Raw genomic sequence first — 144,179 nt, 5'->3', positions numbered from 1 at the left:
AGGACTGGCGCATAGCAAATGTGGTGCCAATATTAAAAAAGGGCTCTAAAAGTGAACCTGGAAATTATAGGCCAGTAAGTCTAACCTCTACTGTTGGTAACATATTTGAAGGGTTTCTGAAGGATGTTATTCTGGATTATCTCAATGAGAATAACTGTTTAACTCCATATCAGCATGGGTTTATGAGAAATCGCTCCTGTCAAACCAATCTAATCAGTTTTTATGAAGAGGTAAGCTATAGGCTGGACCACGGTGAGTCATTGGACGTGGTATATCTCGATTTTTCCAAAGCGTTTGATACCGTGCCGCACAAGAGGTTGGTACACAAAATGAGAATGCTTGGTCTGGGGGAAAATGTGTGTAAATGGGTAAGTAATTGGCTTAATGATAGAAAGCAGAGGGTGGTTATAAATGGTATAGTCTCTAACTGGGTCGCTGTGACCAGTGGGGTACCGCAGGGGTCGGTATTGGGACCTGTTCTCTTCAACATATTCATTAATGATCTGGTAGAAGGTTTACACAGTAAAATATTGATATTTGCAGATGATACAAAACTATGTAAAGCAGTTAATACAAGAGAAGATAGTATTCTGCTACAGATGGATCTGGATAAGTTGGAAACTTGGGCTGAAAGGTGGCAGATGAGGTTTAACAATGATAAATGTAAGGTTATACACATGGGAAGAAGGAATCAATATCACCATTACACACTGAACGGGAAACCACTGGGTAAATCTGACAGGGAGAAGGACTTGGGGATCCTAGTTAATGATAAACTTACCTGGAGCAGCCAGTCCCAGGCAGCAGCTGCCAAGGCAAACAGGATCATGGGGTGCATTAAAAGAGGTCTGGATACACATGATGAGAGCATTATACTGCCTCTGTACAAATCCCTAGTTAGACCGCACATGGAGTACTGTGTCCAGTTTTGGGCACCGGTGCTCAGGAAGGATATAATGGAACTAGAGAGAGTACAAAGGAGGGCAATAAAATTAATAAAGGGGATGGGAGAACTACAATACCCAGATAGATTAGCGAAATTAGGATTATTTAGTCTAGAAAAAAGACGACTGAGGGGCGATTTAATAACCATGTATAAGTATATAAGGGGACAGTACAAATATCTCGCTGAGGATTTGTTTATACCAAGGAAGGTGACGGGCACAAGGGGGCATTCTTTGTGTCTGGAGGAGAGAAGGTTTTTCCACCAACATAGAAGAGGATTCTTTACTGTTAGGGCAGTGAGAATCTGGAATTGCTTGCCTGAGGAGGTGGTGATGGCGAACTCAGTCGAGGGGTTCAAGAGAGGCCTGGATGTCTTCCTGGAGCAGAACAATATTGTATCATACAATTATTAGGTTCTGTAAAAGGATGTAGATCTGGGGATTTATTATGATGGAATATAGGCTGAACTGGATGGACAAATGTCTTTTTTCGGCCTTACTAACTATGTTACTATGCTACTATGTTACTATGTATAAGATACACAACGTGTTCCACAGATCTATTCTAAAGAAGGTGGTGGGTTCTGTGGATGCGGCGCCTATGCCACCTCCAGTCTTGGTGGATGGTAATTTGGAGTTTGAAGTCTCCAAGGTGGTTGACTCTCGTGTAGTGCATCGCACTTTACAGTACTTGGTACAATGGCATGGTTATGGGCCTGAGGAGAGGTCCTGGGTACCAGCCTCGGACATTCATGCGGATCGGCTGGTCAGGTTTTTTCATCGTCGCCATCCAGACAAGCCGGGTCCTATAAGCCGTGAGGGCCCTGGGGTCCCTCGTAGAAGGCGGGGTACTGTCATGTCGGACGCTGTTCAGACCAGGTCGTCTGACAGACAGCGGTAATTCCGCTTTTGACCACTATTTGCTCATTGGTGTCTGCTAGATTTTATCTAGCTGTTCCGGGGTTAATTTACCTAATCCTCGGATTGGAACCTGGGCTATTCCCATTGCCTTTAAATAGTTCTCCTGATCATTGGGCATTGCCGATTATAGCTTCTGTCTTGTGCGTTGTTATCTCGGTCTGGAGTGGAGAGCTGGTGGTTGGAGATTCGTTGCTGGTGGTGTATTTTCCTCTGTCTTATTTACTCCTTCCTATATTTGTATTTATTTTGCCCTGCACATTTATAGTGTATTCCTGAGTGTCTGCGGCGTGGTGTATATTTTCCTTTATCCTTGTCTGTGCTAACTGTGGGTATTGGAGTATTACCTCTTCACTGGGTGGTGGGCGGAGGTTTCAGTCTAGGTTGATCAGGAGACGGGGTGAGGTTCGAGGCCTGGACATGCACACCATCAGTAAAAAAAGGGGATTTCAAATTATAGAAAAGAACCCTATGAGAGCGTTTATGGTAAATATATAAATTTATTAAATCATAAAATACAAAAAATTACATGAAAATAGAAGCAGGGTAGGGCTAATTGTACAGGAGACGGAGCCCGGTTAATCACATATAACAAAAATCAATAGCAACAACACAGTCAGATAGAAAATATATATCTAGGTAGAATTAACCAAAATTATCTTAAAGTGCTGTGCATGATGCATACTAAGCAGCATGAATGTACAAAAAAACCTATATTAACCTGGCACAGCCAGCGTAAAGCTCCCAGTTCAAAGTGCCATTGTGCAAAATGCAATAAGGGTTTGAACCTGGAAGCGTGAAGAGACTGTGCTGAATAAAGGCATTAATTAACCTAGCATAGAAGTCTAGATACAAAGTGCCATAGTGCCATAGTAAAAATACAACCAAGGTTTGAACCTAGAAACAACACTAGTAAATGCAATTAAAGCTGTTTAGTATAACATATTACCTAAAGTAGAATGTGGATATCGGGCCCCAGCCTGTCGCCTCAACGCGCGTTTCGCCGATCTTTGTCAGGAGGCCTCCTGACGAAGATCGGCGAAACGCGCGTTGAGGCGACAGGCTGGGGCCCGCTATCCACATTCTACTTTAGATAATATGTTATACTAAACAGCTTTAATTGCATTTACTAGTGTTGGTTCTAGGTTCAAACCTTGGTTGTATTTTTACTATGGCACTATGGCACTTTGTATCTAGACTTCTATGCTAGGCTAATTAATGCCTTTATTCAGCACAGTCTCTTCACGCTTCCAGGTTCAAACCCTTATTGCATTTTGCACAATGGCACTTTGAACTGGGAGCTTTACGCTGGCTGTGCCAGGTTAATATAGGTTTTTTTGTACATTCATGCTGCTTAGTATGCATCATGCACAGCACTTTAAGATAATTTTGGTTAATTCTACCTAGATATATATTTTCTATCTGACTGTGTTGTTGCTATTGATTTTTGTTATATGTGATTAACCGGGCTCCGTATCCTGTACAATTAGCCCTACCCTGCTTCTATTTTCATGTAATTTTTTGTATTTTATGATTTAATAAATTTATATATTTACCATAAACGCTCTCATAGGGTTCTTTTCTATAATTTGAAATCCCCTTTTTTTGTTGTTCTATATGTTGTTCGAGTGATCTATTTGTATAAGAAATCGTTTGTTGGAATTAGATGTTCTAATGCACACCATTAGTGTAAACTCCAGGTAGAGGGTCAGTCAGGATTTCTCTAGTCTGAGGGAAATTGCAGGGGCCCGGGTTATTAGCTCTCGCTCACCTAGTCTCCCCGTGACACTGAGAAAAGAAGACAGTAAAGTTCTGTGTTTAAAATTACAACTGGACTATGTCTCTGTGTGCAAACCGCAACTCAGAGGAGATCCAGAAGGTGCAGAAGAATGAAAGGCAAGTACTCTGACAAAGGGACATTGTTTTCATGTGACGGGAGACCAGGGTGCCTGTAAACAGATATTCTCAGCCACGACTACAGCCCTAGCCCTCTCTCACACATGCACAGTTGAACATTGCTATATATTGTGGTATAGTTTCTTTCTGAGGGTAGTAAATAGTGATGAGCGAGCGTGCTTTGATATCGTGTTATTCGAGCATGCTCAGGTGTTATCAGAGCATCTTGGGAGTGCTGTTAGACAGCCTCAACACATGCGGGAATTGTTTAACAAACATGTAATCCCTGCATGTGTTGAGGCTGTCGAACAACCATGAATCATGCAGCAGCGGGGACTTGAACATACTACTCGAGCATGCCCAAGATACTCGGAAAAAAGTGGTTTGGTACCGTGTTAATCAGTAGATAACTGGCTAACATGATATCAAAGCACACTCGCTCATCACTAGGAGTAAACCCTCATTTGTGGTTGTCCTCACTTCATACTTAGAAGAACAGGATGAAGGTGCAAACAGCAGTCACGTGAACTGGACAACATAACCTATTTTACTGATCGAATAAGGGAAGAAGATCTGAGAAATTGTTAACACATCTTTAAAATAAAAATCTGCAAGAGCCTGCTCTTGTATGGCTTCTGATGTTAGAAAGCTATTGCTTACTTTTTTTTCTTATAAATCACACTTACAAGTTTCTCAAGTTCACACATCTTGCTGCTTAGAGTATATGTGAAGTGCTTGAGAGAAACATACTGCAGAAAGTAAAGACCACTGAGCACATTGCTCTTTGCTTCTTTATGTACTTCGTAGGCGCCACAATTACTTGCACACTTTTTTGCCCTGATTATTTCAGAAGGAAGTAGAGGGCAGCAGTGCTGGCCCACACTGAGCCCTGCAAAGATTGTCAACTTTACCCCAAAATGCTAGCTAGGACTAGCCAGAAGATGTGTTGAAAGGGACTGAGATGTCTGCGCAAAGTAACTGATCACGGCAGGCTTAATCACAGCCACCATATAGTACACTTTTGAGCTGTAAGCAGCCTTTAGGATTTTATACCCCAAGTTACTAGAGTGTATATAAAGGTGCTGTAAAGCTGACTGAATTCTTATGTTTCTCATAGGAATCTGTTTTTCTGTTTTAGAGAAATCCGTAGTTAAAATTGTATGCTAATGAGTTGCGAGTACAATGGGCGGGCAGTGCACTTTGTCAGTCAGAGACAGGAAGCAAATGGAAAATAGGAGAGACGTAAACACAGGTCCCGCCCACTGCACTTACAACTCATTAGCATATAATTTCTACTATGGATTTCTTTAAAACAGGCACAAAGGTAAGGACTTAATCAGCATTAAAGCACCTTCATATACATTAGTTTGCGGTATAAAACCCTGATGACAGGTTATTTTTAAGTCAGTGACCTAAAAGATAGAGATTATTCCAGTTTGAGGGGCAATGAGTGTCACTGTGGGCAATGCACCAACCCAAAGGTGGAAGTAGACTAACCGATATTGAGAAACTGGCTGACCTAAGGGACAATATGAAATATGATTGTTTCAGTCTAGCGGAGCTAGCGGTTCTTCTTCATCTGTATTCTGCACGATAAGAGCTGCAACTCCATTTTCCCTCAATTCCAAGCACGCATGCTATTTTAATTGTTTAACGACTTGTATGACCTGAAAAAAGCCCTCCTCCTCCCATCAAAATTGTTATTCTTTTAATATATTGCAATCATAATATTATATAGCACTGTGTATTTACAATTGCTCATTTTGCCATTCTACCCAGTTAATTACTCTCTTTTCTATTAGGTCTATGACATCATGTGATTAACAACTGACTAGGTGAATTTTCTAAGCGCCGCGTAGAAAACAGAGGTCTATTTTCTCTGTATAAGTCAAGAGTCACTGAAAAAGTCCCTGAGAAGGGGAAGAGGGAGCAGCTGGGTCAGGAGTTGAAGAGGGGAATGAAAATTGTGAGGAAAGGGGACTTTCTGTTGCAACATTCAGCAGAGAAAAATGAAGAATTAGCTGGGTAGAAAGGCAAAATGAGCAATTGTAATATTATGGTTTATCCTGATGAGGAAGTTGTAAACTTCAAAAAGCGTTGATGAATAAACCGCTTACATTTGGATTCTGAATCACTGATTCTTCTTTGACATCAGCGCAGATTAACCAATTTGGTTCCAGTCTTGGCTTCCTATTTTCACACAACTAAACCAGGTGAGCACAATTGTGCCTGTCCTTTAATATTTTCATACCCAGATAAGATTCTATTTGAGCTTTTTGTCCTTTCCAGTATTTTCTCTTCATTTTTACATGCAGACAAGAGAGCAGGAGCAGAAACTCAAAGACCCATTCCCCAATTCCTCCTGTCACAGCTACAATAAACTGATTACTTTCCACACCAGGCCACAGTTTTCACCGATAGATAGACACTTAGTGGGCGGCACTTTTGAGTGAATATTGGGGGCTAAGAACACAAAATATTTATATAAAGTGATTTGTAGATTTTTTAATTATCAGTTGAGATCAAATATAAAGTCTTCGTTTCCCTACAATTTCTGCTGAAATCTGTGAGCAAAAAGTGTTTAAAATAATATATTTCTTGACTAAAAGATGTATTTACATAGATTTTCCTCCCTACAATCCTGCAGTTGGATTTCGTGCACAGACTGCATATATCTGTTTGTGGTAAAGTGGGACACATATGTTGTAACCATTCATTATTAATTACCCATAAATCTTGAAATTCAGTAATATTTTTGACCATTTGCCTATACAACTGACAGAATAATTTTCCTAAAATAAACGTTAAACTATATGTTACATTTTTAAAGCATTTTTCATCTACATGTGACCATAAATTACATTATTTTTATATCCATGAGGGGAAATATTTATCCTAGAATGTGCTTGTACCGGCAACCTATCATTGATAAACTGCGTGACATTGGTTTACCAAAAATACTTCGACAAACAACACTTCATTTCAACTCGCAAGGTTACACGGAGACAGATACCATCTGTTTTACCCCAGAGACTCTTAAACCATTAGGAAGCCATGTACTGCTGTTTATAGGACATCCTGACATACAGACATGAGTACAAGCTCAAGATCAAAATGATGACAGTGCTTTATCAGTCAATGAAAATGCAAGAGCTTCTAAAATACAGATAGAATGTAGCGTGAAATTCAGGACAATATGCAATTTATGAACCTGCATGCTGATATATAAGCTAGAGGGAGAGGTGCAGTAACACAGTCATTTACACAAAATACTCTTTATTCCAGTTATTACTGTTTTATAAATCACTGTGGTGGAAATGTCCATTTAGGCATTTTTCACATATGCACCTGGCTCTAAGCTACAGCGCAGTTCTCCATGGGTATCAGTAAAACAAGAACTTATGGCTGCCAACGATGACTTGGATATTTGTTTAAGGTGTCCGTAGTTTTGGTGACAAGACTGGAACTCCATTTATAACTATGTTTGTATACTTGCCAAATCCATTGTAAGTCAATGACATCTGAAAGAACTAACTCGGCTCGGACTGGCCAACAGGAGAGCAGAAGAATCCTCCGGTAGGCCCCTGTGCAGGAATGGGCCATCGCCCTTTTATATGAGCAGTACTAGGCATAATATACTTGATTCCCCATATACAGACAAAGGCAACATCTTATTAATTTAACATTCAACCCAGTTCACTGCTATTTAATTTTGCGAATGAGGATAAAGTCATATTTGCATATAGCTGAAAAGTGGGGCCTTGGAGTTACTGGTGGGCCATTGGCACCTCAGTCAGACACTAATTGGGTCTGTCTTCATCTGAGTTTAATATAAATGGATTACCCTGTGCAGATGCAAACATACTTTAAAGTGGTTATCCAGTCTAATGATATTACTCACCTATCCCAAGAATAGAATTGAATCAGTAATCAATATCGAATTAGACCAGAATTGAACCAGAAGGGAACTGAAGGTAATTGAATACACAGTCAGAGTAAAGAATGTTTCTGTTTTCACTATCACCCCTTTTGACCTCAACTTCTTACTAACCTCCCTAAGCCCTTCACCAAGTAAGGAACTAGTCATCTCTCTCTCCATCCTCCTCATCCATCGCACCTCCTCTTCAGAACTGTTCTTCAACATTCAATCCTCTGTCTCCATACACAGACAGCCCCCTCATGCCCTCTCCTGCTCTCACCTGCTAACATCTTCTCTGCTCCTCCTCACTGCCGATGATATTTCTCCAAATCCTTGTCCTCCTCACCACATTACCACAGTCACGTCTACCTCCCATCCACGCTCTATCACAACTTTCCATAACCTCTCTAACCTTATACCCATTCGCCCAGCCCCCGCTTCCCCAGTTCCACTAACAGGAGATCTATGAAATGTTCTCTGCCTGCAAAAAACTTTCTTACATTCATGATCTTCTCATTACTAACAAACTTTCCTTCCTCGCCATCACCAAAACCTGACTCACTCCCTCTGACATAGCTTCTCCAGTTGCACATTCGTATGATGGATTCCAGAATTCCCACACACCCTGTCCCAGCAGCAAGCATGTTAGAGGAATTGGTTTTCTCCTTTCAGATAACTGCTCCTTCACCCAAATCCCACTTCCACCCTCTGTAACGCTAGCTTCTTTTGAGTTGCATTGAACGACTCGACCTACACTCTGAATCCCTTATCCCTCTTACAGATATATGTTGCTTACACAATGCAGAAGCTGCTGATTTAGATAACATCACAACAGCTGCAGCTCTTGAAGTGTTAGCCCCCTAACCTATACCCAAGCTTGCACACTTAACAGGCAACCCTGGCACACCAGACTGAATAAAGAAGAGAGGCAAGGAGTCCAGGGTTGCTGATCATGGATGGAAAAGATTCCACTCCAATGAGCACTTCATCATATTCAAACAGTCACTCATTACTTTCAAGTTCATGCTCACTGCAGCAAAACAAACATACTTCTAATCTCTCATATCCTCCCTGTCTCACAACCCTAAACAGCTATTCAACACTTTCAATTCTCTCCTCCATCCCCCAGCTCCTCCTCCCTCTCCTCTCTTTTCAGCTGAGGACTTTGCTTCATTCTTAAAGCAGAAGATCCATAAAATTAGAGAACGCTTTATCCTACAGCCCCCACAGCCCTTTCTCATAACTACTTAGCACTCCTCCTTCAAAACCAGCTTTTCCACCATTGTGGAAGATCAACTTTCCTCTTTACTTTCCAAATCCCATCTCACTACCTGTGAACTTGACCTGATCCTGTCTCAGCTCATCTCAAAACTCACCACAGTCTTCATCCCAACCATAACCATATCTTCAACCTATCACTAACAACTGGTGTCTTCCCCTCATGTTTCAAACATGCCTTAATCACACCCAATCCTTTTTATCTAGCTATCGCCCCATATCACTTCTCCCATATGCCTCAAAACTACTGAAATAACACTTCCATTTTGAACTGTCTTCCCACCTCTTCTCCTTCTCCCTCTTATACTGCTTACAATCTGGCTTCTTACCTCCTCATTCCACTGAAACTGACCTGACTAAAGTCAACAATGAGCTACTAATTGAAAAATCCAAGTGACACTGCTCCTCCTCCTGGACCTGTCATCTGCCTTCGACACAGTGTACCATTCCCTCTTACTACAGATTCTCTCATCTTTTGGCATCACAAACTTGGCCCTATCTTGGATCTCCTCATATCTAACAGACTGAACATTCAGCGTCTATGACTCACACACCACCTACTCATCTTGCCCCTATCTGTTGGTGTCCCCCAAGGTTAAGATCTAGGCCCCCTGCTCTTATCAATCTACACCTTAAGTACTGAAACAGCTCATAGAGTCCCATGGCTCTCAATATCACGTCTATGCTGATGACACACAGATGTATCTCTCTGGACCCGATATCACCTCCTTACTAGCCAGAATCCCATATTGTCTGCCAGCTATTTCACCTTTCTTCTCTGCTATATTTCTAAAACTTAACATGAATCAAACTGAATTCATCATCTTTTGACTATCTCATTCAACCCCTCTAGCAGACCTACCCATCAAAGTCAATGGCTGCTTACTTTCCCTTGTCCCGCAAGCTCACTGCCTCTGAGTAGCCCTTGTCTCTGATCTCTCCTTGAAACCACATATTCAAGCCCTTTCCACATCCTGCCAAGTCCAGCTCAAAAATATCTCTGATCCGCACATTCCACAACCAAGAATCTTCAAAAATACTAGTGCATGCCCTCATCATCTCCTGCCTTGACTACTTCAACCTCCTGCTTTGTGGCCTCCCTTCTAACAGTCTCGTACCCCTCCAATCTATCCTAAACTCCGCTGCCCAACTAATCCACCTATTCCCCTGCTATTCCTTGGCCTCTCATCTCTGTCAATCCCTTCACTGGCTCCCCATTTCTCATAAACTTCAGTTGAAAACCCTAACCTTGGTATACAAGGCCATGCACAACCTGTTTCCTCCATACATCTGTGACCTAGTACTTACCTGCACACAATCTCCAATCCTCAGAAGATTTCCTTCCCTACTCCCATCTTATCTTCTCTTGCCATAATGGCATACAAGATTTTTTCCATGTGTCCCCCTACTCTACCCGAACATATCAGACTCTCGCCCACCATGGAAACCTTTAAAAGTAACCTGATGACCTACGTCTTCTGACAAGTCGACAGCCTGCAGTAACCCTCGTTTCACCAAACCGCTGCACAACCAGCTCCACCCTTACCTACTCTATCCTCACCTATCTCTTGTAGATTGTGAGTCCTCAATGGCAGGGTTCTCCTGTACCAGTTGGTGACATATTGTTCAAGATTATTGTACTTGTTTTTTGTTATGTATACCTTTTTCACATATAAAACACCATGGAATAAAAGGTTGTATAAGAATAAATAATAATAATAATAATATTGGATTTTGGTGATTCTGATCTCCTACTGATTAGTTATTAGTGGCCAGATGTAGGCATTGAATGGATTTGCACTACTCAGCTCTATTCAACATGTAGTGGACGCTGCCAAATTTTGCAGATCAAGTTCAACTCTTTGCCCACCATTAGAGCTAGTAAAAGTTAAATGGTGGGGGTGCCAGATAATGGACCACCACCAATCCAATTTTGATGACTAATTCTAAGAATAAGTGATCTATGTAATTCACACAGAAAGGAACTTTTAGCTCAAACATATGTATGTACGTACGTATATGCTGTATATTATTTACATGACCACTGCAGTTAATTACTGTCCTCAGTGGTGATGCCAGCATGTTTGGCATGGCATTGGATATGATTAATGCTGGTAATAAGCAGGCGATAGTGCTTACCACCCATGTAGGAGTAGTGAGAGATTGAAATAAAAACTAACAATACTTCATTTTTCAATCATTCTCCGATTGTATATTTCACAAATCCAAGGAAACCTCTTTAACTCTCTGTCTATGTATAATATTTGGAGATCTCAATCTGAACATGCGCCGCCCCCAGTGGCCATTTTCCCAGAGGCCACTGCATTGCAGCAATGGAGGTAAGGGGGCTCCAGGTTTTCACAAAATGTGGGCGGAGCCCCTGCACCACCGAGCACCGCCGGACCTGCCATAACAGCCTGGGATGGGAGTCAGATCATCGCCATGCAGATTGGACCACCAAACACCCCCTCTTCCCAGCCCAGTGCCAGCAGAATAGCCCGATTCCTGCTGCCGCCACACTCGTGGTAAGTACATTCACACTATAAGATGCACCCCCATTTTCCCCCAAAAGTTTTAAGAAAAAAAGTGGTACTGCTTATAAAAATATATGACATTAAATATAAATAATGATGGTATTAAATATAAAATATATTAAACGCCCTCTTTTTTATGGAAATGTATGTACTGGTCCACATTAGTATATTATGTGTAAATATCCTACAACAGAGAGAAGACAAAAGAAAGCGAAAATAGAGGGGACTAGACGAGTACATACATTTCCGTAAAAGAGAGGGAGATTATTATATTTTATATTTAGTATAGAAAAACGATTACTATTCAAAGTGAAAAATTAAGGGTGAAACCCGTATTCCCCGAAAAATGGGGATTTGGTGTCACGAGGATACCACAACATAGAGTGGTAAGAATATTGTGGCGTCCCGTTTCACAAACTCCTGCACTGGTTAAAAGTACTCCACCATCTTATTAAACAGTACAGTTTTTTCCTTGATGGCAGTGCAAGGGTTAATCTGTTCAGTTGAAGCTCCCGGAGCTATCCTACCAGTCCCAGTTGTTCAGTATTAACCACTCCCCACTGCTACATATGCTTGCCTCTGGCAGTTAGGAATTGCCAGTGTTAGTTCTTACTGCCTGTCATAGAAAAAATTAAGATCCCTAAAGCCTCTCTAGTGAGGGGGCATTCACTCCTTACCTCCTCATCTCTAACACAGAATTGCAGTAGGAAAAAGAACTTACATTCTAAGTCTCTTAAAAATAGAAATGCCCAAGTGAAATATGGGAAATTATGGATAGTTAGGGGGTGAGGAAACAAATTGAGATAGGAAGAGTTAGCCATTCAAGTTCTCTTTGATGCCAAGACTCCCTGTCGTAAACAAACAATTAAGGCAGGATACCTTTTATCTTTTTTCTTTAATTAGAGGAGGGGCAATTGGCTCTCTCCCAGATGAGCTGCTATGTTGAAATAACTTTGCCCAGACTTTGTGTCTCCAAAGCAATGTTATGAATATTGGGGTTTGTACAGATTTGAAATTGATGGGCCGAATATCTCCAACTACAGGACTAATTGGGGAAGAATATGCATATTTTTTCCAAAGTTTGACACCTGCCTATAAGCTCCAATTCAAAAGTGGACAGATAGCTGACTCTAGCCTGTCATGTTTACTATCTATGGAAAGGTAAAATCCCGATGAAAACCTCTGTGATTATCAGGAGTGAAGATATTGTTAATGTTGGGAATTTCATAAAATCCTGAATGGCTGAGAACATGTCCCAACCCTGCCCAGTTTGTATGTTGTAAGGTGACATTAAGCCAGGTTAATAATGGAGAGATGTCAATAAGACACCTATCTATTATTAATCCAATAGTAATAAAGGGTTAAATAAACACACACACATTATGAATAAAGTATTTTAATGAAATAAATACACATACATATGAGTTTATACCACCAGGGGGCGTAGCACCGCAAGTCAACGAAGTTGCATTCCATTCATTCCACAGTTTTTACAGCCAGGGGCGGCTGCATTAGCAGCGCTCCTGGTTGCAAATTTATTTAACCCCTTCACATGGATTTACATTGTAGGACATGACTGTGAGGGGGACAGGTATGGGATATTGCTTTTTTTATTTATTTTTTTTCAGAAGAATGAGGTTAGTCAGTTGGATTGAGTGTGCAATAAAGATATTAAAACCCCATGTGTTTATTTATTTCATTAACATACTTTATTCATAATGTGTGTGTTTATTTAAACCTTTATTACTATTGGATTAATAATGGATAGGTGTCTTATTGACATCTCTCCATTATTAACCTGGCTTAATGTCAACCTACATTAGCAAGGTGACATTAACCCTTTATTACCCCATATCCCACCACTACTCGAGAGTGGGAAGAGAGAGGCTAAGTGCCAGAATAGGCGCATCTTACAGATGTGCCTTTTCTGGGGTGGCTGGGGGCAGATGTTTTTAGCTGGGGGGGAGCAATATCCATGGTCCCTCTCTAGGCTATTAATATCTGCCCTCAGTCACTGCCTTTCCCACTCTGGCGGAGAAAATTGCGCGGGAGCCCACACCAGTTTTTTCCACGATTTAACCCTTTATTTTAACACCTAGAGCTTCCAAATTTTGCACACAGACACTTCTAACATCACTAGTGAGGAATAGGTAAAAATATATTGGATATGAAATGGTTTACTGTATGTAAACCATGTCTCATATCCTGTCGGGTTTGAGAAGGAGATAGCAAAAGCTGACAATTGAATCACCGGCTTTTCTGCTATCTAGCTCTGTATGAAATATGAATATATATACATATATATGTGTCTCACTGACATATATATATATATACATATATATATATGAAAAAAATGGAACAAAGAAGACAAAGAAGAGGAGGGGACAGGCTATGCCTCTTAAAAAGACAGGAACTGAGATGGATTTATTAACTAAGTACATTGAAACCGAAAGGACTTAATGTGGAATTTAAAATCCATACAGATATGTAATAGCCTCTATAGGGTACACCTGTGAATTAGATGTATATGGACTCCTGGTATAAAGTTTTGAGGCATAGATTATAATTGATGTTATACAGTGCTGCAATTTTAATTATGTTTTATCTTAAATTATTCTAGGGATATCTTCACGATCGGGAATCTGTGTGTGGCCCTCGGCATGCCGTTGCATGGAACGGCTACATGGAGGATGGAATGCATCTAAAAAATGTTATTTTTTATTATTATTATTTTTTTTATTTTTCTTTAAAAAGAATTTTTTCTAATTTTTTATTTTTCATTTTGAATAATATGCCATAATTGTCGCCTAGCAATGATGACCTACTTCCTAATAAAAAGAATGCATAGTAAAAGTAACCGTATAAGTTAGTCTGTTTTATAGACATATAGATGCCTGGCAAGAGACATTATCACTTATATGTATCATCCGATAGTGATGTTGCGGTCTGGAAAGGCTGCACATCAACTTGGAGGTGCATTGACCAATGGAGACAGCCTGAATAAGGTGCCGTCCGTTGTGTCAGAGTGTAAACAAAAATTACTAAGCCATTAGGTATCTATAAGTAAAGATATACAATATACTGGTGGCACTGTCACAAATATGTATTTATCGCCATACAAAGAACCTGCATAAATATATCTGTAAGCTGAAGGCACAAGAAGGTATTTAGCCACATCCAAGATGGCGCCGCGGCACTGACAGAATGGCAAGTGCGCAAGCGCAAAGGAAAGTGAATCGTAGCTGCAGCCTGATAGGTGGATAAAATATGACAGGGCGGAATAACCTTAAGACATGCGCAGTAGGTTTAATACAACGCCGAGAATGGCAGATGCAACGTCCTCCTTGTGGCTAGACCTGTTTGCGGCGTGGTGAGAGCTATATATAGATATAGATGTAAATAACACGTGACATATATTTATAAGAAGAGAATTATGTATGCACTTTATAAATGATAATAATGACTGTGAGGATACAGGATCACATGGACACTTTAGCACATTGCACCTTAATATATATGGATTGCACTTAAAATGTTTGTATATGATATGGAAAATTATGTATGTATTAATGGATATTATGCAAATGATTGTAGATTATGTTTATAAAAGCACAATTGTTAGCAACACCCACTGCTTGAGAAAGGCTCAGTGGAGCCGAAACGTCGCACAGAGATGTGGGTTGAATAAACTTCACACTTTTTTCACCTTCACAAAGGACTTGGAGTGCTGCCTTCTTTTTTCTATTTTATATATACATATATATATATATATATATATATATATATATATATATATATATGGAGCGCCCCCAGACGCAGGGCCGCGGGGTACTCGGTACCGGGCCTCTCTGTCTTGGTCCTGGGGTTATCACGGTGGCTAGACCCGGTCCGTGACCCTGCTAAGGGGTGTCCAATGAAAGGTTACATGGTGCCTGGTGCAAGTCGCGATGAATAACGAGGACACAGGGTTGCAGTCTCTTTACCTCTTTACTGAAGGCTTCAGGATCCACAATCCAGAGCACTGCTAACAGGGCTGGCTGAGACCGGCCGGTCCGAAGGCACATCCAGAGTTTCCTTTGCAGGTGGAAATCTGTGCCTACCTTCTAGCGCCTGTGTGTTGTAGTACCTCCCTGCTGAGCATCACGGGATAGTCCTCACAACTGTTGTGTCTGCTTCTGATGTTCTTTCCCACAACTATTGTATCTGTTCTGATGTTCTTCTCCGTCCCCCAGATGATATGGCTAGGACGCACCCGTATGATGGGTAGGCCTGGAGTTATTCTGGGACCCTAGAGACGCCCCTCTCCCACAATTGCCTCATATGTCTTCTTAAGTGATTTAGGTGAGACAGCCAACCTATAATTAACTGTCCTGCCACTATTTGAAGTAATGCTTGGAGCCCAATACTTCCTCGGCGTTCCGGCCACCGGCTACGCGCCTCAGTAGGATGTTGCCACGATCTTAAGGCACGACTCCTACTGGTTCTATTCCCCTTTGTGCTGTGATCTCGTTTCTCACTTCTCCACAATAAACCTTGCTTCGTGTCCTTTCTTAGGATGCCACCGCAATGGGTGCAGGCGCGGCTCCGTAACGTTCTGTCCTTTTCGCTAGGCCACTGTCAGGATCCCACCCCTGACAGGGACCCCCCCTGAATCTTCCCCCGCAACACCCTCTGCCACAGGATGTTGCCTGGATCAAACCCAGTCAGCTTCTGACTAACTTCCTATCCAACCCCCAGTTTTACCAGATTGTGAGGAGTGGCTTAATACATAGAAACTTTTGCTCCCCCTGGAGGCCAGAGTGTGAAGTGTAATGTGTGACTGTGACACCTGGTCAGGTGAACTCCTTTAGTGCCATCAGACGTACCATCACTCCCCTTAGTGGCGGAGCGTCAGTACTGAAACGACCAGGACTCTGGGGCGCTGCACTCCCCCCCGGTTAAATCCAGTACTCCCGGACAGGGAAGAAAACAACAATACATGTTAGCAAAAGACATACAAATTTTTGGAATGCAATGAACAAGTAAACTTAACAGTGTTTCCCTTTATGGGAGGTGAGGACGCTTGAACGTTACAAAAACATATTTACATTTTTACTCAAGGTTATAAATAACACTTATGACCAACTTGACTATAAATAACCATCATAACCCAGCCGGGTATTCTATCTACTAAGTGCAAATTTTGAACAATAATTTAACTTTTCCTTTAAGGGCGTATAAGCTGAACCCACTAAAGGCTTACTATGAAACTCTAAGATATAAATTAACTTTGTCTTTATTTTCTAAATACAACACTTCTACTTTGAACATGCAGGACCGCCTGGCTACTCGTCCAGGCCTACTGCCTCTCTTTCTCAATTTCTATTCACAGTATAAGATCAATCAACCATCTCTCTAAGGTTTCCAGGAGGACTCACTAACCCCTACGGGTTCACTTTATTGAAATTCGGCTTTCAACTCTTTCCTGTCCTCAATCTCTAGTTATCTTCATTAAACAATTCTTATTGCTAGCTAACTAACTACATACTATCTCTATGTAAACATTATTACAATTCAACTTTTCTTAAGGCAACATCATACTTAAGTGCAACACGTGAACATTCCCTTTAAGAGGGACCCAAGTCTCTTTGAGGTAGTGCAGACTCTCTATCTGCATGTCCGGTTTAAGGCAAGAACTTCTGCGCTGTATTCAGAACAGTCTCTTCAAAAAGTTCTCCTTTTTGTAAAACCAGTAGAGGACACCTTTAAGAAGGTGCAAACTATTTACAACACAGTTTGTGAACCATTCACCGTCCATGATTCGGCAGTCCTTGTAAACAATGATGAACAAAACAAAAACAAAAAGCAAAACAATAGGGATCCCGGGTAAACAAAGGGATCCCTTTAAGAATTACCCTGGTCGGGTTTAGATGTCATGTCGGACGCTGTTCAGACCAGGTCGTTCGACAGACAGCGGTATTTCCGCTTTTGACCACTATTTGCTCATTGGAGTCGGCTAGATTTTATCTAGCTGTTGCGGGGTTAATTTACCTGATCCTCAGATTGGAAGCTGGGCCATGCCCATTGCCTTTAAATAGTTCTCCTGATCATTGGGCGTCGCCGATTATAGTGTCTGTCTTGTGCGTTGTTATCTCAGTCTGGAGTGGAGACCTGGTTGTTGGAGATTCGTTGCTGGTGGTGTATTTTCCTTAGTCTTATTTACTCCTTCCTATATTTGTATTTATTTTGCCCTGCACATTTATAGTGTACTCCTGAGTGACAGCGGTGTGGTGTATATTTTCCTTTATCCTTGTCTGTGCTAACTGTGGGTATTGGTGTATTACCTCTTCACTGGGTGGTGGGGGGAGGTTTCAGCCTAGGGTTGAAACAGGAGACAGGGTGAGGTTCGAGGCCTGGACATGCACACCATCAGCGTAAACTCCAGGTAGAGGGTCAGTCAGGATTTCCCTAGTCTAAGGGTAATTGCAGGGGCCCGGGTTATTAGCTCTCGCTCACCTAGTCTCCCCGTGACATTATAATCGGCCCAACAACAAAAAAGAAAAAAAAGGGGTTTCTTTTTTTTTCTTTTGTCATGGATCCCATGAATTCCATAACCCGCCAGTTGGAGGCGCTGTCCCTACAGGTCACTGAGTTGAGGGGGGCAGTTCAGCAACAGGGACTAGCAGTATCTAATGTGCAAGCTGGAGCGACAGGAAGAGTTGCTGAGCCTAAATTCCCTTTGCCTGAAAAATTTGCTGGGGAACGCAGCAAATTTGTTTCTTTTCGTGAAGCTTGCAAACTATATTTCCGTATGCGCCCGATCTCTTCGGGTAATGAGGCTCAGCGTGTGGGCCTGGTGTTGTCATTGTTAAGCGGGGATCCCCAAGCATGGGCGTTTTCTTTGCCATCTGATTCTGCTGCATTTGACTTTGTGGAGAGTTTTTTTTGCCTCTCTTGGAAAAATCTACGATGAACCTGACAGAATGGCTCTAGCAGAATCTAAGATACGCACTATTCGCCAGGGGGAGCGAGTTGCAGAGGATTACTGTTCTGAATTTCGTCGCTGGGCGATCGATACACAATGGAATGATCCAGCATTGCGGAGTCAGTTTATTCATGGGGTTTCTGGAAGGGTTAAAAAAGCCCTTCTGATGTACGAGACTCCTGCTTCTCTAGATTCCGCTATGATTCTGGTTGTCCGCATTGATTGCCGTTTGCGTCAGGGGGAGCATGAGACACCACCTATGGGAGAGGGTTTAGGTTCACGTGAGGTTGCTGCAGGTGAGCCCACAGAGCCTATGCAAATCACAGGGGTGTCACATGTGAAGCGTCGAGCCCCTGAGCTCAGGAAGCAGGGAGCCTGTTTTTACTGTGGTAAATCTGGTCATTTTATTAACATCTGTCCTCTGCTGTCTAAGAAAAACGCAACGGCGGAAAACTTCAAAGCTCAGAGGGTGTGGAGGAGACCAATCTGAGCTTATGTATATCTTCCATGGTGGTTTCTCAATGCATTCTCCCTGCTAAGGTTTTTATCGCTGGCAGTGAGCTGCCAATAACTGTTTTTGTGGATAGTGGTTCAGCCACAAATCTCATTGATGAGGAGTTTGCGCGCACAGCAGGTTTTAGGATTGAAAAACTGTCTCATCCTATCCGCGTGGTCACCATCAATGCTGCTCCTCTCTCACAGGGGGAGATTACTGAATTTGTGGCTGAGGTGAAACTCCACATTGGGGTTCTACATTCCGAGCGGGTTACATGTAAGGTGCTCAGGAATCTTCCTGCTCAGGTGGTTTTGGGTTTTCCTTGGTTGTCCATGCACAACCCGGTAATTGACTGGAAAACTCAGGACATAATTCAGTGGAGCGTGTTCTGCCAGGAGAATTGCCTGGCCACATGTGTGGCTGCGGTGACTTCAAGCGTTTCGGAGTCACTTCTGGATTTTGTGGATGTGTTCTCTGAAAAGGGTTGTTCTGAGTTGCCGCCACATCGTCCCTATGACTGTTCTATCAGGTTTAAACCAGGGGCCAAGTTGCCTAAAGCACGGATGTTTAACATCTCCGGTCCGGAGAGACAAGCGTTAAAAGATTATATTGCTGAAAGCTTAAGCAAAGGGCACATCAGGCCGTCATCCTCGCCGGTGGCAGCAGGGTTCTTCTTCGTGAAGAAGAAAGATGGCGGATTACGCCCGTGTTTGGATTTCAGGGAGTTGAACCAGATTACGGTTCGTGATCCATACCCGATGCCACTGATACCAGATTTGTTCAACCAGGTGGCGGGTGCTAAGTGGTTTACCAAGCTTGACCTCAGGGGGGCGTACAACCTCATAAGAGTCCATCAAGGTGATGAGTGGAAGATGGCTTTTAATACCCCTGATGGTAATTTAGAAAATTTGGTGATGCCTTTTGGGTTGACTAACGCACCTGCAGTGTTCCAACATTTCATCAATGATGTGTTCTCGCATGTTTTGAGGAAATTCATTATCGTGTACCTAGATGACATCCTCATATATTCTTGCGACCGTGATGCTCATTTAAATCATGTCAGGCAGGTGTTACAGCTTCTCAGAGAGAATAAGCTGTATGCTAAACTTGAGAAATGTGTATTTTCTGTTCAAGAGTTGCCTGTCTTGGGTTATATTGTGTCTGCTTCTGGTTTTAAAATGGACGCCGCTAAGGTGCAAGCGGTGCTGCATTGGAAACGTCCTGATAACCTGAAAGCACTTCAGCGGTTCCTTGGGTTTTCTAACTACTATAGGAAATTTATCAAGGATTTTTTCATCATTGCTAAACCGCTAACTGACATGACTAGTGTTGAGCGATACCGTCCGATACTTGAAAGTATCGGTATCGGAAAGAATCGGCCGATACCAGCAAAGTATCGGATCTAATCCGATACCGATACCCGATACCAATACAAGTCAATGGGACTCAAGTATCGGACGGTATCCCTGATGGTTCCCAGGGTCTGAAGGAGAGGAAACTCTCCTTCAGGCCCTGGGATCCATATTAATGTGTAAAAGAAAGAATTAAAATAAAAAATATTGCTATACTCACCTCTCCGACGCAGCCTGGACCTCACCGAGGGAACTGGCAGCGTTCTTTGCTTAAAATGCGCGCGTTTCCTTCCTTCCGTGACGTCACGGCTTCTGATTGGTCGCGTGCCGCCCATGTGGCCGCGACGCGACCAATCACAGCAAGCCGTGACGTAATTTTCAGGTCCTGAATGCCTAATTCTAGGCATTCATGAATTTAAAATTACGTTCCGGCTTGTGATTGGTCGCGTCGCGGTCACATGGGCGACGCGACCAATCACAAGCCGTGACATCACGGGAGGCAGGAAACACGCATTTTAAAATTACGTCACGGCTTGTGATTGGTTGCGTGCCGCCCATGTGACCGCGACGCGACCAATCACAGCAAGCCGTGACGTAATTTCAGGTCCTGTATGCCTAATTCTGCATTCAGGACCTGAAATTACGTCACGGCTTGCTGTGATTGGTCGCGTCGCGGTCACATGGGCGGCACGCAACCAATCACAAGCCGTGACGTAATTTTAAAATGCGCGCGTTTCCTGCCTCCCGTGACGTCACGGCTTGTGATTGGTCGCGTCGCCCATGTGACCGCGATGCGACCAATCACAAGCCGGAACGTAATTTTAAAATCATGAATGCCTAGAATTAGGCATTCAGGACCTGAAAATTATGTCACGGCTTGCTGTGATTGGTCGCGTCGCGGCCACATGGGCGGCACGCGACCAATCACAAGCCGTGACGTCACGGAAGGAAGGAAACGCGCGCATTTTAAGCAAAGAACGCTGCCGGTTCCCTCGGTGAGGTCCAGGCTGCGTCGGAGAGGTGAGTATAGCAATATTTTTTATTTTAATTCTTTCTTTTACACATTAATGTTGTTTCGATACCGATACCCGATACCACAAAAGTATCGGATCTCGGTATCGGAATTCCGATACCCGCAAGTATCGGCCGATACCCGATACTTGCGGTATCGGAATGCTCAACACTAGAGATGACTAAAAAGGGTACCAATTTCGCCGTTTGGCCTGAGGCTGCTGTGTGCGCATTTGAGTTTCTTAAGAACAGTTTTGTTTCAGCCCCCATTCTTGTGCAGCCAGACGTATCAAAACCCTTTGTTGTGGAAGTCGATGCATCTGAGGTTGGTGTGGGGGCGGTACTGTATCAAGGCTCATCTCTGAGTGGTTTGCGTCCGTGCGCCTATTTCTCCAAGAAACTGTCGTCCGCCGAACGTAACTACGATATCGGCAACAGGGAGTTGTTGGCAATCAAGTTGGCCTTTGAGGAATGGGACACTTCTTGGAGGGGTCGGTACATCAGGTTACTGTTATTACCGATCATAAGAATCTGCTGTATTTGGAGTCAGCCAAGCATCTGTCCCCCAGGCAGGCTCGCTGGGCATTGTTTTTCACGCGGTTCAATTTTGTTGTCACTTACAGACCGGGGTCTAAAAACACTAAGGCGGATGCTCTGTCCACGTGTTTTCCGGGGGGTGAACCTCAGGAAGATCCAGTACCCATCCTCCAAAAGGGTGTTGTGGTTTCGGCTCTCACTACCGAGGTTGAGGCTGAGATTGCCGAGGCTCAGGAGGAGGTACCATCTGAGCTTCCCATCAACAAATCTTTTGTACCGCTTCATCTCCGCTTAAAGGTTTTGGCGGAGCATCATGATGCTGTCCTGGCTGGCCACCCAGGGGTTAGAGGTACCTTGGAGTTGGTATCACGTCGGTTTTGGTGGCCCAAGATCTGACAGGATGTGGTCTCTTACGTGTCAGCTTGTACCACGTGCGCTAGGGCTAAGACACCCCGCTCCCATCCTGTTGGCACACTGCTTCCTCTTGAAGTACCTAGTAAGCCATGGACGGAAATCTCCATGGATTTCATCACTGATTTGCCCTCATCAGCTGGGAACACGGTCATCTTGGTGATTGTTGATCGGTTTTCTAAAATGTCGCACTTTGTGTCTTTGCCTTCGTTGCCTAACGCTAAGACTGTCTCAGGTATTTGTGCAGGAGGTGGACAGACTTCATGGGGTTCCGTCTGACATCGTGTCTGATAGGGGGTCTCAGTTTGTGGCAAAATTTTGGAAAGCATTTTGCTCACGGCTGGGGATCAAGTTGTCTCATTCTTCGGCGTTCCATCCTCAATCAAATGGTCAGACTGAGCGTATGAACCAAAATTTGGAACAGTACCTACGCTGCTTTGTCTCTGATAACCAGGAGGAGTGGTCTACCTTTCTTCCTTTGGCTGAGTTTGCCATCAATAATCACCGCCAGGAGTCGTCTGGGGAGTCTCCGTTTTTTTGTGTTTACGGGCTACATCCTCAATTTTGCACCTTGAGTCAGAGGGGCTCTTCCGGCATTCTGGAGGAGGATCAGTTAGGAGTAGTGTTGAGCGATACCGTCCGATACTTGAAAGTATCAGTATCGGATAGTATCGGCCGATACCCAAAAAGTATCGGATATCGCCAATACCGATACCCGATACCAATACAAGTCAATGGGACACCAAGTATCGGAAGGTATCCTGATGGTTCCCAGGGTCTGAAGGAGAGGAAACTCTCCTTCAGGCCCTGCGATCCATATTAATGTGTAAAATAAAGAATTAAAATAATAAATATTGATATACTCACCCGTCCGGAGGCCCCTGCACCTTACCGCTGTTAACCGGCAGCCTGCTTTGCTTAAAATGAGCGCGTTCAGGACCTTCCATGACGTCACGGCTTCTGATTGGTCGCGTGCCGCGACGTCATTCTCAGGTCCTAAATTCCTAGAATGAGAAGTTTAGGGCCTGAGAATGACGTCGCGGCTTGTGATTGGTCGCGTGGCGGTCACATGAGCGGCACGCGACCAATCAGAAGCCGTGACGTCATGGAAGGTCCTAAACGCGCTCATTTTAAGCAAAGCAGGCTGCCGGTTAACAGCGGTAAGGTGCAGGGGCCTCCGGAGAGGTGAGTATATCCATATTTATTATTTTAATTCTTTATTTTACACATTAATATGGTTCCGATACCGATTCCCGATACCACAAAAGTATCGGATCTCGGTATCGGATACTTGCGGTATCGGAATGCTCAACACTAGTTAGGAGCACAATTGTCATCAGTGTGGAGGAGAGTTAAACAGCGCCTGTTGAATGTGGATGCTAGGTACAAACGTGTGGCTGACAGTAGGCGTGTGCCAGGTCCGGACCTGAGTGTGGATGACTGGGTGTGGTTATCCACAAAAAACATAAGACTCAAGATACCATCCCTTAAAATGGGTCCACGGTTTATTGGTCCATTTAGGGTCACCGCCGTCATTAACCCAGTAGTGTACCGATTGGAGCTCCCTACAGTGTATAAGATACACAACGTGTTCCACAGGTCTCTTCTAAAGAAGGTGGTGGGTTCTGTGGACGCGGCGCCTATGCCACCTCCAGTCTTGGTGGATGGTAATTTGGAGTTTGAAGTCTCCAAGGTAGTTGACTCTCGTGTAGTGCATCACACTTTACAGTACTTGGTACACTGGCGTGGTTATGGGCCTGAGGAGAGGTCCTGGGTACCAGCCTCGGATATTCATGCGGATCGGCTGGTCAGGTTTTTTCATCGTCGCCATCCAGACAAGCCGGGTCCTATAAGCCGTGAGGGCCCTGGGGTCCCTCGTAGAAGGCGGGGTACTGTCATGTCGGACGCTATTCAAACCAGGTCATTCGACAGACAGCGGTAATTCCGCTTTTGACCACTATTTGCTCATTGGAGTCAGCTAGATTTTATCTAGCTGTTTCGGGGTTAATTTACCTGATCCTCGGATTGGAAGCTGGGCCATGCCCATTGCCTTTAAATAGTTCTCATGATCATTGGGCGTCGCCGATTATAGCGTCTGTCTTGTGCGTTGTTATCTCGGTCTGGAGTGGAGAGCTGGTTGTTCGAGATTCGTTGCTGGTGTTGTATTTTCCTTAGTCTTATTTACTCCTTCCTATATTTGTATTTATTTTGCCCTGCACATTTATAGTGTATTCCTGAGTGACAGCGGCGTGGTGTATATTTTCCTTTATCCTTGTCTGTGCTAACTGTGGGTATTGGTGTATTACCTCTTCACTGGGTGGTGGGCGGAGGTTTCAGCCTAGGGTTGAAACAGGAGACAGGGTGAGGTTCGAGGCCTGGACATGCACACCATCAGTGTAAACTCCAGGTAGAGGGTCAGTCAGGATTTCCCTAGTCTGAGGGAAATTGCAGGGGCCCGGGTTATTAGCTCTCGCTCACCTAGTCTCCCCATGACATTAGAGCAGCAAAACATCAGGAAGACAAACAGTTAACTATTTACATTTTCAGAGTATCGGAGATTACTCTGGTTCCGGAGGCCTCCACCGGGGCTTTACATGGCAGGTGGCCCTCTGTGGCCCAGGCAGGCTTGATACCAAGTTTACTCCCGGTGCCAGGTACACTCCACGAGTTTGGGTCTTCTGCACGACCAGGTCGTGCGCTGCGATGAGTGTCTGCGTGGGCCGGTGGATAATGCCAGCGGCGGCTGCAGCCACTTCAGCGGCAGCTGCAGCCGCTTCAGCGGCAAGCTCCTCCCCCTTGGTTCTGGATACCGCCAGGACGGCTGTACAGCGTTGCATATCCCGGGCCCACTAACTTCTTCCCTTTAGATGCCGGCGATACGTCATCACATCTCCCGGCTTCAGGAGGGACTTGGCACCATCTCCACACAGGCAGGGCTCCACCTCGTCCCGGGTGATGCGAACTCTCAGGGCCGCTCCAATTTCTTGGACGAAGCCTTTCCCTTCCTGGGGCTGGTAAACAATCACAACGCCCCATTTCGGCAAGGAACCATCCAGCAGCTCGCCTCGCGCCTCCCGCTCCACTTCCCGCTGGAACTCCGCAATCAGAAGGTTTCGATATTCTCCCCAAGGGAAGGGCCCAAGGTCATACCCCCCCGGTTTGCGGCCAGGCGGCGGGGACACCAGGGCGCCAGTGGTCACGGTGGTAACCGGGTCAGGTGCAGAGGTGAGGCGACCTCCCCAGGAGTCGCGGCACTGAGTACCTCCGCTTGAGGCAACTCCTCCGGTGCCACTCCACTTTCCTGAGTAAGGGGTACGGACTGGGGACCATTCAGGCATGGGATGCCCCATCGGCAGCTCCCAGGGATCCAAATCCTCCAACGGGGGCATGTCGCAGTAATCCTCTGGTGACGGGGGTCGGTGCGGGGCCATTCTTTTCCGTAGGCCTACTCTGGTCTCCAGTGCCACCTCATCTGAGTCATAGTTTCGTTTCTTCGGTCTCCGCCCGCCATAGAAGATCAGGAGGTGGGTCTCAGCTGCTGACGGACACGTCCTCAGGATACAGAAATATTCAGACTGGGCGACCATTGTCTTTCGCGCTCTCCAGCTCGTGTACGCCCACTTCAAGCCCCTCTTCTTCTCCTGCACTCCTCGTAGCGCTGTAATGGCGGCGGTTTTAGCGGACATTTTTGGCGGCAAATAGCAACACAGTCTTTGCAATAAGTCACAATTCAAGCACAGTTCAGACACAGTGCCAAGGCACACATGACCTGATTCTTCAGGCTTAAGTAGATCCTGTTCGTGATGCCAAGTTGGAGCGCCCCCAGACGCAGGGCCGCGGGGTACTCGGTACCGGGCCTCTCTGTCTCGGTCCTGGGGTTGTCACGGTGGCTAGACCCGGTCCGTGACCCTGCTAAGGGGCGTCCAATGAAAGGTGTGATGATGGTGCGTGGTGCAAGTCGCAATGAATAACGAGGACACAGGGGTGCAGTCTCTTTACCTCTTTACTGAAGGCTTCAGGATCCACAATCCAGAGCACTGCTAACAGGGCTGGCTGAGACCGGCCGGTCCGAAGGCACATCCAGAGTTTCCTTTGCAGGTGGAAATCTGTGCCTACCGTCTAGCGCCTGTGTGTTGTAGTACCTCCCTGCTGAGCACCACGGGATAGTCCTCACAACTGTTGTGTCTGCTTCTGATGTTTTTTCCTACAACTATCGTATCTGTTCTGATGTTCTTCTCCGTCCCCCAGATGATATGGCTAGGACGCACCCGTATGATGGGTAGGCCTGGAGTTATTGTGGGACCCTAGAGACGCGTTTCAGCGTTTTTCATCCATTGAATTAAATAGAAAGAACGCATAAAAAATATGCACCCAAAATACCACAAAAAATATAGAAAAACCATTGTTTTACCGAAGTTAATTTCCTGACAAGCACTCAGGTTTTGCTGCAGAAAAAAAGCAGCAAAAATGCACAGTGTGAACTTAGCCTTAGGGTAAGTTCACACTAAGCTTTTTTTCTGCATCAAATCTTGATCTCTTGGCAAGGTTTTCCTTGTGTTTTTTTGCTGCTGCTTTTTTTATGCATTTTTAGTGCTTTTTTAGGCCATTTTGGCATGCTAGATTTGTCTCTTGTGCATGCTGATAAAGTTCAGTGTTGAAAAAAAGGACCAATTCCAAAGAATCAGGTTTTGGCATAAAAATGCATCAAAACATCTTACCTGTGTTTATGGTGCATTTTTTAAGCTTTTTTTCACCACCCATTCAAGTCAATGGGCGGAAAACGCTGATAAAATGCTGAAAAGACGCTGAAAGAAGTGACATGCTCTATGTCCAAAAAACCATGCAAAGCACAAAATACTGATGACAAAAAACAATGTGTGTGCATGAGATTTCTGAAATCTCATGGTCTTTACTGGTACTGTAAAATGCAGCTGAAAATTAGCATAAAAGCGCAGCAAAAAGTGTGAACTTAAAAGTGTGACATAGTGTGACCTTAAATTATAGCAGGTCTCACTTCTTTGTGTGGACTGGGACAGAGCGAGCAGAGATCGGAATTGAACCCCTTTCCCACCTTAGATGTATCCATACATCCCATTGACATGGCTCTTATTGACCTTAGATGTATGGATACAATCCAGTTATTTTGCATGCATACAGGCTGTTGGCGCGATCACTTTCAGGTATCAGCTGATTCTGACAGCTGACACCCAGCACTCAGTGCCAGCAGTGGTCCCGTACTGCTCCCAGCACTTTAACCCCCTGAAAGCTGCAATTGAACTCGATCGCAGCATTTGAGGAGCTTGCAGAGGGATTTCAGCCCCTCTGCCCTTAGATTGGAGACCCCCTGATATCACCCGGGGTCCCGATCATTGCTATGGTGACTGTTGTGAATTCTGTTCTTGGGCTCCCTCCGGTGGTTATAAGTGGTAGTGCTGCTGTCTCTGGATCGCAGCATTTATCAAGTGTGTCCACTTTTTTGCAATTCTGACTGGGCTATTTAGTCTTGCTCTACCCTTTAGTGAGTGCCAGTTGTCCATTGTTCCTGGAGGATTCACATCCCTGCCTGGTCTCTCCTGCTTTGCTGTTCATTTCAACAAAGATAAGTTCTGGCCTTGATTTTTGCTGTCCACATGCTGTGGGCCTTATTGTTCAGTTCTTTTCCATGTTTTTGTCTTGTCCAGCTTGGTCTGTGTAAGGATTTGTTTGGCCAAGCTGGTATCTCTGGAGATGCAGATATACCCTCCATATCTTTAGTTAGATGTGGATATTTAGTATTTTCTGTGGTGGATATTTTCTAGTGTTTTAATACTGACCGCATAGTACTCTGTCCTATCCTTTCTGTTTGGCTAGAAGTGGCCTCCTTTGCTGGATTCTGATTTCAGTCTGTGTATGTTATTTCCCTCTCCTCTCACAGTCAGTATTTGTGGGGGGCTGTCTATCCTTTGGGGATTTTCTCTGAGGCAAGATAGTTTTCCCTTTTCTATCTCTAGGGGTAATTAGTCCTCCGGCTGTGTCGAGATGTCCAGGGAGTGTTAGGTACATTCCACGGCTACTTCTAGTTGCGGTGTTAAGTTCAGGGTCTGCGGTCAGTACAGGTCCCACCTTCTCCAGAGTACTTCTCATGCTGCTCCTAGGCCACCAGATCATAACAGGTGACCCCAAGTCACCAGAGCTATTAAAGTTGCTAGAGCATGCTCAGAGTATGATCAGCAACTTTGTCAGTGCAGCGCTGACAGTTTGCTTAGCATTGGGATGCTGCTGCATCCCCATGCTATACAAGTGATCAGCCTGCAAAAAATGATAGCCTCATAGTAAAAAAAATTGAAAAAAAAGTTTAAAAAGTTTAATTTTTTTAACCCCTTTCTGCCATTGGACGTACTATTCCGTCCATGTGGGGTGGGCCCTAATTCCCAAGGACGGAATAGTACGTCCAGCGCGATCGGCCGTGCTCACGGGGGAGCGCGGCCGATCGCGGCCGGGTGTCAGCTGCGTATCTCAGCTGACATCTGGCACTATGTGCCAGGAGCGGTCACGGACTGCCCCCGGCACATTAACACCCGGCACACTGCGATCAAACATGATCGCGGTGTGCCGGCGGTATAGGGAAGCATCGCGCAGGGAGGGCTGTTATGGTTCTCAATGGCAAGAGAACATAGCCCAGCAAACATACGAACTAGCTCTTGGAAGGATGGAAACTAAACTGACCATGAACTAAACCTGCCGCACAACTAACAGTAGCCGGGTAGCGTAGCCTGCGTTTTATCCCTAGACGCCCAGCGCCGGCCGGAGGACTAACTAATCCTGGCAGAGGAAAATATAGTCCTGGCTCACCTCTAGAGAAATTTCCCCGAAAGGCAGACAGAGGCCCCCACAAATATTGGCGGTGATTTTAGATGAAATGACAAACGTAGTATGAAAATAGGTTTAGCAAAATTGAGGTCCGCTTACTAGATAGCAGGAAGACAGAAAGGGCACTTTCATGGTCAGCTGAAAACCCTATCAAAATACCATCCTGAAATTACTTTAAGACTCTAGTATTAACTCATAACATCAGAGTGGCAATTTCAGATCACAAGAGCTTTCCAGACACAGAAACGAAACTACAGCTGTGAACTGGAACAAAATGCAAAAACAAACAAGGACTAAGTCCAACTTAGCTGGGAGTTGTCTAGCAGCAGGAACATGCACAGAAAGGCTTCTGATTACAATGTTGACCGGCATGGAAGTGACAGAGGAGCAAGGCTAAATAGCGACTCCCACATCCTGATGGAAACAGGTGAACAGAGAGGATGATGCACACCAGTTCAATTCCACCAGTGGCCACCGGGGGAGCCCAAAATCCAATTTCACAACAGTACCCCCCCCTCAAGGAGGGGGCACCGAACCCTCACCAGAACCACCAGGGCGATCAGGATGAGCCCTATGAAAGGCACGGACCAAATCGGAGGCATGAACATCAGAGGCAGTCACCCAAGAATTATCCTCCTGACCGTATCCCTTCCATTTGACCAGATACTGGAGTTTCCGTCTGGAAACACGGGAGTCCAAGATTTTTTCCACAACGTACTCCAACTCGCCCTCAACTAACACCGGAGCAGGAGGCTCAACGGAAGGCACAACCGGTACCTCATACCTGCGCAATAATGACCGATGAAAAACATTATGAATAGAAAAAGATGCAGGGAGGTCCAAACGGAAGGACACAGGGTTAAGAATCTCCAATATCTTGTACGGGCCGATGAACCGAGGCTTAAACTTGGGAGAAGAAACCCTCATAGGGACAAAACGAGAAGACAACCACACCAAGTCCCCAACACAAAGCCGAGGACCAACCCGATGCCGGCGGTTGGCAAAAAGCTGAGTCTTCTCCTGGGACAACTTCAAATTGTCCACTACCTGCCCCCAAATCTGATGCAACCTCTCCACCACAGCATCCACTCCAGGACAATCCGAAGATTCCACCTGACCAGAAGAAAATCGAGGATGAAACCCCGAATTACAGAAAAAGGGAGACACCAAGGTGGCAGAACTGGCCCGATTATTGAGGGCAAACTCCGCTAAAGGCAAAAAAGCAACCCAATCATCCTGATCTGCAGACACAAAACACCTCAAATATGTCTCCAAGGTCTGATTCGTCCGCTCGGTCTGGCCATTAGTCTGAGGATGGAAAGCAGACGAGAAAGACAAATCTATGCCCATCCTAGCACAGAATGCTCGCCAAAATCTAGACACGAATTGGGTACCTCTGTCAGAAACGATATTCTCCGGAATACCATGCAAACGGACCACATTTTGAAAAAACAGAGGAACCAACTCGGAAGAAGAAGGCAACTTAGGCAGGGGAACCAAATGGACCATCTTAGAGAAACGATCACACACCACCCAGATGACAGACATCTTCTGAGAAACAGGAAGATCCGAAATAAAATCCATCGAGATGTGCGTCCAGGGCCTCTTCGGGATAGGCAAGGGCAACAACAATCCACTAGCCCGAGAACAACAAGGCTTGGCCCGAGCACAAACGTCACAAGACTGCACGAAGCCTCGCACATCTCGAGACAGGGAAGGCCACCAGAAGGACCTTGCCACCAAATCCCTGGTACCAAAGATTCCAGGATGACCTGCCAACGCAGAAGAATGAACCTCAGAAATGACTTTACTGGTCCAATCATCAGGAACAAACAGTCTACCAGGTGGGCAACGATCAGGTCTATCCGCCTGAAACTCCTGCAAGGCCCGCCGCAGGTCTGCAGAAACGGCAGACAATATCACTCCATCCTTAAGGATACCTGTAGGTTCAGAATTACCAGGGGAGTCAGGCTCAAAACTCCTAGAAAGGGCATCCGCCTTAACATTCTTAGAACCCGGCAGGTAGGACACCACAAAATTAAACCGAGAGAAAAACAACGACCAGCGCGCCTGTCTAGGATTCAGGCGTCTGGCGGACTCAAGATAAATTAGATTTTTGTGGTCAGTCAATACCACCACCTGATGTCTAGCCCCCTCAAGCCAATGACGCCACTCCTCAAAAGCCCACTTCATGGCCAAAAGCTCCCGATTCCCAACATCATAATTCCGCTCGGCGGGCGAAAATTTACGCGAGAAAAAAGCACAAGGTCTCATCACGGAGCAATCGGAACTTCTCTGCGACAAAACCGCCCCAGCTCCGATTTCAGAAGCGTCGACCTCAACCTGAAAAGGAAGAGCAACATCAGGCTGACGCAACACAGGGGCGGAAGAAAAGCGGCGCTTAAGCTCCCGAAAGGCCTCCACAGCAGCAGGGGACCAATCAGCAACATCAGCACCCTTCTTAGTCAAATCAGTCAATGGTTTAACAACATCAGAAAAACCAGCAATAAATCGACGATAAAAGTTAGCAAAGCCCAACAATTTCTGAAGACTCTTAAGAGAAGAGGGTTGCGTCCAATCACAAATAGCCTGAACCTTGACAGGATCCATCTCGATGGAAGAGGGGGAAAAAATATATCCCAAAAAGGAAATCTTTTGAACCCCAAAAACGCACTTAGAACCCTTCACACACAAGGAATTAGACCGCAAAACCTGAAAAACCCTCCTGACCTGCTGGACATGAGAGTCCCAGTCATCCGAAAAAATCAAAATATCATCCAGATACACAATCATAAATTTATCCAAATAATCACGGAAAATGTCATGCATAAAGGACTGAAAGACTGAAGGGGCATTTGAAAGACCAAAAGGCATCACCAAATACTCAAAGTGGCCCTCGGGCGTATTAAATGCGGTTTTCCACTCATCCCCCTGCTTAATTCGCACCAAATTATACGCCCCACGAAGATCTATCTTAGAGAACCACTTGGCCCCCTTTATGCGAGCAAACAAATCAGTCAGCAGTGGCAACGGATATTGATATTTAACCGTGATTTTATTCAAAAGCCGATAATCAATGCACGGCCTCAAAGAGCCATCTTTCTTAGCCACAAAGAAAAAAACGGCTCCTAAGGGAGATGACGAAGGACGAATATGTCCCTTTTCCAAGGACTCCTTTATATATTCTCACATAGCAGCATGTTCAGGCACAGACAGATTAAATAAACGACCCTTAGGGTATTTACTACCCGGAATCAAATCTATGGCACAATCGCACTCCCGGTGCGGAAGTAATGAACCAAGCTTAGGTTCTTCAAAAACGTCACGATATTCAGTCAAGAATTCAGGAATCTCAGAGGGAATAGATGATGAAATGGAAACCACAGGTACGTCCCCATGCGTCCCCTTACATCCCCAGCTTAACACAGACATAGCTTTCCAGTCAAGGACTGGGTTATGAGATTGCAGCCATGGCAATCCAAGCACCAACACATCATGTAGGTTATACAGCACAAGAAAGCGAATAATCTCCTGGTGATCCGGATTAATCCGCATAGTTACTTGTGTCCAGTATTGTGGTTTATTGCTAGCCAATGGGGTGGAGTCAATCCCCTTCAGGGGTATAGGAGTTTCAAGAGGCTCCAAATCATACCCACAGCGTTTGGCAAAGGACCAATCCATAAGACTCAAAGCGGCGCCAGAGTCGACATAGGCATCCGCGGTAATAGATGATAAAGAACAAATCAGGGTCACAGATAGAATAAACTTAGACTGTAAAGTGCCAATTGAAACAGACTTATCAAGCTTCTTAGTACGCTTAGAGCATGCTGATATAACATGAGTTGAATCACCGCAATAGAAGCACAACCCATTTTTTCGTCTAAAATTCTGCCGTTCACATCTGGACAGAATTCTATCACATTGCATATTCTCTGGTGTCTTCTCAGTAGACACCGCCAAATGGTGCACAGGTTTGCGCTCCCGCAGACGCCTATCGATCTGGATAGCCATTGTCATGGACTCATTCAGACCCGCAGGCACAGGGAACCCCACCATAACATCCTTAATGGCATCAGAGAGACCCTCTCTGAAATTCGCCGCCAGGGCGCACTCATTCCACTGAGTAAGCACAGCCCATTTACGGAATTTCTGGCAGTATATTTCAGCTTCGTCTTGCCCCTGAGATAGGGACATCAAGGCCTTTTCCGCCTGAAGTTCTAACTGAGGTTCCTCATAAAGCAACCCCAAGGCCAGAAAAAACGCATCCACATTGAGCAACGCAGGATCCCCTGGAGCCAATGCAAAAGCCCAATCCTGAGGGTCGCCCCGGAGCAAAGAAATCACAATCCTGACCTGCTGAGCAGGATCTCCAGCAGAGCGAGATTTCAGGGACAAAAACAACTTGCAATTATTTTTGAAATTTTGAAAGCAAGATCTATTCCCCGAGAAAAATTCAGGCAAAGGAATTCTAGGTTCAGATATAGGAACATGAACAACAAAATCTTGTAAGTTTTGAACTTTCGTGGTGAGATTATTCAAACCTGCAGCTAAACTCTGAATATCCATTTTAAACAGGTGAACACAGAGCCATTCCAGGATTAGAAGGAGAGAGAGAGAGAAAGGCTGCAATATAGGCAGACTTGCAAGAGATTCAATTACAAGCACACTCAGAACTGAGAAAAAAAAAAAAAATCTTCAGCAGACTTCTCTTTTCTCTCCTTTCTCTGTCAATTAATTTAACCCTTTTAGGCCGGTCAAACTGTTATGGTTCTCATTGGCAAGAGAACATAGCCCAGCAAACATACGAACTAGCTCTTGGAAGGATGGAAACTAAACTGACCATGAACTAAACCTGCCGCACAACTAACAGTAGCCGGGTAGCGTAGCCTGCGTTTTATCCCTAGACGCCCAGCGCCGGCCGGAGGACTAACTAATCCTGGCAGAGGAAAATATAGTCCTGGCTCACCTCTAGAGAAATTTCCCCGAAAGGCAGACAGAGGCCCCCACAAATATTGGCGGTGATTTTAGATGAAATGACAAACGTAGTATGAAAATAGGTTTAGCAAAATTGAGGTCCGCTTACTAGATAGCAGGAAGACAGAAAGGGCACTTTCATGGTCAGCTGAAAACCCTATCAAAATACCATCCTGAAATTACTTTAAGACTCTAGTATTAACTCATAACATCAGAGTGGCAATTTCAGATCACAAGAGCTTTCCAGACACAGAAACGAAACTACAGCTGTGAACTGGAACAAAATGCAAAAACAAACAAGGACTAAGTCCAACTTAGCTGGGAGTTGTCTAGCAGCAGGAACATGCACAGAAAGGCTTCTGATTACAATGTTGACCGGCATGGAAGTGACAGAGGAGCAAGGCTAAATAGCGACTCCCACATCCTGATGGAAACAGGTGAACAGAGAGGATGATGCACACCAGTTCAATTCCACCAGTGGCCACCGGGGGAGCCCAAAATCCAATTTCACAACAGAGGGCGCTCCCTGCGTGCTTCCCTGCGTTGCTGCGAGGGTCTCTTACCTCCTATCCCTGCAGGCCCTGTATCCAAATTGGCCGCGGGGCTGCATCCGGGTCCTGCAGGGATTACTTCCGGGTGCAGACCAGGCTCTGGTAAGCCTGCAGCACTGTAAGTCAGATCGCCGATCTGACAGAGTGCTGTGCAAACTGTCAGATCAGCGATCTGTGATGTCCCCCCCTGGGACAAAGTAAAAAAGTAAAAAAAAAAATTTCCACATGTGTAAAAAAAAAGAAAAAAAAATTCCTAAATAAAGAAAAAAATATATATATTATTCCCATAAATACATTTCTTTATCTAAATAAAAAAAAAAATCAAACAACAAAAGTACACATATTTAGTATCGCCACGTCCGTAACGACCCCACCTATGAAACTATATCACTAGTTAACCCCTTCAGTGAACACTATAAAAAAAAACGAGACAAAAAACAACGCTTTATTCTCATTCCCCCAAACAAAAAGTGGAATAACACGCGATCAAAAAGACAGATATAAATAACCATGGTACCGCTGAAAACTTAATCTTGTCCCGCAAAAAAAGAGCCACCATACAGCATCATCAGCGAAAAAATAAAAAAGTTATAGTCCTCAGAATAAAGCAATGCCAAAATAATTATTTTTTCTATAAAATAGTTTTTATCGTATAAAAGCGCCAAAACATAAAAAAAATGATATGAATGAGGTATCGCTGTAATTGTACTGACCCGAAGAATAAAACTGCTTTATCAATTTTACCAAACGCGGAATGGTATAAACGCCTCCCCCAAAAGAAATTCATGAATAGCTGGTTTTTGGTCATTCTGCCTCACAAAAATCGGAATAAAAAGCGATCAAAAAATCTCCCGTGCCCGAACATGTTAACAATAAAAACATCATCTCGTCCTGCAAAAAACAAGACCTCACATGACTCTGTGGACTCAAATATGGAAAAATTATAGCTCTCAAAATGTGGTAACGCAAAAAATATTTTTTGCAATAAAAAGCGTCTTTCAGTGTGTGAAGGCTGCCAATCATAAAAATCTGCTACAAAACCCGCTATAAAAGTAAATCAAACCCCCCTTCATCACCCGCTTAGTAAGGGAAAAGTTAAAAAATGTAAAAAATGTATTTATTTCCATTTTCCCATTAGGGTTAAGGCTAGGGTTAGGGCTAGGGCTAGGGCTAGGGTTAGGGCTAGGATTAGGGCTAGGATTAGGGCTAGGGTTGGGGCTAGGGTTAAGGCTACAGTTAAGGTTGGGACTAAAGTTAGGGTTAGGGTTGGGGCTAAAGTTAGGGTTAGGGTTTGGATTACATTTACGGTTGGGAATAGGGTTGGGATTAGGGTTAGGGGTGTGTCTGGGTTAGAGGTGTGGTAAGGGTTACTGTTGGGATTAGGGTTAGGGGTGTGTTTGGATTAGGGTTTCAGTTATAATTGGGGGGTTTCCACTGTTTAGGCACATCAGGGGCTCTCCAAATGCGACATGGCGTCCGATCTTAATTCCAGCCAATTCTGCGTTGAAAAAGTAAAACAGTGCTCCTTCCCTTCCGAGCTCTCCCGTGTGCCCAAACAGGGGTTTACCCCAACATATGGGGTATCAGCGTACTCGCAACACATTGGAGAATAACTTTTGTGGTCCAATTTCTCCTGTTACCCTTGGAAAAATACAAAACTGGGGGCTAAAAATAATTTTTTGGGGAAAATGTTTTTTTTATTTTCATGGCTCTGCATTATAAACTGTAGTGAAACACTTGGGGGTTCAAAGTTCTCACAACACAACTAGATAAGTTCCTTGGGGGGTCTAGTTTCCAATATTGGGTCACTTGTGGGGGGTTTCTACTGTTTAGGTACATTAGGGGCTCTGCAAACGCAATGTGACACCTGCAGACCATTCCATCTAAGTCTATATTCCAAATGGCGCTCCATCCCTTCCGAGCCCTCCCATGCGCCCAAACGGTGGTTCCCCCCACATATGGGGTATCAGCGTACTCAGGATAAATTGGACAACAACTTTTGGGGTCCAATTTCTCCTGTTACCCTCGGGAAAATACAAAACTGGGGGCTAAAAAATAATTTTTGTGGGAAAAAATTTTTGTTTTATTTTTACGGCTCTGCATTATAAACTTCTGTGAGGCACTTGGTGGGTCAAAGTGCTCACCACACCTCTAGATAAGTTCCTTAGGGGGTCTACTTTCCAAAATGGTGTCACTTGTGGGGGAGTTTTAATGTTTAGGCACATCAGTGGCTCTCCAAACGCAACATGGCGTCCCATCTCAATTCCTGTCAATTTTGCATTGAAAAGTCAAACGACGCTCCTACCATTCCGAGCTCTCCCATGCACCCAAACAGTGGTTTACCCCCACATATGGGGTATCAGCGTTCTCAGGACAACTTTTGGGGTCCAATTTCTTCTCTTACCCTTGGGAAAATAAAAAATTGGGGGCGAAAAGATAATTTTTGTGAAAAAATATGATTTTTTATTTTTCCGGTTCTGCATTATAAACTTCTGTGAAGCACTTGGTGAGTCAAAGTGCTCACCACACCTCTAGATAAGTTCCTTAGAGGGTCTACTTTCCAAAATGGTGTCACTTGTGGGGGGTTTCAATGTTTAGGCACATCAGGGGCTCTCCAAACGCAACATGGCGTCCCATCTCAATTCCAGTCAATTTTGCATTGAAAAGTCAAATGGCGCTCCTTCGCTTCCGAGCTCTGTCATGCGCCCAAACAGTGGTTTACCCCCACATATGGGGTATCGGCGTACTCAGGACAAATTGTACAACATCTTTTTGGGTCCATTTTCTCCTGGTACCCTTGGTAAAATAAAACAAATTGGAGCTGAAATAAGTTTTGTGTGAAAAAAAGTTAAATGTTCATTTTTATTTAAACATTCCAAAAATTCCTGTGAAACACCTGAAGGGTTAATAAACTTCTTGAATGTGGTTTTGAGCACCTTGAGGGGTGGAGTTTTTAGAATGGGGTCACACTTGGGTATTTTCTGTCATATAGACTGCTCAAAATGACTTCAAATGAGATGTGGTCCCTAAAAAAAATGGTGTTGTAAAAATGAGAAATTGCTGGTCAACTTTTTTAAACCCTTATAACTCCCTAACAAAAAAAAAATTTGGGTTCCAAAATTGTGCTGATGTAAAGTAGACATGTGGGAAATGTTACTTATTAAGTACTTTGTGTGACATATCACTGTGATTTAATTGCATAAAAATTCAAAGTTGGAAAATTGCAAAATTTTCAAAATTTTTGCCAAATTTTCGTTTTTTTCACAAATAAACGCAGGTAATATCAAATAAATTTTACCACTATCATGAAGTACAATATGTCTCAAGAAAACAGTGTCAGAATCACCAGGATCCGTTGAAGCATTCCAGAGTTATAACCTCATAAAGGGACAGTGGTCAGAATTGCAAAAATTGGCCTGGTCATTAACGTGCAAACCACCCTTGGGGGTGAAGGGGTTAAATAAAAAAATAAAAAAAAATAGAAATATGTTTTACCCATTAATAAACATTTTTATAAAAAAAAATGCAGAAAATAAAAGTACACATATTTGGTATCGCCACGTCCGCAACAACCCGATCTATGAAACTGACCCATTAAATAACCCCATTAGTGAGCATCATATTACAAAAATGAAAAAAAGGCAGAAACCAATGATTTATCATCATACATTCAAACAAAAAGTAGAATAAAATGAGATCAAATACATGAATATAAATAAGCATGTTACCGCTGAAAACGTCATCTTGTTCCACAAAAAACAAGCAATGATACAGATTCATCAGTGGAAAAATAAAAACTTTAGAGCTCTCGCAATAAAGCGATGCAAAAATAATTATTTGCTATCTAAAATAGCTTTTATTGTGTAAAAACATCACAAAAAATGATATACCATATATACTCGTGTATAAGCCAAGTTTTTCAGCAAATTTTTGTGTGCTGAAAACGCCACCCCTCGGCTTATACACGAGTCATCATCCCAGAAAGACGGCGGGGAGGGGGGAGCGGCAGAGCAGCGGGTCACAGAGGAAGTAGCTGGAGCTGGCAGTGAATATTAATTTCTCTTATAGCGCGCACAGTTACAGCCGCAGCCACCGGCTTCCAGCACACATCCTATTTACCTTTCCTGCATGCCCCCGCTGCATCTCGTTCTGGTGCCAGCAGCTCTTCCAGCTGAGCAATCACGTGTCCCCCGCTCATTAAGGTAATGAATATTCACCTCTCTCCACTCCCATAGGCGTGGAGTGAATATTCATTACCTTAATGAGCGGGGACATGTAATCGGACTGCTGTAAGAGTAGCTGGTGCCAGAATGAGATGCAGCGAGGGCGCTCAGGGAAGGTAAATAGGATGGGTTTTTTTTAGAAGCCATGCATACAAAGACAGGGATGGGGAGCCATGCATACAAGGATAAGGAGCCATGCATAAAAGGATGGGGATAAGGAGCAATGCATACAAGGACAGGGATGGGGAGCCATGCATAACAGGATAGGGATGAGGGCACAATGCATTCCCTGGCATACACTCGAGTCAATAAGTTTTCACAGTTTTTCATGGCAAAATTAGGTGCCTTGGCTTACACTTGGGTCGAATACACGAGTATATATAGTAACTGTTGCAGAATAAAACTGTCTTATCAATTTTACCACACGCTGAATGACATAAAAAAAATTCTGAATTAACTGGTTTTTGTTCATTCTGCCTCACAAAAATTGAAGTAGAAAACGATCAAAAAATGTCATGTGTCTGAAAATGTTGCCAATAAAAACGTCAAGCCATGCTGCAAAAATTTAAGTTCTCACATGACTCTGTCAGCCAAAATATGGAAAAATTAAAACTCCCAAAATATGGTGATGTATAAATGGATCGCCCCCCCCAAGGGCCGTGGGGTACTCGGTACTGGGTCCTTCAGTTCACAGGGGGATGTCACTGTGGCTAACCCGGTCCTTGGCCCGGGGACGTTCGTATAAAAGGGAAAGGTCTTTAAAGGGATAATGTTTATGTTTGTGACGCCACCTGTGGAAGTCGGTCAGGGTGACCGATGCTGCTTTTAGGGGTCCGATGGGGTGATGTTATGGCACCTAGATGGTATACCTTCCCACAGGTGAAGTATGTCCCCAGGGCTTCCCAGTATGTAGATGGTGGTATGGTGAATGGCGCAGTGAAGAATGAGGACACAAGGTTGCAGTCTCTTTACCTTTACTGAAGACTTCAGCATCCACAGTCCAGAACACCAAATCACAGGGCAGGCAGAGTCCGGCCGGTATGGAGGCAAGTCCAGAGTCCCCTTGTCCAGGTGGAAATCAGAAGCCTTCCCTTGCGCTGCAGTGGTGTAGTCCCTTACTGCCTATGGCTTCACATAAGGGTCTCACAGATGCGATGTTTTGCTCTCTCTGTCCCCAAATAGGATAGGACAAAACCCGTATGACTGGTTTATAGGGTCTCTTAAATAACCTGGCTCTGTAGGTGTCACCGTGCCTCCTGGATGTAGGTGCGGACAGATAACCTGCAATTAACTGTCCTGCCAGTCTCTGAAATAAGGCGTAGAGGTCGTTACTTCCTCGGTGTTCCAGCTACTGGGATTTTGCGCCTCAGAAGGAGGCAGCCTGAGCGGGGCTGGTCCCCTTCTGGTATCCTCTCCTTTGCTTCGACTTCCATCACGCTCACTGCAATACAATTCTGCTTTTCAATGTCTCTTTCTGGGAGCTGCAGCTCTGAGGGCATGCACAGCTCCTTTAACCTTCTGTCCTCCTCAGACTACTGTCTGGAACTCCCTCCAGAACTCCTGCCTGGAGCTCTGTCAGGGACTCACTTCTGTCTGGAACTAACTAACTTTCCCTACAGACTACCAGTTATACAGTATATATATATGGGGAGTGACCTAATAAATAGGAGCAGAAGCTCCCCCTGGTGGCCTGGATTGTGAATTGTGTTGCATGTTTGAGATACCTGGATGCAGTTATCCTTCTTTGCCTCCAAACGTAGCATCACTCTCCCTGAGAGGAAAGCAATACCATTGTGGTGACCAGGACCCTGCAAAGTTTTCGTCCAACCCCCGCGGGTTAAGTTATTGTCTTCATTTTATCAGAAGTGCATCAGGATATCAGTACTCACTATTGGCTATATTGAAATACCATTCCAACTAAATTCAAATTTCAGCTTTCAGTACTAATAACTATATTAACTCTTTAATTTATTCTAGCAAGGTGCAATGATTAAACATCCCCTTTAAGGGTTCAAACAATATTCAAGTCCTTTTAATGAGGTAGTGCAAATGTATCAATCGCGTGAACATTAAAGTCAATCAAAACTTTAAAACAGCAATAATGATGCGAGGGACCCGTCATTAACCTCAACATTGGCATTGTGCGGGCTACAAGGCGTGTATCCAGACACGGAATCCTGCCGCGCCAAACAGGTTTTTCTTCAGGTCTCTGGAAAACAAAACACTTTCAAGCAACATTAGAAGCAGTTTCCTTAGAAGCAGCCTCTTTATAAACTTCTTTTGTAAAACCAGTAGGAAGCACCTTTAAGCAGGTGCAAACTATTTACAGTGGAAAGTTTGTGAGCTATTCACTGTCCATGACTCCAGCGTCTTTAATTAAGATAACTTGTGCAAACTTAGGATCCTCTTAAAAACTGAGGACCCCTTTAAATGGAAACCCTGGTCGGGTTCAATAAACTTTTAAACGGTAGCAGCAAAGAATTAACAGTGAACTATATACAGCCATTTTTCAAAGTTTTCTTTTGTTCTGCTATAGCAGTAGCCAAGGTACCAGTTGGTATCGAACACGTCCTGGCCCAGAGGGATTTGTATCCAGATCGTCATCTGATGCTATATCAATGTCATGGGTTTGCCTCTCATGTATGGTCAAGTCATTGGCTGCGATCAAAGTTTATGTGGCTTGAGTACGTATGTCAGCCATTGCAGTTGCCACAGCAGTTGTCTCAGTGGTGGTGATTATGCACACAGTAGTAGTAGTGTTGGTTTGAGGAGTTGCAGGCTCTGTAACTGGAGGGATACTGGTGGTATCAACTTTGACACTAGATGGCGCTGAGGTGGGTGTGCATTTCCTAACATTTCGAGCGCACCAGCCCTTTTCATCCTGGTGTCGGGTGTAGGTCACATGATCCCCCGGCATAGATCCCGTGCAGGATGTCCCTCCCGGAGATGAGATTCCACATCACTGCAGGTAACATAGACCTTTGTTGGTAGCCCTGAATGAAACCCCAGCCCCTTTTAGGGTAGAAGGCCACTACTACACCCCATCTGGCTGGGCCATTGTCACTTCGCTGGGTGTCATGAGTCTGCGATTTGTTTTGGGCCTCACTCCCTTTATCCTCCTTCCATTTTAGTACCAGACATCGGTCATATTCCTCCCAGGTGAGGGCTTCAATATGGGACCCCTCTAGTTGGGCCTCCCCAGGGGACCCGATTGGTTCTGCTCTCGGATTGTCCCATTGAAAAACTACCTCCTCAGGGTTCACTTTCAACGTTGTGCCTATGGACATTGGGAGCGGGCCTGTCAGCGTCTCATCATCGGTGGTAATAGTCGTTGGAGCGAGGTTAGTGACTGGGGGAAGAGCGGTCACTGGAGCGGGATCAGTCACCGGGGCAGGGTTGCTTTCAGTACCTGCCTCTGATGTGATTCCACCGATGTCGGTCTGCTCCATTGATGAGGATACTGGAGTCAGCTGCTGCCCAGACTGCAACTCTTCCAGTGCGATCTTCCTGCACAGGGCCTATTTGGGCCTACTCACTGTGTCAGCCACTCCTTACAGTTGTCCTCCGCTGAACAAAGCAATGCCGCCAGTTTAGTCCTGTTACCAATTTTGAGCTGCATTTAGCCCACTTTATTATTTGGGCCTATATCTGTGTTTCCTCCTCATCCTGCCCATTGCCCAGCCACTGCTAGATGAGTCTGCTGGTACATTGACCCAGACCACTACATTCCCCTTGCACTCTACACAACCAGAATCTGACCCTGCTGAAAGTCAGGTTCCCCTTCCCGCATACTATACCACCTTACATGGGGACAAAGAGGAAGGTGCACATGAAAGTGCAGGTTCCTTCATCAGGTGGGGGGGCATACTCGTTGGCGACGTCACTGGCACAGGGGCCCTCATAGTACACAAAAGTGTCTCTGCCAGTGGGAGGCGCCACCTGCCGTCAAACACAGCGCCGTACTATGAGGGGCCCTGTGCTAGTGCCAATGCCAACGAGTGGGCCCCCACTGCTTGCTCAGGATCACAGCACGTTCAAAGTTGAAATACTTTCCTCTCCCTGCTCCACCGCCGTGACGTATTCCATGTTTCCTGGGCCCATGAAAAACTTGAGCCAGCCCTACCCCCCCACAACTTTAGCCAAATGATCCCCAGTTTTCAATGCCTAACTATTATTATAAAGTAAATTAAGATTGACAAGATTCAGTAATAAAAATTGATGTTTTTGGCATTAAAATAGGCACTGTAGGTGTTTTCCTGTCCTCCACTCTCTGCCGAATTTGATTCCCCATTGACTTGCATTGGGTTTCGTGTTTCGGTCGGCCGATTTCACCCGACCCAACTTTTGACAAAGTCGGGTTTCGCAAAACCCGACTCGATACGAAAAAAGTATAAGTCGCTCAACTCTAGTGTTAATAACTGCTTTATTGTACCTCAGATGCTGCAGACACGCAGCTGGCAGAATCCTTGATAGGAGCTGCTGAGAGGGTTAATAGGACCAATATATGGGTACAGGTTTATTAGGAATGATTAGATCAGATGGGCATAACTAGTCATTCCCACCCTCCAATCCTATACGTGCAGCTGGTTCAAAAGGCAGCTGATCTGTTGATTCCTTGTCTGAGAGTAAAGGGGCAAACACCTCTGGTATTTGGACCTGTGTATGTTGCTTAGACTCTGCCAAAGGCCGAGTATGGGACTTTGAATATAGAGCAGCTGAATCGCTCTGTTTCTCATACTGTTTTATGGACTCTTTGTTTTATTATTACTTTCTGCTAGAAGTTTATGAAGTCAACTACCAAAGAAAATACATACAAGGCCTTAGATAAGGCAGGACAGAAACATAATACATTATATTCACAAATAAAGCTCTGTATCCAACTTCCCTACCATACCCTGGTCGTTACGATGGGGACTGTGCGTGCTTCATAGAGACTGAAATAACAAATAATAAACATATTTAAGAAGATTTATCAAAATTATCCAACACTAAAATTGTCTACATGGCCCATAGGACACAAGCAGTGCAAAGATTCCATTTACAAAGGTGTATTTGAAAAAGTAAAAGCATTAGGGTACATACTGTAGTGCAGCGGGGGTTTACATAGTGTGACAGATAGGCAGGGACCACAGAAAGTTCAACATAAAATGTCTTTATTCCAGAAACTAACATAAATAGGAAATCCGGTTCATAGCCAGGTCCTCAAAAACAATCTTTGTTCCAACCTGTTGCCGTGGGCAATGGCACCGCCGTATCTCTTGTTGTGTCTCCGCAGTAGAAATTGACGTGCTATGGCTCATAGACCCGGACTAAGTTCACGCAGCATCAAATAGGAGCATAGCGAGCATGGGATTTCTATAAATCCCATCCACTGCGCTTGTATCCTAGAACAGTGTTTTGGATGCAGTGCAGGTGAGGAGCATTTAAAACGTTGCTATTTCTGATCGTGGGCAGGTACATTAAGGACTCGTTCACATGTTAGTTTTTTCAATTAGAATTATTAGAAAATATTGGTCTGTGAAAAATCACAGATATACGAGTGACATCATAGACTATCACAGGTACGAGTGCTATCTGAAAAGCCATGGATAGCACTTGTACTAGAACAACGGACTTGTCAATGAAGCCTTACTGTGATTGGCTGCTATGGATACAAAGATAGTTAATTTGATAAATACGCTTCATTTTTTCTCTTTGTTAGACACGGCAATTTGTGAAACTAAAAGAAATTGGAGACATTCCCTTTTATGGTAAATTAAAGTGCATCTGCCAGGCAAGGATGTTATTCCACACAGAAGATGATGTCAATAATAGCCTAAGCCTAACATACCAAGGTTTACAAAGAAAAATCCGGGACATTAACACCACACATGCACGACTACCAAGAAGAGTGACATCCCTCCCCTCGGACTGGACCGCCCCGCATGTGAGTATAATAAAAATTATTTTTCTTCTCTTACAGGTCAGATTGTTGGCAGATATACAGCATTATAGAATGCTGTAGATAAGTCCTGAAAGGCGGTGGCCGTAACTCGTATTGGTCAAATCAGGTGACAGGTTCTCTTTAAACTGGTGTCAGATGAGAGTAAGACAAATCATCCAAGTTTCATCCAGAAAACTTGGGCAATTTTTCAAATTTTCATCAGATTTCCATCCATGTGCTATCTATGTGTCCATTTTTAATGTCCGTGTGCAATCCGTTTTCATATAAATACAGGAAAACATGTACATATTCAGTTTTCTAGGTAATAGAAATGTATCCATAAAAATTGGATGCCACTTGGATGGTCCGTGTGTCGGATCCGATTTTCCCATGCACCCATAGACTTGAATCGGTGAATGTCATGCACTAAGAAAGTAGTGCGTACGGCAATTTTTTTCACTTGAGAGTCAAACTGAGAAAAAAAATAATCTGAACAGCCCTATTGAAAAATATGGGCCGTGGGTTAACCCATCAAAAATCAGACAGGACGCATCCGATTTATGCACTCGTCTGCATGAGCCCTGATGGTGAGATCACACAGAGCCGGCCACATGCAGCCAATACTCCGTTCACTCACTATAGTTATGGCCACATCATTTTGTTTCACGATTGCTAAGCTTTACCGGAATGGGACCAGTCATTCTTTACAAAAACTGGTTATTAAATTAACAAATATATCAATACTTTTGTTATGTTCAGACATTTACTTTTATTTTTTTACCTGTGTATTATCTTTAGATAACATACAATTGCCATTGTAAATATAATATTCCAGCTCTTTAATAAAAAACATTTATCAAATCCCAAGCACAGAAATGTATAAATTGCGTTGTTACGGCACAAGAATCTCAATCAACATCCAATCCAAAGGCTTGAAAGAACAAACAACATTTTGATTGCTTTCACACTCAATGAAACAGTGTAATTTGGCAGCTACAATGGATATTCTGCAATGTATTTATCTCGATTTAGCCGGCGATAATACCATAAAAGATCAAAGAGTTCATATTGGTTAGTGATGTGATAATGAGATAATCAGGGTTTAATGAAAATCAACAGTTATTAGCTAATCGGTTTAGCTTATTGCCTTTTTGCCCTGTTATTGTAGGAGAGGAATAATTAAACAGCACTTAAGGTATGGGAAAAATGCTAGTTAGAAATTGATGGAAATGGAAAAAAAAGCCCTCTTCAAATGGCCTCCATTAAATGCGATTTTTTTTTTGGTTGTTGCTATAACAACCCAACTTTAGAAAACCTTTGCATGCCAATAGAGTTGCCGAGTGATATTTAAGGTGGTATTGAATAATCCCCTTTAAGCAGATCTCTAAATGCTACAGATGAACAGAACTCCAAACATTCCGCCATGAATATTCATAATGTGAGTTGTTTTTTGTAGCCTGCCTAGTCAGCAGTCACAAAACACATGGTGTATGTTGGCAGCATCTTGCCTAGGTAGAGGGCTATGGACTGAGGCAATGGCAGGAACCAGGACCTGTGAGGCTGACTGACATTTCCATCTGTAGATAAGGCTGGTAATTAACAGGAAGGAGTGTGCCTGCAGCACTGCACCATCTGCTAGGGAAACGGCTCAATAAGAAAGAAGTTGGATAGTATCTCTGTGGTGGCTCGGTCTGGTTCCGACATGAGGCTGGGCATCTGTTAGCTGAGGAGATAGGCTATTAGGAAATTCAGATGGGAGCGAACAACATGGAAAGCGCACTCTGACCTAGACCATAAAAGCGGCTCTTCAGAAATGGTATCTTTTTATCTTACTTACACCAGCCTTGTGAAAATGATCTGCTGAGGGACCATTACGGCTTTGTTTGAGGCAGTACAATGGGTTTTCTTTTTCAGAAATGCTGTGCTATTTTACAGCGAACATTCTTAAAATGTGGATACAGCTGTCATCTCCCGGCAAAGTATAATTTTAGACTTGGCTATGTGATGCGAAAATCTTTCCGTAGCCTTGTTCATACGGGAGGGAAAGCAGCGATCAAAACCACACTAAGGACTGAGAATGTGACTCTCATTAAAAAGTGAAGAAAATTAAAGCACCGAAAGCACAAAAAAATAGACAGGAGCTTTTTGGTAATCCAAATAGGACTAAGCAAGGACACAAAAATATACAGCAGGTTATCATTATAGGTGTAATGATTATAGGGGATAACTCAGGAGACTCTTTGCGTGGAACAAGACAACTACAGGACACAGTTTTATAAGTGGTTAAAACTATATTATCACACGGTGATTCAAACAGGTGCAGAGCAGAGCTCAAGTCCAGTACACTTGGTGTAAATATTAAATGCAGCTTAACAGTCTATAGGAACGTTAGAGGAAAACGCAATCAAGCAGAAAGTCTATGAAGCACAGTTGTATACTTGATACTTGACATGAGTAAGTCCTTTTTAGTCCAAACACAGATAGATATGCTTATAAGGCAGTTCAAGCAATGTCTTATCTCAACCAGGAAGGCCTGGGTGATAATCTCAGGTTTAAGCAGAGCAGCAACAGCTTACATGTCCAGCAAATGCAGATGGAAACAAACACAAGCAGCCAGATGGAGGAGGATTACTGGAAACCGATGTATGCAGCAGAAACTCAGAGCTGAGTAGCAGGATCTCCACACAGGTTCACAGGAGCAGGAGCAGGTGCAAAGCCAGGGAGCCACCAGGGTAAGAAGCTGGATGCAAGGCAGAATACTCTAGCAAAGACTAAAGGCTGGGGTGGAGTTATATAGCAGGAAGACACAGTGCACATGAGACCAAAGACACCATCTTGGAAAAGGGCAATAATGCACAAAAGGTAATCAAAAATATTCAGACTCCTGACAATAGGGGGTTTATATTGTGGCCCTATAAACTGTCATTACCATTGTATACACACTATTAAATGCTTTATTTTATAGACGCACTCCTCCCATAAAAGTTTTTATCCTCTTAATATATTGCAGTTTGCTCATTTTGCCTTTATACCCAGTTAATACTTCTCTTTCCTCTATGTAGAAACATGAAATCTTTTGTTCCTGCATTTATCATTGCCCTCTTGAACTCCTGACTCAGCTGGTCCCTCCTCCCCCTGCCAGTGACTTTTGGGGATGATTTCTCATGCAGGGAGAATAGACTTCCTCTTTCTATATAAAGCTTAGAAGGATTCAGCTAGTCAGTTTTAGATCATGTCATAGATCTAAAGGAAAAGAGAAGCCGGCAGCAGAGCACGTTGTCAGAATACTCAGCGTGCAGAAATCAGTGACATCACTTGGGGCGGCACTGGTCTGTGCACATTGGTCATTCTGACATGTGCACAATGATAAAGCAGGGACTAGCCCAGCCCCTCAAACAAGCAGCACTGGTGATGATTAATTTCTTGGGAGGGTGCAGACATTGCAGCAGTGACAGCAATCTTTGCCCCTGATGACGTTTTGTTTGAGTTTTTCAGCATGCACTGGGATTCTCAATCAAAGCGTCATCAAAAAGGAAGTGAAAAGAAAAAACAGAAAAGCTGTCAGACAGAGTAGTTAGAGAACAATAGGAAATATAGCCAGGGTTGCCTGGTGTCAGGACTCTGAACATTTTGATTACCTTTTGTGCATTACTGCCCTTTTCCAAGATGGCGTCTTTGGTCTCATGTGCACTGTGTCTTCCTGCTATAAAACTCCACCCCAGCCTTCAGCCTGTGCTAGCGTATTCTGCCTTGCATCCAGTTCCTGACGACTCCCTGGCTTTGCACCTGCACCTGCTCCTGTGAACCTATGTGGAGATCCTGCTACTCAGCTCTGAGTTTCTGCTGCATACATCGGTTTCCAATAATCCTCCATCTGGCTGCTTGTGTTTGTTTCCATCTGCATTTGCTGGACATGTAACCTGTTGCTGCTCTGCTTAAAACTGAGACTTTTACCCAGGCCTCCCTGGTTGTGCTAAGATATTATTTGAACTGCCTTATAAGCATATCTATCTGGGTTTGGACTACCAAGGACTCACTGTATTCGTGTCAAGTATCCTCAAGAATAATTGTGCTTCATAGACTTTCTGCATGACTGCATTTTCCTCTGAAGTTTCCTATAGACTGTTAAGCTGCATTTAATATTTACACCAAGTGTTGTGGACTTGAGTTTCTCTCTGCACCTGTTTGAATCACCGTGTGATAATATAGACTTTACCACTTATAAAACTGTGTCCTGTAGTTGTCTTGTTCCAAGCAAAGAGTCTCCTGAGTTATCCCTTATAATCGTTAAAGGATACTCTAGCCTCAAAAGAGGAGACTGCTGGAACAATGACTGCAGAAAGCAGACTAGAGCAGGTGTTCTCCATAATTAGATCACTGCAGAAAGATGTGGAAGGTCTGCAGAAGAAGTTTGGAAGCTTTGAACACAATCAACAAGTGTTTGGACAAACTTTGCAGGACTTAAGCACCCGCATGGCAGCCCAGGAAAACAAACTTGCTGGTATAGAGTCCCAGTATGGACGGGCTTTTCAGGACATAAGCACGCAAATGGCTGCACAAGCGACTTTACCATCTGGGCAACCGCCAACAGCTAGCCCACATAAGTTGCCCCCATTCAGATTTAATGGTGATCGTGACAAATTTCGTGCCTTTGTGAATCAATGTATGCTATATTTTGATGTGCATGCTGACTGTTTTCCTAATGATAGATCCAAAGTATTGTGTGTAATAATGCTGCTGACCGCACGAGCGCTCGCCTGGGCGAATCCGATGATTGAGTCTCATGACACGCGGTTAAATAATTTGGATGATTTTTTGGCTGCTATGGCATTAATGTTTGATGACCTTAAGCGCCGTGCAACCGCTGAATCTGGTTTATTGTCTTTACGCCAGGCTAAACGTTCTGTTATTGAGTATGTTACTGAATTCAGGAGATTAGCAATAGATACTAATTGGGACAGTTACGCACAATTAGCTATTTTTAAAAGGGGTCTGTCTAGCATTGTAAAGGATGAATTAGCTCGCTCTGAATCACCACAAGAGCTAGAGACATTTATACAGCATTGTGTGCGCATTGACATTCGCCTTACTGAGCGTAGGCAGGAGAAGTTTGCTGCATATAACCGTATTTCTAGCTTTTCCCTTCCTTCCAAAGAGCCTGCAGGTAAAACATCTCGAGAGGTAAAGGAGGTGCCCATGCAAATTGATTCTGTTTAGAGGCGCAAGAGTAATGAGCGCCTGGAGCATCGCCTTCGAGAAAGTCTATGTTTCTACTGCGGCCAGTCTGACCACTTTCTAATCAACTGTCCCAAGTTTCCCAAGCGGCCTAACAAGGTGCTAGCAGCAGTAGGGGAGTATGACAACTATGATGATGAATCTCACATCTCTGAATGTAGCCTGCCTTTAAACGCTGTACTCCATTCACTTTCTATGACTTCACCAGCCAAGGAGCTAAATCAAAAGAACTCTCACTGTTCTCTCCCAATTAAGATCCTGTGTACAGGACAGTGGATTTCCAGTGCAGCTATGATTGACTCTGGTGCAGGTGGCAATTTTATGGATATCGCATTTGCCAAGGAACATGGTATTGAAATTCAGCAAAGAGCCTCTCCAATTACCATGGAAACAGTGGATGGGTCACCTTTAATCTCTGGGCCTGTTGATCAGGAGACCCCACCCCTTGAGATTTTGTTGGAGCTTAATCATCAAGAGCAACTCTCTTTCTTGTTAATATCTTCTCCTCATTTTCCTGTGATTTTAGGCATCCCTTGGCTGCGTTCTCAGAATCCAACTATCAACTGGGAGACCAAGGAGATTATCTTTCCAACAAGGAGCAACTCAGCATTAACTGAAGCTGTGCCCGAGTCCACAGCAACGGAACCACTGGTACAGGTATTTACTTTACCTTCAGCATATAAAGAGTTCTCTGACATCTGTGACAAGAAGAATGCAGATCAGCTTTCTCCACACAGGCATTATGACTGTCCCATTGAGTTGCTTCCTGGGGCAGCTATTCCTTTTGGTAACATACAGTACAGACCAAAAGTTTAGACACACCTTCTCATTTAAAGATTTTTCTGTATTTTCATGACTATGAAAATTGTACATTCACACTGAAGGCATCAAAACTATGAATTAACACATGTGGAATTAAATACTTAACAAAAAAGTGTGAAACAACTGAAATATGTCTTATATTCTAGGTTCTTCAGAGTAGCCACCTTTTGCTTTGATGACTGCTTTGCACACTTGGCATTCTCTTGATGAGCTTCAAGAGGTAGTCACCGGGAATGGTCTTCCAACAATCTTGGAGTTCCCAGAGATGCTTAGCACTTGTTGGCCCTTTTGCCTTCACTCTGCGGTCCAGCTCACCCCAAACTATCTCGATTGGGTTCAGGTCTGGTGACTGTGGGGCCAGTTCATCTGGCGTAGCACCCCATCACTCTCCTTCTTGGTCAAATAGTCCTTACACAGCCTGGAGGTGTGTTTGGGGTCAATGTCTTGTTGAAAAATAAATGATGGTCCAACTAAACCAAACAGGATGGAATAGCATGCCGCTGCAAGATGCTGTGGTAGCCATGCTGGTTCAGTATGCCTTCAATTTTGAATACATCCCCAAAACTGTCACCAGCAAAGCACCCCCACACCATCACACCTCCTCCTCCATGCTTCACGGTGGGAACCAGGCATGTAGAGTCTATCCGTTCACCTTTTCTGCGTCGCACAAAGACACGGTGGTTGGAACCAAAGATCTCAAATTTGGACTCATCAGACCAAAGCACAGATTTCCACTGGTCTAATGTCCATTCCTTGTGTTTTTTAGCCCAAACAAGTCTCTTCTGCTTGTTGCCTGTCCTTACCAGTGGTTTCCTAGCAGCTATTTTACCATGAAGGCCTGCTGCACAAAGTCTCCTCTTAACAGTTGTTGTAGAGAGGTGTCTGCTGTTAGAACTCTGTGTGGCATTGACCCGGTCTCTAATCTGAGCTGCTGTTAACCTGCGATTTCTGAGGCTGGTGACTTGGATAAACTTATCCTCAGAAGCAGAGGTGACTCTTGGTCTTCCTTTCCTGGGGCGGTCCTCATGTGAGCCAGTTTCTTTGTAGCGCTTGATGGTTTTTGCCACTGCACTTGGGGACACTTTCAAAGTTTTCTCAATTTTTCGGACTGACTGACCTTCATTTCTTAAAGTAATGATGGCCACTAATTTTTCTTTACTTAGCTGCTTTTTTCTTGTCATAATAAAAATTCTAACAGTCTATTCAGTAGGACTATCAGCTGTGTATCCGCCAGACTTCTGCTCAACACAACTGATGGTTCCAACCCCATTTATAAGGCAAGAATTCCCACTTATTAAACCTGACAGGGCACACCTGTGAAGTGAAAACCATTCCCAGTGACTAGCTCTTGAAGCTCATCAAGAGAATGCCAAGAGTGTGCAAAGCAGTCATCAAAGCAAAAGGTGGCTACTTTGAAGAATCTACAATATAAGACATAATTTCAGTTATTTCACACTTTTTTGTTAAGTATATAATTCCACATGTGTTAATTCATAATTTTGATGCCTTCAGTGTGAATTTACAATTTTCATAGTCATGAAAATACAGAAAAATCTTTAAATGAGAAGGTGTGTCCAAACTTTTGGTCTGTACTGTATATCCTTTGGCGGCACCTGAGCTTCAAGCCTTAAAGGAGAATATTGATGAAAATCTGGCCAAAGGCTTCATACGTCCTTCTTCTTCACCAGCAGGGGCACCTATGTTTTTTGTAAAGAAGAAGGATGGGTCCCTGAGACCCTGTGTGGACTATCGAGAGCTCAATAAGGTAACCGTACGGAATCGTTACACTTTGCCTCTGATTCCCAAATTACTGGAAAGAGTCCGCCATGCTAAGGTGTTCTCTAAACTGGATCTTCGTGGGGCTTATAGTTTGGTGCGTATTCATCCAGGGGATGAGTGGAAGACAGCATTCCGATGCCGGTATGGACACTTTGAATATCTCGTGATGCCCTTCGGGCTTTGTAATGCCCCTGCAATGTTTCAACACCTTGCTAATGACATTTTCAGAGATTTGTTGGACCAGTTTGTGGTGATCTATTTGGACGATATTCTAATCTTTTCTGACTCTCTACAGGAACATGAAGAACATGTCAAAGCTGTTTTAAGACATCTGAAAGAGAATCATCTGTATATCAAGCCGGAGAAATGTGAGTTCCATCGTTCTGAGATACAGTTCTTAGGTTATATCATCTCTCCCCAGGGGCTGAACATGGAATCTGGTAAGATTCAGGCTATCCTTGACTGGCCGGTACCCAAGAACGTTAAGGAGGTGCAACGTTTTATTGGTTTTGCAAATTTCTACAGACGTTTTATTCAAATTTTTTCTGATACTGTCCGTCCCATTACTTCCTTGACAAAGAAGGAAAAGCCCTTTAAGTGGTCATCACAGGCTCAAGAAGCTTTTGATCAGCTTAAGATCTGTTTCACCTCAGCACCGCTGTTGATACACCCAGATCCAACACTTTCTTTCATTGTGGAGGTGGACACTTCTGATAATGCCTTGGGGGCTATTCTCTCAGGGCAAAGCAATATCTGTATTTAGAATGTAAATCACACAGATAATACCACTAACATTAAGGGTATGTGCACACGTCCGGATTTCTTGCAGAAATTTCCTGAAGAAAACCGGAAATTTTCTGCAAGAAATACGCATATTTTTTTTTGCGTTTTTTTTCCGTTTTTTTCGCGGTTTTTTTTAGCATTCTGCAAGCGTAATTAGCTTGCAGAATGCTAAAGTTTTCCAAGCGATCTGTAGCATCGCTTGGAAAACTGACTGACAGGTTGGTCACACTTGTCAAACATACTGTTTGACAAGTGTGACCAACTTTTTACTATAGATGCTGCTTTTGCAGCATCTATAGTAAAAGATAGAATGTTTAAAAATAATAAAAAAAATAAAAAAAATGGTTATACTCACCCAGACGATCTCATCAGCGGCGTCCGTTCCTCTTCCTATAGCTGGTGTGTGCGCGCAGGACCTTCCATGACGTCGCGGTCATGTGAGCGGTCACGTGAGCGGTCACATGACCGCTCACGACCAATCACAAGACAGTGACGTCACCACAGGTCCTTCACCGCACAGCAGCTATAGGAACCGAAGCGGCAGCATGCAGTGGTGAGGCGGGAAGACATCGAGGGTGAGTATAGGACTATTTTTTATTTTAATTCTTTTATTTTTGACCAATTATATGGTGCCCAGTGCGTGGAGGAGAGTCTCCTCTCCTCCACCCTGGGTACCAACCGCACATAATCTGCTTACTTCCCGCATGGTGTGCACAGCCCCGTGCGGGAAGTAAGCAGATCAATGGACTCCTAGGTGTGCGGAATCCCCACAATTCCGCATTTTTAATGAACATGTTGCTTTTTTTTCCGCGATGCGATTTTTTCGCTGAAAAAATCGCAACATTTGCACAAAAAATGCGGAATACCCTGTAAATAATAGGAGGCATATGTTAGCGTTTTTTTCGCGTTTTTATCATGTTTTTATAGCGAAAAAACGCAAAAAAACGCTAAAAATCCTGAACGTGTGCACATGGCCTTAGTCATTATAAAGCAAAAAGTGGCTATAGTAAAACGTAACTTTTAATAAACATAAAAAAAACAGTCACCCAAGTGAAAACACAAATTGAGACAGCGTCTCATCCATATAGCAAATGGTCACAGAGACTAGTAAACCTCTATAGGATTTAAAAGATTCCGACTGCGTCAGTGCTTGCAGGATCAATAAAACTATGGTATGGTGTTCCTAAGACACTGTAAATAGACCTCTCCTGTAAAGCAGCATCAATTTATATACACATTGTCGCATATGAGGACAATGATTGGCTACCTTCAATCATAGCAAATAATGTGAGCCTGTTCACAATTGAAAAAGAATAAAAAACGGAACAGTCTCACCAATTCCATGGGCATCGGAGTGCCGGATATTCCCTGGTCAAGCGATAGTCCGGAAAAAGAAGAGATGACAATCCCTATGTCAATCCCTATAGGGCTACCAATAGGCTTTCCCCAAAGCTCCTGCCCTTACAAGGGCAGTCCACAACTACCCTTGCACACACATGCCCTGCACTCTCCCTATGTTGTGGTCCCGACGCATTTCTTCCAAGCTATATCATCAGGGGACTTGCTTGTATTAGGAGAAAAGTGCTAATGTGCTAAATAAAGGAGGGACATAGAGTCCTGCCACCCTCTATGCTGTCCTGCAGAGAGTGATGGAGGCATAGGGCCGGTGTTAAATAAGAGCCGGAGTGTGAAAAAAACACACACACACATGCCGTTGCCAATTAGGAATCACATGACCAATGTGGGTAGTAAAAGAGTTATAGTCTCATAACAGCGCTCTGTGTGCACTCTGTATACTGCATAATAGAAGAATGTGTAACCATATGAACATGTTGAAATGCAGAAACGAGGGTGGAACTCACGTGTCTTTGGAGTTGCACGCCAAGTGCCATACGGGCAATGGAGGCACTTCCCATCATGCACACTAAAACCGGAAGTGACCGCTGCCTAGCAACAAGACCTCAGGCTGTAAGCCGATGACGTAGCAGTAAAGCGCAGATCGGTACCAACGGGTGGTGCGGTAAGTATCAGGGGAAATGAAGAGTTCTTACCCAAGCAAAAATGAGCTCAACATATAAAGAACACATATGTCGAGGAGCGCAAACCGGAAATCAGCGTAACTAGGTAACCTAGATGCTAATAGAGGCGCTACCCATCATAGCAACATAATCTAGAGTGTAAGCCGATGATGTAGCAGTAAAACGCAGATCGGTACTAGCGGGCGGTGTGGTAAGTTTCGGAAGAAAATGAAAAATTCTTACCCCAGCAAAAATGAGCTAAACATGTTAAGAACACTTACATGTAAAGAAGCGTAAAACGGAAGTCAGCGTAACTAGACAACCTAGATGCTAGTAGAGGCAACCACGAGCAAATGCTACAAAGTTAAACCACAAGCGAAAAGGGAGCGTGCTCAAGTAAAAGCGACATGAGTGAACAGACACCGTATAGTGCTGAGACCAAATCAACGAGAGAAAATGCCGGCCAAAAGTGGCTGTTACCAAGCAACCCAAACATGATAGGAGCAATGGAATCAATAGTCTCTCATAAGGGGCCGCAGATATCTACAATATATGAAAAATACACATGATTGAAACACAATTGTGAACAAAACACATGAATCGAAAACGGCAAATTTAATTACTAGCTCACAGTGATATACCTAAAAGGCCATGTAAAAACAACAGAATTTGCTAAACTAGCATATGTTATATGCTTATTAGTATTGCGAATCCCATAAATAATGAGTGACGGAAAAAAAGGGGTTTTAGGCATGATCGGATAATAACTGTATAACATCAAAGGGCGGCTACAAAAAGGGGCTTCAGGGGAATCATTCAGATGAAGCAACTATAATTAATTTCATCATTAAGTCCATGTGGACTCACAGTGTTTAGATAAAAAGTCCACTTGGCCTCCCGCTGAAGAAGCAATTGATCCCAATTGCCCCCCCGTATAGGTTTTGTCACCTTCTCAATGGCCATGAATTTAAGATGTTTAGGTTGGCCATTATGTATATTATTAACATGCCGAGAGATAGGAGTTAGTGTTGAGCGATACCATCCGATACTTGAAAGTATGGGTATCGGAAAGCATCGGCCGATACCGGCAAAGTATCGGATCTAATCCGATACCGATACCCGATACCAATACAAGTCAATGGGACTCAAGTATCGGACGGTATCCTGATGGTTCCCAGGGTCTGAAGGAGAGGAAACTCTCCTTCAGGCCCTGGGATCCATATTAATGTGTAAAATAAAGAATTAAAATAAAAAAATATTGCTATACTCACCTCTCCGACGCAGCCTGGACCTCACCGAGGGAACCGGCAGCGTTGTTTGCTTAAAATGCGCGCTTTTACTTCCTTCCGTGACGTCACGGCTTGTGATTGGTCGCGTGCCGCCCATGTGGCCGCGACGCGACCAATCACAGCAAGCCATGACGTAATTTTCAGGTCCTCAATGCCTAATTCTAGGCATTCATGATTTTAAAATTACGTTCCGGCTTGTGATTGGTCGCGTCGCGGTCACATGGGCGACGCAACCAATCACAAGCCGTGACGTCACGGGAGGCAGGAGACGCGCGCATTTTTAAAATTACGTCACGGCTTCTGATTGGTTGCGTGCCGCCCATGTGACCGCGACGCGACCAATCACAGCAAGCCGTGACGTAATTTCAGGTCCTGAATGCAGAAATAGGCATCAGGACCTGAAATTACGTCACGGCTTGCTGTGATTGGTCGCGTCGCGGCCACATGGGCGGCACGCGACCAATCACAAGCCGTGACGTCACGGAAGGAAGTAAAAGCGCGCATTTTAAGCAAACAACGCTGCTGGTTCCCTCGGTGAGGTCCAGGCTGCGTTGGAGAGGTGAGTATAGCAATATTTTTTATTTTAATTCTTTATTTTACACATTAATGTTGTTTCGATACCGATACCCGATACCACAAAAGTATCGGATCTCGGTATCGGAATTCCGATACCCGCAAGTATCGGCCGATACCCGATACTTGCGGTATCGGAATGCTCAACACTAATAGGAGTATCTCTGCCATATTCCACATCGCCAATATGTTCTCCAACCCTACGCTTGAATTCTCGGATAGTCTTTCCGACATTCAATGCCACAGGAACAGGATGCTTTATAGATAACTCCTTTAGTACTACAATTTATAAATTGTTTGATGTTATAGTTTTTTCCTGTGACATTGCTCACAAAATTATTCCCTGTCTCGATGTATTAGCAGGCAGTGCAATATCCACATTTATAGCAGCCCGTCACATTACTCCTAAGCCAAGTTTCCTTGACAGGGGAAAGAAAGAGAAATGGGGGTGCACCGATATCATATGTAAATCATCATGACGGGGTGCAATACCTAGTCTATACATCAAAACATGTCATACCAGAAAAGATAGACTCATATGGTATGCACAACCACATAAAAATGAGAAACAAATTATATATATGACTATATCAAAAAAACACCTTTATTACACCTCAAAAAATACATATGAAAACATTTAAAACATGAAAACCAAACCATCCATGCACCATACCCCAAAAGGCAAATAGAAATCCCATCAATATGCCAACAGTATAATGTGAATAAATACAAATCAACCTATGTATTCCAGTTAAATCCTTCTATATGGAGTACCCCTAGGCCGCCATTCGGGACCAGTGTGCGCACTGCTCATACATAAATGCACACACCGTGTTCCGGTTTAGGTGATAGTGTCCGGACTAGTCAAAGTAAATACTACCTGTTGGTGGTCAGATGGCAGCGAACAATAGAGCTGTTAGAATACAGCAGGCATTAGGGTACTGTCACACAGTGCAATTTTCGTCGCTACGACGGCACGATCCGTGACGTCGCAGCGTCGTATGATTATCGCTCCAGCGTCGTAGACTGCGGTCACACTTTGCAATCACGGCGCTGGAGCGATGCCGAAGTCCCCGGGTAACCAGGGTAAACATCGGGTAACTAAGCGCAGGGCCGCGCTTAGTAACCCGATGTTTACCCTGGTTACCATCGTAAACGTTAAAAAAACAAACAGTACATACTTACATTCCGGTGTCTGTCCCCCGGCGTCTCAGCTTCTCTCCACTGTGTAAGCACCATAGCCGGAAAGCAGAGCGGTGACGTCACCGCGTCACCGCTGGACACGCTTTCCGGCCAGCAGGCGCTCACAGTGCAGAGAAGCTGAGACGCCGGAGGACAGACACCGGAATGTAAGTATGTACTGTTTGTTTTTTTAACGTTTACGCTGGTAACCAGGGTAAACATCGGGTTACTAAGCGCGGCCCTGCGCTTAGTTACCCGATGTTTACCCTGGTTACAAGCGAACACATCGCTGGATCGCTGTCACACACAACGATCCAGCGATGTCAGCGGGTGATCAAGCGACGAAAGAAAGTTCCAAACGATCTGCTACGACGTACGATTCTCAGCAGGATCCCTGATCGCTGCTGTGTGTCAGACACTGCGATATCGTAACGATATCGCTAGAACGTCACGAATCGTACCGTCGTAGCGATCAAAATTGCACTGTGTGACAGTACCCTTAGTGGCACAGGGTTTCTTAACAAGGGTTAAGTTCCCATAAGGCAAGTTTGAGGGATCGACACAATAGCCCAAAGCAAATAAGGGGGGGTGTGGTGCAGGCAGGCCCCACGCGTATCGCTGCCGCAGCAGCTTTGTCAGGGGAAGTGCCTGGAGGTGTAATTGGCAAGTTTAAATAGAATGTGCAATAAAGATAACTACATACCGCTGCGTGTGGAGCATCAAGCGCAGCGAGGAAGGATGAAAGGGAGGGGAACGCCATAAGCGCCAAGCCTGGAGGACCGGCATAGTGCCAGGATAGAAGCAGCGTCCATTTGGTACAGTGCGCGTGCGCACACCACGACTCCTGATAGGATCGCGTTGCGCAAGCGCCGTCCTAAGCCGGCATATGAGAGAGGACGCCGAATGCTAATAGAGCAATGAAACAAAGGTTGTAGGGGCCGCACTAATGCAGCAGAGAATCAGAGCGAGCACAAAGGTCTAGATGAAGGGAACAGTGTTAATAAGATAAAAGATAATAAGCTGTTTGTGAGCACAAATAAGGGCTGATATTTTAGATAAGCACCGTAAGGTGTTAAAATAAGCACCTAAAATACATGGAGAGGAACCAAAAAAGAGGTCCTATATGACAGATGAATTATACATGATATATCAAAGTAGTATATAATAACAATATTTAGGGCAGCACAAGGTAGTGCATAAATAAGCCCAAAGAACCTGAAAAGGGAAGAACTGGTTAGTGACCAAAATATATATACACAACAACGCTTAACAAATATATAGCACTTAATATTGCACACATTTTTTTCTTTTCGCACATATTTTAACCCATGGATGGGTGGTTGTAAACCCATGACATATTCACGGGCAGAGCTAGGGACACCCGAAGGGGATGTCAATATATCACATTATTACCATATATCGATATATAAACACATACATGTGTCATAATGCCGATGTATATCTTCCGACGTTATAGTCCGATAGGTCTGTTTAAGCCAGAGCATTCAGGCCCAGGTTGCAGGGGAGCTCCTGAAACGGAGATCTTTCATCCTGCTTACCCAGCCTTGTGTCCCTTGAGTGAAAATGGGTCAAACCAGACCAACCATGTCAGAGTCTCAACTGGAAGACAAGCATAGCCATAGTTGTCACAGTCTGGTGGCTAGCAAAATCCTGTCCACATCCGTTATGCTTGCATTGTCTTCAATAGCTGTCTACATCCGTCCTCCATCCTCCTATGTTCCTCCTCCTCCATGGACCCATGCTAGTCTCAGAATAATTTCCAGATTCCATCGACGTCCGTTGTACATTCACTTAGCCCCATGCTATATGTCATTCATTTTCCTAAAGAAAATAAAGGGCAGGAAATTAAGAACAGGAGGTGGTTGTCCATACACGTAAGATCCTCACTGATAGTCTACCCCAAAAATCCTGTGAAGAGAAGCTCTTCATTAAGCCCCAATGGTGCGACCGCCTGTAGATCAAAGATCCACCTGGACTCAGCGCGCAAAAGAAGGTTGTGTATGTTACCACCCCTTTCACCACAAAAGATCCTCTGTAACCCCACAATTTTAAGATTAGTGGGGGAACCCTTGTGTGTTGATAGAAAGTGCGCCGCCACTGGGGTAAGGATTTTACCTTTTGCCTGATCTGTAGCTGCCAGGCATATGGTAGATATGTGGTTCTGTGATCTTTTACGTAATTCTTGGGATGTTTGCCCAACGTATACCCTATTGCAGGGGCATACGAGAGCATAGATCACGTTCCTGTTCTTGTAATTTATATAGGCTTTCAGAGTGTGTCTAGTCAAGTTAGGATGTATGAACACATCCTGGGTGGGCGCAATGAGGGGGCAAACATTACATTCCCCACAGGGGAATGACCCCTTAAGGACAATGCCCCTGTTCAATTTAACCGTAATCCGGGAGAAATGACTCCTAGTAAGTAATTGCCTCAAGTTGGGGGCTCTTCTGGATGTCAGGAGCGGCCTACTACTGATTACTTCTGACGTTTGAATGTCTGTCTGTAGTATCGGCCAGTGTCTGGTAAGAATTGCTCTTACCTGTCTCCAGTTGTCATTATAATCCGTGATAAATCTTGTTTGTGACTGCCGAGGGCGTCCGATAGATGTCAAAAGGGAGGCTTGGTCCCGTTGTTTAGCCCGCTGGAAAGCCGTGGAGATCACACGTTTCAGATAATCCCTCTTTCTAAAACGATCCGTCAGGTCGCGAACCTGTGTTAGGAAATCCTGATCCAAAGTGCATTTTCGTCTAATGCGTAGAAATTGCCCCGTAGGTACACCCACCTTGGTGTGCCAGGGATGGAAGCTATTAAACTCTAAGAGAGCATTAGTCGCTCTAGGTTTCCTGAAAAGATCCGTCGCCAGTCGATTCCCCCTCTCAAAGATCCTCAGATCCAGGAAATTGATGGAGCTATTGGAGATAGAATGGGTGAGAAAGATGTTGTGGGAGTTGGAATTAAGCTGTTATGACCTGGTGGTTAAGAGACCACACTGATATGACCTGGTGGCTAAAACGCAACATGGGACGAGCTCTGAGGAGGTGGTATCTCTACTGACCGCAGTCCCTAATCCTAACAACAACACTAGTAATAGCCGTGGGATGTTCCTGACTCTTCCTGACTCTCCCTAGACACCGCTTCACAGCCTAAGAATTAACTACCCCTAAAGAAGGAAATAGAAAGCTATCTTGCCTCAGAGAAAACCCCAAAAGGAAAGATAGCCCCCCACAAATATTGACTGTGAGTGGAGAGGGAAATGACATACACAGAAATGAAATTAGTTTTCAGCAAAGGAGGCCAATACTAAACTTGATAGACAGAGAGAAAAGGATACTGTGCGGTCAGTATTAAAAACTACAAAAATCCACGCAGAGTTTACAAAAATGAACTCCACACCGACTCACGGTGTGGAGGGGCAAATCTGCTTCCCAGAGCTTCCAGCTAGCCTGAATATGACATAGTGACAAGCTGGACAAAAAGAGACATATTTGCAAAGCAATAGTGTCCAAAGAAAATGGACAAACAAGAACTAGCAGAAACTTATCTTTTGCTGACAAGGACAGGCCATATGAGAAATCCAAGGAGAGAACCAAATCCAACCTAAGACATTGACAGCTGGCATGAACTAAAGCCCAGAGCAGGTTTAAATAACAAACCCAGGCAAGGCGATCAGTGATGGCAGCTGCTACAGCTAACTAAAGGAGCAGCAGTTCCACTCGAAACCACCAGAGGGAGCCCAAGGGCAGAACCCACAAAAATACCATTAGCAACCACAGGAGGGAGCTCCAGAACGGAATTCACAACATTAAGCCCATTGGTAAATTCAATACAGTCCTCCTTGGTACCCAGCCATATAAAGAATATGTCATCGATATATCGATGCCAATTCCGGACCTGATTTTTAAAGGCCATGGATGGGTACACAAACATCTACTCCCACCAACCTAAAAAGATATTTGCGTAGGTTGGCGCGCATTTTGCCCCCATTGCCACTCCTGCCGTCTGTAAATAAAACGTCCTATCAAACAAAAAGAAATTGTGATAGAGTACAAATCTGAGCAGGTCCAAGAGGAAAGAATCGTGTCCCCGGTCCGTGTGTGTATTCTTATCCAGAAAAAAAGTAACCGCATTCAGACCATCCCCATGTTCGATGTTGGAATACAAGGACTCCACGTCACAGGTAACCAGGTAGGACTCCTCCGGCAAATCTATCTGTCTGCACACTTCTATAAAGTGCGCAGAGTCCCTAATAAATGAGGGCAGGGCAGTGACAATTGGTTGAAAAAAGAAATCTAGGTACTCACTTGCCCGTTCGCAGATACTACCGATGCTAGAAACTATCGGTCTTCCGGGTGGCCTCCTCTCATCCTTATGTATCTTCGGCAACATATAAAATGTTGCCGTCACCGGATATTCCACCCAAAGATATTTTTTCTCTTGGGGCGAGATGATACCAAAACGTTGTGTCCTGCAAAGCGCGCTGAGTCCAGGTGGATCTTTGATCTACAGGCGGTCGCACCATTGGGGCTTAATGAAGAGCTTCTCTTCACAGGATTTTTGGGGTAGACTATCAGTGAGGATCTTACGTGTATGGACAACCACCTCCTGTTCTTAATTTCCTGCCCTTTATTTTCTTTAGGAAAATGAATGACATATAGCATGGGGCTAAGTGAACGTACAACGGACGTCGATGGAATCTGGAAATTATTCTGAGACTAGCATGGGTCCATGGAGGAGGAGGAACATAGGAGGATGGAGGACGGATGTAGATAGCTATTGAAGACAATGCAAGCATAACGGATGTGGACAGGATTTTGCTAGCCACCAGACTGTGACAACTATGGCTATGCTTGTCTTCCAGTTGAGACTCTGACATGGTTGGTCTGGTTTGACCCATTTTCACTCAAGGGACACAAGGCTGGGTAAGCAGGATGGAAGATCTCCGTTTCAGGAGCTCCCCTGCAACCTGGGCCTGAATGCTCTGGCTTAAACAGACCTATCGGACTATAACGTCGGAAGATATACATCGGCATTATGACACATGTATGTGTTTATATATCGATATATGGTAATAATGTGATATATTGACATCCCCTTCGGCTGTCCCTAGCTCTGCCCGTGGATATGTCATGGGTTTACAACCACCCATCCATGGGTTAAAATATCAATCAAATCAAACAATGATCCAATATTAGTGTATGCTAACACTTACATATAATTCCGTCCGTATCACTTATTCCTCACTAGAACAGTGACACAGAAAGCACACATTTTTTTGTAAATAAAACAATCTTTTTATTGAATACATACATAATAAACTTTAAAATACCAAACATATAAACCAAAGTATCTCAATGAATGGGGACCGACAGACTACTCCTCAACCTCAGCAAAAATCAAGGTGTATCATAAAGGGATAAGCTAATCAGCAAGGATCACCAGTTTCCTGCAATAGTGGAAAATCTATTGAACCGCTTAATTCATGATGACCCATATGCTGCAGCCTCTCATTAAGATAATAGTAAACTACCACCGCAATATTTGTCTATAGCGCACCAATATCCCTGTCAATATAAAGGGATCTGTAGCTTTATGTAGCTTACCCCAGGGGTAAGAGGGACCGGACACTCCTCATAAAGCTATGTAAGTACGGCACTTTGTGTTTGCAATATTAGGTTCACGATGTCGTACAGATCCCTTTATATTGACAGGGATATTGGTGCGCTATAGACAAATATTGCGGTGGTAGTTTACTATTATCTTAGTGAGAGGCTGCAGCATATGGGTCATCATGAATTAAGCGGTTCAATAGATTTTCCACTATTGCAGGAAACTGGTGATCCTTGCTGATTAGCTTATCCCTTTATGATACACCTTGATTTTTGCTGAGGTTGAGGAGTAGTCTGTCGGTCCCCATTCATTGAGATACTTTGGTTTATATGTTTGGTATTTTAAAGTTTATTATGTATGTATTCAATAAAAAGATTGTTTTATTTACAAAAAAATGTGTGCTTTCTGTGTCACTGTTCTAGTGAGGAATAAGTGATACGGACGGAATTATATGGGTTAAAATATGTACGAAAAGAAAAAAATGTGCGCAATATTAAGTGCTGTATATTTGTTAAGCGTTGTTGTGTATATATATTTTGGTCACTAACCAGTTCTTCCCTTTTCAGGTTCTTTGGGCTTATTTATGCACTACCTTGTGCTGCCCCAAATATTATTATTATATACTACTTTGATATATCATGTATAATTCATCTGTCATATAGGACCACTTTTTTGGTTCCTCTCCATGTATTTTAGGTGCTTATTTTAACACCTTACGGTGCTTATCTAAAATATCAGCCCTTATTTGTGCTCACAAACAGCTTATTATCTTTTATCTTTTTTTTATTAACACTGTTCCCTTCATCTAGACCTTTGTGCTCGCTCTGATTCTCTGCTGCATTAGTGCGGCCCCTACAACCTTTGTTTCATTGCTCTATTAGCATTCGGCGTCCTCTCTCATATGCCGGCTTAGGACGGCGCTTGCGCAACGCGATCCTATCAGGAGTCGCGGTGTGCGCACGCACACTGTACCAAATGGACGCTGCTTCTATCCTGGCACTATGCCGGTCCTCCAGGCTTGGCGCTTATGGCGTTCCCCTCCCTTTCGTCCTTCCTCGTTGCGCTTGATGCTCCACACGCAGTGGTATGTAATTATCTTTATTGCACATTCTATTTAAACTTGCCAATTACACCTCCAGGCACTTCCCCTGACGAAGCTGCTGCGGCAGCGATACGCGTGGGGCCTGCCTGCACCCCCCCCCCCCTTATTTGCTTTGGGCTATTGTGTCGATCCCTCAAACTTGCCTTATGGGAACTTAACCCTTGTTAAGAAACCCTGTGCCACTAATGCCTGCTGTATTCTAACAGCTCTATTGTTCGCTGCCATCTGACCACCAACAGGTAGTATTTACTTTGACTAGTCCGGACACTATCACCTAAACCGGAACACGGTGTGTGCATTTATGTATGAGCAGTGTGCACACTGGTCCCGAATGGCGGCCTAGGGGTACTCCATATAGAAGGATTTAACTGGAATACATAGGTTGATTTGTATTTATTCACATTATACTGTTGGCATATTGATGGGATTTCTATTTGCCTTTTGGGGTATGGTGCATGGATGGTTTGGTTTTCATGTTTTAAATGTTTTCATATGTATTTTTTGAGGTGTAATAAAGGTGTTTTTTTGATATAGTCATATATATATATAATTTGCTTCTCATTTTTATGTGGTTGTGCATACCATATGAGTCTATCTTTTCTGGTATGACAAGTTTCCTTGACAGGGCTAGTAAAATGACTGTGTACAAGTCTGTCACTCAGCGAGCGAGCCTTTCTGTAGGTAATTGCAGGGGTGTCACCAAGATAACTTGAGACATCTGAGTCCATCTGTAAGACTGACCAATGTTTCTCAATAATCTGTCTTACGTAGGTGGCACCATTATCAAAAGTGGTTATAAAGCGTACCACATCATTATCCTGTGTCTTAATGGAAGGATTCAGTAATGTTGTTCTGTCTCTGCTTTTAGCCTCTTCATAGGCTTTTGTCAGAATCCTAGGTGGGTACCCTCTGGCTTGAAAATTACTCCTCAATTCCTTTGCATGGGATTCAAAGGTTACGTCGTCAGAACAATTCCTCCGAATTCTGAGGTACTGTCCCTTTGGAATCCCCCTTTTTAGATGCTCTGGATGATGACTGCTCCAATGGAGGAGGGCATTGGTGGCTGTAGGCTTTTTGTAATTAGATGTAACCAAGTTGCCATTAATTCCCTTAGTAATTAATATATCCAGGAAGGGTAGTGAGGAAAACTCAATCACAAACGTAAAGAAAAGCCCAATGTTGTTGTGATTGAGCCTATCCACAAAGTTCTCAAACTCGCTGATGGCACCATTCCAAATCAAAAAAACATCATCTAGGTAACGTGTCCAGAATTCTGAGACACGATACATAGAAAAATCGCCACCTTCAGATTCATCCCTCCAAACCACAGTCTCCTCCCACCAGCCGAGGAAGAGATTGGCGTAGGCTGGGGCAGATGGACTCCCCATAGCCGTCCCCCTCAGCTGGTGGTAGAGTCTGCGGTTGAAGGTAAAAGCATTATGCATGAGACAAAACCGGAGAAGCTTCAGGATGAAATGATTGTGTTCCTGAAATTGACGACCTCTCATTTGGAGAAAGAAACTGACAGCCTCCAAACCCTTGTTATGGGGGATGGAGGAATAGAGGGCCTCCACATCAATACTTGCGAGATATGCATCCGAGTCGATGGTGAGACCCTCAAGACGGCGGAGGAGATCTGGCGTGTCCTTAACAAACGATTGCAGTGAAGATACAAAAGGACTCAAAACCCGATCCAAGTAGTTACCTGCATTCTGACAAAGACTGCCTACCCCAGAGACGATGGGCCTACATTATAAGGGGTTAAGGCCGTTATGCACCTTGGGGAGGCAGTAGAAGGTAGCTGTGATGGGGTGGCAGGGAAAAATGAAATCAAATTCAGTTATATTTATTACGCCACTATCAAGACCTTCCTGTAAAATAGATCAAAGTTCATCACAATATTCTTTGTGTGGGTCACGTGTAAGAATCTCATAAGAATCCCTATCAGCAAGTATGGATTCACACATACGTTGATAGTGCGAAATGTCAAGGATGACAACATTGCCACCCTTGTTAGAGGGTTTAATTACGATAGTATCGTCACGTTCAAGGCGAATAATTGCTTCCATTTCCCTCTTGGAACAATTAAATTTACATGGTACATGAGATTGGGAGAGACTAATCAGATCAGATGTTACAAGGTTAGAGAAAACATCAATAGCTGAAAGGTCACCAGTAGGTGGCGGCATCCTGTGACTCTTATGTTTTAATTGGGTAAAAGGACCCATATCAAGTAGGTTGGGGTCCATCTCCCCAATACTATGCAACAATCTGACATCATCTAGCATGTCGGTTGGAATACCAAGTTCAGCACAAGAGCGAGATTCCTGCTTATGGAAATGCTTTTTCCATCTTATCTTGCGCAAAAAATATAAGGGGTTATTCTCTCCCAAAGAACTGGAGAGAAGGGTCTGCTACATCCTTGTGCTTTCTTTTCCCGTAGACTAACCTCAGCAGAGAAGAATTATGACGTGGGAGACAAGGAATTGCTGGCTATTATTGCAGCTTTCAAGGAATGGAGGCATCATCTGCAAGGAGCTGCACAACAGATCGTAGTGCTTACTGACCATCGCAATTTAGAGTTCCTCAGATCCACTAGATGTCTTTCTCCTCGTCAGGCTTGTTGGAATTTATTTTTAAATCAATTTAACTTTGTTATCTCGTACCGTCAAGGTTCTCGTAATGCGAAGGCTGATGCTTTATCCCGAATCCATGCTGTGGATTCCGTACCTGGAGCCCCGTCCAAGACCATTCTATCTGATGCCAATTTCATCGGAGTTATCCACGATCAGGACTTGTGGAAGAAGTGCAGGGAGGCTTATGACGGTGATGTATTTCTGGCCAACCCACCTGTTGATATTAATCTTGTCTTTAAGGGTGGCATGTGGTTCAGAGATCGACGTATCTATTTCTCTGAGGCCGTCCATCTGCAGATCCTCAAGTTGGTACATGACTCCAAGTTGGCTGGTCACAGGGGGTACAGAAGACACAAAAGTTCCTAAGCCGATTTTTCTGGTGGCCAACTTGCCTGAAGGATACTAAGGACTATGTTCTCTCTTGCGAGGTATGTGCTCGTTACAAGACTCCTTGTGTGGCACCTGCGGGTCTCCTGCAACCATTACCTGTTCCGTCCCAACCTTGGGGGTCTATATCAATGGACTTTATTGTGGAGCTGCCTACAATGGGGGGGCATGAATACGATCATGGTAGTAGTTGATCGCCTGACTAAAGCCGCTCATTTTGTTCCATGCACCGGCCTCCCCTCAGCTAAGGATACAGTGAACTTGGTTTTTCAGAATGTCTTCTGGCTGCATGGGGTCCCGGATGAGATCATCTCTGACCATGGCGTACAGTTCTCTTCAAGATTCTGGAAGGGTTTTGCTCTGCACTCAATATTAATGTCTGTCTCTCTTCCGCTTACCATCCCCAGACAAATGGTCAGACTTAGCGTACCAACCAGACGTTGGAACAATATCTAAGATGCTACGTTAGCCATCTCCAAGATGATTGGTTGGAATTACTGCCGTTAGCCGAATTTTCATACAATAATTCTCAGAGCGCCTCCACTAAGTTCACTCCTTTCTTTGCCAATCTGGGTTATCATCCATGTATCTTACCTAGGTCTCCGATTAATTCTCTGGTTCCAGCAGTTGAGGAAAGGCTGACTGAGATTAGGCAAAATCTGGAGGTTCTGAAGGCATCCCTGACCACGGCTCAAGAACGTTATAAGAGATCGGCTGATAGATTCCGTAAACCTGCACCCATGTTCAAGGTAGGAGATTCCGTGTGGTTATCAACTAAGAATCTGAAGTTAAACGTTCCTTCACAAAAACTTGGACAGAAATTCATTGGCCCTTTCAAGATCAACGGTATTGTGAGCTCTGTGGCCTGCCGTCTGAAGATGCCTAGGTCTATGAAGGTACACCCAGTTTTTCATGTATCTTTACTAAAGCCTGTGTCTCCTAATACCTTCCAGGGACGTGTTGTGCCACCTCCGCAGCCTGTGATGATTGATGGGCAAGAACAATTTGTGGTGGAGGAAATTATTGATTCCAGGATTCACAGGAATCGGCTCCAATATCTTATAAGATGGCAGGGATATCCCCCTGAGGAAGACTCTTGGGAACCTGTGGAAAACATCAATGCCCAACAGAAGGTCTCTCGTTTTCATCAAAGATTCCCTGAGAAACCAGGTCCAGGATCGTCCTGAGGCCGCTGCTAAGGAGGGAGTAATGTCAGGACTCTGAACATTTTGATTACCTTTTGTGCATTACTGCCCTTTTTCAAGATGGCATCTTTGGTCTCATGTGCACTGTGTCTTCCTGCTATAAAACTCCACCCCAGCCTGCAGTCTGTGCTAGAGTATTCTGCCTTGCATCCAGCTCCTGACGACTCCCTGGCTTTGCACCTGCACCTGCTCCTGTGAACCTGTGTGGAGATCCTGCTACTCAGCTCTGAGTTTCTGCTGCATACATCGGTTTCCAGTAATCCTCCATCTGGCTGGTGTTTTTTTCCATCTGCATTTGCTGGACATGTAAGCTGTTGCTACTCTGCTTAAACCTGAGACTTTCACCCAGGCCTCCCTGTTTGTGCTAAGATATTATTTGAACTGCCTTATAAGCATATCTATCTGGGTTTGGACTACCAAGGACTTATTCATGTCAAGTATCCTCAAGAATAATTGTGCTTCATAGACTTTCTTCGTGATTGCATTTTCCTCTGAAATTTCCTATAGACTGTTAAGCTGCATTTAATATTTACACCAAGTGTTGTGGACTTGAGTTTCTCTCTGCACCTGTTTGAATCACCGTGTGATAATATAGACTTTACCACTTATAAAACTGTGTCCTGTAGTTGTTTTGTTCCATTCAAAGAGCCTCCTGAGTTATCCCTTATAATCATTACACCTGGTTGCTAGGGAATCCCCACATGTAATCAAGCAGGCTAGTAGTTGTAAATCACTCAGCTGCCGCGATGAAAACTAAATCTCCGAGTAGTCATATAAATACTCGGAGGTCACCCGAGCGTGCTTGGTAAAAACCCGAGCAACGAGTACACTCGCTCATCACTTCTCTTATTGAAATTTGCCGATAAATAAGGGTTAACAAGCGTTGATCTAACAAACTCATGGATAAGTTGCTAGATATATAGTAAAGAGTAAAATATTGACAAACAGAATAATGAGATGAAGGCTTAACCCTTTCATGACATGCGCTGTACTAGTACTGTGATGTGATGGGTTAAGAGCTGGCTCAGGGATAGGAAACAAAGGGTGGTTATTAATGGAGCACACTCGGACTGGGTCGCGGTTAGCAGTGGGGTACCACAGGGGTCAGTATTGGGCCCTCTTCTTTTTAACATATTTATTAATGATCTTGTAGGGGGCATACAGAATGGAATTTCAATATTTGCAGATGACACTAAACTCTGCAGGGTAATCAATACAGAGGAGGACAATTTTATATTACAGGATGATTTATGTCAACTAGAAGCTTGGGCTGATAAATGGCAAATGAGCTTTAATGGGGATAAATGTAAGGTCATGCACTCGGGTAGAAGTAATAAGATGTATAACTATGTGCTTAATTCTAAAACTCTGGGCAAAACCATCAATGAAAAAGACCTGGGAGTATGGGTGGATGACAAACTCACAATTAGTGGCCAGTGTTAGGCAGCTGCGACAAAGGCAAATAAAATAATGGGATGCATTAAAAGAGGCATAGATGCTCATGAGGAGGACATAATTTTACCTCAATACAAGTCACTAGTTCGACCACACTTAGAATACTGTGTACAGTCATGGTCTCCTGTGTATAAGAAATACATTGCTGAATTAGAGCGGGTGCAGAGAAGAGCGACCAAGGTTATTAGAGGACTGGGGGGTCTGCAATACCAAGATAGATTATTACACTTGGGGCTATTTAGTTTGGAAAAACGAAGGCTAAGGGGTGATCTTATTTTAATGTATAAATATATGAGGGGACAGTACAAAGACCTTTCTGATGATCATTTTAATCATAGACCTGAGACAGGGACAAGGGGGCATCCTCTATGACTGGAGGAAAGAAGGTTTAAGCATAATATCAGACACGGATTCTTTACTGTAAGAGCAGTGAAACTATGGAACTCTCTGCCGTATGATGTTGTAATGAGTGATTCATTACTTATATTTAAGAGGGGACTGGATAACTTTCTGGAAAAGTATAATGTTACAGGGTATATACACTAGATTCCTTGATAGGGTGTTGATCCAGGGAACTAATCTGATTGCCGTATGTGGAGTCGGGAAGGAATTTTTTTCCCCAATGTGGAGCTTACTCTTTGCCACATGGGTCGTTTTTTGCCTTCCTCTGGATCAACATGTTAGGGCATGTTAGGTTAGGCTATGGGTTGAACTAGATGGACTTAAAGTCTTCCTTCAACCTTAATAACTATGTTACTATGTGATGTCTCCCCCTTTGATGTGGGCTCCCGCGCTGAGCCCACATTTTTCCCGGCACATGTTAGCTGTTTTGATCCACCCGCAGCTATTAACCCGTTAAGCGCTGCTGTGAAACGCTGACAGCAGAATTTAACAATCATTTCCCGGGGTCCACCGTGCTGAGATGGTACCTGCTGCTGAATATTGGTGGGACTCTATGGCAGTATTACACCAAAGTACACACGGGTTAACGTCACCCGGTGTGAACAGACACGAACCCTGTTGCTTCATAGAGTCGCAGAGCACAATAGAATGCTGTACCCTGTTAGCTGACACAGGGCACAGCAGAGTAGGAGCTAGTGGGATCGCTATCACTCACCCCCACTGCACTGGTGGTTGAACCCGCTCTGTCACTCAGTGGCTTTTGAGCCCGTGCCTGAGGATGCCCGGAGACAGATGTTGGGTTCAAACAGGAATTCCCACCCTACTCTGACAAAGGAGTTGTGCTCAAATTATTAATACGGACGCAACTGCAAACCACTAAAGGAAAGCAATAGCGCATGGTGTGCGCGCAGCATCGCGCTTGCGTATCCCGCTACTGACGCTGACCTAGTGTGTGGCGGAGGCTTAGCCACTGATTGGCACTGTTTCTTAGCTCCACTCACCCTGATGCCCAAGCAACAACTGGAGAGAAGGGGAACATTAAGGAGCATTCACCAGATACAATCACACAAGCTCACAAACACCATTTAGGTTTACACTAGCGCACGGCCGAGCTGCCAAGTGAGCCTTTTATAGATGTAGCCTTCCGGGACCTTCCCCGTGGTCCAATCGGAGCCACTACGGAAACTGAGAATGTGACCTCCGACCTCCAATGAGAGGTCGTCCCATGGGCATGCTCAGTAGACGAAAAGACGGACTTAGTCCCTGGAATGTCTGCTTGCCACTGATCAATGCTGATTACAAAGGCTGAACCTGGGACGGCAGCTGCAACAAGATGCATAGTATCAGCTTGAGCCAGACGCTGGGACCGACGTCTCTGCTGAGCAGACTCCACTGCAGCTGGGGAAGAATGGGAGACCGCAGAGGACATGGTTCAAGATTCCCCCTGTGCAGCGGTGGGAACTCGACACCTAACATTCCTCTCTCTCCTAGGGCCCCCCTCATTGGGCCTTGCTATGCTCGAAAGCTGCAATGAGCTGAGGAGCCCTAATGTGTTCAATAGGCTCCCAGGTCATGTCCTCGGGACCATGACCCTTCCAGTCCACCAGATAGTACCTTTTGCCCGTACCACATTGCACTCTATGACAGTGTTCACCTCATAATTGTCCGTGGACAAACCTGATGTCCCTGCAGGTGACTCAGAAAACCGGGACATGTGGACAGGCTTTAGGAGGGACTCTTGAAAGGTATCTGTGATACCAAGGCGTGGAGGAAGGGCCAGGCGATAAACTACAGGATTAACCTGTTCCAGGACCTTGAAGGGACCTATGTAGTGAGGCACAAACTTAGTGGACTCAACTCGCAGCCTGATGTTACGGGCAGAGAGCAACACTAAGCTGCCAGGAGCAAAGGTCGGAGCGGGGCGCCGGTGTGCATTGGTAGTGACCCTCATTCTCTCTTTGGAGGCCCGGATGGCATCCTGTGTGCGGTCCCAAATGTCACATGCCTCCACCACCCTGTCTGCCACCCTAGAATGGGTGGATGACATGGGCATGGGCACAGGGACACGCGGATGCTGGTCGTAGTTAAGGAGGAACGGGGTCTGCCCAGTGGAGTTGGATACGGCGTTGCTCAGCAAAAATTCCGCTCATGGTAGCAAGGATGCCCAGTCATTTTGCCTGGCCAACACAAAATGTCGCAGGTATGTGACCAGGGTCTGATTGCCCCTCTCTACCAACCTGTTCGTCTCGGGATGGTAAGCTGAAGAGAGATTCAGCTCAATGCTGAGTAGATGACAGAGCTCTCTCCTGAGAGGCAAACTGGGGACTCAGTCACTGACAATTTTGTCAGGCATACCATGTAGGCGAAGAATGTGCTTAATTAAAAACGCCGCAAAAGCCCGTGCAGAAGGTACCCGGAGAAGAGGCACCAAATGCACCATTTTGGAAAAATGGTCGGTGCCTACCCAGATGACGGTGCAGCTACGAGACTTGGGTAAGCCCACCACAAAGTCCATCCTGACCATTTCCCAGGGCCTGTCTGCCACTGGCAGGGGGTAAAGTAGTCCAGCAGGCCTTTGCCGAGGAGACCAGTTCTTGGTGCAGGAGATACAGACCCGAATATAGTTTCCGACATCACAGGCCATATCCGGCCACCAGTACGTCCTCGCCAGTTGCTCAGATGTCCTCTTGGTCCTAAAATGTCCACCCACCTTGGACAAGTGAGCCCAAGAGAGAACCTCCGGTCGCAAATTGGGTAGCACAGACTCTAGCAAGACCTGAGCTACAGTTCTCAGACTCTCTGAAGGGACAATTAGCCGAGGCTCCTCCTCCTCCTCTGATGACACTATGGAGCTGGACAGAGCATCGGCATAAATGTTCTTCTCCCCGGAGAGAAAATGGAGGGTGAAATGGAACCAGGAGAAGAACAGGGACCATCTAGCCTGGCGTGAATTTAGCCCCTGGGCAGTTTGGAGGTATACCAAATTCTTGTGGTCGGTGTAAACTTGTAAGGGAAAACGAGCCCCATCCAGGAGGTGCCTCCACTCCGAGAAGGCCAACTTCATAGCTAGCAACTCCCTGTCCCCAGAGGAATAATTCCTCTCTGCGGGTGTGAAGGTCTTGGAGAAAAAGAAGCAAGGATGCTTCCAAACTTGAGCATCCTTCTGGAAGAAGACTGCTCCAGCACTGACGGAAGAGGCATACACCTCCATAACAAATGGTTTATCAACATTGGGGCGATGTAAAATGAGAGTGCTAGCAATGTGTGACTTGATAGAGAGAAAGGCCTTGGAGACCTCCTCCAACCACAATTTGGGATTTGCTCCCTTCTTGGTGAGGGCAACCAGGGGAGCTACCAAAGTTGAGAAGTGGGGAATGAACAGGCGATAATAGTTAATAAACCCCATAAATGGTTCATGTACCCTCCAGACCAGACTTCTTATTGGGTGACCATCTGACTTTGTTATGGCTGAGAATGGATCATTGTCTTTATATACCGTATTTTCCGCTTTGTAAGACGCACTTTTATTTCCCCCAAATTGGGGGGGAAATGGGGGTGCGTCTTACAATCGGAATAGTGAATAAAATAGGGGAAAAGTAGAAAATATTTCTTACTGAGGGGCTGGCGGTGGCTGCGGAGCGGCTGGTGGTGGCTGTGGAGCGGGCTGGTAGTAAGCAGGGTCACCGGTGGGGCAATGGAGCAGGCCTGGAGCTGGGGGATGGCGGCGCTGTCATCTCCGGTGTGCGGTGGTGCGCGGGCGGCATAATGCTGGCCGGCGCCATTGCACTTCCGGAATTCTGAATCCGGAGTTTCCGGTTTCTAGATTGCGGGCCATTGCCTGTGTCTACCACACAGGACTTCAAGAAAATGGCCACCGAACCAGCGCATGCGCAGATAAAGCTCGCTGTTACTGAGCTCTCGATCTGCGCATGCGCTGCAGTAGACAGGAAAATACCGGTAGCTGGCAGCAGGGAAAGTTCTGGGCTCCGCTGCACACGGAGCCCTAAAGCAGAGGAGGGAGAGAAGCATGATTCTCCTCCTCCTTTGCAGGGAGAGATATTGATTGGTGGAGGGAACTGTTGCTGAGCTGTCTCCACCAATCAGATATCTTATCCTTGCAATGTATAGTGTAACACTTGTTATTTACACTAGTCCGAGATCCGTGGGAGAGGTGAGCACACATTGAAGTTTATAAATCACAACCCCCATCATACCTCAGAATATACTGTACCAATGGGTGTATTTTGATGGATGATGGGGGTTGCAGCCATATGTAGTGTAACAGATCCCCCATAACTGCATCATCAGCAGATTCCCATAACAATGCGTCACCACAGATCCCCCATAAGTGTGTCATCCGCAGATCCCCATAACAGTGCGTCATCCACAGATCCCCCATAAGTGTGTCATCCGCAGATCCCCATAACAGTGCATCACCACAGATCCCCATAAGTGTCATCCGCAGATCCCCCATAACAGTGTGTCATCCACAGATCCCCCATAACAGTGCGTCATCGGCAGATCCCCATAACAGTGTGTCATCTGCAGATCCCCCATAACAGTGTGTCACCACAGATCCCCCATAACAGTGCGTCATCCACAGATCCCCATAACAATGCGTCATTCACAGATCCCCATAAAAGTGTCATCCGCAGATCCCCCATAACAGTGTGTCATCTGCAGATCCCCATAACAGTGTGTCACCACAGACCCCCCATAAGTGTGTCATCCGCAGATCCCCATAACAGTGCATCATCCACAGATCCCCCATAACAGTGTCATCCGCAGATCCCCATAACAGTGCGTCATCCACAGATCCCCATAACAATGCGTCATCCACAGATCCCCATAAAAGTGTCATCCGCAGATCCCCCATGACAGTGTGTCATCTGCAGATCCCCATAAGTGTGTCACCACAGATCCCCCATAACAGTGTGTCATCCGCAGATCCCCATAACAGTGCGTCACCACAGATCCCCATAACAGTATCATCCGCTGATTCCCATAAATGTGTCACCACAGATCCCCATAACAGTGTGTCATCCGCAGATCCCCATAACAGTGCGTTATCCACAGATCCCCATAACAGTGCATCATCCACAGATCCCCCATAACAGTGCGTCATCCACAGATCCCCATAACAATGCGTCATCCACAGATCCCCATAAGTGTGTCATCCGCAGATCCCCCATAACAGTGCATCATCACAGATCCCCATAATAGTGTGTCATCCGCAGATCCCCATAACAGTGCATCACCACACATCCCCATAACAGTATCATCCGCTGATTCCCATAAGTGTGTCACCACAGATCCCCATAACAGTGTGTCATCCACAGATCCCCCATAACAGTGGTTCACCACAGATCCCCATAACAATGTGTCATCCGCAGATCCCCATAACAGTGCATCACCACAGATCCCCATAACAGTGAGTCATCCGCAGATCTCTCAATAAGTGTGTACCCTGCGGATTCCCCATACCAGTGCGTCACCACAGATCCCCCATAATAGTGTCATCCGCAGATCCCCCATAACAGTGCATCACCACAGATCCCCCATAACAATGTTTTTCATTCATCATAGGTGTAGAAAAAGACATGGGCTACACATCTAAAATCATAAGTTGATCTAGGCAAAATGAAACTGAACATGAGGTTCTTAGTTTAACAATCTGATTAGACTACCGTATATGAAGCCGCTAGCACATGACGGCAAACCTTAGTGAGCAAAAATATGCGGAACCCCTCTTACAGTCTCCAGCCTTGCAGCATGGGTGCGGTGGGGCACCAGGTACCCACCCTGCTGGTTCATTGTCGCTGTGGTTGGCACATTACTCCACACATTTAAGGCTACGGTATGGTATTTAACGTTATTGGCACACTGAGATTTGGCGTGACTTGGCAGTAGGCTTTATAAGTCTGATCATAATGTTAAAGTAAAAACTTCTTGTTCAGCTGAATACAGTATATTTTTGCCTAACACCACTAGATCAACTTATGATTTTTGGATGTGCAGCCCATGTCTTTTATACAGCAATAATACCGTATTCATTCATGCTCTCAATCGCAATGCCCCCATAACTATGAAGGACAGAGCTGACAGTTGTTTCACTACTGTATTTTGTTGCAGAAAAATACCGTACAGTTGGCTGCTGCATATTGCACATTTTTGAAGAATGTCAAAGCAGAAAAGGCATGCATATAAAATTCCCTTTAAACTGGAGGTTATAAAATACGCTGAAGAGCATGGGAACAGAGCAGCAGAGAGACATTTCGGACCGCCTCCAACTGAAAAAATGATAAGAGAGTGGAGGAAACAGGAGGATGAGCTGCAAAAAGCGGGAAAAAGCAGATCTGGCATTCGTAGGCGTGGTGCAAAGTGGCCAGAGCTAGATGTGGACGTAAAAGAGTGGATCATAGGCCACAGAAATAATGGCCTTTCAGTCTCAACGAAAATGATCATATGTGAAGCCAAGCGGATTGCTGCTGAGAAAGGCATCAATGAATTCACTGGATCACCATCATGGTGCTTCAGATTTATGAAGAGATGTGGCCTTGCTATGCGTACCAAAACAAGAATTGCGCAAAAAATGCCACAAGAATATGAAGCTAAGATTCTGTCTTTCCACAAGTTTGTAATTGACAGCAGAAAGAAAAATGGATATGAATTAGGCCAGATTGGGAATATGGATGAAGTCCCTCTAACATTTGACGTGCCATCCAACAGAACTGTTGAGGCAAAGGGTTCAAAAACCGTAACGGTAAAAACTGCAGGACATGAAAAAAACCACTACACAGTTGTGTTGTCCTGCTGTGCCGATGGCACGAAACTGCCACCAATGTTAATTTTTAAAAGAAAGAACATGCCCAAAGAAGCTATCCCACGAGGAGTTGTTGTGCACGTTCACGAGAAAGGATGGATGGACGAGAATGGAATGAGATTGTGGGTTGATAAAGTGTGGTCCAAACGTCCTGGAGGACTTCTGAAAAAAACAGCCCTGTTAGTGCTAGACCAGTTCAGGGCACATATTAGTGAAAACACAAAAAAAGTGTTTAAAGAACAGAAAACCCATCTTGCGGTAATTCCAGGGGGGCTTACCAGCCAGCTGCAACCTCTCGATGTTTCTATAAACAAGCTGTTTAAAGTCTACATGCGAGAAGAGTGGAATAAATGGATGGCTGCTGGCAATCATGACCTGACACCAACTGGATGCATGAAGAGGCCCACTATCACTCAAGTTTGTGAGTGGGTGAAGACATCATGGCAATCAGTAAAGGATGAAACGGTTATACGTTCATTCAAAAAATGTGGGATTAGCAATGCCTTAGATGGCACCGAAGATGGTATGCTATATGAGGACAGTGAAGAAAGTGACACTAATGACTGTGTGGACCTGAGCTTCCTAAACTCTGACAGCAGTGATGAGGAATTCCTGGGATTCACTGACTAGAACATTATGGTGCCTGAGGATTAAAGTTTCTCCTCACTTGTTAGCCAGAACATGGCTTTTGTCGTTACTTACGGTACATGGGACTGTTCTTACATGTTACCCACAATGCTGCTGTTGACTGCTGTTGAGTCTACTATGTTAAAATAATATTTTGCTATTTAATTAAAGTTTTTTGCACACTATTTGGCTCAAAATATTTTTTTTCTTATTTTTCTCCTCTAAAACCTAGGTGCGTCTTATAATCAGGTGCGTCTTATAAAGCGAAAAATACGGTATATTTTTTGTCCATGACCATAAATGTGCAGTGTTCTAGGTTCCATTATTTTTAACTGAGAACACAGTGCACTAGGACTTTACTCCACACAGCCCTTATCTCATAGAACGATTACAAGCTTTGCATATAGGTTTATTACAACCTTGCACGCATAGGGGTGTTCTATGTATGTTTTACTGATTTTTTCACAGGCCCTGTTGGGCTGGTAGCATCAGCTCAGTAGATAGTCCTCATTTGTATTGAATTTGTCATTTAACTTTATTTGGATTTGGTCTATGGGTATCTGAGAGTATTTAACTCCTCATTATAGATCATTGTTTTGTGTGTAAATTATCCCAAGTGGACTTCTAAATGTTTTTATGTGAGTGTATTTTTTGGTCTTAAAATAAAAATGTGTATCTTTATTAAAAATATCTGTGTGATCCCTGTTTGTATGCATGTACTTTTTTCCTTGTTGTTCATATGAACCCCATAAAGCACTGCATCGCTTTGAGAGAATGGGGTTCCTGCCAGTCCATCACAGCCTGTAGCTTGGCAGGATCCATGGCCAATCCCTGGGCGGAGATGATATAGCCCAGGAAAGACAAGGACTCCTGCTCAAACACACACTACTCCAACTTGGCATAGAGGGAGTTTGCCCGTAGGAGGTCGAAGACTTTGCAAACATCTCTCCGGTCAGAGTCTATATCTGGAGAGTAGATGAGAATATCATCCAGAAAAACTACGACCGAGGTGGTGAGAATATCCTGGAAGATATCATTCACAAAGTCTTGGAAAATGGCAAGGGCATTACAGAGCACTAAGGGCATCTCCAGGTATTCATAGTGCCCGTCCCTGGGGTTAAATGCCATCTTCCATTCGTCTCCCTCATAGATGCGAATCAGGTTGTAAGCACCCGCAGATCAAGCTTAGTAAATACCCTCGCTCCCTATCGAAGAGCTCAGATATCAGGGGCAGAGGGTGCTTGTTCATAACGGTGATGGCATTAAGACCCCTGTAATGTGTGCATGGACGTAGTTCTCCGTTCTTCTGCACGAAGAAGAACACAGCCACTGCAGGTGACACTGACTTCCTAATGAATCCTCTTGCCAGATTCTCCTGGATGTATTGGGTCATCTCCTCTGTCTCCGGGAGAGATAGTGGATAGTCTCGACCCCGGGGAGGCTCTGCACCAGGCAAGAGGTCAATAGGACAGTCAGAAGGGGCCCTCTTGGAGAACATGTCCTCATACGGCCAATAGTGCTTTGGGAGAGAGAAAAGATCTGCGGGTACTTCTGTAGTAGCAACCTGAACGCACTCCCTCTGACATCTACCCTCACAATATTCACTCCATCCCATAATTCTCCCTGAGGACCACTCAATATGTGGGGAGTGGTAACATAACCAGGTTATCCCTTAACAGGATCTCATCAATTCCCTAGGGAATGACAAGCAATGAGAAAATCTCCTAATGGGATGGTGACATAGAAAGAGTAAAAGGGATGGTTTAATGAGTTAGCTGTAAGGGCAGAGTCGACCCATTTACCACTCGTACGGTCACTGGCTTGGTGAGCATCACCAAGGGTATCGCGTGCCATTGGGCGAAGGCAGAAGACATAAAGTTGTCCTCTGCCCCAGAATCCATGCAAAGCTCGACCATGTGAGTGGATGGGACAATGGTAATTGTCCCCTTAAAGGACAAATTGGAGGAAAATGTGGCCGTATCTAGTGTACCTCCTCCTACAACCACTAGACACTGATGTTTTCCCGACCGCTGGGGACATTTCCTGGCATAATGTCCTGACTGCTGGCAGACAGGACAGACCATGGGTACTCGAACGACCTGAGACTTAGATCCCACTCGAGAAACCTTGATGGCCTCATGTGGCACGGACACCTGAACCAGAGATTCCAGAGGTCTGGCAAAGGTAGGAGCCAGCCGAAACCTCTGCTCATTAAAACAAAAGGTTGATGCAAGTGGAGACTGCTGTTAGCTCCTCCATTGTGGTGGGAATCTCCCTAGTGGCCAAAGCATCCTTCACATGGTCAGCCAGCCCCCTCCAAAATACAGAGATGAGGGCTTTATCCAGCCACTCCAGCTCAGATGCTAAAGTCTGGAAGTTGACGGAAAAATGGCTGACCATGGATGAGCCCTGTGTCAGTGCCAGTAGTTGGAGCACCGTATCATGTGTGACTCGAGGTCCAAAAAAAATGACCTGTTTCAGAGTGCTCAGGAACCGCAGAGCACTCTGCACCACATGATCGTCACGCTCCCACAGCGACGTAGCCCACTCCAATGTCCTGTCCAACAAGATAAATATAATGAATCCCACTTTAGCCCGCTCTGAGGGGAAACGTGCAGCCAGTAGCTCCAGGTTTATTGCACACTGGTTCACGAATCCCCTACATGACTTGCTATCGCCAGAGCACTTATCTGGCAGCGGGAGGCGGGATAAGGTCGGAATAGGGGTGGCAGTGGACAAACTAGCTGCAGCAACGCTAGCAGCCTGAACAGCCACTGCGGTAACATTCACAGCTGAGGTTGTGTGCTCAAGAGCAGCCAACCTGCCCTCCAGCTGCTAGATGTACTGCTGTAGTCGCTGTCCATCCACCATTACTAGCCAGACCCTGGCACTAGTACTATGTTAGGACTGGCGGAACGCACCAAATAAATATAAGTATGGAAATAAGGTGCGTTCGCAGCCCGGGATCCACAGTGCAGAGATGGTACCTGCTGCTGAGTAATGGCAGCACTCTATGGCAGTATTACACCAAAGTATACACGGGTTAACGTCAACCGGTGTGAACAGACACAAACCCTGTTGCTTCACAGTCACAGAGCACAATAGAAGGCTGTACCCTGTTAGCTGACACAGGTCGCAACAGAGTAGGAGCTAGTGGGAACCCTAACGTTCACCCCCACTGCACTGGTGGTTGAACCCGCTCTATTTCTCAGTGGCTTTTGAGCCCGCACCTGAGGACACCCGGAGACAGATGATGGGTTCAAGTGGAAATTCCCACCCTACTCTGACAAAGGAGTTGTGCTCAAATAATTAATGCGAACGCAACTGTGAACTGCTAAAGGAAAGCAATAGCGCTTGCGTACTCCACAACTGATGCTGATCAGTAGAGGAAAAGCAGGACTTAGTCCCTGGAACGTCTGCTCGCCGCTGATTAATACTGGTTACAAAGGCTGAACCTGGGACAGCAGCTGTAACCAGATGCACAGTATCAGCTTGAGCCAGATGCTGGGACCGATGTCTTTGCTGAGCAACCTCCACTGTGGCTGGGGAAGAATGGAAGACCGCAGAGGACATGGTTCGAGATTCCCCCTGTGCAGTGGCAGGAACTCGACACCTAACATAGGCCTTTCTAAAAACACCATCTGGATACCCCCTGTCCCAGAATCGTGCACGCAGATCGGTCACTTGTTCTTGATAATCAGCCTCCAAGGAACAATTGAGTCGCACTCTGAGACATTGTCCTTTTGGAATACCCTTCTTCAGCGGGACAGGATGTTGGCTGTCCCACTGCAGAAGAGCATTAGTGGACTTAGGTTTCCTATAAATTTTTGTATTTAAGCTCCATTTTATGATATATTCAAAGAGACCGAGATCGTTATTATTGAGTTTGGCCACAAAGTCAGTTAGACTAGTTACATTACCATTCCAAATCAGCAGGACATCATCGATGTAGTGTGACCATAGTGATATTTTGGTTGATTCCTCAAGAAAAGTATCCCCAAATACAAAGGTCTCCTCCCACCAGCCCAGGAGCAAGTTGGCATAAGAGGGTACGCAAGGGCTGCCCATAGCTGTGCCCCTGAGCTGGTGGTAAAAGTAGCCATTAAACATGAAGAAGTTTGTTGTCAGACAGAATTCAAGTAGATTCAGCAGGAATTCATTGTCTCCCTAGTATTATTGACATCTACTTTTTAGAAAGAATTCAACAGCTCTCGGGCCATCCTGATGATTGATAGAGGAATATAAGGCCTCCACTTCAATACTACATAAGATGAAATCTGCTTCCAGAACCAGGCCATCAATTTTTCTGAATAGGTCTGTGAAATCTCTGGTGAAAGAGTTCATAGATGTGACAAATTGTTTCAAAATTGCATCTGCATAGATCCCTACATGATGTCCGATGCTACCTTTCCTGTTGTATAAATATACCCTCTGAAGGGCTATGTTTGCACCCCCTTATATGCTTAATTATATATTTTAGGCTCTAATACATATGAATAAATTGACACATACAGAGAGTATAACACTGGATATGATGTCATGCGTTCCAGCTTTGTGCTCCATTATGCTGGATAGGTTAAACTCATTGAATCGTAACGCTATACCAGAAGCTACTCTCCTCACCCAGATGTGCGTTACCGGAGAGTATTGGATAAGCTACATGAATTGTTCCAACAATCCATTGGTTCATAGTATATAATCAGGTACCATAAAGGGACTCCTTTCCCAAGTACCATACAGTCACCCTCTTGATTGCAGGAAGCTGAACCCCTATTTATATTTCTATGTCAAACCATATGACATTACTTTTTTGATTGTATGTCTAGTCTTGTCCTTTTGCCCATTAGACAGAGGATCTAATTTTAGTAATTCATTAAATAGAGATTGATGTCACTTGACAACAGGTGGTCGGCAGCTTTTTTGGGGATAAGACAATGTCCTTTTTAAATAAAGTGACTTGTATATAGCCATTTAGCATATTATCAATTGAAATTAATTTGAAATTACAGTTGTAATTTACAAGAATGTGCAAGAAAAAACAAGACTAAATGATAATTATTTGCCTTGTGCAAATCTCCTCTTCCTTTTGAAAGGAGGTCCCTCACGTGCCTTCTCTCTCCTGGACGCTGTTCACATGGTTACATGTGTCACCTCATTGTTATTGAAGTGATATTGAAACATTGAATGTTTATATACTGTGATGTTATTTACTGTTTGTAGGATTAGGGCTAGAATAGGATCTTAGGTAGTATAGGACAACACTGGTGTAGAATAGAGGGGGCACATTAGTGATATATGACAGCATAGAATAGAGAAGGAGATAGGCTGCACAGGGGTTAAGTAAATGGGAGGGACAGCATAGAGCAGGGAAGTATTATCTGGTTACTGCCTGATTTTATGGAGAAGTCTGGGCAGCCTGCCCAAGGGCAGGTCATGTAAGCAGTAGTGGAGCAGAGTGTTGCAAGCCATGGGGATAAAGCTGTTGCTGCAGTAAGGGGCCCCAGGCAGAGAACAGTGCCGATTGGCACCAGTTCAACAGGATCATCCCCAAGCAATATCCGGGGTCTATGACTGGGACGCAGCTGAGATAGTGTTCCCGGCACCTCTTCCCACTGGAGCCAGATGAGGGTCTGATAAGGAACTGATGACAAAAGAGGCACAGATGGGACAACAACTGTCCAAGGACTCAGTAGGGCTTGCAGGAAAAAGAAAGCGGAACGAGAGAATAGGGCCTGTCAGGATAGCAGGGAAAGATATGAAGATGACTCTGTGTTTGCCTTGTGCTTCCAATGTGATGAAAGTACTACTGACCAGTAAACTTGTGTTGTTTGAAAAGACTTGTGACTCGGAACCAATTTGTGAAGCCCAAGTGAGAGCACCTGAGAAGAACCTGGCAGTGACCGTAAGTGTTTTGCTGGGCACATTGTACACACAGCAAGAGAGCCATGTGGGCCGCCAGAGTGTGGGAACCATACAGCCAGTTGCCACGACTACCACCCTGGCCGCCTTACACTTTAATAAACAAAAATCAGTAGTATAGTTTAAATGGATCATATGTGCAAACTTTTATTATTCAGTTATGCAGTTTGAGAGTGGTCTGCTCTTTACTAGAGATGAGCGAGCAATAAAATGCTCTGGTGCTCGTTGCTCAAGCCAAGCAATTCCTAATACTCGCATTCGAGTAACGAGTTTAATTGGAGTCAATTGCAAAGCCAAGTTTTTTCTGGCAGACCCAACAAGGAGGTCTGAGGGGCAAGTAAAATGTTCAAATGGATGGGAAAAGTGCTGAATGGAAAGAGAACAGCACCGGGATGACACCTGGAAACATCTCTGACTCCCAGATCGCTGCTGAGAACAATGGTGTCACACTTTTCCTCCGCTTTAAGGACCGACAATAAAACATGCCAAATGGACAAGAAATTGCATTTTTCTGAAAAAAATGTTTTAACAAACATTTTTTCCTGTATAATGACTTGTATATAAGGCACAATTTATAAGGATTTGAAAAAAATAAATAATTTAAGTAGACCTAAGTGGATTTTTTTAATTAAAAAGTAGGACATTTCAGATTGATTTATGACGGAAGCAAGAACTGCCAAAAATAAGTGACTCAGATACACCCTGTATTAGACATAAAGGAGGGTCTCATACACATTCTGTTCACATTGTCATGCAGCGTCGGATTTGAGCACCTTGGCCACACCAGAGAAACTCATTTTTGGGCCCCACTATGTAGCTACATAGAAATAAATACAAGACCACCAATTGTGCAATAAAACATGCTAATATGAGGGTATAATTTAAGGTAGTATATGTCTTAATGATATAGAAGGGGTTGGGGCAGCCCCCCTCATAGAATATAACGGAACCCCCTCCTAGCATATAATGTAACCTCCTCATATAATATAATGCTGCCCCCCATAGAATATAATGTAGCCCCCTCATAGAATATAATGTAGCCCTCTCATAAAGTATAATGCAGCCCTCTCAGAGGGTATAATGTAGCCCTCCCATAGAATACAATGCAGCCCCCTGAAATAGTATAAAGCAGCCCCATAGAATATAATGCAGCTCTCCATAGAGTATAATGCAGCCCGCTTAGAGGGTATAATGCAGCCCCCCATAGAATAAAATGAAGCCTCCTCATAGGGTATAATGCAGCCCCCCATAGAATATAATGTAGCCCCCTCAAATAGTATAATGCAGCCTTCCATAAAATATAATGTAAACCCTCAGAGAGTATAATGCAGCCCCCCTCCATAGGGTATAATGCAGGCCCCCATAGAATATAATGTAGCCCCCTCATATAGTATTATGCAGCCCCCATAGAGTATAATGTATACCCCTTAAATAGTATAATGCAGCCCTCCATAGAATATAATGTAGACCCTCAGAGAGTATAATGCAGCCCCCTCCATAGAATAAAATGAAGCCCCTTCATAGTGTATAATGCAGCCCCCCATAGAATATAATGTAGCTCCATCAAATAGTATAATGTAGCACCCCCATAGAATATAATGCAGCCCACTCATAGGGTATAATGCAGACTCTTTATAGGGTATAATGCAGACCCCTATAGAATATAATGTAGCCCCCACAAATAGTATAATGCAGCCCCCCATAGAATATAATATATCCCCCTCATATTGTATAATGCAGCCTCCCATAGAATATAATGTAACCCCCTCATAGAATATAATGTAGCCCCGCATATAGTATAACGCAGCCCTCCCATAGAATATAATGTAATCCCCTCATAGGGTATAATGCAACCCCCTCAATAGGGTATAATGCAGCCTCATTACAGGGTTTCATGTAGGCACCCAATATAATATAATGCAGCTCCCTTTAGAGTATTATGCAGCCCCTTCATAGGGTATAATGCAGCCCCTCATAGAATATAATGTAGCTCCATCAAATAGTATAATGCAGCCCCCATAGAATATAATGCAGCCCACTCATAGGGTATAACGCAACCCCCTCATAGGGTATAATGCAGCCTCATTACAGGGTTTCATGTAGGCACCCCATAGAATATAATGTAGCCCCCTCATGGGGTATAATGCAGCACCCTCATAGGGTATAATGCAGGCCCCCATAGAATATAATGTAGCCCCCTCATATTGTATAATGCAGCCTCCCATAGAATATAATGTAATGCCCTCATAGAATATAATGTAGCCCCCACATATAGTATAATGCAGCCCTCCCATAGAATATGATTTAACCCCCTCATAGGGTATAATGCAACCCCCTCATACACTCCCTGACAGAAGTTATGTTGCTTATCCATGTTATGCAAATAAAAGCTTATAACCTGATGTTAAACTCATTCATTGGTTGTATAAATTATTTTTTTGAAAGCTGAAACCCTCCGAAATGTGGTTTAGGTTAAGAAAATAAATTGGCATCAATGCAGAAATATTGATCAGTTAATGGACACAGAATGGTCAGATTTTGGCAAGACAAAAGTTTTGTCGCCCACAGAAAGTAATGTGATATTCAAACAAATAATAAGCTTAAAATACAAATATATGTTGCATAACATTGGTGAATGAAGTTGTGGTTCTATTAGAGTCATATTTAATATTTTGTGTGACTTCCATGAGCTTGAAGGACTGCATCCGTGCGGTTCAACAATGATTCATACAATTTATTAATGATTTCTTGTGCCAAGAAACTGCTGCCATGAGATGTTCTATGTAGCTGCCTACAGTGCCTAGTACTCTGAAAATGAAAATGGTGGATGTCCCCAAAGCAGGATAAGGCTATAAGAAGACAGCAAAGCATTTTCAAGTTGCCCTTTCCTCAGTTTGAAACATAATTAAGAAATGTCAGTCAATAGGAACAATGGAGGACAAGATAAGGTCTGGAAGACCAAGCAAAATTTTAGTGAGAGCTGGTTGTAGGAATGGTAGAGAGGCAAATCACAACCCCGCTTGACTGCAAAAGACCTTCAGAAATATTTGGCTGACTCTGGAGTTGCAGTACATTGTTCTACTGTTCAGAGACACCTGGAAAAATATGACCTTCATGGAAGAGTCATCAGAAGAAAACCTCTCCTGCATCCTCACTATAAAATTCAGCAACAGAAATATGCAAAACAACATCTAAACAAGTCTAATGCTTTTTGGAAACAAGTCCTGTGGATCGACGAGGTTCAAATAGAACTCTTTGGCCACAATGATCAAAAGATATGTGTGGAGAAAAAAGTAGACAGTATTTCAGGAAAAAAACATCTTGGCAAACATTAAGCTTGTTCAATCATGCTTTGGGGTTGTGTTGCAGCCAATGGCAAGGGGAACATTTGATGGGTAGAGGGAACAATGGACTCATTGAAACTTCAACAAATTCTTGATGCAAATATAATGCCATCTGGAAAGAGCTGAAGCTGAAAGCTGAAAAGAGGATGGCTTCTACAAATTGATAGTGATACTGAACACACGTCAAAATCCATAATAGACTATCTCAAAAGGCGCAAACTGAAGTTTTCACAATGCCCTGATTTGAACATTATTGGAAATACACTCACCGGCCACTTTATTAGGTACACCATGCTAGTAACGGGTTGGACCCCTTTTGCCTTCAGAACTGCCTCAATTCTTCGTGGCATAGATTCAACAAGGTGCTGGAAGCATTCCTCAGAGATTTTGGTCCATATTGACATGATGGCATCACACAGTTGCCGCAAATTTGTCGGCTGCACATCCCAAAGATGCTCCATACAAGGCAGGATGGATCCATGCTTTCATGTTGTTTACGCCAAATTCTGACCCTACCATCCGAATGTCGCAGCAGAAATCGAGACTCATCAGACCAAGCAACGTTTTTCCAATCTTCTACTGTCCAATTTCGATGAGCTTGTGCAAATTGTAGCCTCAGTTTCCTGTTCTTAGCTGAAAGAAGTGGTACCCGGTGTGGTCTTCTGCTGCTGTAGCCCATCTGCCTCAAAGTTCGACGCACTGTGCGTTCAGAGATGCTCTTAGGCCTACCTTGGTTGTAACGGGTGGTGATTTGAGTCACTGTTGCCTTTCTATCAGCTCGAACCAGTCTGCCCATTCTCCTCTGACCTCTGGCATCAACAAGGCATTTCCGCCCACAGAACTGCCGCTCACTGGATTTTTTTTCTTTTTCGGGCCATTCTCTGTAAACCCTAGAGATGGTTGTGCGTGGAAATCCCAGTAGATCAGCAGTTTCTGAAATACTCAGACCAGCCCTTCTGGCACCAACAACCATGCCACGTTCAAAGGCACTCAAATCACCTTTCTTCCCCATACTGATGCTCGGTTTGAACTGCAGGAGATTGTCTTGACCATGTCTACATGCCTAAATGCACTGAGTTGCCGCCATGTGATTGGCTGATTAGAAATTAAGTGTTAACAAGAAGTTGGACAGGTGTACCTAATAAAGTGGCCAGTGAGTGTATATGGCCGGATCTCAATATAGCAGTGCATGCAAGACAACCCAGGAATCTCACAGAACTAGAAGAATTTAACAAAAAAAAGTGAATGAAAAAATCCCTCAAGCAAGAATTTAAAGTCTGCTTTCTGGCTAAAAAGAGCCTTTACATGCTGTGATACTTTCAAATGGGCATGCTACTTGGCACTAATCATGCAGGGTGTCAAAACTTTTGCTTCTGCCCATTTTCCTTTTCTAATTTTGAAAAGGTCGAAAAAATAATATACCGCTCTGACAAAAATTAAGAGACCACCACATCAAAACCCTGTCATGGGCAGCCCAATCTTCAGACCTGAACCCCATTGAAAACCTTTGGAATGTAATCAAGATGATGATGGATAGTCACAAGCCATCAAACAACGAAGAACTGCTTACATTTTTGTGCCAGAAGCAGTGTGAAAGACTGGTGGAAAGCATGCCAAGACACACGAAAGCTGTGATTAAAAATCATGGTTATTCCACAAATTAATGAATTCTGAACTTTTCCCGAGAATAAAATACAAAATGTATTGCTTGGAAATTTTGAGACATGTTGTCTGTAGTTTATAGACTTAAAGAACAATTTACATTTTACTCAAAAATATACATATGAAGAGAAAAATCAGACAAACTGAACATTTTACAGTGGTCTCTTAATTTTTGCCAGAGCTGCATTTAAGTCCCCTTGTGGAATAGTAGGTATCGTAAGAAAAAGTAAAAAAGAAATGTTTTTAAATGTAAGAAACAATAATCCCAATTTTAATATTATAAGAAAGTTTAATGCAGAAAAAAACAGTGAATTCCTTGAAAAGCAACACACGTTTGATATCACTGCATTTGCCATAACCCATATCATAAAACTATATCAATATTTATCCTGAATGGTGAATGCTGTAAAAAATACATTAAAATGTATGCCATAATTTCTTATGTTTTCTATGTCTTTTTGCCATATTTTTTGTCCAACATGCCTCACAAAAAAATAAAGTAAAAAGTTATGTTTTCCAAAATGGTAGTAATAAAACTACAAAAAAAATTCTCATACAGTTCTGCTCTCAACGTTTTTTTAAAGTTAGAGCCCTCACTATGATAGCAAAAAAAATTTTTTCAAAGTGATATTTTTTTTAAGCAAAGGAAGTAAATTATAAAAAAACATAATGAATTATCATTGTAATCGTATAGACTTGCAGATTTAAAGTTTAGATTAACTCTAAAAACAATTTCAATTTTATTTTTTGTAGTTCATATCTCCTACCAAAAATGGAATGAAAAAAGACGTTTCACTGAATTATTAATTTTAAACTGAGAACCTTTTCCAATTGGTGCTTCTTTATTGATTCTGGAACCTATTGGGCGTATATCCCAGAACTTCTCTGTGAGCATTTGCTTTATCTCCTATGATGTTGACCAATCAAAACATGGCCACACCCACAATTACAATTACAATTACAAGGGGATGGGCATAACTTTGTAATGGAGGGGCACAGAAGAAAAAGAAAAGCTGTTCCAGATTAAGTTAAGCAGGGACAACTGGAGGAGGGACTCATTTAAAACAAAAAAACTACAGTGAAAAGGTCCCATTTAAAAAGTGATCAAAAAGTTTTAAGTATTCAAAAATCATGCCAGAAAAAATGCAGATTGCGTTGCAAAAAACAAGTCCTCCGACAACTCAGTCTACAGAAAAATAAAAAATGTATGGGTATCAGAATAAGATGACAAAAAATTGTATTTTTTGCCATTTTTTGTGCAAAAGTAGCAAAATATAAGAAATATATGCTTAAGTTTGGCATTGACGTGATCACATCAACCCATTTAATAAAGATAAGATGTGAACTGTAAATCTATGTATCGAGTGGGAGATACATCTACACTTACCTTTAACTCTTTTTCCTGTGCGTTTTTCTCATTTTTGCTTTTCCCTCCTCTTCTTCACAGAGCTGTAGCTTTTAAAATTTTCCGTCAATTTAGCCATATGGGGGCTTAGTTTTAGCATGAGTTGCACTTTTGAATGACAGCATCCATTCTACTACACATTGTACTGGAAAACAAGATGAAAAATTCCAAGTGCAGTGAAATTGCAAAAAAAAGTGCAATTCCAAAATTATTTTTTGTTTTTTTATTTACCATTTTCACTATACAGCAAAACTGACCTGACAATATAATTCTCCAGGTCAATATGAGTACTCAGATACCAAACACGTGTAGGTTCTTTTTTATTTAAGTGCTGAAAAAAATTGGAAATTTGTAGGAAAAAAAATTATTTTGCTTTTGTCGTCATTTTCCGAGACCCGTAACATTTTCATATTTCAGGATATGAGGCAGGATAAAGGCTTATTTTCTTCACCCTGAACTGACTTTTTTATTGATAGCATTTTGGGCTCAACACAATGTTTTGATCGCCTCTAAATTGCATTTTATTGCAATGTTGCAGCAGCCAAAAAAGTAGTTCTGTCTTTTTTTATTATTTTTGTTATGCCGCTTACCGATTGGATTCATTTATTTTCTATTTTGATAGATCGAACATTTCCGAACACAATGAAACTTAATGTGTTTTTTTATTGTTTTATTTTCAGTAGAGAGGTGATTTGACCTTTTGTTGTTTTTTACTTTATTCATATTTTTCAAAACTTTTTTTTTTACTGTATTCAATAGTCCCCTTAGGGGACTTGGATCTGCAATCATCCAATCGCTTGTGCTATTCATAGCAGTGCATCAGCTAACTCCTGAGCTGGCTTTCACAGAAAGATCGTAATGACGGAAATGGGCTCATCAGTAGACCCATTGCCGTCATGACAACCCATTTGCGCCCTGCGATCATGTCACGGTTCGCCGATGGGAGCGTGGAATGATATGCTACCTGTCAGCGCGTGTTAAATGTCAGAGATTGATGGCAGGATTGAACAAGTTAACAACCCTGCTGGGAGCTTCACTCCACCCATGCTTGCTAAAGGCTGATGGCTGATTATAAGAGAAAGATGCTAGCCTGCATCAAAGACAGAGAAGCGACACGTGACATAAATGTATGTCATATGTTGTGAAGTGGTTAACACTGAGAGCATTGTCATCACGTGATACAGAATCACTCAAGTTGGGAAAAGTGTGTTGAAATCACAAATCAAAAAGTTAGACAAATATGAATTGAATAAAAATACCAGTAAAAAGATTGAACTGCCTATTACCTCATCTGGTTAATCAGGACCAGGTGGGGTTTGTCCCTGGAAGAGAGGCGAGGGACAATACTATACGATCTATCTCTCTAATAGATGAGGCAAGTAAAGGTAAAGTCCCCCTTTGTATTTTTTCAATTGATGCCGAAAAGGCATTTGACAGGGTGGGGTGGGATTTTGTGTATCAAACATTAGTGGGTATCGGTCTGAAGGAGAAAATGTTGAGAAGTATTATGGCCCTCTATGAACACCCCTCTGCACAGATCAGGGTAAATGGACTCCTGTCAGATCCTTTGAATATAAAAAATGGCACGAGGTAGGGATGCCCCCTCTCCCCCTTATTATACATACTAACTATGGAACACTTAGCTATTGCAATCCGTAATAATCCGTCCATAAAGGGGATTAGGATTCAATCAGAAGAACACAAATTAGCCCTATTCGCAGATGATGTTCTCATATATGTTACCTCCCCTGTCATCAGTATTCCCAACATCTTATCAGAATTACAGAAATTTGGTTCCCTGAGCAATTTTAAAATAAATTCCCATATATCAGAGATGCTGAACGTTTCCCTTCCGCCCTCTCTGATCTCACAGTTGCGCTCCTCCTTTCCGTTTAGATGGCAGACAGATTCACTTAGATATCTGGGCATTGCACTGACCTCGAAGACATCTCAATTATACGAGGCTAATTATAAAGTGGCCTTGCGTGGCGTTGAGATGGATTTGGAGAGATGGAATAAACTACATTTGTCCTGGCTTGGCAGGATTAATGCCATTAAGATGGACTTACTGCCACGTCTCCTCTATTTCTTCCAAACCATTCCAATGACTCTTCCTCCTTCCTTCTTCTCCAGACTCAAGGCTACAATCACGAGATTTGTATGGTCTGGCAGGCAACCACGTCTCTCATACCAACTACTAAGTAGATCTGGACGGGAGGGGGGACTGAACCTCCCAAATTTTCAATTTTATAACTATGCATCATTGGGGACATGTGTACTAGACCTATTCTACCATAAGCATAACAAATAATGGGTAAGCTTAGAATTCAATCTTTCACCGACCAACCCCATAGCTAACATATGGCAGAGGAGAGGCTCACGGAGACAAGGGGATGACCTTCCCTTTCTCACAAGAAATTTAAATCTTTTTCTTAAGAATAGTAACCAAAAGCTTTTTATCTCAACTATACCTGGCCCCTTAACTCCGATTATCGATAATCCTGATTTCCCCGCAGGTCTAGACAAAATGATCCTCCTACATAAACACAAAGACGACCATCCTGTAATTTATGATTATATTACTCAATCTTCAATAAAGCCTCTAGGGTCCCTCTTTACTGACTCGGATCCCCCTGCTGATGCTTGGTTCATATATGAACAAATTAAAAGCTATATTCACAAAATATCTAGGCAGACTGATGTATTCAGACCACTTACTCCCTTCAAGTCGACTTGTATGGGCGGGAGTCCTACATCGCATACAATATCATTCCTATACAAAATGTTTCAAGAAGCCCAGGTTACTAGGTCTGACACTCCCATATTTTTCTCGAGATGGGAAAATGATTTGAATAGACCGCTGACACCAGAAGATAGAAACAAGAGTCTCCTATACACATTTAGATCTTCATTATCTGCAGACTTTCAGGAGAGAGGTTACAGATTACTAACTCGATGGTATAGGTGCCCAGATAGTATACATAACATGTTTCCCACCACTCCAGATTTGTGTTGGAGGTGTTGGGCGGACAAGGGGACATATTCGCATATTTGGTGGTCTTGCCCACGCATTCATGATTTTTGGGGAGCAGTCTTTGACCTCCATAATAAGCTAGCATTTGACAAGATACAGCCTACAATGGAATTAGCCTTATTGTCTATCTGTGATCTCTCCATTGCCCGGTTCAAAAGAGGCCTTGTTAGGCACTTCCTCTCGGCAGCGCGCAACCTTATACCCCGTTATTGGAAACAATCAAGGTCCCCCTCACGCTCGGAGTTGATTTCGGAGTTGAACCATATTTTCAGGATGGAGCGGCTGATAGGACAGGATACTGGAACCTTGGATAAGGTCCTGAATTCATGGTCTCCTTGGGTTATGTTCCGAGAAACTACAGACCTGACGACCTGGATAGATAACTGATTTTATCTCTGATTTACAGAGATGAATATTCGTAATTTTGCCAATAGGTCATTGTGTCTCAATGGTAAACAAACCAGAATTGTGAAAAGGTGGATGGGAAGCCAGGATCCGAATATTCCTCCTCCCCTCTCTTTTCCCTTAACCCTCCTTCCCCTTCCTCCTTTTCTCTTTTCTCTCCCTTTTCTTCTTCTCTTCGTATTTTTCTTCTCCTTTCATCTTATAAATCTTCGGTGCAATCTTGATGGATTGCCCCCCTAATTAACAAACAACATATTCCTAAGATTGAGCTACAGTTATTGAGTATCAACCCTAAATCGCTCTTTGATGTGTTAGAGGAGGGATACCTCTCTCAAATATAAACGATACCGAAGATTGCTGTTACTGAGATTTGCTTTATAAACAAATATGCTTTATTATTTAAATGTTACATTGAAAGCAATATATTTCTGTTTTTCTATGTATAGATGATTCTATATGTATTGACTGAATGTTTCTTGATAATTGTTTAATAAAATGATTTACACAAAAAAAAAAATACCAGTAAAAATTACCAATAAAATACACTTATATGGACAATATGGACATATGTTATAATATATATTACATGTAATTGCACTTGTGAAAAACAACATTTATTTGTTGGATTACTTTACTCTAATATGCATCTTCCTATAAACACTTCTATGAGACAAATTATATCCAATCACATACAGGTGGGTCTCACAAAATTAGAATATCATCAAAAAGTTAATTTATTTTGGTTCTTCAATACAAAAAGTGAAGCTCCTATATTATATAGAGTCAATACAAACAGAGTGATCTATTTAAAGTGTTTATTTCTGTTAATGTTGATGATTGTGGCTTACAGCCAATGAAAACCCATTATATCAGTAAAATAGAATACTTTATAACACCAGCTTGAAAAATTATTTTAAAATCCGAAATGTTGGCCTACGGAAATGTATGTTAAGTAAATGCACTCAATACTTGGTCGGGGCTCCTTTTGCATCAATTACTGCATCAATGCGGCGTGGCATGGAGGCGATCAGCCTGTGGCACTGCTGAGGTGTTATGGAAGCCCAGGTTGCTTTGATAGCAGTCTTCAGCTCATCTGCATTGTTAGGTCTGGTGTCTCTCATCTTCCTCTTGACAATACCCCATAGATTTTCTATGGAGCTAAGGTCAGGTGAGTTTGCTGGCCAATAAAGCACAGTGATACTGTTGTTTTTAACGCCTTTAGCAATGACCTATTGTGGCGTACCCTTCTTGTGCAGTGTGTGAATGACTGCTTTCTGGACATCTGTCAAGTCAATAGTCTTCCCCATGATTGTGGAGCCTACTGAAACAGCTAAGGGACCTTTTTAAACTCTTAGGAAGCCTTTGCAGGTGTTTTTTGTTAATTATTCTAATTTACTGAGATAATGACTTTTGGGTTTTCATTGGCTGTAAGCCATTATCATCAACATTGACAGAAATAAACACTTGAAATAGATCACTCTGTTTGAAATGGCTCTATATAATGGATGAGTTTCACATTCTGTATTGAAGAACTGAAATAAATTAACTTTTCGATGATATTCTAATTTTATGAGAACCACCTGTATGTGATTGGATATAATTTGTCTCATAGAAGTGTTTATAGGAAGATGCATATTAGAGTGAAGTAATCCAACAAATAAAAGTCGTTTTTCACAAGTGCAATTACATGTAATATACGGTATATATTATAACATTATATGTCTATATTGTCCATATAAGTGTATTTTATTGGTAATTTTTTTTTTATGATATTCTAATTTTGTGAGAAGCACCTGTATTTATTGTATGTGCTTGCCTTTTTTGGTTATGATGTAATAAAGATTAATATGCTGTTATTGGTGGACTTCTTGTTCTTAGTATTATATACCATAAGAATTTTGATGTAAAAGCTTTGATGAATCGTGCCCAAAGTATAAACCACAAAATTGTACAAATGAAAACAGCACCACGTTACGCAAAAAACAAGCCCCCACATAGCTCCATTAATGGTAAAATAATACATGTATACATCTCAGAACCCAGTTCCTCATACAAATTTATTTTATATTTTTTAGCAAAACTCTAAATTCTCCTAAGCCAAATGTTGCCGATATCTGGGATTGTTAGGATACACAGCTCTTCCAAATATACACTGGCATTGAGATCTGCATGACCTGGTTAGACATGAGTCTCACCATATTACACAGTTCTGACATTCTCTGGGGGATGTTTTTTTGGCGAAATATGGGATGGGACAAAAATTTAGAGTATTTTGGCATTTTTGAATGGATGGAACTGGGGAGAAGCTGGGGCGGGATGGGACGGGGTTAAACCCGTTTAATTTATTAAAACTGGAGCAACTTTTCTGGCAAGGTGCACGTAATGAATTTGCCGCATCCTAGTCCAGCAAACCTTTCATTAAGACTGACGTATATCTTAAATGAATTGGTCCCTATGTGTCTAATTGATCACTCCCACTGACCTTATCCTTCATATATGGGGTAAGCATAACTCCTTGTATTTCACAAACCTCCCCTATAGTCTATTATATGTCCTTGCTTATCTAGATCACATTTGGGTTATTTGCTCTAATGAAGTCTACATCCAGGGATGTGTAACAGATAAGCTTACATCTATTTTGGTTATGGAAGGGAGATTTTGACACGAAATGCAAATGGAAAGGAAAAATAATCTGCTGAACCTAAACCCATAATTGCAATATGGCAAATGAAGGCTTGTAGGTCCCGTCACAAAGGGTTAAATTTCCATTTGTCAGAGGCGCAATGCTAATTATTCATTGGCCTTTGAAAACCCTTTGTTTTGAAATCTTTGCTCTAGAAAACACAGACAGATATTAATTTTTAGCCATGTGTCTCATAAATGAAGGCCATTCTGCTATACTTAATGACAAGGCTGAGGCAGCAAGATGTCATTTGCTTTTTTCTCAGTTTTCAAATTGCTTTCTAAATGAACTACAGCTGTGAGGGCCAGGTGCTGTGATCCCCTTAGAAAGAGCAGGAAATGATGAAATCCAAAAATTCAAAGTGTGATGGATGTCAGCTACCGATTCTGTATGTGAGGTCACCCTCGTGCACCTGGTGCTATCTGCAGAGCACAATTACTGTACATTGCTGCTGCAAATAAATAGATGCACATGTCTAATGCGTGCAACAATAAAATAGAAAGCCCCATAATTATTCTTTTGTTGCCATCACATTCAGTATTTTATTATGTTTTGTGGCAGTGGATTTTCCTCTATTCTGCTTACTTTATGGTATAATATTTTAACAAATATATAAATGTAGACAGATTTTAGATAGATAAATAAACTATAGATCATTATTAGATACACAGAATACAGCAGCACTTTATGTGTTAAGATGTATGCAAACACTGAATATATGATATTTGAACTGCATTACTGCTTTGTAGAATATACATATAAATAATAAATACATAAATAAATAAAGGAACTTACCACACAAATTGATCAATTCATGTGTTACGGCTGGCGGAACGCACCGAGTAAAAATATGAGTTGTTATAGGTGCGTTCGCAGCCCGGGGTCCACCGTGCAGGAGAGAAGCCTGCTGCTAGAGAAATGGCTGCCCTATATGGCGGTACAATGTCAGATTAGACGCGAGTTCCGGCACTCGGTCAGTAACAGCACGAACCCTGTTGCTTCACAGAGTCGTGAAATATTAGTGGGACTAAAACCCTAACTAGGGTTGTGCTTGCTCTGGAACTCTTCTGTTCTAACCGCACACATGAAGGAACCAGATGCTAAGCCAAGCGACTAATTGCCCCCACTGACGCTAGCTGCCTGCCTATGTAATTTCCCACGGCTAACGAACACTCTCCTCGTGTCGCCTGAGTGGCAGAGTATTAGGCTAGGTTCACATTGCGTTAATGGGTGATCGCTAACGGACAGCATTGCACGGCGAAAATGTCGCAATTAACGCCGTGCAACGGGTCCGTTAGCGCACCCATTGACAGCAATGTAAATTCCGCCTGCAGTGCATCGCTAGCGCGTGCCTTTTTCGGCTCGTGCTAGCGATGTGCCGGTCTTTTGTAGCGCGCCTCGGACGCTGCTTCGACCCCTAAACGCGGCCCCTACAAAAACATTGCATTAGCGCAATCCGCTAGCGCTAGCGCTAAACGGATTGCCCTAACGCAATGTGAACCTAGCCTTACTGGTGACAAGCACAAAACACAAATGATACTAGCGCATGGCCAGGTGGCCTTTTATAGTTGCAGCTCTTCAGGACCTGCCTGGTGGACCAATAGGAGCTGCTACAGGACCTGAGCGTGTGACCCCTGACCTCCAATGAGAGGTCTTCCTGTGGGCATGCTCAGTGCGTGAAAAGCAGGACTTAGTCCCAGAAAAGCCTGCTCACTGCTGACCAGTGCTGGCTACAAAGGCAGTGCCTGGAAAGCCAGCAATAACCATTCGCACAGTATCAGGTTGAGCCAGACCCTGGGACCGATGTCTCAGCTGAGCAGGTTCCACTGCGGCTGGAGAAGAATGGGAGACTGCAGCAGACATGGTTTGAGATTCCACCTGTGAAGCGGCAGGAACTTGACACCTAACATTACCCCCCTCCTAGGGCCCCCTCCTCCTTGAGCCTCACTATGCTCAATGTCTGCAATGAGCAGCGGAGCCCAAATGTGCTCCACAGGTTCCCAGGTTCTGTCCTCTGCCCTCTGGGCCGTGACCCTTCCAGTCCACCAGATAGTATTTCTTGCCAAGTACCACCTTGCACCCCAAGATAGAATTCACCTCATACTCATCCATGGATGAACCCAATGTCCCAGCAGATGACTCGGAAAAACGGGACATATAGATGGGCTTTAAGGGGAAACATGAAAGTTGTTGGTGATACCAAGGCGCGGAGGAATAGCCAAACGGTAGACCACAGGGTTAACCTGTTCCAGAACTTTGAAAGGACCAATGTAATGAGGCATGGGCACAGGGACACACGGATGCTGGCCGTAATTAAGGAGAAATGGAATCTGCCCAGTGGAGTCAGCTACGGCGTTGTTCAAAGCAAATTCCGCCCAAGGTAGCAAAATTGCCCAGTCATCCTGCCTAGCAGAGACAAAATGTCACAGGAATGTCACCAGAGTCTGGTTAACCCTCCCTACCAACCCATTCATCTCAGGATGGTATGCAGAAGAGAGATTGAGCTCAATGCAGAGTAAACAGCAGAGCTCTCTCCAAAACCGAGACGCGAACTGGGGACCCCGGTCACTGACAATTTTGTCAGGCATGACATGTAGACGGTAAATATGTTTAATGAACAACGCCGCCAAGGCCCGTGCAGAAGGTAACCGTGGAAGCGGCACCAAGGGCACCATTTTAAGAAAAATGATCAGTGACTACCCAGATAATGGTGCAGCTACGAGACTTAGGTAAGCCCACCACGAAGTCCATCCCGACCATCTCCCAGGGCCTGTCTGCCACCGGCAGGGGGTAAAGTAGCCCAGCAGGTCTTTGCCAAGGAGATCTATTCTTGGCGCAGGAGACACATGCCTGAATATACTCCCCGATGTCACGAGCCATATGCGGCCACCAGTACGTCTTCGCCAGAAGCTCAAATGTCCTCTTGGTCCCAAAATGTCCACCCACCCTGGACGAATGAGCCCAAGAGAGAATCTCCGTTCGCAAATTTGATGGTACAAAAGTCTTGCCCAGGGCACAGACTCTAGCGAAACCGGAGCCACGGTTCTCAGGCTCTCAGAAGAGACAATAAGCCAAGGCTGCTCCTCCTCTGATGACACTATGGAGCGGGAGAGAGCATTGGCACAAATGTTCTTCTCCCCGGAGAGAAAATGGAGGGTGAAATGGATCCAGGAAAAGAACAGGGACCATCTGGCCTGGCAAGAATTTAGCCGATGGGCTGTCTGTAAGTACATCAAATTTTTGTGGTCTGTAAAAACTTGGAAGGGAAAGGAGGTGTCTCCACTCTGAGAAAGCCAACTTCATGGCTAGCAACTCCCTGTCCCCGATGGAATAATTCCTCTCCGCTGGTGTGAAAGTCTTGGAGAAGAAGAAGCAAGGATGCTTCCGACATTGAGCATCCTTTTGGAAGAGGACTGCTCCAGCACCAATGGATGAGGCATTTACCTCCATTATAAACGGCTTATCTACATCAGGGCGATGTAGGATGGGAGCGCTAGCAAAGTGTGACTTAATAGCGAGAAAGGCCTTGGAGACCTCCTCCCACCACAATTTGGGATTTGCTCCCTTCTTGGTGAGGGCAACCAAGGTTGAGAAGTGGGGAATGAACTGGCGATAGTAATTAATAAACCTCCTAAAGCACTGCACCGCCTTAAGAGAATGGGGTTCCTGCCAATCCATCACAGCCTGTAGCTTGGCAGGATCCATAGCCAATCTCTGGGCAGAAATGATATAGCCTAGGAAAGGCAAGTACTCCTGCTCAAACACAAACTTCTCCAACTTGGCGTAGAGGGAGTTTTCCCGTAAGAGGTCAAAGACTTTGCAAACATCTCTCCGGTGGGACTCAATATCTGGAAAGTAGATGAGAATATCATCTAGATAGACTACGACCAAGGTGGTGAGCATATCCCGGAAGATGTCGTTCACAAAGACTTGGAAAATGGCTGGGGCATTACAGAGCCTGAAGGGCATCACCAGATATTCATAATGCCCATCACTGGTGTTAAAAGCCGTCTTCGATTCGTCCCCCTCACGGATGCGAATCAGGCTGTAAGCACCCCGCAGATCTAATTTAGTAAATCATTTGCTCCCCGTAGCCTATGAAAGAGCTCAGATATCAGGGGTAGTGGGTACTTATTCTTAACGGTGATGGCGTTAAGACCCCTGTATTCTATGCATGGACGTAGTTATCCACTCTTCTTCTGCACAAAGAAGAACTCAGCACCTGCAGGTGACACTGACTTCCTAATAAATCCTCTTGCCAGAATCTCTCGGATGTACTGGGACATTGCCTCCATCTCCGGAAGAGATAACGCATAGACTCGACCCCGGAGAGGCTCTGCACCAGGCAAGAGGTCAATAGGACAGTCATAGGGGCGGTGAGGTGGAAGGGTCTCCGCAGCCCTTTTGGAGAACACATCTGCGTAGGGCCAATAGTGCTCGTGGAGAGAAGAAAGATCTGCGGGTACCTCAGTTGTAGCAACCTGAACGCACGCCCTCTGACATCTACCCTCACAGGATTTATTCCATCCCAGAATTCTCCCTGAGGACCACTCTATATGAGGAGAGTGGTAGCGTAGCCATGGTATCCCCAACAGGACCTCATCAATACCCTCGGGAATGACTAGTAGGGAAATAATCTCCTGATGAGATGGAGACATGGAAAGGGTGAAAGGAATGGTTTGGTGTGGAATCTTTGAGGGTAGTGTCAACCCATTTACCACTCGAACGGTCACAGGTTTGGCGAGCATCACCAAGGGTATTGCGTGTCATTGGGCGAAAGCAGATGACATAAAATTGCCCAACATCCCGGAGTCCACGCAAAGCTCTACCATAAGAGTGGATGGGCCTATGGTAATTGTCCCCTTGAAGGACAATTTGGAGGAAAACATCACCGTGTCCAGTGTACCTCTTCCGACTACCACTAGATGCTGACGTTTTCCCGACCACTGAGAACACCTGGAGGCAAGGTGTCCTGACTGCCGGCAAACATGACAGACCTTAAGTGTACTAGCGTTCCGGGACTTAGATTCCGCTCGTGACACCTCCATGGCCTCATGTGACTGGGATGCCTGGACCGGAGATTGCAGAGGTTCGGCGAAAGTGGGAGCCAGCCGAAACCTCTGCCTACACTGGGCTCTCTCCAACCTTCGCTCATTAAAACGAAGGTCGATGCGAGTTGATGCTGCTATAGGCTCCTCCAGTGTGGCGGGAATATGCCGAGTGGCCAAAGCGTCCTTCACATGGTCAGCCAGCCCCTTCCAAATTACCGGGATGAGGGCTTTTTCCAGCCAGTCCAGCTCGGATGCTAAAGTCCGGAAATGGATGGCAAAATGGCTGACCATGGATGAACCCTGAGTCAATGCCAGCAGTTGGAGCGCCATATCATGGATGACTTGAGGTCCTAAAAAGACCTGTTTCAGAGTGCTCAAAAACCGAGGAGCACTCTGCACTACATGATCTTCGCGCTCCCACAGCGGTGTAGCCCACTCCAACGCCCTGTCCGACAGAAGAGAAATAATGAATCCCACCATTGCCCGCTCTGTGGGAAAATGTGCACTGGCTCACGAAACCCCTACATGATTTACTGTCACGAGAGTATTTCTCTGGCAGTGGTAGGTGGGATAAGGTCGGAACAGGGGTGGCAGTGGTTAAAGTTGCTGCAGCCACGCTAGCAGCCTGAACAGCTATTGCGGTAACATCCACAGCTGAGGTTGCATGCTTGAGAGCCGCCAACCTGCCCTCCAGCTGCTGGATGTACCCCTGCAATCACTGTTCATCCGCCATTACTTAGCCAGACCCTGGCGCTAGTATTCTGTTATGGCTGTATTTTATCATGCTTTGTGGCAGTGGATTTTCCTCTATTCTGTTTACTTTATGGTATAATATTTTAACAAATATATAAATGTAGACAAATTTTAGATAGATAAATAACCTATAGATCATTATTAGATAAACAAAATACAGCAGCACAGAGTCGTGAAATAATAGTGGGACTAAAACCCTAACTAGGGTTGTGCTTGCTCTGGAACTCTTCTGTGCTAACCGCACACATGAAGGAACCAGATGCTAAGCCAAGTGACTAATTGCCCCCACTGATGCTAGCTGCCTGCCTATGTAATTTCCCACAGCTAACGGACACTCTCCTCGTGTAGCCTGAGAGGCAGAGTATTACTGGCGACAAGCACAAAACACAAATGATACTAGCGCATGGCCGTGTGGCCATGCGAACCTTTTATAGTTGCAGCTCTTCAGGACCTTCCTGGTGGACCAATAGGAGCTGCTACAGGACCTGAGTGTGTGACCCCCGACCTCCAATGAGAGGTCTTCCTGTGGGCATGCTCAGTGCGTGAAAATCAGGACTTAGTCCCAGAAAAGCCTGCTCACCACTGACCAGTGCTGGCTACAAAGGCAGAGCCTGGAAAGCCAGCAGTAACCATTTGCACAGTATCAGGCTGAGCCAGATGCTGGGACCAATGTCTCCGCTAAGCAGGATCCACTGTGGCTGGAGGAGAATGGGAGACCGCAGGGGAGATTGTTCGAGATTCCCCCTGTGCAGCGGTGGGAACTCGACACTTCACATCATGTTTGCCCACCAGCCATGACAAGGTTACCTTCTCTGGTAGGACCCTAAACCTAATATTTATCATACATGCCTCTCCTGAGCTAAAAGCCTAGAAAAGTAAAGGGCAGGTAATATAATAACAGTAATATAAGAACAGTCTAAAGCTGATGTGAGGAGTGCAGTCAGAAAAGGAGCAAGTAAAAAAATCCAAAGGTATGGTGATCGGAGGAGCGCTAAGTCTGTTTTGAGTTAGTACTGGATCTTACCTGCACTTCAAATTTGTAGGCTTATAGGCATGTTTGTTATCTACTAGAATTATGATTAGTGTTGAGCGATAACGTCTGATACTTGAAAGTATCGGCCGATAACCGAAAAGTATCGGATATCGCCGATACCGATACCAATACAAGTCAATGGGACACCAAGTATCGGAAGGTATCCTGATGGTTCCCAGGGTCTGAAGGAGAGGAAACTCCCCTTCAGGCCCTGGGATCCATATTAATGTGTAAAACAAAGAATAAAAATAAAAAATATTGATATACTCACCCTCTGACGCGCCCTGGTTGTAACCGCCAGCCTCCGTTCATAAGAATGAGCGCTTGAAAGTCCTTAGATGACGTCGCAGTCTGTGATTGGTCGCGGAGCGGTCACGTGACCGCCACGCGACCAATCACAGGCCGCGACGTCATCTAAGGTCTTTCAAGCGCTTGTAAGACCTTAGATGACGTCACGGCTTGTGATTGGTCGCGTTGCGGTCACGTGACCGCTCCGCGACCAATCACAGGCTGCGACGTCATCTAAGGACTTTCAAGCGCTCATTCTTATGAACGGAGGCTGGCGGTTACATCGGTAAGGGCCAGGCTGCGTCGGAGAGGTGAGTATATCAATATTTTTTATTTTTATTCTTTATTTTACACATTAATATCGATCCCGATACCGATTCCCGATACCACAAAAGTATCGGATCTCGGTATCGGAATTCCGATACAGCAAATATCGGCCGATATCTGATACTTGCGGTATCGGAATGCTCAACACTTATTATGATCCTACAAGAGAAAGGTCACCTTGTCATGGCCTGTGATCACACATTTATTGGCCAATTTGTGTGCTTAGCACCTTAATTTTTTTAAGTATACTTTATATGGTAATAATACTATCTTGGTGCATTGCAATGCTTTGTAACAGTGATCAGAGTAGTAAAAGTGAAAGTCCCACAAAGGGACTAAGTAAAAAAAGGTATAGAAAAGTTTAGAAAACTTGAAAAAACATTAATTTAAAAGCCACAAAATAATAATAAATATATATAGGTACAAAATACAAATAGAAATGTATGGGTACAATATATATATTTTTTTTATACAAGAACACAAATTTACGGGTACAATATACGTATATTGTACCAATAAATTTGTGTTTTAATGTAAAAAATAAACAAAAAAAGTACATATGTTTGGCATAGCAGTGTTTGCAATGACCCTACCTATAAAACTGTCATACTTGTTAACAACTTCAGTGAATACCGCAAAAGAAAAATAAAAAACATGACAAAAATGACGCTTTTTCATCAAAGAAAAAGTGGAATAAAGCACAATAAAAAAGACAAATGTAAATAAAAATGATATTACTGAAAATGTCATCTTGTCCTGCAAGACACAAGCCACCATACAGCTCCATCAGTGGAAAAATAAAAAAAAGTTATAGCTCTCAGAATAAAGATATGCAAAAATATTATTTTTCACTGTGTAGAAGCGCCAAAACAAAAACTAAATGAAATAACTGTGTTATTGCTGTAATCATACTGAGCTAAAAATTAATGCTGCCAATTTTACCACAAGCAGAACGGCATTGAACCCCCAAAAAACAATTCCTCAATTGCTGTTTTTGTCTTCCTAACAAAAATTGGAATAGTAAGCGATCAAAAACTTTTATGTGCCCAAAAATGGCACCAATAAAAATGTCAAGTTATCCCGCAAAAAACAAGTCCTCTCATGACTCGAAATATGGAAAAATTATACTGGTGGTTTAAATGCACTGGAAAAGCTAATTAGCTCCTCGCCACCAAACGAAATTCACCAAATTCTGCACTACCAAATACAAATGCCCCCCTCCCTTCTGAGCCCCAGTGTGCCTAAACCACATTTAGCATCCACATGTTTGGCATTTCTATAGTGATGAGAGGTTGCCTGATTTATGGGTGCGTGTCTCCAGAAGCATGAGCTAGGCACTACTGAATACTGGTGACTACAACGTACCGGTCACAACAACGTCAATTTGTAATTTTCTCTCAGTAACATCCAATTTTGCTTCTTTTTGGAAAACACCCTTGGAGTCAAAATAGTCACTACACGTGTAAATAAATTCCCCTAGGGGTATAATTTCCAAAATAGGGTCACTTGCATGGGGATTCTGCTCTTCTAGCAATTAGAGGCTCTGCATATGGAGCCCGCAAACTAGTCTGGGAAAATCTGCTTTCCAGGAGACAAATAGCGCTCTGTCCCTCCCGAGTCTTGCTGTATGGCTAAGCAGTACTTTACAGCCACATATGGGGTATTTCTACATTCAGCAGAAATTGTGGGATCACTTATGGTGGCTCTAATGTTCTGTCAGCTCAAGGCATCTCCCAGTGGGTTATGGCACCCACAAACCATAACAGTAAAATCTGCACTATAATATGACACTTCTTCCCTTTTTGCACTGTGCCTGAAAAGTATCTCCCAATTACATTGCAGAGTATTGGTGCACTCAGGAGAAATGTGTGCAGCAAAATGAGGTCCATTTTTCCTACTAGCCCCTAGAAAAATTAAAAACTTGGGGCTAAAATAGCATTTTAGGTGTAAAATTGTATTATTCTTTCTTCACTGCCCCAATGGTTTAAAATTATGTGAGACACCTGTGTCAATTTTATCACTGCACACCTAGATAAATTCACTGGGGGTGTAGTTTGTAAAATGAAGTCAGTTATGGGGGATTCTGCTGTTCTGGTATCTCAAGGGCTCTGCCAATGTGACATGGCACCCTCAAACCATTTCAGCAATATCTGAACTCCAATAAGCTACTTCTTCGCTTCTTCGCTTTGCACTGTGCCTCAAAAGTAGTTTTCAACCACATATGGGATGTCACTGTACTCAGGTACTCAGGAGAAATTAAGCAACAAATTTTGGGGTCTATTTTCTCCTGCTATCTTTGTGAAAATAAAAAATATGTAAACAACATTTTTGTAGACAAAATATATATTTTTTCCATTTCACAGATCAACATTGTAAAATTCTGGGAAGCACCTGTGGGTTCAAGGTGCTCACCGCATGTCTAGAGAAAATTGTTCAGGGATTTAGTTTCCAAAATGGGGTCAGTTATGGGGTTTCCAATGTTTAGGCACATCAGGGGCTCTCCAAACGGGACATGAGACCCACAGAGAATTCCGTCAAAGTCTGCATTTCAAAACGTCACTCCTTCCTTTTTGAGCCCTGCCATGTGCCCAGAAAGTATTTTTCCCACACATGGGGTAGTTGCATACTCAGGATGAATTGCAATCTCAGGTTCATTTTCTCCTGTTACTTTTGTGAAAATAAAAAAAATTACGGTTAAAAAAATATTTTGCAAAAAAATGATTTTTATTTTCGTTTCTTAACGTTATACATTTCTGTAAAGAACCTGGGGGATCAAGGTGCTCACTACACATCTAGATATGTTCCTTGAGGGGTATAGTTTCCAAAATAGTGTCAGTTGTTTTGGATTTCTGCTATTTAGGCAGATTAGGGCCTCTCCAAATGCAGCATGTCATCCTCTATCGATTCCAGTAAATGTTGCGTTCAAAAGTCAAACGGTACTCTTTCCCTTTCAAGCCCTGCTGTGTGCCCAAACAGTAGCTTCCCCCCATATATGGGGTGTCAGCGTACTCAATAGAAATTGCACAACAATTTTGGGGGTTTATTTTCCCCTATTACACTTGTGATAAAGAAAAATTGGGGGTTAAAAAATATTTTTGTGGAAAAAAAATTGATTTTTTATTTTCACAGCTCAAAGTTATACATTTCTGTGAAGCACCTGTGTGTTCAAGGTGCTCACCACACATCTAGAAAAGTTCCATGAGGGGTCTAGTTTCCAAAATGGGTTTCTCCTCTTTTGACACCAGATGCAACATGGCGTTCACTCTCGATTCCAGCCAATTTTGCGTTCAAACAGTCAAATGGTGATCTTTTTCTTCCGAGCCCTGCCGTGTGCCCAAAGAGAAGATTTCATCCAAATATATCCAAATATTGGGTATTGGCGTACTAAGGAAAAATTACACAACAAATTTTGGGGTCCATTGTTTACTTTTACTCTTGTGAAAAAAAATTGAGTCTAGTGTAAATTTTTTTGGGTGAAAAAAGTTTAATGTTCATTTTTTCCTTCCACATTGCTTCAGTTCCTACGAAGCACCTGAAGGGTCAATAAACTTCTTGAATGTGGTTTTGAGCACCTTGAGGGGTTCAGGTTTTTAGAATTTTGTCAATTTGACATATTTTCTGTCATATAGACCTCTTAAAGTCACTTCAAATTTGATGTGGTCCCTTAAAAAATGGTTTTGTAAATTATGTTAAGTATTTTTACTCCCCAATAAAAAAAATATATACCGTATATACTCGAGTATAAGCCGAGATTTTCAGCCCACTTTTTTGGGCTGAAATTGCCCCTCTCGGCTTATACTCAAGTCATACCCGGGGGTCGGCAGGGGAGGGGGAGCGGGGGCTGTCTAAAAATACTCACCTAGTCCAGGCGCGGTCCCTGCAGGTCCCTGTCTTCCCCGGCGCCGGCAGCAGCAGCTTCAGCTTCTTCCTGTACTCAGCGGTCACATGGTCCCGCTGATTACAGTAAATGAATATGCGGCTCCACCTCCCATAGGGACCGCTGAGTACAGGAGGCGTCGGGGAAGCAGGATCTACACAGCGGCAGGACCAGGTGAGTATACGGGGAGGGGAGTGCTGCGCGATAGTCACCTGCTCCTCGTTCCGGGCGCCGACCTGTCTCCAGCACTGACGCTGAGGTCAGAGGGCGCGGTGACGTGGTCAGTGCGTGCCCTCTGCTGAAATTCAGTGCTGTAGATTGGCGCCCGGAACGAGGAGCAGGTGACTATTGAAAGTGCGGGGGCCTGAGCGACGGAGAGGTGAGTATGTGATTTTTTTTTTTTTATCGCAGCAAATGGGGCAAGTGTCTGTATGGAGCATCTATGGGGCCATAACATTCCTGCAGCACTATATGGGGCCATAACATTCCTGCGGCACTATATGGGGGCCATAACATTCCTGCGGCACTATATGGGGCCATAACATTCCTGCAGCACTATATGGGGCCATAACACTCCTGCAGCACTATATGGGGCCATAACATTCTTGCAGCACTATATAGGGCCATAACATTCCTGCAGCACTATATGGGGCCATAACATTCCTGCAGCACTATATGGGGCCATAACGTTTGTGCAGCACTATATGGGGGCCATAATGTTTGTGCAGCACTATATGGGGCCATAATGTTTCTGCAGCACTATATGGGGCCATAACGTTTCTGCAGCACTATATAGGGGCATAATGTTTGTGCAGCACTATATGGGTCAAGTGTCTGTATGGGGCCATAAATAACGTTTGTAGGGCACTACGGCATATGGGGCAAGTGTCTGTATGGAGCATCTTATAGGGCCATAACGTTTGTGCAGCACTATATGGGGCAAATATCTTTATAGAGCATCTTATGGGGCCATAATCAGCATTTGTGCAGCATTATATTGGGCAAATGTGTCTATGGAGCATCTTATGGGGCCTTTATTAACCTTTATGCAGCATTATATGGGGCATATTTTAATATGGAACATCTTATGGGGCCATAATGAACAGTATGGAGCATTATATGGGGCTCCTGATTCAATATGGATATTCAAAGACACTTAACCTACTGATGTCTCAATTAATTTTACTTTTATTGGTATCTATTATTACTTTTGACATTTACCGGTAGCTGCTGCATTTTCCCCCCTAGGCTTATACTCGAGTCAATAAGTTTTCCCAGTTTTTTGTGGCAAAATTAGGGGGGTCGGCTTATACTCGGGTCGGCTTATACTCGAGTATATACGGTATTTCAAAAATTGTGCTGATGTAAACTAGATATGTGAGGAATGTTATTTATTAACTATTTTGTGTGACATAACTCTCTAGTTTAAGGGGATAAAAAGCAAATTTTGAAAATTGCAAAACTTTCCAAATTTTTACCAAATTTCAGATTTTTTTCACAAATAAACGCAAGTCTTATCAGACAAATTTAACCACTATTATGTAGTACAATAAGTATTGAAAAAACAATCTCAGAATAAGTGGGATCCGTTGATGCGTTCCAGAGTTATTATCACAAATATTTGACACTGGTCAGAATTGTAAAATTTTGCCTGGTCATGAAGGTGAAAACAGGCTTGGGGGTAAAGCGGTTAAATATGAGCTAGCTGGACCTTTTTAGGTTGAAGATTGACTCAAAATCAACTCCCACCTGTGGTTGGTGCTGCCCCAAAAGTTGATCCTCAAGAAATTAAGAAACTGACAGACTCCATGGGTGGAAGGCTTATGACTGGTATTGAATAAAAGGGCGGCCTAATTGGTCACCAATATTTTTTTAATATGTTTTTGGTACATTTTGAGCTGTTTGGTTATTATTCTCACTCTAACAGATGAAAATAATGAATTGAGGTGGTAAAATTTTTGTTTTTTTATTTAGTTGCACAATAACTCTGCACATTTGTCATTTCCCAATCATTCTGCACACATACAAATTCTCCTAAGAAAGACAAAACCTCTCTTTCTTAAATATACAGGTTTCAGGTTCATTAACCTTTTAAATTGATTGACAGAGCTGTAGTTGTTCAATAATAAAATTAATAATAAAAAATACAATTTTCCGATAAATTGTGCTTACAGTATTGCCACCATACAGTTACTCTACAGTGGTAGAAACTAGTGTTGAGCCACCCCCCTAGTGTTCGAGTTCGGTTCGGTTCGTTGAATTGGGGCGTGTTTGACAAATTTTCGTCGAACGTTTGACGAACACCATTGAACCCCATTGAAACCAATGGCAGGCAAACACAAACACATACAAACACATAGAAAACACCTTAAAACATGTCCAAAAGCTGATAAATTGCTCAGAAGACACAACAAACACATGGAAAAGTCACAAGTACATATAGTCATGCAAAAATAAAAGAGGTGGAGGAGTAAAAGGAGGAGGAGACACAGATATAGGCATGTCATGCCCTTCTAAAATCCAGAAAGGCTGGAGTAAAAATCTAAAATCAGCCTACCAACAACCAGACGTCGTGACAAAAAAATTTAAAAAAGCAATATCTTTAGGTAGAATGGCCGGTCCATTCAGAACACTTTCCTTAAAAGACGTAGTGGTATCCCCGTTGGGAGTTGTGCCAAAAAAGGAACCCAGTATATTCAGACTAATCCACCATTTGTCATATCCAAGGGGCAGGTCAGTAAACGACAACATCGTCACGGAACCAAGTACAGTACTAAATACTGTACCTCCTTTGACGAGGCAATCAGGCAGGTCAAGACGTTGGGAAGGGGCACCCTAATGGCCAAAACAGACATTGAGGGGGTGATCCGGTTACTACCTGTGCCTCCGAATAGTGTCCGCCTATTGGGCTGCTTCAGTGAAGGAGCATACTGCATAGATCGCTGTTTGCGCATGGGGTGCTCCATATCCTGCTCATTATTTGAGGTGTTTAGTTGCTTCCTCGAATGGGTCGTCATGGACGTTTCTAAGGGGGCACATATTATCCATTACCTTGACGACTTCTTATACCTGGGCCCAAAAGATTCGCCAGTGTGAATACACGCGGTAGTCCATCTGTGAGAAGGAGAGAGCTGGAGAGAGAGCGGACACCCCAGAGTCGAGGGGTTGGATTGAGAAAGGAAGAAGGCGGTGTAGCTTGCTTCATGGGTGGGGTACTCTGCTGAGTAGCAGAGACTACTACTAGGCCCAAAGTATTGCCTGGGCTAGATGCAGTTAAAAATTAGTAATTAGATAAACAAGCGGTGTAGCTTGCTTCATGGGTGGCGTGAGTGGCGAGCTCAGGCCATTTTTCCAGATTGGAAGCCCAAAATGAGCAAGGGTCGAGTTCCAGTCATGGCATCAATGTTAACTTGGAGATACTCCTGTACCATCCTCTCTAGGCGTTGGCTATGCGTCAGACTTCTTGTGTCCTGTGGCCTTCCAAAGGATGGTCTAAAAAATTCTTAAAACTATTGGAAAAAATTGCTGTTACCACCAGATACGATGTTACTGTTACAGTTTGAGTGATGACTCGACAGTCCCACGATCGGCAAGTTAGAACTCAGAGATTCACTATTCACCATTGGTGTTTTGTGGAAAAGCAGATGTAAGATTCTGTAACAGTCTCTGCTGATACTCCTGCATGCGTGAATCACTTTCTATGGCAGGAATTATTTCGCCAAATTTACTTTTGTACCGGGATCTAAGAGTGTGGCAACCCAGTAGTCAGCATTACTTCGGATTCTGACAATCCGCGGGTCATGTTGCAGATAGTGCAGCAAGAAGGCACTCATGTGTCTTGCGCATCCAGGAGGACCAAGTCCTTGTTGTCTTAGTGGCGGCGAGGTGGAAATCATGCTTCCTACCTCTGCCCTCTCCCCCCAACCTCGCACAACAAAAATGTAATCAAGGTCTCCCTCATCTGATGAGTCTTTCATGCCCAGCGCCAGTTTGTCCTCCACTTCTTCCTCGGCTCCTGCACCTTCCTCAACAGTTTGGCTGCTACCATGCACCCTCGGTAATCCCTCTCCCCCACCCCCAATGCCAACCGTCTTGGTGCTGCCAACCATCTGGACCTTGGAGATATTATCCCTTCTGCATACGACTCCTCCTGTTCCTCCTCCTCCTCCTCTTGACCCACCACCGGAATAGTTATGCTGATAATGGCATCGTCAGCACTAAACATCTTTGTTGCTATTTCAAAACTGCGCAGAAGGGTGCATAGGTCCCTGCTCTGAGACCACTCCTGCAGCATGATTTGCCCCACCTCTGGATCTCATTGTCCCAGGCTATACATCACAACATATTGCACCAGGGCTCGCGGTGCTGCCACAGTCGCTTCAACATGTGCAGAGTTGAATTCCACCATGTGGGTACATCACATTTCAGCTGGTGAACTGGCAGGCCCAACGACTTCTTTTGGGTCATTGAGCTATGGGATGCAAATGGCAGACGTGAGCACACAGCGACCGTGCCCTCTGCAGGAGCCCATCTAGTCCGGGATAGTGGGATGCACACAGCGACCGTGCCCTCTGCAGAAGCCCATCTAGTCCGGGATAGTGGGATAAAAATTGCTGGACAACCAGGTTCAAAATGTGAGCCATACAAGGCACGTGTGTGACATTGCCCTGGCGAAGGGCCACACCCAGGTTTGCAGCATTGTCGCACACGACTTTCCCTGGCTGCAGGTTTAGTGGAGACAACCATTGATGGAACTCGGTCTCCAGAGCTGACCACAACTCCTCAGCTGTGTGACTCACATTTCCCAGACATTTCAAGGTAAACTCTGCCTGATGCCATTGAGCCCTGGTGACAACAGGTGGAGGGTGCAGGTGGAGGACCGAGAGGAGGTTGAGGAGGCAGAAGCAGTGGAGGAACTTATAGATACAGAGGATCGACGTGCAACTCGTGGGGACAGCAAGACTTGGACAGCAGCCCCTTCTCCTGCTGTCACCATAGTTACACAGTGCCCAGTCACTGACATGTAACACCCCTGTCCATGTCTACTCATCCAAGTGTCTGTGGTGAAATGCACCCTGTCACACAAAGAGTTTTTCAAGGAAGCGGTGATGTTGTGTGCGACATGCTGGTGTAACGCAGGCACAGCTTTCTTTGAGAAATAGTGGCGACTGGGCATCTGGTACTAGGGCACTGCGACGGACATAAGGTCTCGAAAATCCTGTATGTCCACCAGGCGGAAAGGCAGCATTCTTCAGCCAACGGCTTGCAGATGGTGAAATTCAACCTCTTAGCTTTGTCATGGCTAGGAAGAAATGGTCTTTTACTTGTCCACATCTTAGGGACCGAGGGCTGGCTGCCGTGCTTAGACGGGGTTGAGTAGGGTCTCCCCGGCAAACTGCTGGTCTGTGAGGAAGGTGCAGGCGAAGATACTATGTTGCCTTGATCAAAACGTGGTGGTCTCGATGTTGGAGAGTGCTCAACACCAGCAGGTGTTTCCACTTGCAAAAGTACTGACAACCTGCCAATCACATTGGCTGTTGCGGGTAAAGAGGTGGAAGGTCTGCGTCCTAAACCATGTGCGACGGCTGTTCCCACAGTCACAGAGGATGAAAAAGCGGTGGATGCACTTGATGAAGCAGACTTTGGATGGCTCGGCCCACTAGGCCGCATTGTAGCACAGTGAGCTTCCCACTGCAACTTATGCCTCATACCCATGTGACGGTTCATGCATGAAGTACTCAAGCTATTCATTTTTTTGTCTCTACTGAGATTTTGGAGACAAATCTTACAGACAACATGAGTTGGGTCATCCTTTGCGATCTCAAAAAATGCCCAGGCTATGCAAGGACCGCCCATGCGACCTGAAGAGCCACCACAACTTGTGCTCAAAGGCACAGTTGTGGTTGAGAATGCAATTGTTGACGTGCTTCCAGTACTCTGTCTCTGTCCAGGAAGGCACAACCTAACCTCGTCATCACTACCATCCTCCTCACCTCCTCTGCTGACCTCATGGACTGGCGGACTGTGGGTTGACAGTAAGTGGGGTCACCAACCTCGTCATCACCACCCTGTGTATTCTCACACCCGTCGTCCTCAGAGCCAACCTCTTCCTGCCCTGACCGAAAAGTCAAGTTTTTGTTCCAATCAGGTATCTCAGTCTCATCATCATCTTCCTCATTGTCTCCACCAACAGGAGTTACAGTTTGGGAACGAGGGTCTACATTATGCTCAGAACCTTCTTCATCATCTGGGCCTGGATCCAACTCACAAAGATTCTGGGCATCAGTGCAGATTATTTCCTCATCTGGATTCACAGAAGCTCTGGAGCAGACCTCTGATTACCAGGCTATAGTATGAGTAAACAGCTCTGCAGACTCAACCATCTGTGTTACCCCATACTCAGACGGGTGGCTCGAGACTTGGGAGCTGTGAGGAAGCAAGTGCGATTGGGGTGACACCTCTGAGGACTGGAGTATTTGTGATGTTGAAGTTGAGGTGGAGGAGAGCCCAATTGAAGGAGCACTTGATATCCGTTCAAGCACCTGCTCTTTTTGTGCCTCATCTGGAATTTGTAGCGATGCTTGTAGCAATGGTCGTAAGAAAGGGATCATATCAGATTGTCCACGAAAAGAAGTAGACATCTTACTTTGGCTGGAAGATGGTCTTTCTTCTATGTTACTGTTGCTTTACCACCTACCCCACGGGCACAAGCTTTTTTCCCTTTCCAACACGCCTATTCCCCTTTCCACCAGCAGCAGGCCTTTTGCAACTCAATTTGGTGCTTAACTAATTGGCAACTCTGTAGTTGTTGGCACAAAAAATGATGGATGGAAACCGAGCAGAGCTGAGTGGCCAAACTGTGGTACTAGCCCAAAACGATTTACTGAGTTAGATGCAGTAAAAAATTATTAGATACACAGGCGATGTAGCTAGCTTCACAGGCGGGCTGCTCCGCTGACGTGCAGACACTGCTACTAGGCCCAAAACGATTTACTGGGTTAGATGCAGTAAAAAATTATTAGATACACAGGCGGTGTAGCTAGCTTCACAGGCGTGCTATTCTGCTGATGTGCAGACACTGCTACTAAGCCCAAAACGATTTACTGGGTTAGATGCAGTAAAAAATTATTAGATACACAGGCGGTGTAGCTAGCTTCACAGGCAGGTTACTCCGCTGACGTGCAGACACTGCTACTAAGCCCAAAATGATTTACTGGGTTAGATGCAGTAAAAAATTATTAGATACATAGGCGGTGTAGCTTGCTTCACAGGCGGGCTACTCCACTAATGTGCAGACACTGCTACTAAGCCCAAAACGATTTACTAGGTTATGCAGTAAAAATTTAGATACACAGGTGGTGTAGCTAGCTTCACAGGCGGGCTACTTAGATGACTACCAGACAATGCTACTAGCCCGAAAGGACTGGCTGAGCTAGATTACACCAAATTCTGTGACTAACACTTGCACAGCACTGGCTCAGACCTGCTTGGCAAAAAGTGCTATAAACTGCGGTAACCTACCTTGAAAAGGGCTGATATTACAACTAGTCCCGACTCCCTAAACCTATCTCTCTCTATCTAACTGCAAATTCGCTCGCAATTAACACTCTTTGACTGTATAGCACCCACAGCAGCAGCGGTGCCGTCTAACACTAAGCCGCAGCAGTGAGGAAATGGTGGCGATGGGGCAAATGGCTGGTTCTTATAGGGCAAGGACATGTGACATACACAGCCAATGACATATGCCCTTGCTTGTGTGCATCACTTGCACTGTGCTGTGTGTGCGTGCACTGCTGATAGGCTGAGAGACTGCATCGCCCCACTGTAAATGCGGGAAAGAAAAAAAAAATGGAGATCGGCATTATTTCAGCACAGATCTATCCCCCGCCCCCCTTCCCCCGCACTCTATACACTGAAACAGTCTATAAACATTGATAAACAGTTTTAATGTGAAAATCAAGTTAGGCTTTTGGTGAACGAACAGTTATCGAACAGAAACTCGAACAGCCGAATTTTAAGCAAATTGTTCGAGTTCGTTGAACGTCTCGAACACCGCCCAAAACAGCTCAAATTTGAAATTGGCGAACAGTTCGACTCGAACACCGCTCATCTCTAGTAGAGACCAGTTCAACAGACCATATATCTGATTGCAATACATTTTATAGATAGTGACTCACAGGTAACATTTTTTCTGATGGTATCATTCACTTTCCATCTTTGACATCTGTCCCACACCTCCATGAAAACTTCTTCAAGTCATGACTCGTCTACAACATTTAAAGCAAAAACACATTTGACTCCAACTCCTGCTAATGTACCAATGCTGAGCCTGCTGCTGCCCCACTATTAGTGCACCTAATGTATTGCACCATAATTATGCTTCTCTTAGTGCTACACATAGTTATATTGCCCACACCTATGATCTTTACATAGTATGGCTCTTAGTGCTCTTTCGAATTAAAATAGCCACTAGAAAATAGTAATGCCTTCTTTTTTAGCTCCAGAGAAAAAATAATAATGCCCCCTGTGTTATCCTTTTATGGTTATAATATCTCGTCTTTATTTATGGAGTAATAATGTCTCTTGAAAATGACCTTTTACCAGTTTCAGCATGTTAAACTGGTCACATCATGAAATGGTGGCTGCATTGAAACTAGTGAATAAAACAGACTGTCAGTCACTAATGTATATGTCTCACACTGAGGAACCTGTTTTAATGTATTGTGTGGCATTATCTTCTTTCCACTGTGTGTTGCTGCCTGCTTCTAATTGGTCAACATCATACAGGGGAACAAGTACAGCTCCCCGCAGTAAAAAATCTTTGGTAATGTCCCTTTAGCCCTAAGACAAATGAGAACCTACATTTTACAAGCTTTACAAGGAAAAAATAAAAATGACAACTAAAGAATAATAATGCTCTTTGTATGACCTACAAAAAGAAATAAAGCCCCAAGTTTTCTACATATAGCAATAATCCCATCATGTAGTACATCAGTGCTCTCCTCTATACACAATCACATCCTGCAGTACATGACTCCTCTAACCTATACACAGCCCTATCCTGCAGAACATCACATGTCTCCTGTATACACAGCTTCTTCTTGCATTACAGCACTCTTTTTCTCTATACACAGCCCAATCCTGCAGAACATCACACCCGATTACCTGGATACGCATACACTGCTGCTTCCTTTAATCCAGTAGGCCCCTCTGCCCTTTCCAAAAAATCACTCCTCACAGGTGCAAACTTTATTCCAGTGACCACGCACAGTCAGGTGCAGGCTGTGGGACATGGTGATGTCATTGCACTGCCTATGTCTGGAATGATGGTACCCTATGTGAGCTTCTCCCATTCTGTGAGATATAGGCATAAATTGACCAACAGCCTACCAGAAAGGGAGTGGTGGAGCAGGGATATCATAATTCCCTCCTGTACTGCAGGGTTTACCTGTATTAGTGTACTTTCTGCTTTGATATAATTAAGAGTGATGCCCACCTCTCTACCACTCCCCACACCCTTTCCTCCAGAAGACATGCTACTGGATATAACATACAGCTCTGGCATAAATTAAGAGACCACCACATCAAAACCCTGTCATGGGCAGCCCAATCTCCAGACCTGAACCCCATTGAAAATCTCTGGAATGTAATCAAGAGGATGATGGATAGTCACAAGGCATCAAACAAAGAAGAACTGATTAAATGTTTGCACCAGAAGCAGTGTGAAAGACTGGTGGAAAGCATGCCAAGACGCATGAAAGCTGTGAATAAAATCATGGTTATTCCACAAAATATTGATTTCTGAATTCTTCCTGAGTTCAAACATTAGTATTGTTGTTTCTAAATGATTATGAACTTGTTTTCTTTGCATTATTTGAGATTTGAAAGCACTGGGGTTTTTTTAATTTTAACCATTTCTCCTTTTCAGAAAAAAATGCAAGATTTATTGCTTGGAAATTTGGAGACATGTTGTCAAAAGTTTATAGAATAAATGAACAATTTACATTTTACTCAAAAATATACCTATAAAGAGAAAAATCAGACAAACTGAACATTTTGCAGTGGTCTCTTAATTTTTGCAGTTATGTAGATAGGATAGATAGATAGATAGATAGATAGATAGATAGATAGATAGATAGATAGATAGATAGATATGAGATAGATTTTGCTGAAGGACAATGCAGTTGTAAGTTGCTATTTCCATTTACACTATATGTCTTGGCATTCACAGAGTGCTGCTGTGCTTTTCTATACATATTTTGCAGTCACTACAGCTTGCACGTATTCACACTTGGGAGGTGCCTGTCAGGTTTTTTTTTGCATAGATAACAGATAGATACAGCGTCGGACTGGAGCACCTTGGGCCCACCAGAGAAGATCATTCTTGGGGCCCACTATGTAGCTACATAGAAATAGATACAAGACCACCAATTGTGCGGTAAAAAGCACTAATATCAGGGTTTAATATAAGGTAGTACACTTCTTAATTATGTAGCAAGGGTTGGGGTAGCCCCCTCGCAGAATATAATTTAGCCTCCTCGCAGAATATAATTTAGCCCCCTCATAAAATATAATGCAGTCCCCTCTCATAGAATATAATGCAGCACCCCACAAAATATAATGCAACACCCTCAGGTATAACGCAGTCCCCACCATAGAATATAATGTAGCACCCTCATAGGGTATAATGCAGCCCCCTCACATAGTATAATGCAGCCACCACAGAATATAATGTAGTCAACTGTGAGAATGCAGCCCCACCACAGAATATAATGCAGACCCCTAGAGTATACTGTAGCCCCCAAAATTATAATGCAGTCCCCTGAGAATAATTCAGTTCCCCACAGAATATAACGTAGCCCCCTCATAAAGTATAATGCAGCCCCTCTCCACCCCATCATTGACCTCATCACCACCTCCATCATTGCCTTCTCCCCACCACCCCTATCATTCTCCCCCACCACCTCCATCACTGCCCATTCCACCACCTGCATCATTGCTTCCTCCCCCACCATCATTGTCCATTTCATCACCTCCATCATCACCTCCATCATTGCCTCCCCCACCACCATCATTGCCCATCACCTCCATCATTGCCTCCCCCACCACCATCATTGCCCATTTTATTACCTCTATTACTGCCTCCCACCACCACCATTGCCCATCACCTCCATCATTGCCTCTCCCCCACCACCATCATTGCCCATCACCTCCATCATTGCCTCCCCCACCACCATTGCCCATTTCATCACCTCCATCATTGCCTCCCACCACCACCATTGCCCATCACCTCCATCATTGCCTCCCCCACCACCATCATTACCCATCACCTCCATCATTGCCTCCCCACCATCATTGCCTATCACCTCCATCATTGCCTCCCATACCATCATTACCTATCACCTCCATCATTGCCTCCCCCACCATCATTGCCTCCCCTCACCCTCATTGCCCATCACCTCCATCATTCTCTCCCTCACCATGATTGCCCATCACCTCCATCATTGTCTCCTCCACCATCACTGCCCATCACTTCCATCATTGCCTCCCCTCACCTCCATCATTGCCTCCCCACCACCACCATCATTGCCCATCACCTCCATCATTGTCTTCCCCCCACCATCATTGCCCATCACCTCCATCATTGTCTCCCCCCACCACCATCATTGCCCATCACCTCCATCATTGTCTCTCCCACCAATATCATTGTCCTTCACCACACACACACACACACAGCTCACCGCAGCTCATCTCACACACACACACACACACTCTCACACACACTCACACACAAACACTCTCTCTCTCACACACACTCACGCACACACACACACAGGCAACCAGCACAGCTCACCTCCCCGCAGCAGCAGCTCGTTACAGCAGCCTCTTCCCCACTGGATTCCTGGAAGCTTTCTGACTGAGACAGCAGCACGCTGAATGATGATGTCATCCAGCTGGGCGGTCTCAGACAGGAAGCAGGATGCCGGGAGCTGAGCTGCTCTGTGAGTCTGTGTGCCTGCGTGTGTATGTGTGCGATGCAGTGCTGTGTGTGTGGGTGTGCGGTACTTTGTGAGCGTGTGTGTGTGTGTGCAGTGCGGTGCGGTGCTGTGTGTGTGGTGCAGTGCTGTGTGTGTGTGGTGAGGCTTTACATGTGGGCAGTGTTAGCTGCACCCTGCGGCTAACGCTGCCCGCTATTAAAGAGAAATGGTATTCACGCCTCTCCACGCCCATAGGGGCGTGGGGAAGCGTGAATATTCATTTGGCTTTAGCAGCGGGGACAGGATCCTGTCTCCAGCTGCTGCTACTGGCACAGGGCGGGCTCCCTTGACTGAGGGGCCCTATAGCCACTGGCAAGGGGCCCCTGGAACAGTGGGAGCCCTAGGCAGCTGCTGGCCTGTATGCCAGCTGGTGTCAGTGCCTGGGCCCACCAGAGAATCCTCCGGTTCTCCGGTGGGCCAGTCCGAGCCTGGATAGATATGAGATGCAGGTGCATCTCACAAATTTAGAATATCATCAAAAAGAAACTATAAGCATTTTTTAGCAGTTTTTCAGGTGTCTTTTTGGAGCAGACCTGTTGCAAAACACTCCTCACAAAATGTTGTCTGAACAAACTCTTGCAGGTAAAGCAAGCTCAGTTTAACACTGATACAGGTACTTCTCACAAAATTAGAATATTATCAAAAAGTTAATTTATTTCAGTTCTTCAATGCAAAAAGTGAAACTCGTATATTATATAGAGTCATTACACACAGAGTGATCTATTTCAAGTGTTTATTTCTGTTAATGTTGATGATTATGGCTTCCAATGAAAACCCAAAAGTCATTATCTCAGTAAAATAGAATACTTTATAACACCAGCTTTAAAAATAATTTTAAAATCTGAAATGTTGGCCTACTGAAATGTATGTTCAGTAAATGCACTCAATACTTGGACGGGGCGCCTTTGGCATCAATTACTGCATCAATGCAGCGTGGCATGGAGGCGATCAGCCTGTGGCACTGCTGAGGTGTTATGGAAGCCCAGGTTGCTTCAGCTCATCTGCATTGTTGGGTCTGGTGTCTCTCATCTTACTCTTGACAATACTCCATAGATTCTCTATGGGGTTTAAAGTCAGGCGAGTTTGCTGGCCAATCAAGCACAGTGATACTGTTGTTTTTAAACCAGGGATTGGTACTTTTGGCAGTGTGGACAGGGGCCAAGTCCTGATGGAGAATGAAATTTCATCTCCAAAAAGCTTGTCGGCAGAGGGAAGCATGAAGCAGATGACATGGCTCCCCAAACCATCACTGATTGTGGATACTTCACACGCTACCAAAAGTACCAATACCTGGTTTAAAAACAACAGTATCAATATGCTTGATTGGCCAGCAAACTCAACTGTGATTTTCTGGATTTTATTTTTGATAGTCTATCTCTAGTGATGAGCAAGTGTACTCGTTGCTCGGGTTTTCCCAAGCACGTTCGGGTGACCTCCGAGTATTTGTTATTGCTCAGAGATATAGTTTTCATCGCCTCAGTTGCATGATTTATGGCTTCCAGATACGCTGAATACATGTGAGGAATGCCTGTTTGTTAGGGAATCCCGAGCAACGAGTATATTCGCTCATCACTATCCATCTCTCAATGTTAAAATTAACCTACTCTTAAAATTATAGACTGTTCATGTATTTGTCAGTTGGCAAATTAATTATTGGTAATTATTTCGCTCACTGTAATTATTTTTAATGTCACTTTAATATTAAAAGGATTGTGGCAACTGTATTGATCCACTGCTTTTATATATGTATATATATATATATATATATATATATATATATATATATATATATATATATATATATATATATATATATATATATATGTATATATATATATATATATATAATCTTTATATGCTGTCTATAGTGCAGTGTTGATTAGTATTCCTTAACTTTTAAAACTTTTTTTTTATCTTTAATAAACCTCTTTTTTTTCTGCCAAACAATAATTCTCACCATTTGGCCAAAGAAAGGAACACTCAAGTACCCATAGATGATCATCGATGCTCTAGCATGTGTTCCAACATTATTAATAGAAAGATACACAGACACCTTGGCAGATGTCCGGATATAATTAACATAAAAGACAGCAGACTATACAAAACAACAAACACCACAATTAATTAAAACCCAAGATGAACACAAACAAAAAAGGAAGGCAAGCTCAAAACAGTGAGCACATGAGCCAAGTCAGAACTTTGTGAGGACCAACAACACATTGAGAACAATTGGGATAGGCAAGAAAAAGAAAAGGAGTGCAACATATTTTTATTTATCTATTTATTTATTTAAATAACTATTCAAATGAGTTAGGAAAACCTATAAATTGTAGGCATGAACCAATGAAGTTTAAATTAGTAGAGTTGTTTGAGATCAAAACCGGGTTCACCTTTTTTGAAAAGAATATCCTTGGTTTGTGTCTCTTATTGAAGATCAGTATCAGGAATTTGAAGGCTGATCTCCAATTCTAGACAAAATGCAAGGACAGAAATGGCCCTCTTTTCGTAAAAAGGAAAGGCCCTATTTACAGATCTTACACAACCCATAAAAGATCAATGATATAATTTACACACAGTATAAAACTCTATGCAGTCGGAAAATGTAGGTGCATCACGAGTGGAAGTGATAGAGATAGTTGAACTTGAGGCTTTTAAGGGAAAGCCCTGGTTCTTTCACATCCTACCAATCTTCTGTGAGCTAAATATTTCAGATTGGTGTGACACGTTTACCAGATATTGTAGGATACCATCAAAAAGAATTACCCTATTGCTACATTGTTTCTAGGGTACAATATGGTGCTTCATGAAGGTATTTTATTCTTCCAAAACGTACCTATAAAGACTAAGGGCCCATCATTATTTACATTTATTTAAAGTTACTTTCCTTTTAATCTTGCAGTATTTGCTGATGTTTTTTCAACAAAATGGTGCACAGGGTTCATGAATTTTGCACAAAGTGAAAAATAATTTTTAGTTCTGTCTTTTACCTGATTTGTGACTTTTTAGAGGAAAAACTCACACATTTTATAAAATGATGTATCTAATAGTTACTCTGGGAAAGGGATTGGAGTACATTTGTGACAAATTTTGTAAGTTTTTAAAGACACAAATGATGAATCAAAAGAAAGCATCTAGAAACCCCAAGCTCTACTTACGGAGTTAGATTAAAAAAAAAGTCTTATAAAAGTCTGATCAGAATAATCAGTCTTTTTTTCTCGTATGCGAAAAATACTGGCGTGTGAATGAGCCCTTGAACTGAATCTTTTCTGATAATCTTATACATCATTCTGCTCAGCTTCGCCTTCTCTATACCATGCTGTACACAGATTGGACTGCATGTAAAATGTGAAAAGTTCCATTCAAATCTCGGCAGACATGATAGTTGAAAGCAAAAGTCAGTAGATCATAACTAGAGATAAGCAAAACGTTCGCCAGTCTCAAGTTCAATAGGAATGTTGCACATTCAGATTCGTGTTCGAATTCCAGAGCATTCTTCCTAAAACAGGCAAAAATCGATGTTAGTGTTTTAAATGTAGCAGCACGGGCCACAAAACGTCCCACGCACATGCACACTGATGACATCCGTGTATCACCAGTGTGACACGTACCAGCACCTGGGAATGAGCGGCGCTGTTTGCGCTGTTCCCCGCTACTCTGTGCTGAAGACAGCTCACATCTCTTTCCCCTGCTCATGCTGCAATCGGCTGTATTCAACTGCTAACACCGAGAGCAGGCGGCAGCTGATGGCATTATCATCAGCCGTCGTCTGCGCCATAAATAGGTAAATATTTAAAAAAAAATTATGTGGGGTTCCCCTGTATTTTTGATATCCAGCCAGGCAAAACAGACAATTTTTGCTGCAACCTTCAGCTGTCAGCTTCAGCAAGTCTGATTATCAAGAACAGAGGGAATATTCTATAAAAAAAAAACACCATGGCCCCTTACCAGCCTGAGAATACTAGCCCCCAGCTATTTGCTTTAGCTTGACTGGTTGTCAAAAATGGGGAGGACCCCCCACACCATTTTTTTAAATAATTAAAAAGTATGGCGTGGGGACCCCTCTATTCTTGATAATCAGCCTTGCTGTAGCTGGCAGCTGAGGGTTGCAACTCACAGCTGTCAGTTTTGCCTGGCTGGTTATCAAAAATTCAAGGAACCCAAGTCAATTTTTTTAAATTATTTATTTATAGCACAATTGATGGGTAAATTGATGCACTTTTCCTTGTGTCTGCCCCTAATTTGAGCTGTTTTGGCAGCTTTTGATCCCCCCTGAAGGTGTTGTCTATGCTTTTGCTTTTGCCTCCCATTGAATTCAATGGCATTTGGCTGTGTTCGGCAAACATCGGGAAGTTTGGTAAACATAGCTGAACCGAACCTTAAAAGGTTTGCTCATCTCTTATCATAACACAACTGCCACCCATCATGTAAGGACTGAGTTCAGCTCATAAGCCTTTTCTAAACCTCCTCTACGCACATGTATGATATTGTATTAGGGTAACATCATACCCCCCAGCTTTTTAAGAACATAAAGAGGGACAAATTATGCTGTGTGTGTAGCGCGCTGCAAGAAATGATGATCACGCTCCTGTCCACACCTTAATCCACACCCATTTATCATTTCTTTCTACCCTGGCAGGAGGATACGGCAGAGGGGCGGTGGCAGTAAGGGACATTCAGCAGATGCCTGAGACTGCAGGATGTAGACCCAAATCCAGGTCTGTCCCACTGTATCCAGGATAGTTGGGACTAGAGGTGAGTGGATCGATTTAAGGTCTAGTATAAGAAAAAAGGTAGCCCTCACCGTTCCAAGTGCAGGTCTTCATTCAAAGGAGTGATTACATGTTGGCTGGCATGATGAATGTGGATAATAACTGACAACGGCAGTTTCACACTGCGAGTACTTCCACGGGTCCACAATTTAGGGGACTCTGGTAGAGCATCCAATTCAGTGGTACTTGGTGGCTGGACGGAGACCTGCAAATCTTTGACCTTTCGGCGTCCCTAGCCTGGCTTTTGATTAGGCAGGGCAGCGCGATGTCATCTGTGCATCCTGCTCATCTCTAGTTGGGACCTGTGGATTTATTTTTTGTTCATTCATAGTTGTAGCAGCCAGAACTTTAGCATTTTTATGTAGCTTTACTATATGTCCTCTGCCTTTATGGTGTCAGTAAAGCCATGTTCACATGTTTCATAAATCTTTTGTTTTTTTCTGCAGGTGTCCGTACCAAGCTATGCAATAACAATCTTCTCTGGTTATTGCATTTTCACTTACTTTTTTCTTGCCTTTTTTCCATTATTTGAAGCATTTTTTTTGTGCGATGTGAAGCCGTGTTTTTTATGGGTGTTTTATAGTACAAAAAAAAATTTATTCTGTACTTAAAAAAGTATCTGCAGTTTTTTACATGCCACTTTTTTAGGCTCCACATAGAAACACTAAGAGGAAAAAAAGCACCAAAACCACACAGTTCAGCAGCATCTTTAAATGCACAGGGGGAGCAGTTCTCATGAAATCACATCCACTTTCCATTTAGACATCCATCCATTTATGGCACATATGAACATGGTCTAAATGTCCAAGCAAAGTGGATGTGATGTTATGAAGTCTCCGCCCTCAGAGTCGTCTAAAGACACTGCTAAACTGCGTGGTTTTGCTGCTTTATTTCCTCTATAGGTTACTTTGTGGATCTTGAAAAAACTGAAGAAAAAAATGCAGTTGCATTATTAAGTACAGAATCAGAGCTTTTCTGTAGTATTGAAGCTCCACTCCAGTGGGCCTTTTTTGCTCTGCGCTGTAGTGGTGTTTAACCCTTTAACCCCGAGCCATTTTCAGTTTTTTCGTTTACGTTTGTTACGTTATATTGAGCCATAACCATTTTTATTTTTCCATCAATATGGCCATGTGTGGGCTTGATTTTTGCGGGACGAGTTGTACCTTTGAACTACACCATTGATTTTACCATATAGTGTACTGGAAAATGGGAAAAAAATACCGAGTGCTGTGAAATTGCAAAAAAAAGTGCAATTCCACAATTTTTTTTTTTATTATTTTTTTACCATGTACACTAAATTATATAACTGACCTGCCATTTTGATTCTCCAGGTCATGATGAGTTAGCAGATACCAAAAATGTACAGATTCTTTTTTATTTAACTGATGGAAAAAAAAAACAATTTTTTAAAAAATAAATTAAATGGGGCCATTTTTCGAGACATGGAGTATTTCCATTTTTCGGGATCTTGGGCTGGGTAAGGACTTACGTTTTACGTGCTAGGCTGACATTTTTATCAATACAATTTTTGGGGTAGATATAATCTTTTGATTGCCTGTTATTGCATTGTATTGCCATGTTACAGCAACTAAAAAAAATTTAGCTCTGGCATTCTGAATTTTTGATATTACGCCTAGTGTTGAGCGATACCTTCCGATATTCAAAAGTATCGGTATCGGATTGGATCGGCCGATATCCAAAAAATATCGGATATCGCCGATACCGATACCCGATACCAATACAAGTCAATGGGACACAAATATCGGAAGCTATCCTGGATGGTTCCCAGGGTCTGAAGGAGAGGAAACTCTCCTTCAGGCCCTGGGATCCATATTCATGTAAAAAATAAACAATAAAAATAAAAAATATGGATATACTCACCCCTCCGACGGACCCTGGACCTCAGCGGTGCAACCGGCAGCCTCCGTTCCTAAGAATGCATTGAGTGTAAGACCTGCGATGACGTCGCTGTCACATGAGCGGTCACGCGACCAATCACAAGACCGCGACGTCATCGCAGGTCCTACACTCACTGCATTCTTAGGAACGGAGGCAGACGCTTGCACCGGTGAGAGCCAGGGTCCGTCGGAGGGGTGAGTATATCCATATTTTTTATTTTTATTCTTTATTTTTTACATGAATATGGATCCCAGGGCCTGAAGGAGAGTCTCCTTTCCTCCAGACCCTGGGAACCATATGCACCGCACACGCCTGGGAACTTATAGGAACTTCTGATTCCGATTTCCGATATCACAAAAATATCGGAACTCGGTATCGGAATTCTGATACAGCGAATATCGGCCGATACCTGATATTTGCAGTATCGGAATGCTCAACACTAATTACACCATTTACCTATCACATGAATCCTTTTTATATTTTGATAGATCAGGTGTTTCTGAAAGCGTTGATACCAAACGTGGTTTTTATTATTATTATTTTATATTGAATAGGGCAAAAGGGGGGTGATTTGAACTTTTATGTTTTTTATATTTTTAAAAACTTTTTTTACACTTTTTAATTGCTTCAATATTCTCCTTACGAGACTTGAAGCTGCGATCTTCTGATCGTTTGTGTTACACACGGGTGGTAGTATTGACGCACTTCCAGCTTGATTATGTTAAGACTGAAAGCGGCATTTAACATGTTAACAGCTAATTCAGCTAATTCAGCTGTCATGTGCCAGACAATATGCAGGCTCAGTGAAGGAGCCCTCATCAAAAGGAAAGACAAGACATATGACATATAAATACATCATATGTCGTGAAGGCATTAAACGTAATTCCCCTATCCATGGTCATATAATTACCCTCTGGCGTCTTCACCGTTTTGCAGTTGCCACTCCATTCCCGTGACAACAACTTGTGTGTGCAGCTTCTGACTGGTTGGAAGTGAAAAGCTACATCACAATCTCTCGATGCAAGTTTATGAGAGCCAGAATGAGGCTCTCATAGACTTGTAGTGAAAAGTTACCTCTGCGCAATTTCATGAGACACTGGAACTGCCGACAGCAGGAAGTACGGCGGCGTCTAAAAATCACAAAAATTGACAAATCTCCGGGCCCGGATGGGATACACCCCCGAGTACTGCAGGAATTAAGTACAGTCATTGATAGACCATTATTTTTAATCTTTAAAGAGTCTATAATAACAGGGTCTGTACCACAGGACTGGCGTATAGCAAATGTGGTGCCAATATTCAAAAAGGGGACAAAAACTGAACTCGGAAATTATAGGCCAGTAAGTTTAACCTCTACTGTGGGTAAAATCCTGGAGGGCATTCTAAGGGATGCTATACTGGAGTATCTGAATAGGAATAACCTCATGACCCAGTATCAGCACGGGTTTACTAGGGACCGATCATGTCAGACTAATTTGATCAGCTTCTATGAAGAGGTAAGTTCCGGTCTGGACCAAGGGAACCCAGTAGATGTAGTGTATATGGACTTTTCAAAAGCTTTTGATACGGTGCCACACAAAAGGTTGATACATAAAATGAGAATAATGGGGATAGGGGAAAATATGTGCAAGTGGGTTGAGAGCTGGCTCAGGGATAGGAAACAAAGGGTGGTTATTAATGGAGCACACTCAGACTGGGTCACGGTTAGTAGTGGGGTACCACAGGGGTCAGTATTGGGCCCTCTTCTTTTTAACATATTTATTAATGACCTTGTAGGGGGCATTCAGAGTAGAATTTCAATATTTGCAGATGACACTAAACTCTGCAGGGTAATCAATACAGGGGAGGACAATTTTATATTACAGGCTGATTTATGTAAACTAGAAGCTTGGGCTGATAAATGGCAAATGAGCTTTAATGGGGATAAATGTAAGGTCATGCACTTGGGTAGAAGTAATAAGATGTATAACTATGTGCTTAATTCTAAAACTCTGGGCAAAACCGTCAATGAAAAAGACCTGGGTGTATGGGTGGATGACAAACTAATATTCAGTGGCCAGTGTCAGGCAGCTGCTACAAAGGCAAATAAAATAATGGGATGCATTAAAAGAGGCATAGACGCTCATGAGGAGAACATAATTTTACCTCTATACAAGTCACTAGTGCGACCACACTTAGAATACTGTGCACAGTTCTGGTCTCTGGTGTATAAGAAAGACATAGCTGAACTGGAGCAGGTGCAGAGAAGAGCAACCAAGGTTATTAGAGGACTGGGGGGTCTGCAATACCAAGATAGGTTATTACACTTGGGGCTATTTAGTTTGGAAAAAAGAAGACTAAGGGGTGATCTTATGTTAATGTATAAATATATGAGGCGACAGTACAAAGACCTTTCTGATGATCTTTTTAATCATAGACCGGTGACAGGGACAAGGGGGCATCCTCTACGTCTGGAGGAAAAAAGGTTTAAGCATAATAATAGACGCAGATTCTTCACTGTAAGAGCAGTGAGACTATGGAACTCTCTGCCATATGATGTTGTAATGAATGACTCATTGCTTCAATTTAAGAGGGGACTGGATGCCTTTCTGGAAAAGTATAATATTACAGGGTATATATATTAGATTCCTTGATAAGGCGTTGATCCAGGGAACTAGTCTGATTGCCGTATGTGGGGTCGGGAAGGAATTTTTTTCCCCATGATGGAGCTTACTCTTACCACATGGGTTTTTTTTGCCTTCCCCTGGATCAACATGTTAGGGCATGTTAGGTTAGGCTATGGGTTGAACTAGATGGACTTAAAGTCTTCCTTCAACCTTAATAACTATGTAACTATGTAACTATGTAACTTTTCGCCAGAGACGATAATAATAGTAGTATTATGGGAACAAAAATTTCTGACTTTTCCTTTGCCTGTAGAATACAAATACATAGAAATGCACTACTATATACAATGTATCTCTATGTATAATAGTATAATCTGCTTCTGGGTTCACTAACTGCAATACAGCTCAAGATTACCAAATTCCTGTGAACAAGAGATTATTGGTTCAAGGGAAGACCTAATCACAAGACAAGAAGGGAATAGTTTAATTTATTTTATGCTCTAAGCAGAGAGATGCAACCTCGCCTTCCAAGGAGGAGGACAAAGGAGGAGGTATTTGAAGCTCGGGACAAAGCCCCGACGCACTTGAAGCCCAGGACCAAGCCATTAAATCGGGATAGACCTGCTGAATTCGGGACCATTGGGAGCTATGTGTAACACTCCAGCACTGTTATGCCTTGTGCAGATCCTGAAGTGGCTGTGCATGGGTCAAAGATAGTGCCATGCAACACTCCTTTTTATATTTTCTCGAAAGTGTTTATTTAATTGGACAGAAAGTTATATACTTTTCAAAAACTAAACAAATTTTTTTATTGGTCACAATAGTCCAATCAGTTTGGGAAAAAAGAAAGCAGCTCAACTTTATTCATAATAGATACAATTTGGAAATATTTCCAGAACTCATCGTAACTGTTAATTGCATTTCTTTGGTTGTATGTCTAGATTTGTCTCACAATAGGAGGTGTTATCCGCTTCAGTTCTACTGACTTACCAGGCAAGATCTTTTTTCTCTTTTTTTTTCCAATATTTTCCCCTCACTGAGCATAAGCATATGATTATACAATTAAACTGTGCTTTGTTTAGACCTAATTTTATGTGGAACTGTTAAGAAATATCATGTTTAACTGTGCTTAATGTAGATTTCTTCTTAATGATATTTAAGTGCTCTACTGGTGTGCTTGGGAGAAACAATAAAGATCATTATTACAAGATTTGCATGTCTGTGCGCTTCCAAATATCATACATAACAGAGAATTTCATCTTCGTGTCCCTGATGTATGAAGAAGGAATGCTAATCAGCACTTCTATAAATGCCTGGAAATGGGCAACACAAAAATACAACAAAAAGAAGGAAAGCAAAAATATAAACGCAAAAAAAATCGAATAATTGGGTTGTGGTTATTGTAACTTATAATGGTTGTGGTAGATTTAATTCCATGGAGATGTTTTGCCACAATATTTAGTTAATCCAAATTTAATTTTGGAATCATAAACCCCAAAACTCCGGCAAATAACATAGTAGAAGACAAAATCATGGTAGCTGTTTGGCAAAATTGGTCAAGATTTGTATCATCTCGTCAGTTACTTCTTATTGGCAATATGTAGCGCATAAACTGGCCAATTCATGTGTACCTGGCAGCCACGATATGGCAACTCTCGGTGCTGGGACCTGACTAATGTAAATCCTCCCAGACTAAAGTCTGCATCTCTATGGGAAGGTAGGATCCTGCTGTAATTAAAAACGCCTGAGGTTGAGGGGCGAAGTGCTCAGTCAGAGAGCTAATGCATACAAATATCAAAAAGACTGACTGTCACTTCCCTAAAAACAGAAATCAGGTATGAACAGGTGCTTACTAAGAGTAGTCATCTCCATATACAACTTAACAAATAAAGCAGCATTCTGTAGCAAAAATATGAAATTTTAATTGCATTATTGTGGAGCGCCCCCACACCGCCGCAGGGCCTAGGGGTACCCGGAGCCGGGCCTCTGGGTCTCAGTCCTGGGGTTGTCACGGTGGCTAGACCCGGTCCGTGGCCCTGTCTGTCAGTGGGGGACGTCCGGTAGAATAAGTGATGATGATGGTGCAGTAACGGTGGTGTAGCGGTGCAGTTGTGGGGTGCAGGTCGCGGTAAATAACGAGGACACCAGGTTGCAGTCTCTTTACCTCTTTACTGAAGATGTGGGAGACCTCAGTCCAGAGCGCTGTTAACTGGGTTTTCAGAGACCGGCCGGTCCAACGACACATCAGGAGCTCTCTTTACAGGTGGGAATCAGTATCTACCTTCTAGCGCTGTGTGTTGTAGTTCTTCCCTGCTGAGCTCCCGGGATAGTCCTCACAACTGTTTCTTTCTGTCTCTACTGTTCTTTTTCCGTCCTCCAGGTGATATGGTAGGACGCACCCGTATGACGGGGTAGGCCTGGAGTTCTTCCGGGACTCTAGAGTCGCCCCTCTCCCGCAGCTGCCTCCGTTGTCTGCTTAGGTGTTAAGTGAGACAGCCAACCTGTAGTTAGCTGTCCGGCCGTGGTTTGCAATGTACTTAAAGTCTCTTACTTGCTCGGCGTTCCGGCCACCGACTGTTGCGCCTCAGAAGGATGTTGCCTCGGTCTAACAGCAAGACCCCTTCTGGTATTTCTCCTTTTCTGTATTCCCGTTGTTTACTGGTTAGTTCTGCTCTGAGGAGTCTGCCAGGATCCCATCCCTGACAGGTCCTCTCACTAGCTCTTCCCAGCTACTTCTCCCTGTCTTCCAGTCCAACCCCCAGTTTTACCAGAGTTGTGAGGAGTGGCCTACTAGATAGGACCACCCCCCTGGTGGCCGGAGTGTGAAGTGTGGTGTGAGTGTACCTGATCAGAGAAACTCCTTAGTGCAATCAGACGTACCATAGCTCCCCGTAGTGGCGGAGCCACAGTACTGCAACAATCAGGACTCTGGGGTGCTGCACTTGCACTAGAAAATTGAGAATACTTAGCGCATAAATTGTCCAATTCATGTGTACCCAGCAGCCACGATAAGGTGACTCTCGTTGCTGGGACGTGCCTAATGTGAATCCTTTCTTAGACTAAAGTCTACATCTCTATGGGAAGGTAGGACCCTGCTGTAATTAAAAACGGTTTGCTGATACACTCCAAATGCAGAGTAATGAAGATTATTGCCCCTGCTAAATTGTCACGTACGATTATCTCTACCTGCATTGCACCAATCGCATAACTGCTAGACAAAGATATGCTATTTTTAAACCAATAGAAATTTTTTTTTTTTTTTTCAATCGGCTTGCTGACACACTCCAAATGCAGAGTAATGAAGATTTTTGTCCCTGCTAAATTGTCAGTTATCATTATCTCTACCCAGATTGCACCAACCGCACAACTGCAGCATGTACCTGCAATGATGAGAACACCTAGCTTCCTGCCTTTCACCCTCTCCCTACTTTAATCCCCACCTAACAACCAAGTAATCTCTTGACAACCTTCAGCTCTTAAAAGAGCTTTTTGGAATAAATAATGCTCACTATAACCTCCTGTCACTCATCTACGCTCCTTTTACTTTCCCTATGCAGAAACTACACTCTCCCTACGCTGTTTCCGGCTGCAATGTGCGCAAGATGGTGCCAGCAGCCTTTAAATAGCCCCTATGATGCTGGAAGGTCAGCCAATCACTGTAATGCCACACCAAAGATGGCGCAGGCATTACTGTGATTGGTAAGCCAGCCCAGTGCAGCGCCCCAGAGTCCTGGTCGTTGCAGTACTGTGGCTCCGCCGCTAAGGGGAGCTATGGTACGTCTGATGGCACTGAAGGAGTTCATCTGACCAGGTATCACATACACCAATACATTTCACAGTCGGGCCTCCAGGGGGAGCTAAGGGTGCTATTTATTAGGCCACTCCTCACCACTGTGGGTAAACTGGGGGTCAGGCAGGAAGTTAGTCAGAAAGCTGATTGGGTTGGAACCAGGCAACACCTTGTGGCAGCGGGTGTTGAGGGGGAAGATCCGGTAGGGTCTCTGTCAGGTTTGGGACCCTGACAGAGGCCTGGCAACAAGGAAGAACATCACGGGACCGTGCCTGCTCAGCATAGCGGCGGTGCCCTAAGGAAGGATTAGAAGCGAGATATATTGTGCTGGGTGAGAAACGAGATCAAAGCAAGAGGAGAAATACCAGTAGGAGTCGTGCTGTAAGACCGAGGCAACATCCTACTGAGGCGCACAACCGGCGGCCGGAACGCCGAGGAAGTATTTATATATCTAGCTCCAAGCGATACTTCAAACCAACGGCAGGACAGTCAGTCTCAGGCGGGCTGTCTCACATACATCACCTATGAAGACATGGGGGGCGCACTAGGAGAGGGGCGACTCTAGGGTCCCGGAAGAGCTCTGAGCCTACTCGTCATACGGGTGCCGTCCTAACCAGAACATCAGGGAGGGATGGAGGAGAAGAACATCATCCGAACGAGTTGTGAGGGAACACGAGAAACAGACACAACAGTTGTGGGGTACTATCCCGTAAGCACAGCAGGGGAGGACCACAACACATAGCGCTAGCAAAAAGGCACAGATTTCCACCTGTAAAGAGAACTCTGGAGGTGCCATTGGACCGGCCGGACTTGCGCAGCCTGGTGAACCGTATTCCGGACTGAGGACCCAGAGACCTTCAGTAAAGAGGTAAAGAGACTGCAACCTGGTGTCCTCGTTATTTACTGCGACCGGCACTACACCGCACCACTACCACCATCTACATCTATCATTCACTGTACGTCGCCTCCCCACCAGCAGGGTCACGGACCGGGCCTAGCCACCGTGACAACCCCAGAGCAGAGACTCAGAGGCCCGGTACCGGGTACCCCTCGGCCCTGCGGCAGTGGGGGCGCTACACCAGCATACTCATTGGATGCAAATAAAGCACTAAATGCCCATGCTGGGCAGGTCACTTGAATATACCAAGGCAAATACCCAATTACTTGCCGAGTAATAAATATCCCAAAGACCGTACTATTTGTTCGAATAATGAATAGTGACAAATGTATTCGCTCATCACTATATTCTATCATTCATAAATTGTGACACTAAATATGTTGTACACTGTATAATATGTCTATCATGTCAAATATGTTATATTGGTTGCACTACCTGAAAATTAAAGAAAAGGACACATATCTAATTTTAACAACAGAAATAGTACTTACTCAGGGACATCAAAACATTTCGTATGTGTTCACAAAGGGAATCTTACGCACTTTGCGTAACGTGAGGGAAACCTTGATTTTACCAGAGCCCGCAATCCTCAGTGTCGTTAGCATGTGTTCTGTCCCAGGGTCTGACTGGGTCCCGGCTTCCACTATGTTTACCCAGTGTGCTGTCAGGGAAATGTAGGACCCTAGCCACAAGCACTTGTCCACATGTCCGTGGTTAAGTGGACCTTCTCAGTAACAGTGTTAGCCAGGGCACGGCTGATGTTATGAGACACGTGCTTGTGCAAGGCGGGGACGGTACAATGGGAGAAATAGTGGCAGCTAGGGGATGAGTACCGCGGGATGGCTGCTGCTGTGAGGTTGTGGAACGCTTCCGTCTCCACAAGCCTAAACAGCAACATTTCCAGAGCAAGCAGTCTGGAAATTTAGTAAATAGATCAACTGACCGAACAATGTATATATATATATATATATATATATATATATATATATATATAAATAATTTGTAGCCAAAAAAATTCAAATACAAAAATAGATCAATGACTACATTAGTCTGTGCTAAAAACTAAGGAAAATGTGAAATATGTCAATCCCTTCACTGGCTCCCCATTGCCCAGAGACTCCAGTACAAAACCCTAACCATGACGTACAAAGCCATCCACAACCTGTCTCCTCCTTACATCTGTGACCTCATCTCCCGGTACTTTCCTACACGCAACCTCCGATCCTCACAAGATCTCCTTCTCTACTCCCCTCTTATCTCCTCTTCCCACAATCGTATACAAGATTTCTCTCGCGTATCACCCCTACTCTGGAACCCTCTACCACAACACATCAGACTCTCGCCCACCATCGAAACCTTCAAAAAGAATCTGAAGACCCACCTCTTCCGACAAGCCTACAACCTGCAGTAACCACCGATCAACCAACCGCTGCACGATCAGCTCTATCCTCACCTACTGTATTCTCACCCATCCCTTGTAGATTGTGAGCCCTCGCGGGCAGGGTCCTCACTCCTCCTGTACCAGTTATGACTTGTATTGTTCAAGATTATTGTACTTGTTTTTATTATGTATACCCCTCCTCACTTGTAAAGCGCCATGGAATAAATGGCGCTATAACAATAAATAATAATAATAATAATAATAATAATAAAATAGGAAATAGCATACTGGCTTATGAACTATATGAACAAACACATGAGATTTTTAGCACAAGATTTGCAAACGTTGTGAGCCCATTCACCAAAACGTCAAGGTAATCTCAGATCGAATGGGTAACTACACTGACTGCCTGGTGTGAACACTTACCTATGGTTTCTGAGCTGAATGCCTAATGTGAACACTTACTTGTGGCTAATGTCAGGTTAAAGCCTACTTATATAGGAGGCTCAGAACCAACTGTGTTGAGATGTAATTAAAACCTGGAGAAGGGCGGGACGTTCAAGTCAGAAAATAGTATATAGTAAATAGATCAACTGACCGAACAATGTATATATATATATATATAAATAATTTGTAGCCAAAAAAATTCAAATACAAAAATAGATCAATGACTACATTAGTCTGTGCTAAAAACTAAGGAAAATGTGAAATATGTGAAATAGGAAATAGCATACTGGCTTATGAACTATATGAACAAACACATGAGATTTTTAGCACAAGATTTGCAAACGTTGTGAGCCCATTCACCAAAACGTCAAGGTAATCTCAGATCGAATGGGTAACTACACTGACTGTCTGGTGTGAACACTTACCTATGGTTTCTGAGCTGAATGCCTAATGTGAACACTTACTTGTGGCTAATTTCAGGGTAAAGCCTACTTATATAGGAGGCTCAGAACCAACTGTGTTGAGATGTAATTAAAACCTGGAGAAGGGCGGGACGTTCAAGTCAGAAAATAGTATATAGTAAATAGATCAACTGACCGAACAATGTATATATATATATATATAAATAATTTGTAGCCAAAAAAATTCAAATACAAAAATAGATCAATGACTACATTAGTCTGTGCTAAAAACTAAGGAAAATGTGAAATATGTGAAATAGGAAATAGCATACTGGCTTGGCTGGTGTGAACACTTACCTATGGTTTCTGAGTTCATAAGCCAGTATGCTATTTCCTGTTTCACATATTTCACATTTTCCTTAGTTTTTAGCACAGACTAATGTAGTCATTGATCTATTTTTGTATTTGAATTTTTTTGGCTACAAATTATTTATATATATATATATATATATACATTGTTCGGTTAGTTGATCTATTTACTATATACTATTTTCTGACTTGAACGTCCCGCCCTTCTCCAGGTTTTAATTACATCTCAACACAGTTGGTTCTGAGCCTCCTATATAAGTAGGCTTTACCCTGACATTAGCCACAAGTAAGTGTTCACATTAGGCATTCAGCTCAGAAACCATAGGTAAGTGTTCACACCAGACAGTCAGTGTAGTTACCCATTCGATCTGAGATTACCTTGACGTTTTGGTGAATGGGCTCACAACGTTTGCAAATCTTGTGCTAAAAATCTCATGTGTTTGTTCATATAGTTCATAAGCCAGTATGCTATTTCCTATTTCACATATTTCACATTTTCCTTAGTTTTTAGCACAGACTAATGTAGTCATTGATCTATTTTTGAGTCTGGAAATTTAGCCATTTAGTATTGTGCTCTGTGTTTGGTTGGTTGCGTAATTACACTTGCACTCAAGGACTGAAGTAGGGACAACTAAATGCTGTGCTGAGACAAGGACATGGACTTGGTTGCTGATGGTGGTTGCAATTGTGCAATGAATGACAAGTGCAGAGTGGGAGGCATCTTCACCTGCGTCATCAACAGGTAAATGGTGTGCATGTAGAACAGAGAACGAGGCAGTGGTATCACTTGCAGACACTGTTTCTGGACCCTGGCATTCAGCCCAACTAGTTAAGTGCTTTGCTGCAATGTGCCTGAGCATGCAGGTGGTGGACAGGCTGGTAATTATACTGACAGTCTTGTGTCTTTGGCTACCCCACTGCCTCTTCATACCTGTTTTGGTGCTGTGAATCCCTCCCACTGTGCGCTGCTGATCTCGCTCTGCATGTGACCTTTCCAGGTTGGGTCACTGACTTTATCGTCCACCACCTCGTCTTCCAATTCTGCACCCTGGTCCTCCTCCTGACTTGCTGACTTAACAATATCACATGATGGTAAATTTTACTCATCATCATTCACCTTTTGCAACACCTCTTGATTCTGGACCATTATGTGGTCCAGAATCATATTTACTGAGACTGGACCATATAGAAGACAAGGTGATGCTGGCAAACTGACTGGAAGGAATATTTTCTGTCCATCCAACAACCTTTTCACCCTGGTCTGGTTTCAAGAGTGGTGTTCCACACTCCCCTAATAATAATGTTCCTTGCTCATTATAAATTACATATGCTATATCCCCATTGAGAAAAGTTTGTAGGATTTGCATCACAGCAAAATTCACCCACCTCAGATAGACTTGTTACAGTGCAGGAGCAATATAGCGATACTATTGCTAACCAAAAAAGTCTGGTTGTATGCTTTTGATTCCCAACTGGTGTACTATAAATGCTGTATAATAATTCCCTGCTGAAAACAATTTGCAGGATTACTATCACATGAAAATTTGCCCACCTCAGATGGACTTCTTACAGCAATATAGCGATGCTATTTTTGAACAAACAAGTCTACGTTTTTTTTCTTTTGATGCATAACTGGTGCATTATAAATGCCATATAATATTTTCCTGGTGAAAAAATTTGCAGGATTAGTATTGCAGCAAAATTTTCCCCTCAGATGGACTTGTTCCTGTGCAGGAACAATATAGTAATGCTATATTTAACCAACCAAGCTTGGCTTTTTTTATTTTGCTGCACAATTGGCGCAGTATAAATGCCATAAAACATTTCCCTGATCAAAAAATTTTGCCAGAATACTAGCACAGGAAAATTTGCCCACCTCAAATGGACTTTTTACAGTGCAAGAGCAATATAACAATGCTATTTCTAACCAACCAAGTCTGTTTTTTTTATATAGATCAACAACTGGTGCAGTATAAATGGCGTATATTTCCATTGTAAAAAAAAATTTGCAGGATAACTATAGCAGGAAAATGTGCCCACCTCAGAAGGACTTCTTACGCTGCAGGAGCAATATAGCTATGCTATTTCTTACCAAAACAAGTCTATCTTTTTTCTTGTGATGCACAACTAGTGCAGTATAAATGGCGTATAAGATTTCCCTGCTAAAATTTTTTGGCAGGATTAGTATCACAGGAAAATTTGCCCACCTCAGATGGACTTTTTACAGTGCAAGAGCAATATAACGATGCTATTTCTAACCAACCAAGTCTGTCTGCATATTTTGATGCATAACTGTTCCAGTATAAATGGCATATAATATTTCCCTGCCAAAAAAGTGCAGGATTACTATAGCAGGAAAATGTGCCCACCTCAGATGGACTTCTTACACTGCAGGAGCAATATAGTGATGCTATTGATAACCAACCAACTTTGGCTGTATGCTTTTGATGCACAACTGGCACAGTATGAATGGTGTATAATATTACCCTGCTGAAAAAGAAGTGCAGAATTAAGAGCAAAATGAATATTGTTAGCCTTGAGAACTTGAAGGGCTTTTGCTGAGTTGCAGCAGAAAGGACATGCAATTAGCCCTATCCTGTCCTACATGATCACTTCAGCACAATCTCTCCTTAAGTGCTGCTATCAGCACTATGAATATTGATTAGAATTAGCCCTAATAAGGGCTGTTGTTGCAGTTAAAAGAAAGATTACAGGTGTCTAATCCCTGCCTTTACGCAGCTACAACTATGTTCCTAGTTACGCAGCACAGAACCTTTTCTTACTCTGCCTCTATCCGTTGGTACAATGTGGTGACCATGGCATCACGGGGCTTACAAAGACCCGATGACACTGTGAGGCCAACCAATCACAGTAATGCAACAACCAAGATGGCTACGGCATTACCGTGACTGGCAGGCAATCCCTGCATGTTTATTGGCTGTCTAAGAAGTGCCAACATGCGGGTCGGGGACCCGAGCTTGCATGCGAGCATTCAAAAATACTCACCGCGTAAGGAGCATCTCGAGAACACTGATGCTCGAGCAAGTAACAGCAGTGACGAGCATGCTCGCTCATCACTAATGAAAAGACTTGCTACAATGGTGACACCCTATTACAGGACCGCTTTGGTATCAGTGAACCCTCTAGAACTAGTCATCCTTTTACAAATGTTAGTAAAGGTAGACGGTATAGCAAGGGGCTGGATGTCATGCACTGAGGGCAGTGGTATTGAATAAGAAACCTTAATTCAAAGATTAAGACATTTCTCCTAAGGCTGGGGTCACACATGCGAGTTTTACGGACGTAAGAGCGCAGAAACTACGTCCGTAAAACTCGCATTACATACGGCACAATTATTCTCAATGGGGCTGCTCCTATTAGCCGTATATTACGGTTCAGTATTATACGGCTTTCTACGGCCGTACAAAATCGCAGCATGCTGCGTTTGTCAGCGTACTGCGCAAATAATACGCCAATGAAAGTCTATGGGGGCGAGAAAAATACGGATTCCACACGGACCAGCAGTGTGACTTGCGAGAAATACGCAGCGGTGTTAGTGAAAAGTCGGTAATTCAATTGCCGGCTTTTCATTTCTCCTGCACAAACCCGACAGGATATGAGACATGGTTTTCATACAGTAAACCATCTCATATCCCCTTTTTTTTTGCATATTCCACATTACTAATATTAGTAGTGTGTATGTGCAAAATTTCAGCGCTGTAGCTGCTGAAATAAAGGGTTAAATGGCGGAAAAAATTGGCGTGGGCTCCCGCGCAATTTTCTCCGCCAGAATGGTAAAGCCAGTGACTGAGGGCAGATATTAATAGCCTAGAGAGGGTCCATGGTTATTGGCCCCCCCGTGGCTAAAAACATCTGCCCCCAGCCACCCCAGAAAAGGCACATCTGGAAGATGCGCCTATTCTGGCACTTGGCCACTCTCTTCCCACTCCCTGTAGCGGTGGGATATGGGGTAATGAAGGGTTAATGCCACCTTGCTATTGGAAGGTGACATTAAGCCAGATTAATAATGGAGAGGCGTCAATTATGACACCTATCCATTATTAATCCAATTGTAGGAAAGGGTTAAAAAACACACACACACATGATTACAAAGTATTTTAATGAAATAAACACAGCGGTTGTTGTAATAATTTATTGTTCTCCCATTCCATTTCCAGGACCTCGCTTGGCAACATAATAAACGCACAAGATACATACCTTCTGCTGTCAGATCTCGTCCCACGAAGTAATCCATCTGAAGGGGTTAACTAATATTACAGGCAGGAGCCCTGCTAAATGCAGCGGTGTGCTCCTGCTTGTAATTCCCCGGCGAATGAATGAAATGTAGGTCATTGACCTACATTTCCTTCAGTCGCGGTGATGCGCCCCCTGCTGGATGTCCTCATATGACCTGGAGCGTGGGAAAAAGTTCCCAGGCTGCAGTTCATGAGAACATCCAGCAGGGGCGCATCACCGCGACTCAATGTAAGTACAGATCACTGCTTTCCTTTCAGCACCCGGGGCTTACAGGCACGAGCGAGTGGTTTATCGCAGCTCTGCCTGTAATATTAGTTAACCCCTTCAGATGGATTACATCGTGGGAAGTGATCTGACATCAGAAGGTATGTATCTTGTGCATTTATTGTTTTCCCAAGCGAGGGTCTGGAAATGGAATGAGAGAACAATAAATTATTACAACAACCGCTGTGTTTATTTCATTAAAATACTTTGTAATCATGTGTGTGTGTGTTTTTTAACCCTTTCCTACAATTGGATTAATAATGGATAGGTGTCATAATTGACGCCTCTCCATTATTAATCTGGCTTAATGTCACCTTCCAATAGCAAGGTGGCATTAACCCTTCATTACCCCATATCCCACCGCTACAGGGAGTGGGAAGAGAGTGGCCAAGTGCCAGAATAGGCGCATCTTCCAGATGTGCCTTTTCTGGGGTGGCTGGGGGCAGATGTTTTTAGCCACGGGGGGGCCAATAACCATGGACCCTCTCCTGGCTATTAATATCTGCCCTCAGTCACTGGCTTTACCGCTCTGGCGGAGAAAATTGCGCGGGAGCCCACGCCAATTTTTTCCGCCATTTAACCCTTTATTTCAGCAGCTACAGCGCTGAAATTTTGCACATACACACTACTAACATTAGTAGTGTGGAATATGCAACAAAAAAGGGGATATGAGATGGTTTACTGTATGAAAACCATGTCTCATATCCTGTCGGGTTTGTGCAGGAGAAATGAAAAGCCGGCAATTGAATTACCGGCTGTTCACAGATATCGCGCTGAATGAAATCTAAATACAGAATATATATATGTGTCTCAATGACATATATATATATATATATACTGTATATATGTTTTCCCTAACATTTGAGCACATAAATCCATTAGATGTCGGTTTTGCAAGCCTGCGCGAAAATCTCGCAGTACGGATGCCATACGGATTACATACGGAGGATGCCATGCGCAAAATACGCTGAAACACCCTGACTACGGATCAATATTTTGGGGACATTTCTCCGTATTACGGCCGTAGTACGGACGTATAATACGTGGCTTATTTTCTTACGCCATGTGTGACCCCAGCCTAATACTTTTGTCCATAAAGTGTATCAGAAGATCTGACAGATCCTGATTAAGTTGTGAAATAAATTTTATCTTTATCTGAAATCTCTCGTCCATATTTTTAAATGATCTCCAATTTTTTTTGTTAATCTAATTCATAGTGTCATAAAGTAAAACATAGGAAATCACATGGTAAATGCAGTGTAACTTGCTGTGTACTTCTTAGCTTGTCCCATATAATGTGAATTAACTAACAGTAATAATCCAAGAAGTGTCATCTGCTCAGCGATGATATCACATTGTCAGGTATCCCATCCAGACTGTTACACACCTATATCACTTCATACCACACTGAAGAGCTGCTTCCAGTAGAGATTACACAAGGCAAACAACACTTTGATTCAAGCAATTGGGTTTTAATCTCCCAGTGTAACAATTATTAAAACAAACATCTCTCCATTTTAGGACAAGGTTCCTTTAGCAAATGTCAACACATTTACATGTCATATACACAGTACATAAAATCCGTGCCAAAATCTAATAGTCCCCAGAGACCCGACTCATTATATTCTGCCTACCACAGATACAGCAGAAGCACTTTTCATAGAACTAAATGGAGGGCAGAAAAGAGATTTCTTTCAGTAACATCTGACTTTTTTGCTGGTATTTTACCCTATCGTAGGAAAATTTAATTCTGGTATTCAAATATGGCTAAGCTTTTTAGACCATACTTGTAGTCTTCAAGAGGTCCTTTAGATGTTGCAAACTTACATCTCCCAGCTTAGAGTTATAGATTTGAACCAACTTGAAGGCCATAAGAATGCTGCAACGTGGGGATCTGTGCTTTATACTGGGGTTTGATTAGAGGTCTGAATAATTTAGAGGTCTAAATTAATTTATGGGGCAAACAGGAAAAGAAATCCAGCTTCCAAAAATATCAAAATTTATTGAGGATAAAATCCAAAGTCCAATGACATGGTTCACAGGAGAATGTGTAGCAGCAGCTTTGAAAAAGAACTTATTGTTCGAAATGCGTTGCCTGCTGCTACACATTCTCCTGTGAACCATGTCATTGGACTTTGGATTTTATCCTCAATAAATTTTGATATTTTTGGAAGCTGGATTTCTTTTCATGTTTGCCCCATTGTTTTACGTGATGACTGCATCTGGGCTTCCCCACAACAAATGCCTAATAGGTGAGCTGGTTTTTCACTATTTTTCCTTGTTAAATTAATTTATGGTGTAGATTTAGTCTAGGTTCAGAATTCGTTTAGAGGTCTGATTAATTCCAGGGTCTGTCTGGGATCTGAGTTAATTTAGGGGTCTGGTCTGAGGTGTCAGATTAAGGGTCTTTATGGTTTGAATGTATCTGTGAGTTTTATCTAGAGTACTAATTCATTTAGTAGTCTGGATTGGTGTCTAAATTTATTTAGCAGTCTGATCTTGAGATTCAAATTCATTTTAGGGTTTAGAATGAGGTCTGATTAAATATCAGAG

General features: G+C 43.6%; 1 long non-coding RNA gene across 1 annotated transcript; it reads left to right on the top strand.

Annotated features, from left to right (window-relative positions):
• Window positions 1–44,714: 44,714 nt before the first annotated feature.
• On the top strand, window positions 44,715–130,341 carry LOC143810166 (uncharacterized). The gene is made up of 3 exons (XR_013222680.1): window positions 44,715–44,783; window positions 125,182–125,297; window positions 130,224–130,341. It is a non-coding gene; the product is annotated as an uncharacterized LOC143810166 (long non-coding RNA).
• Window positions 130,342–144,179: the final 13,838 nt, after the last annotated feature.

Source organism: Ranitomeya variabilis, chromosome 2 (assembly GCF_051348905.1).
Source record: "Ranitomeya variabilis isolate aRanVar5 chromosome 2, aRanVar5.hap1, whole genome shotgun sequence".
Classification (NCBI taxonomy): domain Eukaryota; kingdom Metazoa; phylum Chordata; class Amphibia; order Anura; family Dendrobatidae; genus Ranitomeya; species Ranitomeya variabilis.
This window is presented reverse-complemented; position numbering and strand designations above follow the sequence as displayed.